Consider the following 144,179-nt stretch of genomic DNA (forward strand, 5'->3'; position numbering starts at 1 on the left):
TCCTTCCTCCCTCCTTTCCTTCCTTCTTCCTCCCTTCCATCCTCCCTTCCTTCCTCCCTCCTGTCCTTCCTTCCTCCCTCCTTTCCTTCCTTCTTCCTCCCTTCCTTCCTCCCTTCCTTCTTCCTCCCTTCCTTCCTTTCTTTGACTCGAGGACAACACAAGGGTTAAGTAGCATACTGGACCACGACTGGCTCCAAACTAGTTATGATGTCCCAAATCACGCTCCTAGATACACACCTTTCACTCAGATTTAAGGTGAGTGTGCAGAAACGTTCCTCCTTTCAGCAGATGAGTGTGAAAACAGCCTTCAAGTGTCAAACTCTGCACATACATCATTCTGCACAGTGAAGCTCAAACATCCGAGTGAGAGATAACAAGCAAAACACATTTTGGAGTGGAGGAGGACTTTGTTATAAGTGAAAGTATTTCAAGCTCAGTGTTTCTCAATTTGCCAACCAAGTGACCAGAATAAAACATTGGCATTGTACATTTCTCCATATGCTGAATGTCTACATTTAAAGTGTTGGCCATTATCAGTTGAATAATGAGGTTTTATGATCTGGTTAGGTTAAGGTCTGGTTAGGTTTAAGCACAAAAAACATGCTGTTAGGTTTTAGGGAAAGATCATGGTTTGGGTTAAAATAAAAAACAGCAGCAAATGTCCCAACATGCAAAAAACATCCGGTTTTGTTGGTTGAAACAGGAAGTGGGTCATGGTCTCCAGGTGGTCTTGAACAGAGCTCTCTGCTGCGTTGGTGCTTTTCCAAATTTCCGTTTTCCTTCTTTTTATCTAATGAAGTATCTAGTCAACTACAAGACCCCTCCCCCTAATAAAAAAGTCATCTCATATAGGGATCATCTGAACTATGTCACTTTAAATATTAATATGTATTAAATGTATTGAAATGTAGAGATAGAAGTATGTGTGGTCTGCAGAAATGTTCAATGCCGACATTATATTCTGGCAACTGAGCAGCAATGTGCATAATGCTAACAGCTTCTACAGTATACAGTAGACTAGTGAACACTTAAACCTGCATTCATTGATTTTTTTGGTCATGTGGAGGCAGTGAACACAACACAGATATCTATCTCACCTTTCTGTCCACCTGGTGATTGTAAGTCCAATATTCACTCTACTGTAGCTCTGTTTTCTCTCTCCACCAACTCCTGAGGGAGGTATCTGGCTCTTTAGCTGCTAAATGCTCTACTTTGTTCACCAGCTAGTCTGCAGCTAACTGTGTCAGGTTGCTGTTTGTTGCTGAGCAGGTAGAGTACAGCGGGCTTTTTAGAGCTTATACCTCTAAGAAACAGATACCTGCTGCAGCTACAAACATATGAGAGAGCTGCGAGTGAGCTATAACAGTTAAGATGCAGCCGAACAGCTAAAAATGAGCTGAAACTCACTATAACGCTCCATCATCACTATGTTCATCACTATGAGCCACAACCAACACATTACACAATGTTATAAAAATGAGTATAGGTGCTTTAAAACTATAATTGTGTAATACACATCCAACACTCTGCCAGGCACATTTGGCTGTTTTCAGTTTTCTCATCATTCAAAAAGTCTCCAGCACACAAAACTGACATTAAATACTGAACACCAGAGCAGCTCAATCACCATTTCTTAAAGTTTGTCCGATTTCCAAAGAGGCCGGCGTCCACCTCCAGTGAACTGCTTTTGAACACAAAGCGCCAAACCAAATCAGTCTCATCTCACTGCTTCTTATTAGAAGGGAATATGACGGACCACAATACAATCAAGTAGGAGGCTGCAGTGAGGTCTTTCACTTTCCCAGACGTTAATTTCTCCAGGCCTTCCTAGGGCCGAGACGGAGCCGCTCTATCACAAGTGTGATCTCCGCTCTGCACAGCTCATAAGCAGCAGGCAAATTTAGGATATGATAAATCAGCGCTAATATGATTACCCTCAGTGTCTGCTGGTTAACATAAAACAACCACTAAATTTTCACTTAGCAAGCGCTCCTCACTCAACCTGCAATCTCTTGTTTGTCCCATCCAGGGAGGAGAAAAAAGCAGCTCATGCAGAATAACACACACACACACACAGAGGTCAAACTAAATATAAACTGTGTCACCTTAGCTAAAAAAAAAATGCTTTCCAAATATAAGATATATAATAATAGACATGCTATTTGTTACTGTAGTCATGTCAGATGATAATCCTGCCATAGATACAGTTTCATCCTAATCAGCCCATTATAATCCCATCCAGACTTTCCACAGTCTGCTACCCGACCAGCATTCATTTTTAGCTCAGTCTGCTCATCTAGCCTCATTTTTTCCTTCACACTCAGCCCCGTCCTGGTCCCAGGGTAGTCCATCACACTTAAAGCTTACACTCTTCACAAGCACTTATAAACATTTAAAGCATTTGACTAACCGCCAGCCAAAATTGACTTTGGGATGAAAGACCGGGGGGCTTTTAAAAAAATGAAGAAGAAAAAAAAAAAAAAAAAAAGGGAAATTCTGCATCAGGACACAGAAGCTCTGATTTAATGGAAAACAAAAAAAAAGGTTAAAAAAATAAAAAAGCACTCTTATTCAGCAGAAGTAGTCTAGTCACACACACTCACACGGACACACACACACACACGCACACACACACACACAGACACACTCACACACACACACACACACACACACACACACACACACACACACACACACACATAGGGGTTTTCTCTTTTTAATGATGGAGGAGGTGCTTGTGAATAGTTTTTAAATGGGGAATGGTGAGGAGGGGTGTGTGTGTGTGTGTGTGTGTGTGTGTGTGTGTGTGTGTGTGTGTGTGTGTGTGTGTGTGTGTGAGGGGGGTTTCGGGGGACACCGCTGTGTTGCATTGTGCTGGATGGGAGAGAGGAAGTCCCGCACTCCTTCACTTCCTTCCCTCCGTCTCCTCTCACGGCCTCCTCCTCCTCCTTCACCGCTGTGTTTACCCCCCCACCCCTGGCACTGAAAGGAAGCTGGACGAGCGCTGGCCTTGCTGGTGAATGAAGCCCTGACGTCACTTGCACACACACACACACACACACACACACACACACACACACACACACACACACACACACACACACACACACACACACACACACACACACACACACACACACACACACACACACACACACACACTGTAAGCAGTGTGACTAATAGTGTACTAATGTCCTTTGTGTTGCCTCAGTTATACCTGATTCATGTCTGGCTCCCAGGGGAAGGAGCCCCCCCCCCAGTCCCCCCCCACCCCCCTCCTCCAGGTTATTGAAGTATTCAGAGACGTTAGATGTTAGTGCAGGTGAATCAATGATGCCAGTCGATAACACCCCCACCTCACCTCACCCCCTCTATGACAGGGATTTAAGGACAGGGGTGTGTTATGCCAGCACACATCCAGATTCAGGTGAAAACACTGTCATTGTACTTTGATATTGATTTTTTTTTTCTCTCTCTCTCTCTCCCTGATATTGTACGCAGCGATTTCCTCTCGAGTAGGTTTATGTAGAAACATATTTGAGTCTGCCTACCTATTGACTCGATCTGTGTTTGATAGCTGCTATCATATAATGGCTGGTATGTTATAATGGGACAAGCTGGGGGAGGCAGAGGTGGGCAGGAGGAGGTGAGTTTGGTTTCAAGTGTGGTTGGTGTGGAGTTTTCTTTGTTGTTGCAATGATGAAACAAGACCTGGAGGAGGCTAATGTGCAAGACTGTAATGTTCAACATCCTGTGATATGCTTTAAAATAACACACAAACACACAAACACACACACACACTCTCTGTCCTCTGCACAGATATGCACTCTTATGAATCCTTATTAAGTATAAAGCTGAAATGATTAATCAAACATAGCTCTAAACTTACTGCTCCCAGCTTCTCAAATTTAAACATTTGTTTGTTTTTGCTGCTTTTTTAAATAATATTAAACTAAATATATGTGTGTTAAACTGCTCGGGGGACAACATGGGAACATTAAATGTGTCATCTTTCCAGTTGGATCCACTAATTTGCTTATGGGGGAATCTTACAACTAATTAGTGTGCATTTAAGGAACTTTTAGAAAAAGGTTTTTAGAGATAGTTTAATGCATTGTGTGGAGGTGTAGTAATGATATCAGAGTCTGGTTCCTATCTCCTCACAGCTAGATGATTTTTGGAAATGAACAGTTGCATTTCACTTAACCCTTAGATACTGTTCAGAGCTATAAAAACAACCTATAGGCATATACAGACTTTTCCTAATGGGACCCACAGTATACAGAAATGGAAATAAAATGCATCTTTTGTTTTTTGTGCAGCTGTTTCACAACTTTATATATGCAAATATACAAGTTTGACCAGTGTTTATTAAAGAAAACTACAAAAATGTGCATTAAAACATGTTGCTTTTATTCTTCATATTCTATAAAATGTTCTCCTGGACCATAAAATAGTGATTGTGAAAGTCTTTTTTTCCCCACATAAGATTAATCAAACATTTATCAATGACTGATGGGGAATTTATGAATGTAAATTTGGTGTAGAGAGTAATTATGAGTCAAACTACGAACAGTATGTGAGGGTTAAAAAGATCGCACAAACTCTCCGAAATCAATACCACAGAAATCCTAAAGATTCTGTAATCCTATATGACTCATATGGAAACCTGCGTCAGATTAGATATGAAAATGTTATTGACTAACACACCATTAGTCATCTATGAATGAGTCAGGATTGTCTCTTTTGTTAAATTATGTATTTACGTATATATATATATATATATTTTTTTATTTTTTTTATTTAAGTCGACTACTACCTGCTTCTTTTGACTAGAGTCATTGTTCCATCTGTAAGTGGGAGGGTTGGACAGGGAGGGGATGTGGAGCCATGTTTAATTGTCTATCTTGTTATTCCGATATAATAATAAAAGTTATATTTCTACATCAAAACCTATAAATTCCAGATTTCTACCTCAATACTTTTTCAGTTCTATTTATTTTATTTTAAATTGTGTCGAAAGAGTCAAGGGACAAAGAATAAGTGATTGACAATTAGTATTGGAGATGAATCACTAGGTGGTTTTTTGATTCATATCTGAATGCAGATGAAAAATTAATATTTCTACAGCAACATATTTTAGATAATTATATAATATTATCGGTTTCTTGTGCTTCTGTGTGTTTTTTGGGGGGTTTTTTTTGCTCTGCTATATCGTAAATGAGCTCTCCACCTCAATACATCTCCGAGTCCAAACAAAGGTTGCAATGAAAAAAATAAATCATCTATATATATAATTTAATCTACATATTTTAAACGTATGTACAATTCATATTCCATGATGTATGTTCTTTATATACTTTAATGTGCATATATTAAATGATTAAAATGACGAATCTGGAGCAGCCTTGGCAGAGGCATGCGCTGTCTAGTTAGTGGCTACTGGATTTATACTGTCGCATTTTCAACGTCCACTTTTAATCATTAACATTCAATTGAGGAAATGAGGAAAAGGAAATGTGTCAAATTGCAGAAACAAGATGCTCTCAAAGTCCCATTTACTTGGAAATGTGTCTAAATACCTGCATTAAATTGCATTAGGACGGATTACACCAAGATTATACGCTCATCAATATTTCCTTAAAATAAAATCATCATAAAACGAACGGCAGACGACTTCACTGATTTCTCCTTTAACACACAACAAATTAAGTCTTTAACAATGATAATTACTTTAATTTTTTAAAAGAACTTTTCGCAATATAATTTTTAAAAAAGTGCTTTGTATGAGAAAATCAAGATAAAAATATTCCTCACAATATATCTACACAGTAAAATGAATGAAATACTAAAAAAGAAAAAACAAATGAACTTAACTGAACATATTAGGTTATATAAAAAAAAGTTAAACATGTAGGTGACAATAAAAAAAGACAGAAAGAAAGAAGTGATTTAACCCTTGTGTCGTCCTCCAGGTCTGTTTTGACTGTTCCTTCTTTCCTTCTTTCCTTCCTCCCTCTTTCTCTCTGTCTTTCCTTCCTCCCTCCTTCCTTCCTTTCCTTCCTTCCCTTCCTCCCTCCTTTCCTTCCTTCTGCCTCCCTTCCATCTTTCCTTCCTTCCTTCCTTCCATCTGTTTTCTCTTCCTTCCTTCATCCCTTCCTTCCTTCCTTCCATCTTTCCTTCCTTCCATCGTTCCATCTTTCTTTCCTGCCTTCCTTCCTTCCTTCCATCCTTCCATCTTTCTTTCCTTCCTTCTTCCTCCCTCCTTTACTTCTTTCTTCCTCCCTTCCATCCTTCCTTCCTCCTTTCCTCCTTTCCTTCCTTCTTCCTCCCTTCCTTCCATCCTTCCATCTGTCCTTCCTTCCTTCCATCCTTCCATCTTTCCTTCTTTCCTTGACTCGAGAACAACAGGATGGTTAAAAGATTTTACTGATTCTACAAAACTCACATGTTCATGCAGAGAGTCTCAAAAGCTGAGCAGAGTTGTATTTTCTTACATTAGTTTCATGATATCATGTTCCACTTGTAATAAATATAACATATTACTAATATGGTAAAAAGCACTTTTGATATCTTGGTATCTTGGTACCTCTCGATGTAATCTATCTTTTTTTACTCCTCAGCTGGATGTACGGAAGGTCAATTGAGCTAATGTTAGTAAGTGTATGATAAACTATTAATTAGTCAGAACCTCCTCCCCATTTCCTCCCTGTTTACTTATTAAGCTCCTTAATGTGATCTCACGGCAGGACACGCAGCCTCAGATACTGTTCAACCCACGTTTCCTGTCTGTTTTTTGCTCCGAAAACCTGTTTAGTTTGGTTTTTTTGGGAGCGATATTACAATACGTGCTTATTTTTGGAAAACTGCATAACGAGCTGATGAGGTTTCTTAAACCCCAGAATTCAACGTTCCACATTTTAATCACCACTCATCCTTGTCAAATAGGATATGCTGCAGCCCCCTCTGCACTGTATCTCTGTCTTCTACCTCGCCCTCCCACTCAAAAATGTCCAAAGACGTGCCGTTGCTCTCATTAGGATGCAGGATGCAGAGGGAAGAAAAAAAAAAAAGAAGCCCTGATCTATTCAGAATTGCTTCTACAGGAGCAGGGACATCCTCCCCTTCAGTGGGGGCCAAGAGCTGCAGATTAAAAGTCACTGTGTTCATCACCCTGCTAAAGCACTCCCATTAACAGACATTACATTACCTACCCCACATGTTCAAATCCCCTAACTGGGGGCTTCATACCGCTTGTCATTACATGCTGGGATAAAAGTCTTTCTAGTGTTAACATCTTCACATTCACGACGCAAGCTCTCAACTTCAAATGAAATCCAGTTATTACTGTCCGTTCTGTGGCGCCGCCTGGTCGGAACGCTGATTTCTGGAACAATTAATCCGTATTTAAGGTCGTTAAGTGTGTTGATACACTCGGTTCCCGCGTGCTGAGGGGGAAGCAAAAAAGCCAGCAGCTAATCAAAATGTCTCTCAGCCATTTGCAGAGCAATGTAAACTGAGCTGCACAGTTTTTTTTGTTTTTTTTGGGGCTGCTCTAAAACCTTTTTTTCGCAGTGTTCCTCAACAGAGCATTTGTTGCTGCAAGCTGTTTTGGAGAGGAGAGCTTGCCGCTGCGTTTCAGTGTTTCAAGCTGCCCTCACTTTCATTTCTTTTCCTTTTTTTTTTCTCAGGACAAAGCATAGAAGTGTGTGTGTGTGTGTGTGTGTGTGTGTGTGTGCATGTGTGATACCTTTTGGGGGGGGGGGTCAAACTATGGCGTGTCTACTCTGACTCCGTGTGATTGTTTGCGTGTATGTTTGGTGACATTTCTGTGATGGGGTCAGTCTACTCTGCCTTCAGTGTGTGTACTTTGTGATAAAAAAGTTTTAAGAGTACACAATTCTTTCTTTTTTTAAGGTGTGTGTACGAACATGAACAGGACTCTTTAACACTTATCACCTAAATGAAAAGAAGAAAAACTTTCACCTCCTTAGATTACATTCAATTTCAAAGTTAAACGTAAGAAAAAGACACATTTAAGCCTGATTTTCCTGACAAATACAAATCTGTCATCATTTAAAATGAAATGTTGACACAATTCGAGCCATTTTTCTATTTTTATCCGCATGATTTTGCTCTTCTAATAACACAACAGGAAGCGTTTATTCGGACTGGAGATGAGTGTTTGTTTTCTTTCACTGACACTTCTTGGATTATTGATGCATTAGAGTGATTGTTCTGCGATCATGCATGATATGATAATACTGAAACATCACAGCAGCATCGCAACGGCTGGCTGTCACATTGACATTATGCTTTTAACAAAATAAACATTTGCTTTCTTCTGCTTCGTCTAAGCCAGATTTTCTTACAAAATATGTTGCATGTGAATGTAACAGTAACAGATTTTACATTTTTGAACGTGTCAGCAGCATCTGTCGGTGGTATAATCACATTCAAATCATCTTTAGTCATTTATTCTTTGCTTTTTGACAAACTTGCATCTAATATAGTGTATTTAAATATTTTGACTTGTTTTCATGATGTACGATGCAACAAAGACACACAATAAAGTTATTTTGATTTTTATTATTAAAACATTATACGGTGACTTTCATATGTATTTAAAAAAAAAAGATATATACACTGTAATGGTTAACCTTTGGTACATTTTTGCGAGTCTGCATAAGCAGATTTTTATATTAAAATGAAATGTCTGGAAGCTAATATAGACAATGTATCACAGTGGCACAAAGGATATTGAGTTTGGCAATTACAAATAATATTCAGCAACATTTTCAAATACAGTTAAAGTTGTTGAGACTCTCTGGAGAAGCATATAAAAGACTCTGCTCCTCGATAGACATCAATGTAACACACTTTAACATTTGCGCTGCTGATTTATATGCACTATTTAGATTGTGCAAAGCCCCAGAGTGTGTATTCTTACTATTAAATATAAATCTAAGAGTTGGCGGAAGCTGGTGTGCTGCACATCTACATACAGTACCAGTGGAGCGGGTGCACTGTGCAACACTTTGGAATAAAGAGGTGCACTTTTTTAAGTTGACATGAAGCATCTCTCACTTCTTATCAAGCTCCACCTGAGCACCTTTAAACACACTTGTTTGTCATCTCATTACAAATACTCCTTTACTACTCAAGGTCCAGGTCACCAATGAATGCAACACTCTTCAGAGAAGGAAATAAAAATAAGTAATCAAATATCAAATAAGTGTGCTACTTTGTAAATATAAGTAAGGAGGAACACGCTGATCAAGTTGTCAAGGTGTATATAAACTTATATATAGTGGGCAAGTCTAACACACTATACAACTTTATATGTTTAGTGTATAAAAGAGGGATAATGCAACAAATACACTTTAAGAATATCATTTAAAAAATGCCATAATAGTCCGATGACATCACAATGAATCAGCGACATAATGTTGCGTAACAGCGACAGTGTCACATCGTATTGTGTATTGTGGCATATTGCACTTAACAGACAAGATAACATTAAAGATATGTAGAAGAAAACAGCAGCAACAGATTTCACAGTGTAACAGAGCTCGGTGTTTAATTACGATTTCAGAGTTTTTAAAAAAAGAAGAGAAATAAACAGACAGTGTGGCGCAACATGTGGAGCAGAGGTGGATACGCTTTAATAACGTGTCCATCTGCCTGTGCATCTCCACTTCCATGACTGTACACCAGACCTCACCTTTTAGTGTAAAAATGTCCGTCTTAGTACAAACAAGCAAACAAACAAGTGTGTGCATGCATGCATGATAAGCAACGCTCTCTTGCCCCCCCCATCCATTCAGGCCCTGCCCCAGCATTCCCTATGAGTGACACGCTGACTAATACACAGACAGATAAACACTCACACTGACAAACACGATAAGGCTTTGCCCAAGAAACACTGACACGGACTGACTGATGGACGTCTCCATGGAGACCAGTCACCAAGACTGACACAATGTCTCTCGCAGCCGAGCACTGTGCCAACTAAATCAGAGAGGTGAGGGAGAGAAAAGAAAAGAAAAAAGGGGGTAGAGAGGAGAGATAAAGAGTGGAATCACACTGTGCGCCGGCAGAATGATTACAAAGCAGCTCTGAAATATTCCAACGTGTGCGTGGATGCAGTGCAGATCTGGTCTAACAGGCCACGTGATCGCCTTCCCTGCCCTCCGATCTGCTCCGCTCACACCTCAGTCTCACCCCATCAATCACACCTCTCCATCACTTTTGCTCCTTTACATTCCTCTCCTCTTATAACCTCTCCATCCCTCCTTTATCCTCCGCGTCTGCTCCCTGTGCCCCCTTTTTTCTTTTTGCTACACCTAAGGCATGTTTATTTCCACACCTCACCTCCTCTGCTGATTTCTCCACCCTTCTCTTCTCTGCGGGTTCTTCTCTCCACCCCTCTTTCTCTCTCTCCCTCTCTCCCACGCTGTGCGATATGGAAGCTCTCACAGAGACCTGAGGTTGCCATAGTAACCTGCCATAGTAACCACTCACCATCTTGCGTGTCTCCGACACGTCGGCGGGGGCTCGGGGCGTCCGCGGCCCTGCTCTGCAGCTCCCAAAGCGGGGCGTCACTTCAGTACACCCTGCAGTGCGATGGTGGGGAGCAATGACTGATAACTGACAATATAATTGTCATCATCAGGTCACTTTGATTTATTATTAGACATACCAGACGGTGACAAATGAAAGGAAAAACCAACATGAAGTGTCTTAATAAGCTGTTGGGCCAACACGTGCCACCAGAACAGCTTCATTGCAGCTTGTTATTGATTCTACAGTCTGTGAACTCTACTGGAGGGATTAACACAGTATTTCCAGAAGATATTCCCTCATTTGGTGGTTAGATGATGGTGATAGAGAGCACTGGCTAACACACTGGTCTAAAATCTCCCATCGGTGATTACTCTGTTTGGATTTTTGCATGACCTTTCCCTCTGAGGGGACAAGTGGACCCAAACCATGCCGGCTAAATGCCCCCCACAATGTCACGGAGCCACCGGATCCCCTCACTGCAGAGGTCAAGGATTCAGGCCTGTACCGTTCTCTTGGTTGAACGCCACACATACCCTCGCCCACTTGTCGAGAATACGGTGAAGGATGACTCATCTGACCATATCACTTTTTTTCACATGTCTGTAGACCGGTGCCTATGGTTTTTTGCGCCACTGAACTGTACTAGTTGTACATTCATCTTTGTAATGAGGGGTTTATGCACTGAAACCCTATTATAGTATTCCTCTCTATGTAATTGTCGACAGACTGTTCTTGCTGACACAGTCTGATCACGTCCTGCATAATCTCTATAAACAGATATCTGCATATGAATGCACAATCTGTGAGCAACAGGACAAGATCTTGGTACAGGAGGCATTTGTAGTGCATTTGTAGTCTGAGTAAACCAATCAAGTTTGAGCCGACATTAGTTGCATGCAGGTAAACAGTCTGCATGGAGAGCAAAAGAGGTGAAACCCATCAGCTAATGTCTGACAATGATTTAGCTTTTTATTCGCTTAAAAAAAAAAGGATTTATCTGCATTCATATACATATATCTGTTTATAGAGATTGTCCGATGTGTCATCTGGACCATCTCAAGTTGTAAATCTGACTGTAAACAATGACCGGCGCTCAGAAGACGAAGTTTTGGGCCAGATAGCCGTCATCCGGATATCTGCTGGCTAAACCAGAACTGCTCGAATATTGGCCGTTGCCCCCAGAGGCTTAATGGTCGTCAGACAGATAGCCGATGATGGGCTCCAACACTTTGTCCTGCATTGACATTTTCAGTCTACTAAGGAAGAGTTCCTTTTCCTAACACATCGCACTAATGCACAAAGATCACAGTCATCAAATGTGTGCTGTCTGTCAAACTCAATTTCTGACCTTATTTAATAGTCTTTTTTCCATAGATCTAAACGCAGATATCACTTTCATCACTGTTGCTATTGAAACTTTCACTAGTTGATCAGATTGTGGGACTGAAGCTCCTGTGCCTCAACAATGAAAACTATTTCAAAGTCACTTAAATCTTTTCCTCTTTGCCATCTTTATACAAAAAATCAGAATCAACTAGCCCTGCTCAGCATTTTTCTACATGCCACAGAGCATGATTGGATGTTAATTTCTTAATTGTACCATGCAGTGCAGCTGTGTGGAAGCATCTGCATTCGTTATGTTTCTCCACTCATTTATTCAGGTATTTCTTTTAATTTGTCGCCCGTCTGTATGTCACCAGAGGCTCACAGCTGAGTGGAAAATTGACTCTGAGTGCGCCTGATAGGCTTTTATAGTTTTAAGTTTTTGACATGATCTTGAACTGTAAGATTAAATTAGACTCACTCTGACTTCAGGTATGACAAATATTACACCTCGACATACCAATTAATGCCTATTGTTTTACCAATGGTCCACACAGGGAAATTTGAGCCTCGAGGCCTCACCGCTGCGCCACCCAATCCTACCACAAGAGAGAAGTGCAAGAGGGGCAAAATATATAAATAAACCAGTACAACTGAGTCAACACTCTACATATATTGCGGAGAGTCCGGGGAGTTGGAAAACAAACAGTGAAAGCATGTACGGGGTCACGTGATGGCACTAAGAGTAATCATCCTAACCATACGGCCGGATCAGTGATTTATCACAGCAATGGTGCGTAGCTTCACTAACTATCTCCTCTGTGACTCTTAGCGGCCTCCGGGGAACACTGCTGGCATGTCTCACCGTACTCCTCTGAAACCACCTCGTTGTGACATCACCCTCCCCCCACCCCCCAACCCCCACCACCACCTCCTCTCTTTGCTGCCCCTGAAAAAATGACAACCTCCACCAACCAGATCCAAAAAGGACGTTTGATTACGTGTCATCTTGTGCGACAGCGAGCACCCACGCTTCTCTCCAGGCGTCTCATCGTGTACTCTCAGAGCGCCGTGGAAACCAAACCTGTCTGTGTCAGGGTTGAATCACGAGGAGTGAAAAAAAAACCCGACAACAACAACAAGGAGGAGGAAGAAAAACTGTTAAACATCACACTTCGGTCATCAGGATTATAATTTCATGTTTACTTTGCTCATGCACTATCTGTTTCTTGCCATCTACATCATCAATATTTATACTGTCATCATCATCAGCATCAGTATGCCACTACTGTTGTGCCTCCAGCCAGCGCAGCCAGTCAGTGAGGCAGACAGAGGAAAGGCCCCAGCCTGACTCTGCAATGCTGTATTGAGCTCTTATGCCGTCACTGACCCGAAACAAACTCCCTCAAGACTCTATGCCTAGATGCAGCCAAGCCGGCAGTAGCTGCAAAGCGCGGGGGTCACTGAGGCCTGACCGCCTTCATTACCCAATCCCATTTACTAATACTTAATCTAACCAGAAGAAGATAATATCTCTTCTTTTTGCCAAACTCAATATCAGCCACACAGAGCTGACCGCTCTCTCCGGTCACCTCATTTCAAACGGTGTGAACTCAACTGCATCCCGACTGTTTCTCCAGTGACCGCCACGACACCCGAGCGAGCAGCCACTTTTTGACCATTACTGACACATGATAAGATATTTGGCTGAGCCCTGCCAGACAGCTCTCGGGCGACACGTTCACAAACTCATGAGGAAGGAAAGGGAAAAGAAATCGCCTCAGTCCATTCTTCAGGCATCCCTCTCCACTTTAGGTCATGATGAGAATATATTCCTCAGGGGAAATCTCACCATTTCTAATTATGTCAATTCAATGGATTATAGCATTCATTTTGTGTCATTAACCATTGCCATTCTTCCATCTATTATTCAATAATTAATGCCTGGACAGTTATCATGATCCCCGAAGGGCCAACACCCAGGCCTGGACGGGAGACTCAATCAAACCAATCACGGCTAATTATATCCACCCCGCCATCATAGGCAACTTAGCATTTCTGCTGTGGATGGGTCAGTGCTCATGTTCTCCCCCAGCCCTCTGGATACCGAGATTCAAATTGTGCCATATCATGCGCAAAAAAACCCCAGAATCTCAGATCTCTGTCCCTGGGTCTAGGCATTGGCGTGAGCACGTGGAGACCGGCAGCTACATGTGTGATACGACCCCAGCGTCTCAGATAGGGTGGGAGAGTGGGAAGGTGGGGGTGGGCTCATTGTGCTGCATTATTAAGGGACAGCCAGAAGGTTGTTCCCACAATTTTCAGCCTCTCACGGCTGATCAGCGACTCTCTTTTCACCCTTCAACCTGTGTACATCAGCAAATCGCGCAGCCATCAATCAATGACACCCTCGCCCTATGAAGAGATCAGCGACCAGCTTGGCCTGATTAGAGCGGTTTGGGTGTCATCTATAACCTCCGTCTTTCTCTTTTCGCTCTCTGCCATATGCACAGAAATGAGTGTATGTGCATTGACACACATGTATGCACATAGACGCACACACTCTCACAGACACCAAATTTAGGGCAACAGTTACTCTCTTTGCATCCTAATGTAGGGAGCGGAGACGTCCCTCGGAATTAATGCAGTCCTTTGTCCTTTTAGGTACAGTAAAGGAACGGGGGGGGGGCAAACTACACTTTAACCAGATTGAAGCATCCTGGATTCATTTGCGAGAAGCACAAATCTTTGACATTGCGTAATATTTTAGGGGGTAATCTTTTATAGCCGGACTCCTCTCTCTCACACACCCTTTCCCTTCATCTCGTGTGTGTGTGTGTTTGTTATGGAGGGATTTGCTGTGACTTTCCTGCGTCTCCTCTGGAAAATAATCTGCAATGGCTCCTAAATTCCCACATTGCTGGAGTGACAGAGGGGGGTGGTGGTGGTGGGGGGGGGGGGGGGGCTGACCATTATCTCAAAGTCGCACCTTCCCTCTAGGCCAGTCGTGCAGGTGTAATATACAGTGTCCCTGTTAACCTGCCTGCTTGTTTTTATCAAGCTCATCGGCCATGCATAAGTGGTGCGCCTCGGAAATTAAAGAGCAGCCTGGCCTGATTCCTCAAATGACTGAAATCGCTCAGCTGGTGCTTAATTTGTAACACAGGAAGGATCCAGCACTCGGTTTTGTGGGATAGTGAGCGCTTAATTTAACTGTTAACCTTAAATTAACGGTTAACAGTTAGAATTAGTGAAATGACCGCGTGTTATGTCTTTCTTTTTTTCCCCTAATATCATCAGGCAGGTGAGAAAAGTTTAAGATATCCTTGCTTTATTCCTTTTTCTTCAGTAGCTCAACAGATGAAGAATAAAAGGTGGATCTACTGTATAAAAAGCTTTCATAGTATGAAAACAGTCAAAATGCATTTCCTTTAATCAGCCATAAAGAAAAGAGCTTGAAGCCAGACAGTCTACACGTGGAGCCTGTTACAGGTGCAGAATCCTTACATCCAGCTGAATAAAACATGCCACCAGTATCCCATTAAGTAATCCCTCTTAACCTTTCCTTGTGAATCATGACATTGTTTAATTTTAATGTCATGCATATTAGGTGAAGAGGTGTCATGATGTTGCACAGTCAGGACTTTCAAAAGGAGATTCAGCCTTAAATTGTGACACAGATCCGCTCTACTTCCAGGCCTTTACTAATTCAGTACGATGTGTCCCTGAATTTCTTTTGTCACAAAATTCCCAAGAATGAGGCTTTTAAGAATTCATTAAACCACATCACACATGCTGGATACAGTAGACCACTTTGTTGTTTTTTGTCCTTAGACAGGCTGCATCGTAAATGGCTGCCTTTTAGTAACCTGGCCCACTTTGAATTCATTTCAGCTTAGATAACGCTTTGGTCAGGAGGGGGTGGCAGCGACAAAGTTCAGGACAAACAGATTCCTGTGACATTTTGGCCTTGCTTTTGGACCAAATGAGACGTCTTGATATTTTGAAACGCTGCCCTGAGCTGGAGGACCTTGCCTTTTAAATGTGATATCATGTGACAAGCCTCTCATGAAGCCGGGGCCCTCGCAGTAACTGGTGCTGTTGCTTCTGATCGTCTGTGAAGGAAGCCTCTCTTCCTTGCTGAAAGCCCACACAAGTATGAGTGGATAAAATACATACTTTTACAGGCGGCATAAAAACTTACCATCCTCTTAAAGTTTTACGTCTGTAGGCCTATCTTGGACCTAATGGACATAATATGCTGCGAAGCGTGGGCTCATAAATGGTATGTGTCATGGTCATTCACTTGACGCTTGAGCTGCAATGGTGTAGAAGTTTACAGGTACTCTAACAAGCATTAAATCTAATACAGGTGCATGAATAAAAATCGCAGGATGTAAAACGCAAGAGACAAAACACAAGTGCATAATTAGCCTGTGAAGATTAAAAAAAAGTCTATATGACACCAGCCATCTTCTAATAACTTGTACAGAATGTCCTTTAAATTCCTCACATGCAAATCTGCTAAAACTTGCAGTGTTGGGAGTGTTGGAGGAGACTTTCAATGCATTAACACCCCCCCTCCCCTCCAATCCTTCCTAGTTAGAGAGCCCCCCCCCCCAACCCCCTTCTCTTGTCTAATCCTGCCCCAGTGCCCCACTTCACCTCCCAACACCCCATTAATAACTTATTCTCTCTATCATAAAACTCAGGAGATCATCCAGCTGGTCCACAGCACACACACTGCCAACAATCTCCTCCCGCCAGTCCCAGCCCGTTTGGATTTCTCTGAAACACTGCACATTAGCATTTAAATCCTCTCATAACCGTATCATTGTGTTGCAGATAGAGGCAGTAGATCTTCATTCATCAGTCCCTAATCTATCTGCTCCTTGTTCTCAGCCGGAGGGGCCCCAGGCTCTGACTCAGAGCTTAACCCACCGCGCATAAGCCACAAGGTGCCTGCGCATTTTTTTCTCCCATCCCTCCCTCCCTCCCTCCTCCAAAATCTGGGGTCATCAGCAGGGGCCAGCGGGGGTGACTGAACCCCCAACAACACAAATTAACACTGTAAACTGTTCCTATTAGAAAGGTTTAATTGAGTATATTTGAGTGAAAGCTGCGCGTCAGCCGGATCAAACATTATAAACCCTGTCAACAGCTTGTGCTACAGTGTGATGCTCCTCTTATCGCCAAGGTTAGATTAACTTGTGTTGACAAATACGTTCAAATTAAATAAATAAATAAACAAACAAACAAAAAGAAAGGATGCGGGAGAAAAAAAGGAAAAGTTGGGAATGAATGCAAAGTTTGAATCGTGCATAATACTAATAATCCTAATCAATTTTATGTCCAGATGTGTGTCGCTCCCTTCCTCCTCCTCCTCCTCTTCCTCCTCACATATGTCTGTCTGGTCATACATGTAATTCCTGGATATCAGCCGAGCAGGCCCGCAACCGGATTACACACGAGGACACTTCACACATCATATCAGGTCATGAATGCGGATTTCCATTGCAGCGCATTAATAGTTTGTTGCGCGTGGAGGAGCGACATGCACACACATGCACACACACACACACACGCACATATGCATGGACGCACGCACATGCACGCACCCACACACACACACACACATACACAAACAGACAAATAACAGAACCAAAAGAGCTCATGAATCCGCATCTAGACATCTATATACATGGATGTCATCGACAGAGCAGACAGAAGCAGTGATGGAGGAGACTCACCTTTGGATGCTGTGCGATCAAAGTCCTGAAACGCATCTCGCTCCACATGCACTTGGCCGATACTCCGAGAGCTCTCACCTTCCCTCAAATAACAACGTATTCCACTGCAGAGCCGCCGCCGAGGCTGTCTTCTCCCCCCTCTCTCTCCTCCTCTCTCTCTCTCTCTGCCTTTCTCTCTCACTCACTCCCTCCCTCTCTCTTTCTCTCTCTCTCTCTCTCTCTCTGCCTCTCTCTCACTCACTCCCTCCCTCTCTCTTTCTCTCTCTCTCTCTCTCTCAGATTGATTCACCCTTTCCAAGTGCTGCGCTGCCACGGCTGGTAATGAGAATTGTCACTGAAATCTTCAGGTGGATGGAGCCGAGCTGTCCGTCGGTATAAAAGGATGTTACACTGCTGCTGCTCCTTCTTCTCCTTCTTCCTTTTTCTTCTTCTTCTTCTGTTGCAGCTGCTGGGACGTTTAACATATACAACTTTGTCTTATTTATTTATATTATTTTTTTATTTTAAAATGCAATATCACAATAACACCGTTGCAAATCTGCAGACTTATCACCATGCGTGTGGCGCGCGGGAGGACACAGACAGCCCCGTGGCGAGCGCGTAAATTTTTAATAACCCGAAATTAGATGATACAATAAACAAACGCTTTCCGTAATCATAATTAATACTATTAGTTTCATGAACTCCTCAGCCCAAATCAGTGTTGGATTCGATTGTTATAAATGGCTCATTTCACTCCGGAGACATCCACACACGTGTCCATACGGTCATATATCTCTATAATGTGATGATGGTGGTGTTTACAGCTTGTTACAGGGAACATTTGCTGCTTGGCCGGTTCCCTAGGCAACGCTCCAGCACATACACACATGCACATGTACACGCGCGCACACACACACACACACACACACACACACACACACACACACACACACACACACACACACACACACACACACAATATGCTGAGCCCCACCTGTATAGCACTGCCTCATCGGACTTGCCTGCCATTGCGGCTCCCATCATACATGTATATAAATATATACAGCATGTATACAGGTATATTGATTGACATGCTGAGAGAAATGGTGTGTGTGTGTGTGTGTGTGTGTGTGTGTGTGTGTGTGTGTGTGTGTGTTAGTGTGTGATTGTGTGTTTCTGCCTTAGAGAATGTGAGATTGATCTCATGTGTGAGAGCAGTTTAGCAGACACACTCTCCTGGGATAAAGGTTTGGGGCGGTTTACATCATTAAAAGGGTGGGGGGGGGGGAGTCAGGTGAAGTTTAAGGTCAGGTTAAGGTTACAGGTCTGGTGGGTGGGGGGGGGTTTGAGTTGTCAATCACCTCAGTGGGATATTAACATATTAACATGAGGACGTATGTGAGAGAGTGGGTGGGCGGTTGAGTGTGTCCATCAGATAGCAGAAGGGAAGGAGGAGGGAGGTAGAGAGCCATGTGTGTGTGTGTGTGTGTGTGTGTTGGGAGGAGGAGGAGGAGGACGGGGGTAGGGGGGTGTTCAGACGGGTGATTAGTGCTGGATTGATAACGCTCTATATCGTGACTCAGAGGATCGCTCTTTCTCACATCCCATCCTCGCACCTCAACACCAGCTCTCCATCAGAGGCACGTGTTCTCACACACACTCTGCACACACGTGTCTTTTGCTCTCAGCTCTGCTCTGTCACACACAAACACACACACACACAACCACACACACACACACACACACATATACACAGAGGCGTGATTTAGATGGGGAACAAGGCATTGACTGACCCCTACATATTCAGTCTGGAGGCAGCAACACGGTGGCCACCTGTTTCTCTCTTATTTATCATTTCACGCTGCACACTCCGCATGGCCTTGGCCGCCCTTTTCCACTGTATGCACAATATGTAATCGCTCACTTGACCCCCCCACCCCCCCCACCCCCTTTCACATCCCCATACTCTGCAGTGAGGGTCACGCATTGTCCACAGCCTTGTCCAAGTCCTCTGTAATACCAACAACAACATCGGCTTTCGCTCAGTGCTTTTTGCATTGCATCGCTCCTTCCTCTCTCTCTCTCTCCTCTCCCCTGCTGCCTTCCTGCCTCCCTCCCCTCTCTCTCTCTATTAAATTTCCAGTCACACAACAGTGCAGTGGATATCCCTCCCTCTCTCTAACTCTCACACACTCTCCACCACCTCATCCCTCCCCTCCCCTCCCTCCTTCTCCCACCCTCCCTCTCTCACACATACATACCTCAGTAGTCTGTGGAGGTGTTGTCTCGTCCTGGATCTCTCCCTATCGCTCGCTCTTGATATTGACTGTTCTCTCCCTCCTTTACTTTGAACCTCTCAATCTCACTCACTCTTGATACAAGGCTGCTTTCTTTTCACCTCCAGTTGTCTCACCCCCCCTCCCTTTCTCCTCCCCTCTTTGCCTCATTATTTAAAAGAGCCCCCTCACATTTCCTCCTCTTCCTCCCCAACCCACTCTGTTTGTATCTCTGTGCTGCAGTGTCTGCTCAGGCTATATGGTTTGGAGTATAAACTACCCCTCCCCTCCCTCTCTCCCTCTCTTTCTCTCTCCCTCCACTGTGGTGGGTGTGCAGGGCTCGCTCCATCAGGCCAGCCTTTAACTGACTGATTGAGTGGACACCACAGGCCGATAAATGAATAAAGATGGGAGCCACTGTGAGGATTAATGTGCCACATATGAAGACAGAAAGCTTGCCATCTAGTATTTCTGCCTCTGTCTTATGGACGAGGCTGCTCTCTCCTCCTGAGTTCTGCCTTGTGTTGCTGTGTTATGCTGTGCAGGCATAGCGGCCGAGAGACACACAGACGCTCCTTTTTTTGCCCTGAGTTATGTTCAGGGCCCGCGGCCTCGGCGGCAGTCGCTGCGCCAGGGTGAAACCTTTGCCACGGCCGTGCTGTGCTGTGCAGTATCAGGGTGGCGAGAGGAAGTGGGGCAGGTATGCTGGTGGTGTTGAGCACACACCACCTGCCCTTTTCTTCCTGCCGTTTCTGCATCTCCCCCCCTCCTCCTCCCCCCTCCTCCTCCTTCAGCACACGCTATCTCAAGACTGAACTCTCCACAGCCTCTGAGGCCCTAACTGAGCCCTGATCCGTATCTGATGGTGAAACAGCACGCACCGGCTGCAAAGATTCTAACCTGTGTGATACCAAATTGAACATTTGGGATGTCGTGACTGGCAAGCAAGGGTTGAACGCTCTGACGCTCATCCTTGTGTACACCCAGAAAAGAAACACACTGTTTCCACCCAGAGAGAGAGAGAAGAATCTCTTTTAAACACAGAGGTAACCAAGCTTGTGTCTTCACCACTAAAGCCAATACTCCTGCCTTATCAGAAACAGCCCTATCTGGCAACCGTATCCATTAGGGCCGATAGTGACATTGATCTTCCCACACCCAGGCCAAGTGGACCTCAACCACGAGGCCCCTGAAGACAAATCCAATTGCAGGTGTTATACGCTCCTCCATCCTCCATCCTGCACCTTCCTCCTCATCTCTCCCATATGCAGGCTAAACTCATCCTCTACCACGACCATCACAACACATTCACTCTCTGTGCGGCGAGGCTTAATAATAAGACTGTCTCTCCTGCTCTTCCATCGCTCGCTCCTGTCAACACCTCCTCCGGCAGGGCGTAAAACAAACTCTGCCCTCAAGCCTATAAACCCCCATTATGCTGAGCAGCATTTCTGCCACCAGGCTGTATAATCTTCATCTCTCGCCCATAGCTTCCTCTAGCTGGCCCTTAAACTGGTCCACTGCCTTCTCTCATAGTGACAACAGGCGCAGACAACAGGCAAAATGCCACACAGCCCACACACGCAGGAGAAGCGATTTTTATTTTAGGCCACAGTTGCTGTGACCGAAACCGCTTTGCAGTAAAAAGCAGCCAGCTCAGACTTCCTTCATATGTCAGGATGTGTTCAGGGCTGTAATGGGTGAGGTTAACTGCGCTTTATGTGTTTGATCAAATGTCTATAAATCTATATGAGGCATATTAAAGGAGATATCTATACTCTGATGCTTTATATTGAGATGGTAAATAGATTATGGGAGTTCTTATGTGATATCAGGTTTTTTTAAATTACTTTTTTTAGGTTGGTTGGATTCCATTTCTGTGTCTGAACATTGAATTAGTTTTTTCTGAGTTAGCACAATTACACCACTGTCCATTCATTGTTTCAATCATAAGTAGGTCCATCATGTACACAGAGCCAATACTGTCCATGAACACCAAATTAAAAGATGTGGCTGGAGATCTTCAATATTTTTCTTATTATCAACACATTTCATTTGTAGAACCAAAACAACAATGAATTGATCTACTTACAATTATTGTGTGTATCCAAACTCTGATATATCTCATTCTTCAGTGCTATAGACCTTCTTTATTCTTTACTGTCCAAAACATGTTAATAAATTACACCATTGCACTGGATGACATGTTTCTTCATTTGCAAAGACTTTGGTCACGTTGGTTTGTTGAGACACGGCTCCAAAGATGAATAACAGCGAGAGGATTTGTGTGTAAAACAGACATCACTGAGTAATATGTTTCAGTTTATAGTGTCTTGACTTTGTACTTAAGTTTTTTGAATAATTGAAAGTGCAGTATGTATGTATTGTATGTAATACTGCAGCATTAAGTCAAGAGGTTGCAATATGTAGCTGTTTCTATAGTTTAAATAGTCTGGTTTGCTTGCTTATAATTATTTTACTGAACTCATTAGTATTGCACGTCCATAAAGTGAGGGGTCATTAAAAAACACTGGTCAAAATGGAAGCAGCACAAGTCAAGATATGCTGACTTTTAAACCCAATAATGTAATAACATCTTCACATTAGCCGACTTTTTTCCACACCCTTTACCTCCAGTTCCAGCGCAGGACTCCTCCGAGCCCACAGCCTCAAGCTCAAGCCCGACCCTGTTGACATCACCTGTTGAATTTTGAAACACTCCAACGAGCCTAAAAATACAATATTAAACAGTTTTCACAGGCTGAGTAGTACTCCACCAGACAAATAAACTCAACTTCATGTGTAATTTCAGTGAAGTGCCCCTTTAAGGTTCTCTTCACGGGGAAAGCAGCACTTGCAGCTCGCCTGCATTTTGACTGAACTCTCAGCATTACAAGGATGCCGTTCTCAGATTTTTTTTGGCAAATTAAGTTTGAAATAGAAGGTCTCGTATTTGTGAGGGAGACCACTTATGTAACGTTGAGACACTGGTGCTTTCTTTCTCTGAGTGTACAAGGCCCAGATGGCTCGTATCAACAGGCATGAGTCCCCATATTTCCACTGTAACCTCTATATGACACCACGAGAGACAATACTCCAGTTAGATTCATTTTCTCCAGCTGTCCCAAGGAAGAAAGGAAAAATGACTCTAGAAAATGGGAGTCGAAACCCTTTCTGCACGGGGACTTCCCAGTTCACCCTCACAATAGTCTGTCCATCAGACCAGATCCAACTCACCAGCTGTCGGCCAGTTGACAGCTCTGCTCCTCTGTCCCCACAATCTGTGGCTAAAAGGTGCTCTGGTACCAGCTACACCTCATGCCTGCATGTGATTACAGCTCAACAAAAAACATCACTTGTGTTCAAGAACAGTCTCTTCCACCTCAAGGCCTTTTCTATTGTTGCCTCTGTAAGTTTTTTGGAAGTTTCCCAAGCAGAACTATGAAGTCTGCAGGTGGCTCCAAGAACAAGTCAAGTACTTCAAACTGCTGCCCTCTGCAAAAGGCACACAAACACAGTCAGACTCTTCCTCTCAACAAACACAAAGTCACATTGGGGCAACCTTCTCCTCATCCGTGGAAAACATCCAACTCAGCGGTGTTCAGCCAGGGGCTTGAGAGTATTCCCACACTCGCCTGGCGCCAGCACCTTGTTGTCTGAGGCGATGGTTTTCTGCCAGAAAATGGTGTATTGTCCCCCTTTGGGTTGGGAGAGTTCAGGTATCTGAGAATTTTGTTTACATGTGAACATGTAATGAGTTTGAGGGTATAGTTTGAGATTGGGATTACATACTCAACTAGTAGGAGGAAGTGGAGGACCCAGATCCTGATGAGTGTAACGAACCAAACAGATAACTCTTGTCATTTTAAGAACAAGTATTTTTCTTTCTAAAGTAAACCATGGACTTCCCTTCTCATGCGAAAGTGTGTCCAATCTTTTGCCTGGTGCTGTATTTTTTGGTGCATTTTATACCTTTATTTGATAGCTACAGTTGAGATATGAGAGGAAACAAGGGGGGGGGGGGGGGGGGGGGGGGGGGAGACAGATGGGCAATGCAACAAAAGTCTACTGCCTGAATCAAACCAACGTTGCATCTACGTGATGTGTTTTAACCAGCAGGCTGCAGTGGTACACTATATTTTTTTTTGTTAAATCATCCATGAGTCCATGTTTTAGAATGCAAGCTGCTGTTTGAGGAATTGATCTCCCATCCTGTTGTGATGTCTTCATGTTGAACTACAGCACAAGAGCTCAGCGTTGATCAGAAATGGTGCATTCAAAGAAGCCCTTGTTCTTTCATTTTAAGAGGCCGACATGAAAACTGCACATTGAGGTGTTAATCTCCATTGCGGGTAATATATTTTCCTTTGACATCATGCCATTTTTTATTTGGACAGGAGTTTGGACTGCAGCACTTACATTATGTCCTGCCAAACAGTATATATACCGTACTGTGCAAAACTTTTAGGCACTAAAAGCTAAAATAAAGCTATGAATAACTTTTTTTTTATCAGTTCAAATTCATAGAAGCAGAAGAAGCTTAAATTAAATCAACGCTTTAAAACCACAGCAGCAGCTCTCCTCGGTACACCTGCACACCCTTTTTCAAGGCACTTCGGCAGGTCGGCTGTTCCTGCATCTTGAAGAAGTTACCACAGCACCACACAACCACAGTTCTTCTTCTGTGGATTTTTGCATCTAAACAACTGTCTCTCCATGTAATCCCAGACTGACTCCATGATGTTGTGATCAGGGTTCTGCAGGGGGCCATAAACATCTATTGCAGGACTCTTTGCTCTTCTTGTCAATGAGGATAGTTCCTTATATCTATGTCTGGATATTCGGGGCTGTCGTCATGCTGCAGAGTAAATTTGGTAGCGATAAGATGGATAATGGATAAGAATCTAAACGTCTAAAGTGCTAAAGCTTTTGCACAGTACAGCATATAAAACATTCCTAGCTAAGGTAATAACTGATCCAATGTACTACTTAGGGAATATTTCTTTGTCAGCATACATACCCACTGGGTTTTTATTATAATGAACTGCATTTTAAAGCATAAAGGACATCTACTAGTTTTAGGAAAATCTGATTTCACTTCTTTAATATGCAAATGTATGCAGCGAGGCCCTTAAAAATCTAATCAGATCATGGTCCTTTGGTGGAACCACAGGTTGTATTTATATCCATTTGTATCCATATTTCCTGAGCGAGCGTCATATAAATAGCATCAAATTAGTGAAGCTGGGGTGTTTAAAAGAAGAAGAAAAAGATAGAAGAATGCTTTTTAAAAGTATGATTCGTTAAGTATTGATTTTTTTAAAGTGACTATTATGGTAGAGGTCAGTTTAGTCAGTTTATTGACTACTACAGTTCATCATATGGACCTGTGAGGAATTCCACTGTTAATAAAAGAGATACTGAAAAACTTATGAGCTCAGACAGGCGCTAATAGCTCGATGTTGAGATAGCGGCAGATAGATGGAGATCGAGATACATAGATAGAGAAAAGATAGAGAAAGATTGAGAGAGAGAAAGAGAGAGAGAGAGAGTGAGAGGGGAAGATAAGTGAAGCTAAGCCGGGCTCCGAGGGCCGGCCAGTGATTAAGGGATGGGAGGGATGAACACCAGCCACTGAGGGACTAGTGTCTATCTGTGTGAGTCCATGTGAAAGCGGGGCTGAGGAAAAAAAGCTCAGAAACAAGAACCCACTGTCACGGTAACTTAGCAACCGTGACTGTCTCCCAGGTGACAGGGACTGACATCATTTCCTGTTGTTGGTGTGTGTCGGTGTTTGTTGGATGTGCAGGTTTTTTTTTTTTGTGGTTTTTTTTCAAACTTGCATGCATGGCGTGGTGTGCATGCGACGGGTGCATTTCAGAGAGCAGGCTGTGGGCATATATGTGGACTCTGTGCCATGTGCGCATGCGGTCAGCCTGATTGTGCGTTATGCCAGTGGAAACACGGCCAACTGATGCCATCTGGTAGGACTACTTGGCACGAGGGGGACTCTCTATGGTTCCACGACATATTGGAGTAGTTAAAATTAACACTGTGACACTATTTGGCAGTAAAAGACACTGAACTATCTATTACTGTTTCTATTTCAGTCTCCCTCTCACCTTAAAGGGTCCAAGCTGCATTCACACAGGCGGAGGCAAGACTGCGGAAACTCTGGCTGGCCATCACAAGCACATCATCATCATCTTCATCTTCATTATATGAATGCATCAAAGGCAAAACCTCTCGACATTGACGGACGACTGCTCCTCAAATTAATGCTCGTTAGTTTTTTATTTTATCCTCATAAAACAACTTTATCAATAATTATAAAAGAAAAGAAAATCTAACAGAACAAAGTCAAATCTCAAATAAAAGGAAAAGAATAACACTATTTCTGATTACAATGATAAAATATAAAACGTATTTAATTGTTGAGTTGCTTGATGCATAACATAATTCGACTGTTTCCACTGGTTTGGCTTCATCCAGTGTGTACCATGGAGGATTAACGCGCTGTCGGTTTGACCATTTATATGAAAAAATAATGCTCGCACTTGTTTGCCCCTGATTAACTTCAGCTGCTCAGTCCCATATTTTAAAAAAAAAAAAAGAAAAAAAAAGGAAAGAAATTCTACTCATGATTTGTTCCTTAATTATGTTGAACATTTGTAGCAGTAAAGCAACAACGCGAATGTGTGTGTCCAAAACTGGCAAATAGCTGCCGAGATTCTTGCTGAAATCCTCCTGCTCCTGAGTCCACAATGCTCCATCAGATGAGGTCCATGAGGATTTCATCCTCCATGACGCTGGAGACTTGAGGCATCCCGGGCTGCGGTACGGCTCCTCTCTGACCTGACATCAGCATCTGACCTGCACGCAGGATTGGGAGGGGAACAGAGATTTAGAATATATTTTAAAGAGTAATGTTCATTTTAAAAGTACTTTAAAGCAGAATAGGGACAGCTAACATTTTTTATGATATATTTTAAATTTTGAATATTTTTTTTACTTAAACATAAGCACAATGAATTCTGGAGGTTTTAAGTCATATTTTACCCTTTTGTCTGGATACATTATTTATTAGAAACTTTACTTTTTCACATGTTTCTTTAACTTCAATGCAGCCATCCACATCCATTCATTTATTTAGTTAGAGATAATATGATTAATAATGGTAGATATCAGGTAACCTTGCTGATATGTTTATGACAGCTATGAAACAATCTGTATTACTGTGTTATTCTGTCAAAAGATCAAACCTGAACAACAAAGAGACAGGATAATGTGGACGCAGATAAAATATAATCTAGTATAGAGTATGGATGGGTGGAAGAATGGATAGATGTAGGTCCACCTCACACCAGTTGAATGATACCACTGGTAGTAATTGAGCCCTTTCTTATATAGATATGCAGAGAGGGAGGGGAACATTATGGCTAAATATGGCTGAATCAGATGAACTGTGGTTGCCAAAGATAATACATCTTATACATTTTGTATCAGTGATGGAAATCTTACAATTTGGAGCTTAAATCAATGTATACATGCACCAGAAGATGCATAAAATAAAGTAAGTTTGACAAATTTGAGTAGTATGAAGGAAAAAAAGACTTTTTATTAAATTATGGTATGCTTTAGAAAATAGTCTATTGTAATGTAAAGCTTGTTTGTGTCGTATATGGGATAAAATAACCAGACTAAGTCAAAATCTAGTTAGTATATGGCTGGACTGTGCTTGGTGCGCTAGAGGGCTTTTCATTTAAAATGGATACAGGAAGTGGCAGCATTCAGCTGACCAGTGGTGTAACCTCATCAGTTAGTCAGTCACAGACTTGTGTGTTTGATGGGCTCGGACTTGCTGGTATATATATAATATATACTTGATCCAACAGCTGAGTTGAGACAAAAAGAAACCATCTGAAATAACTTCAGATTCTATCAACATTTTCTGTTTTTATTTACTTAGACGTCACTCTTATTACTCATTCAATTGGTACATTTCCACACTCATACTAAAACTTTACATCTACTCTTTCCTCCTCCTGTCAGGGGTGTTTACTGACCTGACAAGGGCTGCCTCCACTGGCCCTGCATTTGAGCCCCCCCTCCTGGTGTCGGGTGGACCAACTGCTGGCCTAGACCCTGATGAGACATCATGCCTTGCATGTGAGACACTCCACCCTGCTGCGAGGACACAGAAACAGAAGAGACATGTTAACCTCTTTGAAGAGAACAGCAGTTAAGGTCACCTGATGAACAAATTCACTCCGACAGACATTTGTTGCGTTCTTACCGGCTGTTGTTGGCTGAGGAGGAGACTGCGAAGCTGTGGATTGGCTCCCGGGTTTGAGAGGCGGAGTATGGGACCCTGGGGTTGGGGTTGTCCACCCTGTGCGATCTGGTTGGGTGGAGCTCCACTGACTGGTGGCTGCTGGTTGGTCGGTCCGGCCGCTCTCATTGTCATCTGAGGAGACGCCACAGTTTAAGAGGTTATAAGAAAAAGCTATGAATTTTTTAAAGGAAAATCAAAACAGACAGAGATACAAAATGGAGCTTTTTTTTCCCCTTTTTTTTTTTTACACTTGCAGTATCTTACATAAACCATCATGTTTTGAGCAGGTCTATCCTAGCTGGTGTTAATGCCCAATGCAAACAGTTCCTATTCAAGATATACAAACGTATGCATGCATGTTATCAATGATATATGTTTCTTTTGTGTGTGTGTGTGTCTGTATCGATTGCATGCTACAAGAGAAGCATTCAAGAAAACCTGAGAAAGTTAACACATGCTGATAAGAAAATTAGCTTCCCACTGGTGTGATGCTGAGCAGTGGGAGTGACAGTAGTGTCAACAACAATATGACGATACTCGGATGTCCACAAGTTTCACAAAGACTGGACTTTAATTGATCTCATCTCATTTAAAATAAAGAAAGAAAGCAGCGCAGTACTTATTTATTACACTGCATACAACATAAAGAGCAAAAATGGTGTTGAAACTAAATAATAAAGGACACTGCGTTATAAAAATAACATTATACTGATAAATATGTGTGTGCTGTACTGTGTAGATCAATGCAAAGTGGAAAACTTAAAGATGATTTATTACCTCAGAGGCTTTACATTTCAATCAAGTACCTGTGGACACCCTGAACATATGTTGCTGGAATATTAAGCGGCTACTGCAGGTCTCACCATGTTGTTCTGCCTCTGCTGCTCCTCCATCATAGTGACCTGACTAACAGGGGGCATGCCCACCACCACAGACTGGACACAGGACAGATCAGAGAGAAGGAGGAGGAGAAGAAGGAGGAGGAGGAGGAGGGAGAGTGGTGGAGGTGTGAAACAAAAAAACCAAAAAGAAAGGGACAGTGGAGGAAAAGGTTACCAGTAAGGCATGCAGAAACCAGCGGGCAACCGGAGAAGTAAAGGTGTCATCAACAGGCAGTGAGAGATAGGAATTGATGTGGAAACACAGGCAAACATGCCAGCCCAGAGGGGAGTTAATATACCTGCTGCTGGACGTTTCCATGGGAGACAGGAATGGGGCCAGGCGGCCTGTTGAGAAAGTTCTGGTTTTGCGGGACTTGACCGGGCTGCATGGGACCCCCTCCGCCACCCAACTGCTGCACAGAAAACAGACACAGCAGTGAGTGTATTTTTAAAAGTGTCACACGGAACGACAGAAAATATTATCACCTTTATTTAGCGACTCAGTGTGCATACTCTTCCCCCGGCACTGCTCTGCTTCACCTCCATACTCATTAACACCTTACGGTTGCCCAGAACAAACTATTTCTTCTTCTTCTTCTTTCTTTTTTTTTTATAAATGATTCCCCACTGTTCAGGTTAAAAGACTAAAACAGAGCCTAGCATCTCAACTGTTCTTTAATAGCAGGGCGAGCATTAAGATCAAGGTGAACATAACAAAACAAAAACACAGAGAACAATATTTACCAAAAAATAAAAAGATGGTTTAGCCAAAAACCTGGAACCCTGACACCAACTCTCTGATCCCAAAAACAAGATAAACCACACTAGTTTGGTATTTGGTTGAATGTTATATGGATTGGAAAATGACACAGGAATATTATCTACATGTCTGTATGTTCTGTTGAAAGGCTTTTGGTCAAATACATTTTCTTAAAGAGGACATAATGTGTCTTTTTTATGGTTTTCTGGTGTTTACATATAGTTAGAATGCTGGATGTATATGTCAGATTGTTCACACATGCTCACAAATAGCCGTTTATCTCGTAGTCTTTGTCGCCAACACTTTTCCACATTGCCCACTCGCATATTTCTGATCTGATTCCTTTGCTCCTACATGTACTTGGATGTATATGAGTAGTTGACATTTGTGAATAAAGAGTGAAATCAAAAATGAAACTACTACTAAGGTTTGTTTACGTAGCTTTTTGGGGTGGGCTAATCGGGGGGGGGGGGGGGGGGGCTTAAAGACACAGAAGGTAAAACAGCCTGTTTCAGACAGAGGGCGAACTGAGGTGCTGCATTTAGAGCCAGTATAAGATCAATAAGGAGTTTTTTAAAACTGAAAATCAATGGAAGGTATTCCAGTAGAGAGTAAAAACATAAGATGTATAAATATTTTATCCTTTTTAACTTTAAAGGTCTGTATCTGTTTTTAAAAAGCTGAACTAACAACCCCTTAAAAAGCCAACTTGCCTAAAATAAGTGAATAAATTCAGTGACACATGATGATATTCGGCTATTTTTGCATCCTGATAATGAATCCATAATCTATATTTAATCAATATATTTGTGGCATCTAATTGATGTTTGCTGTATTAAAAATCGCTGAGAGTGCAGGGCTTGTTTTGTTCGTGAGCGTGCTGAGTGGAGATTTAACTTCTAAGCACCACCTGCTGAGGTGTTAGCTATTTTGGATTTCACAGTTTAAAACAAACTGATGCTCGGTGACTAAAGCTGTTAGCAAAGTCTGGAAAAACAAAAGTCTTATTCAATATCCATCTGGAGTTAAGACACCATGCAAAAAAAAAAAGAAAGGAGGTAACCTGTTGCTTGCATGCTAAAAGATGATATAAACCTGTATAAACTGTATATACTATACTAGGATACACACACTATTTCACTATTTATTTGCACTGAAAAAAAAAGACAATATGAGACATCTGATAAATGCTTAAAAAGGCAGAATTTGAAACTCAGCGGTGCTACAGAGTTAGCTGAGCTCTGCAGGAGCTGTGGCGGCTTCTACGCTGAGGGGAGAGACAAGGAGCAATGAAGGGTGTTTCATCCCTACTCTAAGCACAAATTATTAACTACAGACTCGGGGTGTGATGGAAAAACACCTTCACCCATCCATCTTGCTGAATGTGAACAAATCACCCCGGGATTGTGCTAATGCATGGTGTGTTTTCTGACCAACGGTAATAGCGCAACACACACCTCTAGGTCCTTTTTTTTTTTTTTTGAGGGAACAAAAAAACAACTACCTCTTCCTCTCGTCTAGTGTCTATGATTTATCTCCTGTCTTTAACCCAGTAACCTGTAAAATCCAGGATAAAGATTTAGAGCCTGCATCACTTTTCAGGGAACAATAAAATATATAAGAACATTTTTTTGTGTCCCTATGAACAGAACAAACTGCAATATCATTCCTGAAGAATGCCACTCCAGGGCTTTACACAGAGAAACCTTAACTGCTGGTCCAAATTGAAATTTTAATTACGTTAAGATTGCTGTAGCGCTTCCCTATTAGCAATGCAGCACTGAATATGTGATGATACACAAGAGGCAGCTTGAAAAAAAAAAAAAAAAAAAATCTTCATTATAATTTCATGTCTTCTGCTTTCTCTAAATGTCCTGATGCTCATACTCACACAGCTTTAAGTTCCATATAGAATCTCACGCGCTTTTGTGAAAGACATAATATTAGCAGGGTGAATAAACAAGTGTTATCGGTGCTGATGAGAGCAGACTGTGAGGAAAAATGTAATCCAACTCATGTTAACCTGACATCAGGGCTTCATTTTTATTTTTTATTTTTTAAACAGACGTGCTGCTGCTGCTCTGTGTCTGCATGCTGCATTGTTTCAGAGTCATGCTGCACCTCTCCTCCTCGCTGGATGCAATAAGATGGAGTGGAAACCCGGACAGATGGGGGAGAAAAAGAAAAAAAAAGGTGGATAATCCAGAGGACACGTTTTTAAATCATCCTATCTCCTGGGATGAAGATGAGCAGTGAGAGAAAGCGAAATTTCCGAGGGGGCGACGTTTGTAACCTGTGATGACCTCGACGACAAGAAGTGGTCTACATTTAGCGGGGGAGGAGGCTGGAAGGAGAGGCCTTGATTTCCATTATTCTGTCCCTAAAGATTGGCACACACACACACTGCTGCCACTCCATCTCCATCTACTACAGAGTGTCTCATGTAATGTTAACATCTGAGCCGCCTGCACTGCATAATTAATACCCATCTGAGCTGCGCTTTGTTTAAGGCTGACTCTCATAACTTTCATGTTCTCACTATAGCGGAGACAACGGAGAAACTAGTGTACATATTTAGTTTTTATTATGTTCTTTGTAGAGGTGGCAACGAGTAGCCGACATAAGATTATTTCAGCTGTTTTGATAATCAATAAATCATTTTTAATTTTTTTTTCTTCTTAAATGTAAATATTTTCTGGTTAATTTCGTCTTTTATGACACTAAACTGAATATTTTTGAGTTGTGAACTGTTGGTCAGGACAAAACAAGATATTTTAAGTTGCATCTCAGATTTTGGGGAAGTTTGATTGGCATTTGTAACTATTTTCTTACATTTTAAAGAACAAAAAACAAATCAGTTAATTGAGAAAATAATCAACAGATTACTTGATAATTAAGTTTTTAGTTGCAGCTTTAGTTCTTTTATATTGTTGTTGGTCTACTGTAAAATCATCAACTGACATCAATGTGTTTTTTGACTGCAGTAATGAAATTAGACATGAAAATTGTCAGATTAATCAATTACCAATATTATAAATCAGTATTCTGTTGTTCTGTAGACTAAATGATTCATGAACCAATTGTTTCAGCTCTAAATACCCACCAGTGTTTCTGAGTGGCAGAGTATGCACTGTGTCTCTTAACATAGTAGAGTTTCATCACATACCACGACACACACACGGTGGTGTTATACTACATAAAACAATTATAATGAAAGCTGAAAGATTTGCTTTAGGTGCTTTAATTCAAACACCTTCAATTCAATTCGCATTTGAACTGTTTTGTCATTAATGTATAAAAGAAATACTTCAAAGCAGCCAGTCTCTAAATACATGTCAACAAAGCACATTTTCTATACGCCGTCTACCTGACAGCGCACGCCGCAGCGTCGAGGAGACAATTTTGTGAAGGATGCAATTAATGTGACATATAGAGCACATGCGCTGCACCTATATTTCCATCACTTCAGCTGAGATAATGAGGTGGGAGCGCAACAGTGAGCTAATGTTGCAGCAGGAATGGAATTTAGCAAATGCTATCGCTATTAGCCTCTGGTAGAGTGAGAGACGTTGGAGGCTGCTGTGAAGATACCGGCCTCGCTAAATGAAATGTCAATAACAATGCAGCTTAATGCCTTAAACAATGCACCTCAATTCCCCGGTGCTCCTCTATAATGCCTCCTCATTATCACCTCTTTATTTTGGTCTGCCCACTCCACATATTCTCTCTCTATCTCTACACCAGTTCCCCTTTATCCTCTGCTCCACTTCCTCGTTACCACTCACCGCTCGGTGCTGCTGGACCTGCTTGTGGTTAGTGATGACTTGCCGGATCCCGTTGACGAAGCCGCTCTGGTCGTTGGGGATCAGGCCCATGAATATTCTCTTCTTGGAGGAGTAGAGGAGCATCAGCACTCTCACCTCACAGGGCGAAGTCGTGTGGGGGAAGTGGACGCAGCCGGCCTGCAGGAGGAGGGTCACAGGGCAGATTAAGACCCTGACATGGGAGCCTGACATAATTACAGGATGATCTCGGGATTGGGCTTAAGGGACGTAACCTACTCCTGAGCTCCTCTGCCCAATCAAACATATCGGTTTTATAAATTGAATGCAAATGGTATTAACTTAATTCATACTGTCCTTTCCCTGGACCGTAAATCAAATTCAGCCAAAGAGGCCGAGCTCAGCTGGTCTGAATACTATTAATGGCTCTGCTATTTCTTAATGGTATTACCTGATTAACAATGCACCACACTGACAGAAACCCCTATCATTATGCTAGCTTTCTGGAACTGAATCAGAATTAAACAATTAAAGTTTTTTTTTCTCCACTGAACTGATGGCAAAGCATGTTTAAAATCCTATTATCTGGCTTGAAAGTGGTTAAATGTATGGCCTGGAACCCCCTCTAGAGTCGCTACCGCAACACTGCAGCACAGCTTCATGTTCAGTCCATCTACTGGACGGAGGAGGGACCTGCACTCATGAAAAAATGTATTTGGGGTGCACTGAATGATGTATAACGTCGGGGACGTGATGGCAGGGGCACACATTTAAAGGTGCGGGGAGAGTTAGAGAGCACTCGGAAACTCACAAAGCCGTTGGCCATTATGCGGTACAGGCCTTTCAGCGACTCCACGTCCTTATTGGTGAAGAGAAATTGAACCATTCGAGAGTTTCTGAAGAGGTGACCTAAGGTTGTCTGCAGAAAAAAACAGGAGAGAGAGAGGGGGGGGGGGTAGTTATGCATCATTCATCACCACAAAACTTTTAAACACACTAAAAACTAAAATATTCTCACCAATAGCTGCTGTGGAATCAACTGCATGATCAGTTTCTGTGGCCACTGATCTGTGTTTCTGTTTAGAGACACAAACAGAGTAGAAATGTCAAAATGACATGTGTGTTAAAGCCAAACCTTGCACTAGAGCATTGAATTGACCACTCACAGATTTTCTCCCTGGTTGACGTGCACTTGACATGGCAGAGAACGCGTAAGTTTGGTGGTTGAGTCCATCGATGAGGCTTTCGGCTTCTGTGGTAATTAATGCAGCAGAAGAGGGCACAGAGCGGGGGAAACACAAAAAGAAAGAATTTTAGGACCATAATCTTTAGAAAAGCTACACAGGAAATACTTCTAATATACTGAAGTTCACAAAAAGGCTTGATTTAAAAAGAGACATGCTGGTCTGGTAACAGCTGGAGATTAACGCAGAGGAAGAGGACAGGTGGGCTGGCCTTCTTACCCCTTTGTCACTGTGACACATAGAAGGACAAGCAATTAAAACCTGGACAGAAAGATGGAATTTTAAAGACCTGCAATTAACCTGTTGCATTACTTTGGGGTGTCCAGCACATCTCAGAAAGCTAGATTTAAAAAGGTGCCCTAAGGAATTTTTTGACCATTAGTTGCATTACAGAGTTATTTTTTATGCATTTATTTTTGTTTCTGCACAAGGGCAAACATGATTAGATTCCACTAATCTAACAGCAGTAAAGAAGAAGATAAGTTGGCAAATAAAAATGGATCTAAATGATTTTAGGTATCAAACTTTTAAGAAAAATCGGCTTTGGAAATGTTTTATATTACATAAGATAACGCATTCAGCACTTTTGTTAGACTTTAAGACTACACACAATGGGTCTCTTAGATTCTAAGTTTAGTTTATTTGCATTTAGAAATCAAACAACGCTAAAGAATGTGATTTTTTTTTTTAAAGTTGAGGTGCAGGAGAGGTGAGAAAAAACCCATGAGACTTACAAACAGCCCCACCCCCCCTTCAAGAAACACCATAGTTTCAAACCAAAGCTACCTGCAGCTATCAGGCTTTACAGCAATAACATCACTGGATAGTCACAGGGCACTGCAACACTTTTCCTCCTCTTAACTGTCTCACATCGTAATTTTTTTTTTTTCGGTTGCTTTTTCTCTATCTATCAACATACCAATACATGCATATCCATTCCCATACACTTATACACATGCAGACCAGTAACGCTGGATATTAACAGAACAGAGCCTATGAGCAGACAAAATTAAGAGCCACTATTACCAGACTTCTGAACCTTTTCATGGTCGATTTAGAACATTTTAGAATTAGTCGAGACTGTATTTAGCCGTAATGACTCGACTATATTATCAGTCTGACAACACCAGTATTCCTCATTATTCCGCAAATAATGTTACTATGTTTTAATTCCAGTTGTTCTTATTGCTTGTTTACTTCTTATTTATTGTTCTTTATTCTTTTTATTGAGGTTCTTTCTATTTTTTGCTATCCACTTTGCTGCTGTAGCGCTGAAAATGTGCCCATCGTGGGACTAATAAAGGAATATCTTATCTTAATGTTGTTCTACTGAGCCTGCATTCATTTTGAGTTGGACATGAGGTTCAAAGACACCAGTTACTGCATTGTAAGAACAAACTGTGCTGCTTTTAACACCATATTTTTAACTTTAAAGTGGACTACATAGCATGTTCCAACTGCCTTGGACTGAAAATGCAGCCTACGCCAAAAGTGCTGGAAATGAGACTCCAAACAACTGTCAAATGTGAGATTCAAGAGGTGCAGCAGTCAAGATTTTTACTCCACCACAAATCATTAAAAAGCTACATGGGAATTGGCTATTTTCGTCTCCTGTAACTGCAGAGCTGCTGCCAGATTATGGCTGCATGAGATGCTGTTGTGATCCATTTGTTTCCATTACACATTCGTGCCAGAGTTGTGTTCACGTCTTTGGTATGAACTGAAGTATTTTCAGCGTGAGTACTGGACTCCAGCTAGGGTGTGATCTGACACCTCCCTTGTTTGTAATATCCACCGGCGGGATATTTACATGCCGCTGAAGTCTGGTGCCACCGGAGCTACACTCCTGCTATTCGTAGATGATATTTTTTTTTTTAGACTTTTTTGGCTTCACCCGACCGTGACAACCACTGTTCACTGGAGCAGTGTGGATGAGGAACAGCACCTGTGAGACTGACATCGTGGTTCTCTACGGGAATAAGCCTGATTTCTTACTCTTAGGCGAGGCGGGAGCAGTTATATCACAAGTGAAGAAGGACAGGTAGGCAGATTCAGTAGTGGCTAGTCTAAGGCTAAGTGACAAATAAGCTCAGTTGAAAGTGGTGCAGCTACAGATGCATCCTGACTGCCTGTGTTCTTCTTAAAGGTGCTCTGGGAATTAACAAATAAAAGGAGATACCAAAGGTAGACCTAAGACACTGTCTTCTTGGCCTGGGAACAGTTGGAGAAAATTGCTGAGGGAAACGATATGTCGGCTGCCCTGCTTCCCCCTTTGCCACTGTGACCTCAATCGGAGACAAGCAATTAAGAATGGATGGATGGATGGACTTTTAAAGACAAGACTCTAAGGAAAAACGTCAAAGACGGTAAAAAAAAAAAAGGAAGAACACCTCTTTTTAAAATACATCAATGCGCCAAATCCCGCTGGGAAAACCGCCAACGCTCTTCATCCTCAGGGCATCAATACAAGATCAATAATGAATCAATCACATATTAGTCAAGCCTACTGTAGTCACTGCACTGTCCATTACAAATGCACTGCGCTGGGCTTTCTCTGCAGATAAATGGGTTATTTATTTCCAGGGCTTGCTAAAGCAGAAAAGGAAAGGAAGCCTGAGATGTGGACAGAAAGTTACCACCACATTTTTTGATGACAAAAGCTTTCAGGAAATAAAAGATTGAAATTCAGCCAAAAACGAAACATTCCATATTGATGACAATGTTACTCAGACGCCAGCTTCAGCCAAGTCTGTTGGCATTCATTGCAAGACACTTTTTGTATTTTTTATCACCGACTATTTCTTCAAATGATTTCCCCCCCGTGTCTGCGGTGTAATTCTTCCCAGCGTTACAGATGACTCCGGAGAAGGAATCACTTACAGAGCCGAAAACCTAATGAGTGAACCGGAGGAGGAAATTGCAGATTAAGAGCAATCTTTCATGCTCCTAATCTGTCCAACCGCTGGGTGTTTTGCGACTCTACGTTTTCATAGAAAAGATCTAGAGCTTCCCGAGCTTTCCCGCTCTCATTCCTGTCCCGTTTAACTGACTTAGATAATTCTGACAAACACTAGAGGGAGGATGAGACTATAGTCGATAGAGGGAATTGATCCCAGTTCGTCCACCTAACACAAACACTTGAAGGCCCCATGAGTGTCGCATAAAGCCATTAACATCCATTTTCCTGGCTCAGCACTGCAACTGTAAACTAAAATCGATCTGACCTTGAGCTAAACCAATAGTAGTACAACGGTAAAATGATGAGCCATTAATCAAACTGTACATCAGTGACAGGTGGTTATTAAGACTTACCACAGTAGACAGAGGTGGTGATCGCAGCATGTTGACAGGGAAGGGCATCCTAACTCTAAACTCAGCTGTTTGATAGAGGCTCATTTACTTAGTTAACTAACTTCTAACCTTTGAGTTTAAATGACTGAAGCTAGGTTGCAACAGCACCAAGTTTTACTCTTAAATGCTGCTTTATCTAGTTTGAGGTGATATGTGTGGCCCTGTAGAGGCGGTGTTGTCCTGCTTGTTGCTGTTCTGTCTCTCCATCTCTCTCCTGCTCAGTCTCTGGCACCCTCCCTCCACCTTTCCCTGTGTTCACTTTGGGTTTTTTTTTTTTTAGGAAGGGGCACCTAAGAGCAGTTTTAATCACCTGAGAGAGCATTTGAGGAGGAGTGGGAGGAAGCCTCATTCTCTCTCTCTCTCAAGCCCAAGGATTGCCCAAAACGCTGTTCTGGGGAACTTTTTTCTTGTTTTTTCCCCCCAGCATGTTTTTAAGTGCTGGGGTTTTATTTTGTTAGTTATTTTAATTTGGGAAGGAGATCACTAGTAGTTTAGTTATCAGGTTGTGTTTGGTTGAATTAGATTACATCCCTGTTTTATAGTTTAGGGGGGATAGCATCTGTGTGGTTGGCTCAGTGACTTCCTCATCTTTTGTTTATTTCCGCTAGAATTTCGATCCCCCTTTTCATTTGTTACTTTTTATTGAGTAATTCTTTGTTGATTTCAAACATAAACATTATTTCTTATGGTTAATTTAGAAGTCTTGGCTTCCTTTCCTTTTGTTTCAGTCTCTAGTTGTGCCTGTGTTTAGATGGACCGTAACGAGGAGGAAAAACACACTATTTAACATTCAGCTGTCAGCACTGTAGTTGATTCTAATGTGATTATAATTAAAGTGAAGTCAGAGAGCTAAACAACACTTAAACACGTATTCCTAACCTTGTTTTACATTACAGTTTCAATTTTCAGGGTGAAAGCCGAGTCTGTCAGAGTTAGGAAGTGATTCTTTTCCAAAAAAGTATATTAATTCAAAAGCAGACTTCTCTCTCTCTTCTTTTTCTTTTCTTTTTTTACCTCTTGCCACTCCAGAACACCGGTCCATGCTACAATCTTATTCGCCACACCTTGCGGCTGTCCGATTGGATTTGCGTTGCCTTGAGCTCCGGATACACCAGGCTGTCAGGGAAATAGAAGAGGAGGGATTACATGTGGCGGTGCTGCTATGATTTAAGAACAGAAAAAGATCCTTTACCAGTCAAGAAATAAAAGTGCTTCTAAATTCAAATGTGGGAGAGAAAAAAAAACAGACTAATGAATTATTTCCATAAAATAATAATATAATCACTTGCAAATTGGATTAAATTGGGACATCATTAAAATTATATTTGACTTATATTAGCAAATGTTCATTTCTGTTTGTCCAAAGACAAAATGAGATTCACGAGTTCGTTCCGCTACCAGAGAGAAGAATTAAAGGATAAATGGAAAACACAGAAAAAAAAACCCACACTGACTGTACTCACAATGAGGGGAAAAAAAGGGGAAAACTCATCTGGTTTTGATCTGATAGCAGCACCAACATTTAAAATTAAGTTTGATATTAAGACTTCAGACACTGTGTTAGTCTGCGAACTCAGCTCTAGGCTGCTTGGTGGTGGTGGTGATGGTGGTACGACACCGCAGATTAAAGTCTCGGTTCTCTGAGTTCTAACTGGAGCACTCACATTTGCAAATATCAATATGATTTAAACATTGATAATGTTTAGAAAAGGAGATTCATCTCGGGTGCCGTGGGACAGTTCAAGCGCACAGAATGTAGACTGTGATGAATTTACGACAAACATCCTCTCTAGACAGTTCATCTAAAAACTAAATGGAGCAGTTACATACAAGGATACGTGTAATATTATCTGTGCAATTCACCTATGTGCAATATAATTGAGTCCATGTACTCTGCTTTTATACTATGATTTATTTAAACAGACTGTAATGTGTCTACTTGTCTGTAGTTTTATGTGACTGTATGTAGTTATGTTTAATGTATGCACCACTGGAGACACTTAGTTGAACATTGCGCAATGACAATAAAAGGCATTTAATTAAATAGAGATCATTCATGAGTAAATGAAAATCAAAAAACACAATTCAATATTGTGTCAAATGACGATACTAGCATAGCACGCGTCGTTATCTTCACACTAGAGGTTAACACGGCAAACTTTACTGCAATGTTGCAGGAGCTCAGAGTAATTTTATAGATCAAACAACTACTAGGAACTTAACAACCCGTAACCAGGAGCTTCCCAAAAGTTCCTGTAATGGAAAAGGCCTTTTAGTTTTGCTTTAATCTCTTCAAATGAAAAAAAAAACAACAACAGTATAAGTATTAGTGGTTTTATCTTAATCACCATGTTGGGCTGTGCTGTAGGCGCTGTGGCCTGATTGGCAGTGGGCTGCTGCTGAGGTGGCTGTTGCGGTTGCTGATTGGGCGCAGGCTGTCCTGGAGGTGGGACCGGCTGCTGCTGATTGGGAACGACCTGTTGCTGTGGCATCATTGGCTGTGTGGCTGTGGTGACTGTCGCTATGCTGGGCTGATTGAGCTTCAACCCGGGGACCGATGGGAGGGCTGGCTGACTGGTGAAGGGAGGGCCTTGACTGACCATTCCTGGGACTGGAGGAGAGAGACGAATAGGAGGAACTGTGACAAATAGGGTTAGGGTTACAAATTGTATTGTTAATTAATTCACTTTAGGCAGTTCCATTCAAGACCACCGAACAGAAGACCACACATTACTGACGTCAACACAACATGGATGTACCATAAGAGCTGGATATGGCGCCACTACTCAGCCATCAGCTGATTTTTCCACTCACAGTATCGTAGCAGAAAATCCCTTTGAGAATTTTCCCCGATGGACCAAGGATGTCCAAACTAAGAGCCATAATGTGGCTGCGGGTTTTCATTCCAACCAAGCAGGAGCACACCAGGCTCGACTCATTTATCAACTAATATCAGTCTTCAGACAGTTGATTGGTCAGATTGTGTGAGCTCTTAATTGGTTGGAACAAAAAACCTGAAGCCACACAGCGCTTTATGGAATAGTTCAGACATGCCTGCCAAAGACCACCACAACTGTTGACAGGATTTGTAAAACCTTACTTTAGCCGAGAAAAGCGATTTAAAAGTCTGTGACATCACCAGAATATAAAGTCTATGGCCCAAGTGGGATCTCTCAGCCAACGATACTATATAATTACTATTTTATATCCAGGTTAAAAACATTTCTCTTTTCATGTGCTTATGATTGAGCTCTTTTAAGGTACTTTCAATTTTAATCAATCTTTTGAACTGTATGTCCTTTTAATCATTTTAAAGCAAATCATTATTTCATGCTGCACTCTTATATTTTCTATACTTTTTAAAATGTTTATTATAATAGTTTTTTACTAATCTAAAGATGCCAGTATTGTAAGGCACTCCAGGAGAGAGCATCTAGTAAATACCTAAAGTGACAAGAACAATATTGTCTTTGTAAAAGTTTCTTTCTAGACAAAGTGAGTATAAGCTTTACTGTAAGACGTACAGACACAGTCACACATACAGTATGCAGACCCAGAGACACAGCAGCTAAAAGCTTGGCTGACATAAAATGTTCACAAAGGCCCACAGAGTCCACTGGTAACTCACAGCGACTCTTCTGGTTGTTGGCTGCCTCCACGGCCATCTGTGCAGCCACCTGAGCAGCAGTCATGGGGTTCGGATTCTGTCAGCAAGCAGATTAAAGGAAGACAATGCTGGGTAAAAAAAACGTTTTAGGGGAAGGAAACATAAACACCACTGTCTGAAACGGAACCAAAAAGCAGGCGATAGGAATTAGTCTCCAGGCAGCCTTACGCTGTGATGGCTGCGTGCCCATTACCTGATAAGGGTGGGTTGTGTTAATGGGTGGCGGGGGCTGCGAAGCTCCAACAAGAGGCTGACTGACAGGCAGTGGCTGAGGAGGAAGGACAGGTTTGAGCGGCCCTGGTCCTCCACCTAAAGAAACTGGAGACAGACAGTAAGAGGAGTTTAAGTTTCTGAAATTAGTAAACTTTAAGAATGCATTTCAATTATTCGTTAAAAGTGATGATAAACACTTTTTTTTTTTTTTAAATGGAGGAACTCACTCCTACTTGCAGAAAAGTGTGGGTGTAACCTTTAAAAGCAGCTCAAAAAGTGCTTATTTGTGACAGCTGCGGCTAGCACGAAATATAGAATGAATCACCATCGCATGGGTGCTCAGAGAGAAACAGCTAATTGCTGACGAGGATTTATTGTAAGCCTGATCCACTGATAAAACTGTACAAATATATTCCCATAATCGTTTTCCGTGATGATATTCAGAAAAAGCTTTTATGATATAAATCATAGGGAAATTGTGTGAAAACTAGTAGCTTACAATCATATTACAAAAAATGGAATTACAGGAAACTGGCCAGAATGAAATAAAAACTAAATCAGAGCCGGAGCTCAGAGGAAAGTCTGCATCTTTCTGATGAAACAGAACAAAAAAAAATCATAAAAATAATACAAAGTAGCAATTTAGTAACACACTGAAAGGCACAGACAAAATAGAAGATGCATGGGAAGAGATTATAAACAACATTAATGCCAGCTTTACTCTTGTCAATCGCAGCCCTGAGGAATGCGGGAGAAGGGGGAAAAAAAGCGGTATAACATCCTATCAAAAGTGTGTCTGGAGATAAGAAGCTTACAAAAAAGGCAGCTGCTACAAACTGTGTAACCACAAAACTAGCCTATTCTGCATTTTACTGCAGATAACATTTTGTGCACTGTGAAAAATACTACACTGCTCATTCCAAGACACTCTTCATGTGTGATAGTGTGTGTTTGCCTTGGTCTCCACACCAGGGCATGAGAGAAAGAGAGAAAGAGAGAAAGGAACAAAGAAAGAAAGAGAGAGAGAGAGAGAGAGAGAGAGAGAGAGAGAGAGAGAGAGAGAGAGAGAGAGAGAGAGAGAGAGAGAGAGAGAGAGAGAGAGAGAGAGAGAGAGAGAGAGAGAGAGATTGGATCGACAGTAACAGTGTATGTACAGTTTGGGCTATCTGCAGTGAATAAATGCTACAAGCCAAGTTCCTGTGCCCTGCTTGCCACCTGCTGATTAAAGTGAAAGGGGTTAGCTCTGAAGTTAGCAACAATTGGTTAGCCTAACCAGGTTCACTTAAGGTGGACTGAACTTTAAGGCAGACCAGCTATTCTCATTTAATGACAATCTCAGCTGCTTCTAAACAGAAAACCGACAAATATCTGACTGCTGAGACTCTCCTGAGTTTCGCTTGCCTCATTCATTCCTCTAATTATTCAATCTAGCACACATTTATCAATAGATCTCATCATGTGACCAGACAGCTCATTCCCTTTCAAAACCTAGCAGTCAGTAAGTACCGTAGATGCACATTTTTGATCAAGAGCATCTTTGAGTGCCTATAAAAGTGCTGTATAAATAAAATGCATGATTATTATCACAATTTTTTAATCAGATTTGACATATTATTTCCTGATTAAGTTAAGAATAATCCGCTGGCATTCAGTTGGAATCATGATTCTGGTCAACCAACAAATGTCGATCTAATTGTTACTCCTCGTTTAGCACTGGTTTGGTCACTATCAACTCTTCATCTGCTAGATTTTCCACTTCCTTAACCAGCTCGTTACTAACTCAGTCTACTGTTTAGTGCTTGGAAGGTAGCATACAGTAAGACTACTTTCACCAAGATCAAGCTCTGGGTCGCTGATGAGCTATCGACTGTCACGCATAGTTTAATGACAGTGTTTATACTTATGAAAAGAAGTCATTGTTGTACCTCTAAACCACAAAAACACACTCAATTTAAGATTTGTGAACTGCTTATTCACACATACTGATTAAAACAAACATTGCATCAATCATACTCATCCTTATGGTCAAGTATAATCTCATTTCTTTAAACTGATTTGGGTAGACTGGTCAGAGCGGCATGATCGCTACATAAACTATGTGCTAAACAAACATTTCTCACCAGGAAGGGAAATGCCCCTGACTAGGACCATGTGGAAGGGGTCCTGACTGTAGTCTGGATGTGGTTCCACCGCCCCTCCTACAGGGGAGGCCCGTTCAAACAAAGCCCTCAGAGCAGGCAGCTTCCGGGGAGCCACCACAGAGAAGTGAATTCCTCTCTAAGAAATGAGAAGATGAAATATATTAAAAGAAATACATTAATTAGGCTTATTCCTGCTTAAATGCAGTATATCAAATGCAAAGAGAAATAATACTAACCAATTCATGAATTACAATAAAAACAAAAAATAACTAAACCACAATTAAATTTAGTCTTTCAAGCTTCTGATGGAGAAAATATCAGTGATAACTTACATCTCTAATGATTTTGACTAGGTTGTCTGCAGTGCAGCCGGTGTAGCTCACACTCTCCACAGCAGGAAGCAGATAAGGAGGAGAGTTACACAGCAGCACACACACCTTGTGGGTTTGACCTCTGGAAACGGCAGAAAGAGAAAGAGGAAGTTAAATGCTGAGACTTTTATCACTATTAGTGGTTAGTGAGAGTATATTAACTACTGAGTCTCTAACTTGTGGTTCTAGACAAGTAAACTGTGTGTACTAGAGACTTCCTGTGAATTGGTGTGCAGTTCCTTACATTTGCTCCCTCATCTTCTTAAAGTCATCAAAGAGCTGCAAGGCCACCGAGAGCCCCTCTGCAATTAGGCTACAGCTTTCTGCTCCACCTCCCATGAATCTGTGTGGAAGAACAGGGGGATACTTGATATGTACACATTCATACTGTCTGCTTTAAAGGTGTCTTAAAGATGTAAAGAACATCAGCTTTTATTATAATCAAATAGATAATTTTAAACAAGTTACTGGATGCTGTCGATCCACGAAACAAACTCGAAGGCAGAGCTGGTCGGTGCGTGGCACTGTACGTATGATTCAGGCGCGCAGTCCACTGTGTTAAACACCACAAGGCCGTACTGTGTTCCTCCATACTACAAGGACAAAAGGGCAGGAATCATTTATATCAGCAATAATAGTAGTATAAAAACTCATTGAATACATGGGCATAGAATGAAAAAGATAATATATGTGGGAAACACTCACATCTCCACCAAAATCTGTTTCTGCTGGGGGTCCTCCATTGAAATATCTACGGTGAAAAAAGTAACATTTAGTAACATTTAGTATTTAGTTGTGATACATGAGAGGATTAACTTAACAAAAAGGAGGAGTTTCTTCATTTACTTACTCTATAGCTGGAAGGATGTAATTTTTTCTCAGAGACTCAAAGTACGGTCCCAGGTTTGCCGTCCCCTCGATGACGAACACCACGTCAGCCACCTGGTTGGTCCCAGGCTTAGTGGACGGTTCCATAAGTACTGAACCTGCCACCATGGATCTGGACATGAAGAAGGGTCAGATTTAGACTTTAATGCAGGTAGGAAATGAGTAGCATCTCCCAGGTGTAGAAAATGAGGCTTCAGCCATCCAAATTAGTCAAATAAAGTAGATATCTTTCAACAATGCAATCTTTTTGGTGCCAAAGTCCCTGTTTTTGTCCAAGATATTGACTTGATTTGACTAATTTGGACAGCTGAAGCTTCATATTAGCTTCAGATCAACTTTTAAAGTATATGTTTGCTCAGAAGGAGGTCTGTCATCATCGGTGATCATTATGGGTTAACCTGAAGCTTATATGAGGCTTCAGCAGGCAAAGTTAGTCAGATTATATAGATATCTGACACATTTACAGTCTTTTTAGCATCAAATTCCCTCTTTTTGCCTTCCTGTTGAGCTGTGGTGGAAGTATAGTATCAAAAAGAGGGATTTTGGCACTAAAAAGACTGTAAAGTTGAAATATATCTACTTGATTTGATTCATTTGGAGCTTCATATTAGCTTCAGATACACTTTTAAATACATTTCTGTGGATTTTGGCCTCCATCACTTTCTTGTAAATGCATTATAAAGGGATATTTTAATGGCCAATATGAGCAGAAAGAATAATTCAGACAATTAAAACCCTATTTAAATTTTTTTGACTGTTGTTTTAAGACAGGCCTGAAAAATTATGCAACTATATTTTAAATGTGCATCTTTCTATTATGAAGAAAAGTAAGAAGTTAGCTTTGGTTGCTATAGTTACTGCGCATTAAGGTGTTATCCTGGCTGTAAAGCTAATATCATAACCCCCTCTTACACTGATAAAAAAGTATTTTTATCCCTGAATAATAAATACCATAAACCCTCTCCTGTGCCATATGGATGTAAGAAAGAAAAGAAACGAAAGCAAAAGCAAACCAGCACGGTGCAAACTGAGCACTGACGTTAGCTCGGTAGGTTAAGCATCAGTGAGAGATTTAAGCTAATATATAGTTAAAATATCCGTAACTAGGCAACTGCTATATGTTCAGAGAGTGATGCAGACTGACCTGGTGTTTTTCAATTACCAGTCGAGTAATTGTGTAATCAGTTAAATCCACTTGAATTGTGTCCAGCAGCTCAGCATAGTTAGCACCAGCGTTTGTTGTATTATTATGACTTCTTCTTCTTTGTCTATGCACGGCGGTGGCAGACTGTAACAGTGCACACACGCCACCTTCTGGTCGGTTATGAGTACTGCAGTCTGATATTCCATTAACCCTTACCTAGTGTTTGGATCAAAGGGACTAGTTTTAACATTTGACAGCTGTAAAAAACACCCCAAATGTCTTTTACCCTGAAATGTGATGACTTTTCCTAAAGTGGCCCAAAATGCACAAATAATTTAATTATTTTAAACTTTTTTGTTGTTGCAGCTTTTATTTATGAGTTTTACATTTTCACAACATGGAGAACAAAAAAGACAAAGCGACACAACAAAACAGAATAAACTAAATTAATGAAAAAACAAAAAATAACAAAAAATAAACACAGAAAACACACTGAATTGAGCGTCAGGGATTGAGTCCATGTAACTAAGGCAGAGATGTCAAGGAAGGCCAGGAAAACTGTTATACTTTTGTATAGGTGCTACAACTTTTTGTCCATTGAAGCTGTTCCAGGTCAAATTGTGCAACCACAAAAGACTTATAAATATTAAATGTTTTATCCACCTACAGTGTATTTAAGTGTACTTATACAAATTGTAACATCAAATGAAAAGAAACATTTGAATTTTTTAAAAAATGTGTTAGGAAAGATAGTGTTGTGTTGCTAAAAGCCAATTATATTTATTCTATATTTGAGTTCAAAATTATTTCCTGTATAAAATCTGATTCTTATGAAAAAAACTGGTTACACCAATTGTCTAATAATATAGAACCAACAAAAATATAAAATGTACATTTTAACAAACCTGATGCTGCTTTAAGACAAATATTGAAGATATTTTTGAAATTGCTCATCTTGCAACCCTTATTTGTCACTGACCCGAATATGAAAAACGTATATTGTTAGATAATGCCAAACTAGTTGATAATGAAGTTTTATTGAGAATTTTATTGAGAATAAGCAAGTTTAATTATATAGTACAAAGTTTTAATGGTTACACCACTTAGACATTTTTGCCATAATCCTCTAATATATTCTCTCAAAATGAATGAAATGCATACATTTTATTTTTTGTACAACTTTCACATCTTCCACTTTCATGTTTCCCCATAATGTGTAATATTATGTTTAATCCAGTATGTCCTATTCTCATCCTGGTGACAACTGTCTCCTCCCTCCTGTTCCTACCCATGTGTCTTATTTCTCCAACCATGGAGTAACAGAAAACAGCTGTTTCCCTTTATTTCAACTACTTCATTTGTTTTGCCACACTTTCTTGAGTTCCTTTTTTATTATTGCTTCGGCTTCCGTCGTGCACAGATTCATTTTAACTAAGATTATCTCTGAACTTAGAGTTTGTTTTGCTTCATTTCCATCCACACCCACATACTGTAGGCATGCACCCAAACAAGTCTAACATATATTCCTAATGTCGGAATTAAATAAATCATCAATCATATTTGACAGATAATAATCTTTTTAAAACCGAAAGATAATCTGTACACACTGTTACTTTTACTGATAAACTGACACTTCTTTGTCTCCGTGCCACATTTAGTCACAGCTTATTGAGCAAGTATGATAAAAATAAAAACAAACATTTCTCACAAGCTCATGATTGACAAGTCGCTGAATTACTGTCATGTCTCGAGCAAGGTAAGGCATATCTGTTTGTATAGCAACCTTATATCGTGTTTTTACTTTACCCACATTGGTAAGCTCATTCATTGAAGGTTACTGGGGTGTAAGTGTTTCCATTAAGCATACTACTGACATGATTTATAAGGGAGATCATTTCATATAAAGCAAGATTTATCTCTCATACTCGTATTCATTAGTTCACGTAGATATTTGGAATATAAAATAAAGGTATTTTATGAATAAAGTCAAAAGTCTGGCATGGGCTTAATTGATACTGTGACACCATTTAAGTCCATGTGTTCTCCAAATAAGCCCACGTCATGATTTATTTATAAAATATGAAAAAAATTGAAAGAATTAAAAAATGAGGAAAAAAACCCTCCAGCTGAGCAAAATCTTTAAGGTCTGACTTCAGACGTAACCCCCTTTGTAATCACCAACATGTAACATAACTGTAATTTAATTACACATTTTTTTCTCAGTAACTGTGATGGATTATAGTTACATTTATTTTGTGATTAAATTACATAACATGTGGGAGTAACTGTTACCTAATTTGTTCCTTAACTGGTTTATATCGTTTTACTTTCTCACATGGCTGGGATGGTCATTCATTGAAGGTTACATTGTGCAATATATTTTGGAATGTTTTTTTAAAATTACATATTCATGCTTTGAATTTCTACTTTACTTTCCCCACTTGTGTCAGTCAGTATGCACGGGGCCACACAAGGTATCAGCGTACACATCTGTCCTTAACTGTTGTCCCTGGCACAGACATCTACACCTTTTATTTTTTGTTTTGTATAAGGTAGACTTTTAAAACTGAACTGTCCCTCAGAGATAAATAAAGTAATATGAATCTGAATCTGATTGTCATGTCGCATATCTTGAGCAAGATAAGACACATTTGTTTGTGTAGCAGCTTTCAACAGCGAGGCAACTCTAATAACTCTGCTTTACATAAGATATAATACATATAAAAGAAACATAAGGTAATATTAAACAGATATATAAATGGGAGAGATTAAAATAAAATAGTGTAAAAATTGAGTTCAGTAAAACTAAATGAACTGAGGCCAAAAAAATGTTGCAGTGCAGTGCAAGGTATGTTTAAAAGAGCTTTAAATAACTGAGAGCTGGAGCATACCACAAGTTTATATGGACGTTTACTCCACATATGATGCACCCATGGATGTATTTCAAGAGCTCTTATAATATGTCTATGGATGCACCAACATTAAATGCATGTTTACGTTTGACTCTGGGGAAAATAAGCACATCTGTCCCAGAGGAGCAGGAGAGGTGTGGATGGTTTATATCACAGAAGCAGATCTCAAACATACTTTGTCCCTAAACTGTTATATAAACCAACAGTAGGATGCTTGACACACATGAAACTAGTGCAAAATCCTCAGAATTGGAGCAACATGTTCAAATTTCTTGGTCTGACATTCACAGTTATATCAACCTAGTCCTTGTCTGATTGACATCTTATTTTATTCATTTGATGAGACTGTAAGGATAAAAGCATAGACAGAAGGAATTGTTTAGTTCTTCAGCACTTGGAGACAGCAGCAAGGAAAAACTCCCCTTTAACAGGAAGAAACCTCGAGCTGAACTGGGCTCAAGGTGGGCGACCATCTGCCTTGACCAGTTGGGCTGAGAGAGACAAGACGAGTAAAAGAGGCAGAGATGGCAGAGAGAGACACAGAGAAGAACAGCAACAAGAGTAATAGTAATAACGCCCATGATAATAATAGGAACATGACTAAAAATAAAAGCAGCAGTGGTGGGCGTCAAGCTGGACAGCCGTCTGTCCATAGTCGAAGGAGGAAGCACCAAACTATGGGACGGATGCCAAGTTAGTAACATGTATTTATGGTACATGAATGCATACAGATGGAGAGGGGGAGGAGGAAAAAGGAGTTCAGTGCATCATGGGAAGCCCCCCGGCAGTCTAGGCCTATAGCAGCCTAACTAGGCACTGTTCAGCCTATATAAGCTTTATCAAAAAGGAAAGTTTTAAGCCTACTCTATATGGTGTATGCTCCCCAAACCCAAACTGGAAGATGGTTCCCCCTGAGAGAAGCCTGATAGCTGAAGGCTCCGCTTCTACTTTTGGAGACTCTAGAAACCACAAGTAAGCCTGCATTGTGGGAGTGCAGTGTTCTAGTGGGGTAATAGGGTCTTATGAGCTCTTTAAGATATGATGGAGCCTGACTGTTAAGAGCTTTGTAGGAGAGGAGAAGGATTTTAAATTCTATTGTGGACTTTACAGGGAGCGAGCTCAGTGAAGCTAACGGAGTATTCTAGTATTTGTCAGTACACATGCATATCTTTAAACTGTTAAAAAAACAAATTAAAGAAAAATAAATCCTGCATATGCATATCATATTGTACCGGCTGCATAATATTCCACAGCATAAACTAGAAGCGTTCAGTTTATTCTTGTGTATACAGTAACTGCATGCATTCACTTTATCCCAGTTCTCTGGTTGCTTTTCTACGAAGCTACCTGCTTATTGTAAATGCCTGAAGGCCTAAGGTCATCACTAAAAATGATCTTGATTTAAACCTCTAAACCTCACTCTTTGCAAGTGCTCTGCTTGTGGCAGTGTTCATGAAAAAGGTCATCTGCTATCATATCTGATTAAAATCCATCTGATAGGCATCCTAAGGTGGATAGAGCGAAGGAGGAGGAGGGGGGGGGGGGGGGGGGCAGGGGGGTGACTCCTTCAAGAGTGAATTTGAGAATCACTATACAAGACTTTTATCCTGACTGACTGTGAAAAACCTTTGCATCACACAGTTAATCACATACTTTTACATATTACTTTGACAGACACATATAGGGTACTAACAATATTTTCATTATCAATTAATTTGCAGATTATTTTCTTGATGAATCAATTCATTGTTCAGTCTGTGAAATGTTAAAGACAGAAAAAACTGGAACCAGAAAAGGTTTGGCATTATAATTTGAAAAAATGACTGAAACAGTTATTAAAATAGTTACAGATTGATTTTCTGGTTGTTGCAGCTGTACATATTTCAGTTTTTGCTCTGTTGACCAGCTGCTGATCATGTTCAGATTCATCCACAAAGTCATAAAAGTAATAAAAGTCAAATTTGTTTAATGTAACGATCATGCTCATTCAAGCCAGTCAAGTGGAGAGATTTGAATCATAAATCTGAACATGTTCTCCAGACGGCAGATGTTACCACAACACCTGCTTGAGCATATACTGTTTACTCTTTGCCTCAACAAATATCTTGCAGAGAGCACATTTCCATTGGGGTGACGTCTGAAACATCTGCCATTCAACAGTTGGCCCATTATAGGTAAATCCTTTAGAGCATGTTAAAGGTTTGTAGGGACAATGATACAATCCTGCAAGATGTGTCCATTTGATGAAAGCAAAAATACAGTTTAGACTTTTAGAGTGAGATTAGGGTTAGGGTTAGGGTTAGGGTAAGTGTTAGGGTTAGGGTTAGGGTTAGGGTTAGGGTTAGGGTGCATCCATTGATTTAGACTAAACTTCTCACGAGTCTGAGTCAGTTTGACACACAGCTCTCTGCAAGAACGCTGGAGATTTCTAAGTGCTGTTGAGCCATATCTCCAGGAGATGTCAGCAAATATCTACAGTATGTAAAGTAGATGCCTTTCATTCATCATAGACAAGGTTACAGATTATAATTCAAAGGGCCTGTTCCTCACTGAGAGTCAGAAAACCTTGAGATGGTGTATCCATTGTATGCATAAATTAAACTGAAGTTACATAAGAAAAAAAGCTCTGAGGAAAAAGTAATTCCTTCCTATGGGTGCTGTTTCCTCCAACCTTTGTGTTAATTATACTAACCTAACATGTTTTTCATTTGATACTAAAAATACTGAACCTGGTTTTTCAGGCTGGCGTGCAGGTTTATCCTGTCCGAGTTCTTCCTCCTTCCAGAACCTTAGTGCTGAAAACAGGTGCATATCATTAGGCCTACTACAGCAGCTCCAGCATGCTAAACTGCTGTCAGATCAGTACAATACACCAGTGGCTAACCTGTAGTTGTAACACATCAGCACACTGTGTTTTGTGTGTCCAACAATAGCATCTACTCCCCTGTGGCAGTGCCAGGCAGTCGGCTCAGCACAACATTCAGCAAAAGGGCTTCAGAGCTCATCAAACTCAAAACCTCCCTCAGAAACAATGATCCATATCAATTTAACCCAAATGCTAAGGCGGGCACCAAGCAGATTTTTTCTCGTGGGTTTTCCGATGACGTAAGAAACTTAAATCCGGAGGAGACTTTATGCCCAAGGCTATCCCCTGGATGCAAACATTAAACACCCAACAGAGCTTTTTATTCTGACTGAGCAACGTGTTCAAATTAAACTGACAGAACGGATAGTGGATTTCTTTGGTGTGTGTGTGTGTGTTTGTGTGTGTGTGTGTGTGTGTGTGTTTGTGTGTGTGTTTGTGCATGCGTAGGCACCCCTTTACTTTGCAACTCTGATGCTTTGTGCTTCTCAGAGGGATATACTGTGTGTCTCGCAGCTTTGAACTTCAACACACACAGTGCAAGCAGTTGCCAAGCAATTACAGAAAGCCTGCTCTTGGGGTGTGCCATTGGAAAACCAGAAAATGTTTTCTTTTCTTTTTTTTTTAACCTTTTTTTTTTTGTTTGGTCAGAGGATGATATAATAAAATATGAATGAGAAATATGTTTGGTGCCTTGGTGCTCCTGTGTCTGCGAGGTCCAGGTGGTGTGGTAAAGACAATCGGTCTCCTGACCATGGTACCCAGCTGGGATGCTGAGGACCAGATGGTCTGCTCACAACAGGTAATCACAGCCAGCATGCTGATAAACTGACATCTACACAAATAGGTTACCAGAACTACCCAAAGCATTTGGGATGCCAGTCTCTGGGGCTTTTTGTATTCAGTCTGGCACCGGTGCTGTTCAGTAGTAGTAGTGAGTAATGAAAAGGAGCTTAAATGTGGATTTTTCCTCCTTTAAATGTTAAGATTCTTTTATTCATTTCATCCAATTATAGATGTGACTGTGCATGCTTCATTGAATTCTTTATTGTAAGAAACCCACATTCATAAATTCCTCCCTAACATTCCTAGTGAGAGTAGAGATGTAATGCCAAAGGATGTCTCAAAGAAGTTTCCGTTTGTAAGGTGAATATTATTAAGTTCTGCCATGAAAGCAAATTATAGAGAAGGTCAGCTGCAGGGGCCCGTTCCCGTATTAATACACTGTTCCCCCACAGAGGAGAGCTACTTTAATACTCCTATGGTTGAGGTTTCCATTCGCATGCATTCTTCGATTTCATTATTTTGAAAGGTTTTGGGTATTATTTATAGTGTATATGTTAAGAACTGCATACGTGGCATAATAAGGGGCCCTTTAAAAAGGCGAGTCCCTTTAGTGCAACGCTTTTAAGATGAGGAAACAAGAGTTTGTAGCCCTGGAGTCATGAAAGGTCTTGAAAGTGCAGGTGATGCAGGTAATGTTGTGACATTAAGTGAATTTGAACATGTTATATAAAGATGTAGATTTGGCTACATGCAGATGTTGCCGTCAAGAAAACTGTTAAACTACAGTATCACCCAAAGCTATTGCATTCATCTTTAATGATGCGAGGGAATTCATTATCATTATGTATAATAATCAGATATATTAGCAATAAGGGCTAATGCCTCGCTGTCAGCTTACTTTAGATTAATCCCTCCAGTGTGATACAAACAGCTCTATATTGCACACCTCCCCCAGTCTCTAACTTGCTCCCCCTACCTCCCTCTCTGCCTCTTTCAGCTCACTGAACTGAGTGAAATGTCTTTCCGACTAAATGATTTTTTTTTTTTGCACGGTGGGAACGTTGCCATGGAGACAGAAGTCCCCCCCCCCTTTCCTCCTCCACCACCACCACCAACGCCACACCATCCCAGCTCCTCCTCCCCTCCCACATTTCTCTCTCAACAGTCTACAGCATTAAAGCTTTGCTAACTGCTGCGTTGTCATGTGTGTATGTGTGTGTGAGTGTGTGTGAGTGTGTGTCCGCGCGTGATCATGAGGTGTGTGTTTCGCTCTTCTTGAACTGTTAGCACTGTCAGTTTGCTGCAGGTGCCCCGTGATGAGTGTGTCTATATACAGAGCTATCCTCCTCCACCTCCAGTCTCTGCTTCTACACACAGTCACACACATCATGCATGCAGCTATCTCCTCTCGTCTCCAGGTTTTTCCCATTTGTGTCCTCCTCCTCCTCCACCTCCTCACTGGCATTCTCCCTCTCTTCATCCTCCTTCATTTGTTTAATCCTCTCCTACTCCTCCTTCTTTGTCATTCCCCTGCACATCCGAGCTCGGTCTTCCTCCTCTCTCTGCTCTCTCTCTCTCTCTCTCTCTGCTTACAGGCCCAGGAGTTGCAGCTTGCTACTGGTGGGCATATATGCTTTAACAGGAGATAATAACCACATGACAAATAATATGAGTGTTTTAAATATAAAGGGAGACAAAATAGAAGTAGGGAGGCCAGATGGAGGAAAGCATACAGGGCAGGCAGTCGTGCTCCATTTTGCATTTAGGCAAAATGCGGCCACAATAAAGAATTCATGACAAAGTGACTGAATAATTACACACGACTTAATGTACTTTCTGCACAGCAGAAAGTCAGAGAGGTTGGTGATAAAAAAAAAAAGAAGAAAGTTGGGTTCAGGCTACTTCTGTCCAGGTAGAGCGTCTTACCTCCCATGCGTGAGTCAAATATAGACTGTGTACATCTGAAAGGCCCAGGGCTTTCCATTTTATATATAGCGCACTGCCTGGCACTTGTGACAGTAGCTTCATCCCCTTTTTCTGCCTCCCAACCCAGTGGATTAAAGAAAAAAAAAGCCAGAATCACAAGATTGGATGATACATATCCTTTATTTCCATTATCATTGCTTCAGTCACACTGTTACTTACACATTCACCGACATCCTGCGACCTGGTACAGCTGTCCCGACTGAAACAATCGCCCTGACTGAACCCCTCACTCAAATTCTCAGTTATTAACCAATAAAAAAGTAAACCTCTTGAATAAATTATATATAAAAAAAAACCAAACGATTGAAAATAAAGAGAAAAGAATACCAATTCGAGAAAGATAAATACAGCATAAACAATGTTATTTCATCATTGTTGTTTTTGACCACAGAGATAAACAATTGCTAGGTCTCCATTTAGTCATCATTAGTAGTATTAGTATCAAGTTCATTGTCAGATTTTGCTTAAAGCATCACTTATATAATTTTTCATTGCATCAAGTTGACATCATTCATGTTAATATAAGCATGCAAACATGTTTCCCCATGACCATTCAGAACTGCACTAACACGAGAAGACAGCGAGAGAGAGGGAGAGAGAAAGAGAGAGAGAGAATAGAGAGGAAGGGGTGTCAAAAAAGAAAGAAAGTATAAGAAAGAAAAGGGGGTAAAATGGAAAGACGTGAGATAGCTGTGGGAGGTGGGGAAGGGTCGAGGAGAGAAAAAAAATAGAGCGATAAATGCATAGGTGAGGGTGAGGTGGAGGTGGGGCGGAGGAGAGTGGGGGGGGGTGTAAGGATAGCTGGAGGAGAGAACGAGAGAATGAGTAATCAGACAGTAATCAGGCAGACAGAAAATGAGAGAGTGAGAGAGTGAGAGAGGGGTGGGAGGAGAGGAGGGAGGGAGGGAGGGAGGGAGGGAGGGAGGGAGGGAGGGAGGGAGGGAGGGAGGGAGGGAGGGAGGGGGAGAAAGAGGGAATGACGTGCCGGTTCCACTATGAGTTTTGTAATCTATCACCAGTCAGTAACGCAAGGGCTAAATAGGGTTAGACACAAGCAGAGAGAGAGAGAGAGAGAAAGAGAGAGAGAGGAAGAAAGAGAGAGAATTATGGGGCTTGGAGACCAATGGTTCAATACCATATCTACTTATACAAGCTGATCAATAATCCCCACGTTGGAAAAACCTCACAGAATACTTGCAGGTATGATGCAGGAAGTGTTACCGTCCCGTATATAATATACCACATCAAGTACACCGGTAAGTCTCACCACATTTCCACGATCCAAAGGTAAAGAGAAAGAAACTAGATTCCCTCAACAGACAACACGCACACGCACACACACTCTTCTATGATAAAGGTGCGTGTGTTTGTGTGTGAAAGGATGGAGAGGGGGGGAGAGAATGGTAACGTTATAGCAATACAAGTAGCTGTAGTGAGGTGTTGTACTGTTGTTGTTTTTTTGCTGAGGTTACGTAGTAGTCGTAGTAGCGGTGACAGACATGGCTTCTATAAGTCTGTATCGGTTTACACAGGAAGTGCAGAAATCCCAGGCGCTTGTTTTCTCGTAACACCTCCTCCTTGTTTTCTTGCTTTTTTTTTCTTTTCTTTTTTTTTTTTTTAAGGGGATCTAAATTTGTCATGATCGTTAGGCCGTAACAAATGAGCCTTAGAAGTTGTTGTTTTTTTTTCTTCTTTTTTTTTTGTGTTACTTGTGTTACCCTTAAATTTAATCAAAGCACACCCAACAATTTAATTTCAATCATCATATACCATCTGTTTTTATCCCTCGGACATACAGTACACAAATTACTGAAAGAAGTACACGATCAACACAGTTACTTACATCAGGCAAAGGGTTAGAGAGGATGGCTGAATGATTGGCAGCTGATTTCAGAGACGACATAGACAATACAAACTAATGTCTATGAAAGACAGTGTTTCCCCACCTAGTGCAATGAGGCACATATAGTTCACACACACATAACACACATTCTCACACATACACACACACACACACACACACATACAAACACACACGCAATGGCTCCTTGGGACATGGGACAGAAGACATGTTTGGCTCCGAGACGAGCGTTTTTTTGTCTGTGGATGCCGGGGAATTTGGGGAAGGGGGGGCGAGGAGGTGAAGACAGAAACAGGACGAGGGAGGCGGTGAGCACAGAAACGTGTCACACACAAGGTCACAGTGACACACAGGCATACACACACACGCGGACGCGCACGAATACAAAACAAACACGCCCACAAACACGGAAACACACACTAATAAAAGCAACACGGACGTGTGTGTCCTTCTAAAGTCTTGTCAGGGACATGATGTGGACGGTTTTTTTCCTCAGTTGAAGCTGGACAATGACTTCTTGAGAAAAGAAAAGGAGAAAAAACAAAAAGTCCTGGAATGGTAGAAAAATAAAAATGGTGATATCCTTCCCTGTGGGATAACATCCTCCAGCGAGTGCGCTCCAAACAGATGCTGGTCCGATCCTAAACGCAGGGTTCAACCTGTGTTGTCCCACGTTAGGAAAAGTCTGCCAGTTTGGCCAGAAAGCTGGAGATGATCCGTTAGTCCGTGTCTCTCAGAGGCTCACACCATCTCATCCTCAGTGGACTAAAAAAATGGCATGAGTAAACTATTTTCCTGATAGTTATGTGTATGTTGTATCACACGAACGACAGAGCAAAATAATTTGAAGAAAATAAAAAGTTGATACCGATGAGCACCATGAGAGTCGTGACAAAAAGCATGAGGAAGAGGGACACATTTCAAGGTTGCGTAACATGCTTAAGACTAGTGAGTCTGTCCTCATTTTTCGCTCCTCTGACATCAATAAAGACCACTGGACCCTTGGTCGTCTTTCCTCTGGAGAAAATAAAGCCTGATAAGTCTAAAAACCAGAGGGAACGGAGCCTGGAGAAGGTGTCCAGAATGGTCAGGAGAATCCACCGTGGATGTTTTGTCCTGCTAAGTACTACATGAGATGTTTTTTTTTTCTATACAGTACGTTGGATACTGTACACGAGAGTTGCAAAGAAAAATATCGACATAGTGATTTTCTTCTTTTATAGTCTGTACAAGGGCATGAACCTTTGGTCCTGGTTGAAATGACCATTCTCAGATGGCTTTCTCTTTTTTGTTTTTTTTCTCTTTTTTGTTTTTGATTTCAAGAGATAAAAGTTTATCACATCACACTCCTCCTAGATGACATACTACACTACTCTGAAGCACACATGGACTACGCACATACTACAAACTGTGTGTGTTAGTGCGTTTGTGTGTGTGTATGTGTGTGTGGGTGGGTGTGTGTGTGTGTGTGATTTATGTGTATGTGTCTCTTGCCAGAACCCAAATTTACACCCGGTATCGGTCCTACTGTTTCATTAAGTGTCGGCATGTGTTTGTAAATGTGTAGTCTTATGCTCAAAGTGTAGCTTGTGATGGATGTTGTTTTTTTTTTTCTTCTTCTTTATTTTTTTCACCCTGGCTTGGTAACGGCAGCACAGGACTTGGAGGACTCATTAGCAGGAGCAAAACAGCACTAGCAGTTGGACACTAGCGGTGTCTCCGCGTCTCTCTTTCTTTGATGGAGAGAATTATTCACAGATGAGAGAAAAGAAAGGAAAGTCTGGAGCTGGAGAGATGATAATGACCTAAGGAAAGAGAGAGTAAAGGAGAAGAGGCAGATTAAGCAAGAGAGACGGCAGGGGGGCGAGAGAATACATAAACAGTATGCAGTACTGTACGTCTGAAGGGAGGAGGGGTAGATGCATTACATAACCCATAACATCTAGATTATACAGATGCTTCTGCCTTAGAGCTCCTACATCTGACAGCTCCACAGCCTCCTCTTTATCACACACTCACAGTCAGGTCATGCTTTTAAAGAATCGACCAGTTTTTCTGTGTAAATCTGACTTGAGAGCACATGCTGCAGAGAATGTGGATGTGTACTATACTTTATTTATAGTGAGCTCTGTTTACTTGCAGAAATAAAACAATTTAAAAAAAAAGGTACTGGCTTGTTTGTAGAATAATGATGGACCCAATTCTAATACATTGCTATCTAGAAAACCTTCCCACAGTATATATGAAAGCATGCTGGTAGAAAAATAAGATATAAAACCAGAAGAGGCTCACAGTTTTAATCAGAGTGAGGACTGTCCACCACGATGTTCGGCTTAGGGGAGGGTGTTGTTGCACTCTTTGACACAAACGTACCGATTGCTTTTTCCTGCAATGAAAAAAAAAGGAGAATTTGCTCATGTTAAATCTTCACGACGAAAAGAACCACTTTATATAGTCACTGAAGTATAATAAAATTAATTTCTTAACATTACTGTGTTCATTATCTACTCTACTAGCCTACTGTTAAAGCCAGGTTATGCTCCACAAGAAGCCTTTTTGTTAGAAGCTGAATGAGTTTATAGTTATACTGAACAGTATTGTTATAATACGGGGATAATGGTGCACAATTTCAGACTGTCTCTCCTGCAAGGCGTTCATAGCGTTGCACTTGGCTGTTCACATGAAAAGTGACAGAAATAGTTGCGTAAAGAAAGAAGAAGAAGAAAAAAAAGGGGCTTGAGAGAGAATTTTCAGGGTATAATGATAAAAGATGATGTATTCTGTGCAGATTTTTTAAAACCCATCATATTTTGTGAGCTGGTTTTGAGAAAGTTACAGAAATGGTTGGACATAACTGGCCAAATCTAACGTCAGAAAGACTTAGGGGGGATTGGTTTCTGAAGCTATTCTACCATCTGACATGTCTTTCGGATGGCGTATAGACCAACCTTCACACTACAGTACCACTACCACTGCCATTATTATTATAACCATACTCAGTGGTGGAGGAAAAAAGTAAGTTTTCAGCTCACATAAGAAAATGTGCTGAAAGTTGAACGAGCATTGCCGTAGAAGTAGGTAGTGGGTATCAGACTGTGCTGTCATAAATCTACTGAGTCCTCTGACAGGTGACTCCACTCTCTCCCCGAAGCAAAGAACAGACCTGGCCTTACATCTACACTGTATCTGCCCAGGCTACCTTATACTTACACTGGCTCCATATGCAGTTTAATCTGAACGCCACTGCCACAACTAGCTCAACTAGTCTTATTAATAACTCCTATCTATGTCAGAAGCTTTATATCATTCTCCTTCACACTGTGCTTCAATCCCACCCTTTCCAAACCAAGGACCACATGCTCAGCTACCTCTATACTTCAAATAATTGTTTTTAGTCATCAAGCCTAGCACCAACAGAGGAACTAAATATAACACACATTTTCTATGACATTGTACTCATGCCACATAGATGCACCTCACGCACACACACACACACATGCACAAACATAGTCACGCTCGTACACACATGACCACACATGATTATATGCACATTACCTCCACAAGCTGATGCCAGTGCTCTATTGGTTTGCGTGGATTGGCCAGCATGGCTGCCCAGTGCTCCCTCCCAGGACCTTCAGCTTCGCTGCCCACACGACACATCCCTATAACCTCGTTATGACCAATACTGACACGCAGCGAGGGATGGAGGGATGGGAGCAAGGACAAGAGAGACAGAGAGAGAGAGAGAGTGAGTAGAGCAGAGAGCAGACAGGGGAGGTGTGTGGGGGGGGGGGGGAGCAGGGATATAATATAGGAGGGAGAGAGAGAGAGGGAGACAGGGCTTGTAAGATACAGACAGAGAGAGTCTCATTTATCAACCTTGAGTACTGGGAAAAGAGTACAGCGGCGGAGGAAGGATATTGAATAGCAGCTCACAAATACACACACGGGCCTTTATAAAAGCTTGTTGTCAGCGGGGGAGCAGGCACGAGCACAAACATACAAAAGCACACTGGAGATGCCAAATGGAGGGCAGACTACATAATAGGGTGGTTGTGCGTCTATACACAAACACATCAGCCAGCCAAGTGTTGCTGCGAGCGGCAGACAGCAAAAAAAAAAAAAAAAAAAAAAACACTGGCAGGTTTACACTTCTTCCTTCACCATTAGCATAAATCATGCTTATTCATGAGGTGCCCGCCTATGTAAAACAGGGGACGTCCACCAGGAGGCTGACTCATGAGGGGCCTTCGTCGTGTTCGACACAGGCGCAACACCGTCAAAGATGTGATAGCCCAAAAAGCAACAGCAAACATCGCGCTGCATGTGCGAACACGCGTTCAATAAACAGTGCACTTCACAGTAATGATCGGCTCCTTCTTAAAGCCCCCCCAGGGTTACAATATAATAACAGCTCAGCTTCCTCACCAGTCATAGTCCATCACTGCGATGATGATGGATACACTTTCTATGTTTTCATTGGGAATGTCAAACACCAGCGCCTCGTTGTACGTGGGATTCAGTGTGTTCTTCTTAATGGAGGTCTTCCTCTTTTTTAGCCTGCGCCCGTCACTTATCAGAGAGGCCTTCACGTACGGGTCTGAAGGAGACACGTAGAGAGAGAAAGAGACAGAGAGAGAATGACAGGGAAGGAAGGAGAGGGAGAGGGAAAATGAGGCAGGGAAGGATGTAGAAGGAAATAGGAGGAAGTGATAGAGGTGGGATGAGAGGCAGCGAAAGCAGCGAAGAAGAAAGAGGAGCGGGAGAACGAGAGAACGAGGGGGAGGAAGCAGAGAGAGAAAGATAAGAGGGGACTCCTGCAAACGCTGTTCGGTATTATGCTCACAGGTATCCGTGTCTGTAACACATAAAAGGCATGAAAATCAAGTCACCTTGGCAAAGCTGGATTAAGAACACAAAAGGAGAAAAAGCAGCACAGGTTGAATCACTTCGGTTATCCATTCAACATGTGCAAGCTCGGTGACAGCATCCAGGGGAGACACACACACACACACACACACACACACACACACACACACACACACACACACAGACGCACACACTCACGACTCCTAGTTTTTTGCTGCATTTTTAAGCATCTTTCAGGCGCTGCAATCATCCTGGGGTCACTCCGGCAATAATAACTGCGTGTGGCCATTATCATTTGAGATCTCATTTAATGGGAGAGGGCATTGCCGGTGCAATCATCACGTCTTTAAGTGAGGGATAACCGATGAATAAAATGCCTTTTGTTAATTCAATATGAGCGTTAGCAATCACATCTCTTGATATTGTTCTCATGAGTAAAGCAATCTTTCTATTTCCTCCTTTCTGCTTCTCGCTTTGACAGGACTGATGTTACGGCTGAAGGTGATTCTGCTTGAAACAAAACACATTGTGACATTTTTCTTTACTGGTTGTTGTTGTTTGTTAAATTTTAAAATACTTTACAGCTTCAGGTGAAATATTTATTATGTATAAACTCTACTTCTACTTCTATAAGTTAAAAAAAATCTACCCTGAAAATCCCTTCCGCAGTAAGAAATTATTCATCTGGTGATGTTTGGTGCATTTCAGTAATAATTTACAACAATATTAAAGGTAATTTACTTTTTCGTACTTTCACTTTAAAAAGCTTTTCTCAATTCTCCTTCATCTCATAATGTTACAAAAGGAGCAAACGGTAATGATAATGAGAGTAGAAGCAACAGATTCGATAATAGGTAATACAAATACAAATTGAGCATTTAACAAGAGAGATCACGACCCTCAAACAAACTGCAGCATCTCTTGTCTACTGAGGCTGATTCTGAATGAGAAACCTCTGTCTGTTTATTTGGTGCTAAATGATAACTCTGCTGACTCTTTTCTTCTGAAGAACTGGCCCCATGTTTCAGTGTTAATGTTTTTTCTTTATGAAAAATGTCTCTCAATGGCCCAAACATTATATGTCTTCAGTCAGAATGTATCAGCCTAAAAGCACCCAAGAAAGCAAAATACATCACTAGTAGCAGTTTCTTTTTCAGATGGTGTTAAAGGGGACATATCAGGTTTTTTTGTTGGTTTTGTTTGGATGTCAGATGTCAATGTTAAATATGGTTAATACAATATGGTTAGACACAACACCAAGAAAGTGCTATTTAAAAAAAAACATGACAACATTTGGTTGGAGGTTTTACAGCCCTCTACAGACCTCTACAGACCTCTACAGACCTCTACAGACCTCATTTGTTCCAAAAAATGTAAAAACATGCTAGGGACTCATTCTGTTTGTGTACAAGGTGAAAAAATGAAACTCGACTTCACAAATGTCTCCAGCAGGATCTCTTATGTCAGCAGTGATTTGTGTTATTCTTCGTTTTTCTACACTAGCACAACCTGTATCTAGCCTCTACCTCATACAAGTGGTAAAGATTGCTCAAAAAGTTTGGGTTAAATAGATTTAGTTTTTCCTCTACCTCTACCTCTACCACAGCAGACCTACAAAGGGTTAAAGGTCCAAAACTTGGGGTGAATGTGTGCAAAGTGCTCCCTGAAAATCAAAAGCGAGGGCCATGTTTGTGCAATATTTACCTCTACTTCCTCCTCATGATGAGACCAGATTATGCAAATGACGTCATAAATGGCTGTCAGTTCTGCAGCCTTTGTTACTAAAGTTGTACCACTGGTTGTTCATGTTGTCCACTCTCATATTTCATATCAGACTTCAGCTCGAAGCATTGAACCAATTCCAGTACTGAACAGGAAAAAGAAGTGAAATCCGACTATCGTAGAAGGAGAGTGGGTCTTAAAAAAACAGCCTGTTTCAGACAGAGGCGGAACTGAAGGACTGTATAAAGAGCCAGCATAAAATGAATAAGGAGCTTTTTGAACTGTAAATCATGCAAAGATATTCCAGTAGAGCCCCAGAATATAAATATAGACATGGAAATCTGCATGATACACCCCCCTTTAAAGCTGTTTTCGGTCATATTTTTTCCTTAAATGAGTTTTCAGACAGACTGCTATGTGTGTTAATCCCTTACCTGAGAAGCCAGTCAGGTCCATGGCTTTGAGGTTGGTGGCCTTGATGACTGTAGCAGTGAGCCTGCCTGCAGTGGGCAGGTAACACAGCGAGAAATTAAGCTCCCCGAGATCAGCTTTCTCCTGTAAGCCACCACACATACACACACACACACACACACACACACACACAAACACAAACAAGGATCAGTAATGGAGCGGGGCCGCTGTGCTTACACACAAACACAGAGTGAGACAGGAAGAACACTAACAGACAGATAGACTTTAGTTTGTTATGATTGACTGTGGCCAAAAAAAAAGAGCTACATCTGTGGCAGATGCCCGTTGATGGCAGGTGTCCTAATGTGGACGGGCAGAGTGTTTAGGCGGAGGGGGAGCGCCGTCACTGTAAATGAATCATATGCCAATCTGTCGATGTCCCCGAGTGGAGGAAAGTGTTAAGTAGAGGTGACGATTCTTCAGGCTTTTTATATCTCTCCCTCCTCTCTCATCTACTGATCTTCTTGCCGCCTGTGGTCCATGCCAAAGATTTTTTAAGACTTTGCTCGGTCTAATTTGCTAATAGCCTTCTATGAATATTTCATATAAATCTACTTGAACACCGCTTGATAAAAAAATTTGGATGTGACCAGCGGTACCTTTCCAGTAATCTATTTAAACTATCCTGAGCCATTTGTCTCACATTACCGGACTCTGAATGAATCTATGCTTTTTCCAATCTGCACCATTTCTGTGCATTGTCTCTGTGTCATATGATACAATGGTACACAACACACAATAATGCACAGAGTCACCTTTCCTACAACGTGACACATCAAAACCTGCATGTGGATTACATTTTTAACCTTCGTGTCGTACTCCAGGGTCAAATTGACCCCATCTGTTTTGACTGTTCCTTCTTTCCTCCCTTCCTTCCTTTCCTTCCTCATTTCCTTCCTCCCTCCTTCATTCTCTCTTTTCTCCATACCTCTTTCTTCCTTCTTTCTTTCCTTCCTCCCTTCTTCTTTTCCTTTCTCCCTCTCTCCCTCCCTCCTTCCTTCCTTCCGTCCTTCTTTCCTCCATCCTTCATTCGTTCCTTTCCTTCCTCCCTCACTTCTTTCCTTTCCTCCCTTCCTTCCTCCCTCCCTCCTTTCCTTCCTTCTTCCTCCTTTCCTTCCTTCTTCCACCCTTCCATCCTTCCTCCTTTCCTTCCTTCTTCCTCCTTCCTCCCTTCCTTCCTTCTTCCTCCCTTCCTTCCTCCTTTCTTTCCTTCCTTCCTCCCTCCTTCCCTCCTTTCCTTCCTTCTTCCTCCCTTCCATCCCTCCTTCCTCCCTTCCTTCTTCCTCCCTTCCTTCCTTGACTCGAGGACAACACAAGGGTTAAATGAAACAAACTATAATATGAGCAGTTTTGCATGCAAGTATCTTGTTGCATTTATCATTTGGATTCACACTCCCTTATGATGTTTGTATTTTGTGTTTACACTTGTCTCATTTATTTTTCTTCTTGCCTATATTCCCAATTCATTTTCACACCAATAATGCATGGATTTCTACTTCTCTACTAGAATTGAAAGTGTCACCTGTGTCATGTTTGATATGCTCAATTCCTGATTCAATCCTATTTCCCCCGCTTCGGCCTATAATTTGCAGCTGCAACGGCCGCACATCATCACAAGGCTCATTGAAATTTCATCTATTCTAATCTAATCGAACGTGCACATCTTCTCCATTTGAATGCGATTATTTCGGGGGTTGATGTCTGCAGCGACTGAGCGTTGTCCTTACCGCGGTGCCCTCCACGATGTCCCTCCAGACAGGTTTGTCCCCGCTGCCCTCGCTGAAGTCCAGCAGGTTGTCCACCACTACCTGGCCAATCAGGTCGTGTCTGGAGAAGCGGTCGAAGTCGTAGACAGAGAAATGAAGCTTCCTGGAATGTAGCTCATTCAGCGGCACGCCAAATTGAAACGTCTCGTTGAACACTGGGTTCAGGGTCTTTCTGTGGACCTGAGAGAGAAAAGAGACAAGAAGCTTGAATGTATTTCTTTTTTTTTTTTTTTTTAAAGCCGAGCCTTCATGTAAACACAGTTTTTACAATTGAGTCTTTTACAGTGGTGATTCCAGTTACAGATATAGAGACAAGCTTTTTCTCAAAGATCAATTCAAACAAGATTTAAAAAAAAATAAAAAAATAAAAAACCCAGACATTTTTCTTGACAACTATTTCATGCTGTTTTGAAGACACGTTCAGAATACTCAAAGAATGTTGTATTTTTTCTTGGTATGAGAAATATGCCATCTGCTGCACATAACAGGACATTTCTAATCTGATTCACAAGGTACAACTCTATTTCCTCACTCCAGCAGAGTAGATACCAAGGATTCTGGACGTGTCTTCAACATAACAGTAAGTGGAGCCGGATTTTTCCATTTGTCTCGTAGCTTTTATCTGAGATCTCAGACGTAAACCATCAATGCAAAAGTTACATGTGTGAAAACAGCGCTGTAGTGCTGACAGGCAAAAAGATTCGGTTGATTTGCTTTCAAGGCTTTGACCTACAGGATCCTTTTTTCCCTACAGGATCGTACGGAGTCTTGTTTTAGTAAAAGCATCTTAAACACTGAGCTCCTGCTGCTGTGTTGTTTGTGTGCTTGCCAAGGATCACTTGACTTTCGCCAGCATGTACAGTACTGAATCTTTTCCCTCTGATTTAAGTTTGAGTTTCAGTAAGTGGTATTTTCTCCCCTCTTTTTTTTCTCTCCTGTTTTCTGCTCCTTCAAAACCACCAAGCTCTTCTTTTTTATCCCAAACAAATTGGAAACATAAAAGAAATCATTTCCTGTGAACCAAATGTTTTTTTTCCCCTCAAAGAAGAGCTACCAGAGACTTGATGTTTGTAGCAGTGAATATAAAAGCTTTGATTAACTGCCTGTAGGATGAATCACATTATACTGAAAGCAGGGAAAAGCCATGTCATGACTCAGTATTTTAAATTGATCTGCATTCCTTCAAAAATGAGCAACGCACCCTCATAATTAAATGACAGTATACGTCTAAAATTACATTTACGCTATTTATTTACTGTAGAAATGCACTCCAGCACGACCCACTGATCATAATGTGCTGCTCTCCAAAACAAATTACTGTTAAAATAATGATGCTTTATGGGGTGACAACGCTGTGGTTAAGCTCCGGTTGGATTTAGGCACAAAAAAACATTAAGTTAAGGGTTAAGATAGTAATAATAATTTGTTTATTGGGACCATGCACAGTGTCAAATATAAATGCTACCATGTGATGTACTGTATCAGAGCTTATAGCATGTTTTCATCTGCAAGTCCTTTCAGTAAGTCCATTTTAAAACATATTACAGCACAATAAGAAACAGTACAAAGCCAGAAACACACAGGACACATGATAGCACATCATATACAATAGAAGAGAAGCTTTTTAAAGACCTTTTAAACTTGCTTTTAAATGTACTGATGGAGCATGATTTGGGTTAAAATGATCATTTGACATCCTTAAAGTTATAGAACCTTCATCGTCATTGGCAACGGTAAACACCACGATGTCCTGACTCGCAGTTGGAAGCATTAGGCTTAGGTTGGAGGTGAGAAGCTAACAGCAAAGTCTGCTTTTTGCCCTCAAGCCATCCAGCCAACCTGCCTCCGACTAATGAGGCAAAACCACCTCATCTCAAGTCACCTTATATTGACGTCACCTGAGCTGTGTCACCTCCCTGGGTTGTAATCACTATGACGTAAATGTAACTATAGGTCATTTTTGCCAGCCTGAATTTTAGACCAATCCTGTTGTTTTTCTGGTGAGGATGAGCCTGAAAAGGACGGAGACATATCTCGCCAAGATGTCTTTGAGCAAGATAATTAACCTCACTGGCTGACCTTGCTCCTCAGCCGGAGGGACGAAAGTGAATTTCACCTTTTCTTTTGGGATGAGAACTCAAATTGAAGCTGCAGAAATGAAATAGACCTAAAACTAAATATAACACTCAATATTTTGTTCCCGAACACATACAAAAGGTGCAAGAGGAGTTATTTTCTTGCAATGCTCACAACAGATTTCTCATGTGACTGTGTGTGTGTGTGTGTGTGTGTGTGTGTGTGTGTGTGTGTGTGTGTGTGTTGTGTTGTGTTCTCTACCTCTTCCATCCGTCACATTAATAACAAGTCAAACAAAAACAGATTATTTCAAATCGGAGACTGCAGCCTGATGGAAAGAGATCAATTGTAATTTCCTGCTCATCATATGTTAACACATTGCAGACGGCTTTTGGAAATTTGTCTTCAATCTCATTTCAACTCCAATAAAAAAAAAAAAATTTTTATACTATTTGTTGATTCACTGTTGGGATTTATTTGCTATGAAAGCATTTGATATAAACGCCGCCACGCAATAAAGCCGGTGATAATTAAAATGTGACACACACTCGATTTTCCAAATCCAACTTTTGTCGCTGCATGAGTGGGTCTGTCACTCTGGCTTATTGGCACTTGATGATTACTTGTTAGCTTTGGATTAAGCATGCAGCTGATGGAGATGCTGCGCAGTTGGAAAACCAGAAATTCAAAGCTGTACCGCTGACTCGTAGGTGACTCGTCTGGTTTTTTTCCATCTGAAATTAGCTTGGGGGGGATAAAAGCGTGGCAGAATATGAGTGGTGTAAAAAATTCAATGTTAATGAGGATGTGATTGAAATTAAACAATCGCACACTCTAAACAAAAGAGGAGCAGTATTATGCAAATGACTGAAGCATTCACGCTTTTCAACAGCTGAAGGGGCTTTTGTGATATACAGGAGACAGTCACACAAAAGGGGGGGAAACCAAAAGGGACAAATTTCAAACTGACACAGCTTCATTGTCACTGAAATCATACTTTTCATACTTTCCTGTCTCTACAGTCCATTCGGACCCTTTTCAACTTCACAATTTCTCACCCAACACTGTAAAAAAACTCAAACCCCTGATGATATTTTTGGATGTGAAAACAGAGAGCTACAACTCACTTTTTGTGAGACGGCTGAGCTCATAGGTCTTGAGCTTCTCCACTGAGAATAAATTAGAGGGGAGGAAGGTTTTTTTTTAGGGCTAAGGGTGCACTTCCTGGTACAGAGCGTCCTGAAATGTACTCACATATTGACTCAACTGTCCTCAAACGACAGAATAACACACAGAAGCTGAGTAGGAGTACTCTGTAATAGTCTGGAGCACATTATGTTGAATAAATTATGTCCCAGATTAGATTAGATTACATTAGCGAATCTGTGATGATTCCCCATGAGGACGCAGGGTCATCAGAGCAGCAGAAATAGGCACGAGGAAAATCACCAAATCAGAGCTGATCATCTTTTAAATGTGTTTGTTTCCACTGAATTTAAGGATAATAAAAACAATAGTCTTGTGCATGTATGAACACTGAAAGAGGCTTTTCTTGCTGTGTTCAGTCCTCTTGATTTGAGTAAAAAAGACGTATTTAAAAGTATATTCGATGATAATATGAAGCTTCAGCACTCTGAATTAGACATTAAGTGGACATCTTCCACAGTTACAGTCTCTTTCTTATATAATTCCCTCTTTGTGAAGCATCGTGACACACTAAAAAGATTGTAACTTTGACTCATTTCGATGGCTGAAGCTTCACATTAGCCTCAACCTTTAAATACATTTCAAACCGAAGGAGGATTGTGGACCGTGTCCCCCATCACTTACATTCAAAGTGCAAATTACACAAATTTACTACCCACATTTTATGGAAACACTTTGGACAGATACTTTCTCAGCAATATATAATGGATTCTACATAAACCATCACCATATTTACCTTTAATGCACAAATCCAACACATTCTTCCTCAACCTCCACACATCCAGAGCTCCCACTCCTCACTCATACATGTACTGTTTTTTATTCTTAACCTTTCTGTTCAATTTATGTATTTTATCTTTATCTTTTCTGATATCTTATGTGAGTATTCACCATTTGAACTCTATATTTAATTCACTTATTTCACTTTAACTGCCCTAATACTGCCTTTTTGTTGCCTTGCATGTGCACAAGTGTTTGATTTTCAGGATAAAAAGTGCATGATGAAGGAAGGAAGGAAGGAGGGAAGGAAGGAAGGAAGGAAGGAAGGAAGGAAGGAAGGAAGGAAGGAAGGAAGGAAGGAAGGAAGGAAGGAAGGAAGGAAGGAAGAAGACTGATTACAGCAAGAAAAACATGTGTAAGTGCTCATTAGGGCATCTAACTATTGTTTTAAGGCAGACTTGAGAAATTGTGAACCTATCCTTTAAGATTAAAGTTTGCCACCGAGGATTTAAAGTCTGGTGTAGAAGAAGCGGGATGCACCTTGGTCTGGAATTTCTTCTTCCTGTCTGGCAGTAGGTAGATCTTCACATACGGGTCTGAGAAGCCGTTGGCGTCCTTTGCTGGCAGATCCAGAGCTTTCAGGATCTTCACCACCAACTGCTCCGTGCTAAGACACAGAACACACACACACACACACACACACACACACACACACACACACACACACACACACACACACACACACATTCATATTATACAGAGCAAATATAGCATCAGACTTTCACATAAAGAAAGGCAGGGGTCGCACACATTTACATAAATCATCCATGTGAGCTCAAGACAGGATCAGCTCAGACCTGTGCAGGTTTTGTTCACACTGTGGGGTAAGACACAGCCTGAATACAGTGTGTGTGTGTGTCTCTCTCTCTGTGTGTGTGTGTGTGTCATCCCTGCAGCTGTATCATGGTTGCACTATCAGCGATGTCAAATGTAAGCACAGTGAGCACAGATGTACAACCAGTGACAGAGTGTCTAGCCAAGCCGAGCTCATTAATAATCTTTAACGCAGTGCTGTTTAGTCTACAGTCAGTTTGGGGACACACATATAAACAGCTGCTGATGAATAGCAGATACCAACAAAATCCAAACACACACACACACACAAATAAAGAATTAATCCACGCGAGCTGATACCAGCCTTCGAATGTCAGCGTTATCAACATCGGAACATGTTTGTTTGCGTGTTTAATCTACATTTTCATATTAACTGCTGATTAAAAACCTCTGAGTTCATAAACAGACACCAGGTTAGGCAAGGAAAGGTAAGCAACACATGGCAAAAGTGACATTTAAATACGGTTAAAAGTGTTAAATTGGAAATAAAATTAAGCTTAAATAGAGTCAGACAGGAGAATAAAAAGTCACAGTGCAGCGTAAGATATCAACCCTACAATTTGGATTTAATAAAAGTCTTTAGTGGTGATATGAGACGGGAAACCACCAACTGTCAGATATAAATGTGGGATGATTCAGCTTGTGAATATGACTGAATAGCAAGCAGCTCTCGAGAAAAGATTTTTTTTTAAATTGTGACATTTTGCATGGACACGCTGCCCTGATATCTTGTATGATTTTTTTTTTTTTTACTTTCCAAAACAGATTACGGTGTAAAATTCACGATGCCTTGCACAAACTGTTCCTGATGTACAAAGTCTGTTGAAGTCTGTGATGAAAAATAGCGACTGTGCGAAGCTCCAAAAAAGATCTGTGTGTGCTCGGTGACATTCAGTTACAGTCCTGTTAGTTATAGAAAAAGGAAGGTTTACTGCCATCCCCGAAGAGAAAAGACTGTTTGCTTTGTGAGTTTTATTGCTCATTATATGATGATTTAATGGCTACGCTATTTAGTGAAATGTCCTTAATATCTGATTATTTTTTTCCGGATGATTTATCTTTCTTTTTTTTTCAAACGTGAGCTGTGTTTCATAGGGAACATTTTTGGATGATTTTATTTGAAGAGCCTGGCACAAGAAGACAAAGTTATTTGTTTGCAATGTAATGTATGAAGTGATGTTTTTGTTAGGGACGGGCGATATGGACCCTAATACCTCTTTATTGATATTGTAGGATGTAGATTTTTGATTGATAATCATCAGTAATATGGATTTAATGACTAAGTCGGTAAAGACAAATAATAGAACAGCTAGAACAGTTTGGTCACTTTACTGTAACGCAGACAGTCTTTAAAACCAAGAAAGATATATCATGATGTTATGATATCCAGAATATAAGATGATATTAAGTGTCATATCACAATATTAATATAATATATATATATTGTCCAGCCCATCTATATATATGTTTGACCAGATGTTTCACCACTGCAGCTGTATTTTGGTGTCTACTAACTAACTAACTAACTAACTAACTAACTAACTAACTAACTAACTAACTAACTAACTAACTAACTAACTAACTTATTGATTAACTAACTAAGTAACTAAGTAATTAAGTAACTAACTAACTAACTAACTTATTGATTAACTAACTAAGTAATTAAGTAACTAACTAACTAATTAACTAAGTAACTAACTAAGTAACTAAGTAACTAACAAAGTAACTAACAAAGTAACTAACTAAGTAACTAACTAACTAATTGATTAACTAAGTAACTAACTAAGTAACTAAGTAACTAAGTAACTAAGTAACTAAGTAACTAACTAACTAACTTATTGATTAACTAACTAAGTAACTAAGTAATTAAGTAACTAACTAACTAACTAATTAACTAAGTAACTAACTAAGTAACTAAGTAAATAACTAACTAATTGATTAACTAAGTAGCCAAGTAACTAACTAACTAAGTAACTAAGTAACTAAGTAAGTAACTAACTAACTAACTAACTAACTAATTGATTAACTAAGTAACTAACTAAGTAGCTAAGTAAGTAACTAACTTACTAGCTAACTAACTGACTGACTGACCAACTAACTAACTGACTAATTGATTAACTAACTAACAACGGAACTGATTGCGTCTCATTTTGATTTTAACTGTCTCTAATGGAGCGTTTTGATTCAACTCAATAGATGAAAGATGAAACATGAAACAAAAGCCTCATTCTTCTTCCTGTCTTTACTTATTTTAATATCCATCATTTTATTGAAGTGCATGCTCAAAAATGACACTGTGTGAAATCTACAGGCACTCCGTGATCTGGGCGTTAATATAACAAAGAGAAAAAGGGGAAAGAGACAGAATCCAACAACCTGAATACCAATACATTCTATAAATAGCAAATAACGCCTCGGGACCACAAACTGTCAGTCAAAATCATACAATACATGTTTTTTTAAAGTATTTCCTATGTTTTGTGTAAAATGCTGCTAATTAGAGACAAATCTGGCAGCTTGTAACTCTTCCAACCATTAAAGTATTGATCATGTTTGAGAGCTATGTCTTAACGGACGTTGTTTCTTTACTTTTCTACATTGATTACAGAGATTTCTTTCCACAGCAATTATATAAAAATGAACAAATATCTGTTGGGATTTTGAGAGATTTTTGAAGTCTCTCCGATACATTGAAAATAACTGCTTGACAGTTTGGTTTTATCAATGCATGCACAGTCTCAGATATAATATTAGTCGAATTAATAGTAAATATAAACAATTAATAAATAATAACAATTGCAAGTGTTATAGTGCTATAAATCATCTTTTCCCAATGACTGATTGCTACTATTTCAAGTATTTTAGCTATATAGATTCATATATTTAAAGGCACAATCTGTAATATGTCAGTTCTCCCAAGTCACCCCTAAATAATTTAAATGTCTTTTAACACAGGGACTCAAATTAAGACTACAGCTGGAGTTCATTTTGTTCCCTGGTGCTGCTAAAGGTTTGTTTACATCAACATTATGTGTAAGCATCGCTGTGTGAAACAGGCACATATTTTCAACATCAGCAAACACAAGTCAGGCTAATCAATTATGTATGTGAATATTTAATGTTTGTATGTGGTCAAAAAATGAGATTGGGGCTTTAGAGGTTTAGTGTCCCACGCTCAAGGTGCTATTTCAGCGACAAAAATGAAATGCCAAATTTATAAGGTTATATAATTGCTCCCTTTTATTGCATTTTTCTGGATGTTAGAAATTTAAAGATATAGAAAATGTAGCATTTATAGGTACGATAACAGCAACGTTGCTCCTAAAATAGCATTATTGACCCGTATATCAATAAACCAAGCAGATTCACTGTACACACTTACAAATGCACATGTAAGTGCTGTAGCAGGACACACAAATATTCAAGCATGACGACCAGCGAGCACACGGATGCACACGTCTTTACATTCGAGTGCTCCATCCATAGTCATGGCTACGTCTCATGCGCCGTTTATTATGTATTTAATTACCAGATGAAGTCGGCTCGGAGGCCTTTAATCAGACCTCGTTAGACAGTGTCTCCCCTTGTTAACCAGTGTGTCAGCACTTCATTAGCTGCTTTAGGAGAACAGCGTGAACTTTGGGGGTGAGGAAGGACAGCAGGGCGAACGCCAACAGTGACCCCGGAGGTTGTAACGTCTTCTGTCCACGTGTACCGATCGCAAATAAAACATGCTTGTAGACAATACAATACAACTGTGGCCAATGAGAACACGTGTTTACCTCTGAATCACATCCAATTAAGGCAATCGGATAAACATGCCCACCCTGCAATCACATCAAATCAGGGAGATGATATACAAGGCAAATTGCTGTAGGAAATTACATTTCCAGCGCAGCCACATAAACATTTTAACAAGAAAACCCTGACCAATTCAAATATGTATCTAATGATGTTTAATCCAGTATGATGTTGTGCAGTGTTGATGGTAGAGACTCTGCAGTCACTGTGATTAACCAATCTAGTTCACCACAAAGCTCAGATGTACTACAGTAATTGGGAAATGACAGAAAGCTTGAGCACAAAAACAAAAAAAAAAGCATCTCTGTAATCATCATGAATTTTTCCTGCATTTGTTGTTTGTCACGAGGAAAAAGGTTTCAGGTTTTTTTTTCAGATGCTCACGTGTCTTATTACAGAACAATACATGAGCCTCATCCAGAACCAAGGTTTTTACACAATCCCTGAGGCATGCTGCAGAGAATATACCTATTACTGCTCCAGCAGAGAGCAGAATTCACGGCCTTATCCCTGGCAGACAATGCCTGAGAGCTAGCTGTTATTCCCACAGTGGAAATGTGTCAGCTTTTAATGGGATTGTCAATAGAAATGCCTTTCCCAGAGGATCTGAGGAAGATTGACATTGTTGTTCTGACTGTTACACTCCACACAGCGGGGTCTCACACATTAACATACCAATCTTATCACAGCTTCGGTGCTAACACACCTCGCCGCATGTATCTACACACACACACACACATATGGCTCACACTCTCATGTGCAGCTACATCTCAAACCTATCTTCTTTATTCTTCAGTCACATCCTCTCCCCTACCGGTCTCACTAAAACAATTTCCCTTCAGTGTACTGACAGACGACTACAGCGCGACATAAATTATCTTGTGACTTCATAAATGGGGGGAAAGGGACACGTGAATAGTTTTCATCATTAACCTCCCTCTCTGTCCAGCTCCCTTGCTAATTCTCTGTATCTGTAACTCAGGCTATAACACAGTCTGGTGTTATTATGTGTTGACAGGGGCTGCTGTTTAAAGTGGCTCACCATATATAATTCATGACTGAATCGGCCTCTCGCTCCTTTTCTTTTCTGACCATCAGCACTTTCGCTCCGTTGTAATGTTTCTACATGTCGGGGCCAGGCAGAAACGGGGGGGTGGGGGTGGGGGGGGCTGCCAGCCGAGCCACAGATGACGAGCTGCACAATCCCTGTCAGACTTACAGTGCACACACACACACACACAAATTCATACACGCACGCTCCTGTCACCCCAATCCTCACAGCATGGCCCCTACCAATTACAAACTTCATACATACTACATCAAAGACATGTATATTAGGGTCAATACCCCTGTCAGTCCTCCTGACCAAGGCACTGGCAAAAAGAACTGATTCCCTGGCAGTGCACTGCGGCTGCTCACTGCTCCCATGTGTGTGTGTGTATAGGACGTGTCAAATGGCAGATGATCAACTTAATTTCAATGCATGTGAGTACTGAGAAATTACAATAAAGAAATCTAAATCTAAATCTTAATCTTAATTTGAGGTCAAATTCTCCAGCAGAGAATATTCAACAGAGGCTTGTCCACGAGAGCAAAATGAAAGTAGCTACAGCAATCTGTGCCACCCAGTACATAAAAAGACACAGATGCTGATTTGTCATCTAATAGGGCGAATTTCTTCATTTTAATAATTAATATTCAATGTTATTATATGATTACTGCAAACCAACAAGACCACAGTCAAAGACAGCTGGAAACCTCTCACATCTCATGCTGGTGGTATGTTAGCTGTTTGTTTGTTTTCTCACATGGAAAATCCAACGCTCGCTGTCACAAATTCAGTTTTCCACTTGAGTTTTTTGAGGGTTTTTTTTGTTTTTTTTGAAGAGGATAAACATGCTGAAAGATATTTTCCCAAGAAGCGCACAATCTCTCTCTCTCTCTCTCTCTCTCTCTCTCTCTCTCTCTCTCTGTTCTGTGCCATGAAGAAATTCAGCAAACCAGTATCTGTTTGCAGCCCTGCAACGTTGTGTTTGAAGAACAGCACATCAAAAAAAGGTGCAAAAAAAACAGACTTAGAGGAGACATACAAAAAAAGTATACTGTGGTAGTCCGACGCAGCGTTGCAGTCATCAAACAATGTTCAGGTTGTGCAAACTGTGCACTGCCATCACAAGATTTCACAACATGCAGAAGCTTTCTTTCTTTTTGGAGTTAAAGGATAGGCTCATATTATTTCAAGCCTATCTTAAACCAATAGTCAAATGCCCATATGTACATTGGAAGTGGAAGCGTTATTAGTGGCTGTAATCATTCCCCCTGTCCAAACTGTCTCTGAAGAAATTCCTTCCTAAAACAATTTTGATGTAAGTGATAGAGGGCAAAATCCATAGTCCTGTTTCTGTCTGTAATATATTCTTAAATTCAGTTGAAGCTGAACAAATCAAGTGGGTATCCCCCAAACTTACTCTAGTATAAAATTCCCTCTTTGTGTTTCCCCATACAGTGTTTCCTCGCTAAGCTGCAGAGGGGGGAACAGTAGCACAAAGAGGGAATTTCATGTTAAAAAGACTGGAGGATCCCCACTTGATGCGTCTAATGCAAGACTGCTGAAGCTTCATATTAACATCCGCTGAACTTTAGATAGAATGAGAACTGTGGACACACAAATCCCTTTAGGAACAGAGTTCCTGACAGTCAATATGATAAGGAGGAATGATTGCAGAAACCGTAAAAAACGTGTCCTGTATAGTAAAATTCCGCCACATCTCTTTCAGCTTTAACTGTGAAGACACCGAGCGATGACTGATATGTAATGTCCTGAATAACGTGGTGTTGTTTGGTGAATCCAGCTCCAAAGAAATAAATGAAGTAAATAAGTTTTGTATTTTGATGAAAGCAGAGAGCGAGCAGTTTTTACAGACAGCAAGTCAATATGGAGCTCGACACAGACACTGATGCAGCATCTTGTCTGAGCTGCTGGTGATGTAGTGCTCTCATTGTATACAGTTAAACTTTACATCTTTAAAATGACTGTGTCAGTAATTGTGTGTATTTTTTTTATCAAAGAGGACACTGACAGAGCTGTTTTTGGTGTAAACTTACTTGAAGGCATAGCGCAGGAGGAAGCTGATCTTGCCGCAGTTGTCGCCCTGTTTGCCCTCACCCGTGTCGCCCTTGGGTCTGTAGAGCTCCGGTTTGATCTGCCCAATGCAGGTTACCTGCTCCTTCTCTTCGCCATGGAAATCAGGACTGGAGAGCTGGTGAGTCATGGGCTTGGGCCTAAACAGACACATACAGTATCTCAGCTCAGAGCGTGAATATTAAGTGAAGTGCACAAACACGCATATGCACACGGACACATGCGCTAGAAAAACAAGTTACTATGCAGCAGTGTGATTCTGTAAGCTTAATCAGAGATGCAGTGGTGGGTAAAACATCTAAATTCAGTTTACTCGCTTTTTTATTTTATTTATTTGCATAAGAGTTTACACACCTTTTTACACTTGCATGCATCATAGTAAGTGTTATAAAACAAGGGCTAGATGTGTGATGATGGTGTTTCTGGAGAGGAAACCACCAAGAATATCTGTTAAAAATGTTATAATACTGTGTCGTGAGGGTGTTTTCTGTATTTGTAGAATTTAAATGTGTACCTGCATTTTGGATAAATCCGTTATTAATCAGCCTCAGTTAAAAAATACTTTTCAAGATGAAGCTTCATGAAGACGTTCACAACAAAGTCAAAAACGTTTTTTTGCTTTTAAAGACCTCAAACGGCTTCATTAGAGGAAAGGAAGATTAAAGCTCACATCATGTAACTAATATAGTCTTTATCAGTGTGCTCAGAAAAACATTTTACCAGGTGGAGCCTTTGTCTTTTTCCCCCTAATTTTAAATCATGTTTTTTCCAGTTGATTTTCCTTTAATGTTTGCTAACTGCAGATTAAAGTTCATTCTTGTTTTCATTCACCATTACACGGAGAGAAAAAAAAGCACACAACTGGCATTTAGTAGTCTTAAATGATAAATGCACACACACCACTGGGTACTGACCGTGCAGTGACCTGCTGCTGGGAATGAGCGTTGGGCAGGTCTTTTTGTGGATGGGCTCCACCCTCTGAGTTGGGAACATCTGGAGACGTCTGACTCAGCTTCAGAGTTCCTAACATGACGGAAAAGACGACACAACAAGCCTCAATGACTCACGTGTCTCATTTGGTTGTGCTGCTGCGTCGTCAGTCATTACACTGGAGCTAAGAGCAATGTTTTTTTTTCTGTTACTCAGGGGTCGGCATCATTGATTGCATTGATTGTATCACATTGATTTAACAGGCAGTGATTTATTGGCTGAGAGAGGAGGGAAGAAATGAGCAGACTCCCCTTAGCAGAACATGAGCCAGCATGAATAGCATGCAACACAGAGTAGTGAAAGAGGAAGAGGTAGCCAGCAAACATTTGACTGTAAATAATGATAAATTACCTGCACTGGTAATGACAGCCAGAGTATTCACAGCACAGAAAGTACACACAAAGTCACCCACAGCTGCTTCCAGAGCTGTTTCTACTTCCACTTATCATTACATTTCCTCCTTATTTTTAGTTGAAACGACTTCACCTTTACCAGTTTTCCACAGAGGATCTTGAGGCTGCATTAATTAATATTTTTTATATAATACTCTGCAGCTCCAGGAAGCTTCTCAGCTCATTGTTTTGGATCCATTGCACATTAACTGTTTGGTTTAGTCTCACTGCTCTAATAAACCCAATTTCCAACAGTAGCAGGCTGCAGTTTTCTGCAAATAAGCTCTGATAAAAACTAACTAGTGGAAAAGGTTGAGGATTTTGCAGCTACTATAAATACTTTTAATGGTTTAAGGAGTTTGACGAGACCAAAACTAAAAGAAAAAAAATGAATGTTTGACTTCTATTTCTTAGCTGGTCAAAATATGACTCCTGTTGGATAATTGCTATCTGCTGTCATCTTAGCAACTGTTTGCTAAGATGTTGGCCATAAACAGCTTTGCCAGATGGGAAATGTTAAGGTATCACACCACCTACAAATCTAGCCACATACTCCTAACATATTGATATGAAGTGTGGAAGAGGGCAGTCTTTCGGGACCGTCCCAACACTGAGAACAAAAGCAAAGCTGTTCAATGAATAAATAACTAATTTTCTTTACTTTTTTCACATGAGTGCAGCAGGAAAAGTTATCTTTCGTGCAAACTCTTGCAACGGACATGCTCATGAGTCAAATTCATCATCACAACAAACATGATTGGCTAGAAAAATAACAAGCTAGAAGAGATGCATAAGAAGACGTAGTATCCATATTTTACTGTTTTAATAAACTAAACTAACATAGCCTGTAGACTGATTACAATTACTAAAACTTAGTGTCACAAGATGATCAAATGATTTTATATTATGAGGCTTTTGGCATTATTGATCATCCATCGTACAGCCGGTGAATTTATCGTGCAAATCTGGCAACGCAGGCCATAACAACAGTCTTTCCAAAAGTTTCCCTGCATAGTTTTGCCAAAATAAGTTAATGCGGCTTTAAGAAATGAACAAATTAATCCTTTAATAAAAAATGTAGCAGATATTTGTTGTAATTAAAATTTCCATCTCGCAGTCAAGTGTACCTTTTTGTAAATTTTACTACTCTATAACTAACAAACTTCAAAGCCAATAAAATGAAAAGGTAATAATCTTTCAATACAGCATTACTGAGAGAAAACCCACTCGTGTCCAATAATGGTCAGCCTTCATCGCACAGGTGCAGCACAGATGAAGGGAAATGTATTAAATTCAGAGCTCTGTGAGTATATTTAAATGAGACGTTATTATCCGAGGCATTACATTACTTTTCCAGTCAGACTGGGATTAAGAGTGTCTAAAGATAAAACTTTAACCATTTATTGTGCCTTCTCTCACCAGCATTGTTAGGGTAGGAGTCCATATCCAGGTAGGAGGGCTCCTGGGGCTCGTGCGGCCCTCCGACCACAGCTCCGACCTCCCCCCTCTCCAGCCCCACCAGGTCGGAGAAATGGGGGTGATGCTGACCCTGCTGGCCCAGAGTTGGGTAGAGCGAGGAGGAGGAGTGGCCCTCTTTCCTCTGCAGCAGCGGGGGTAAGAGCGACGATCCCCCGGCGCCTCCGAGGTTTCCGACGCCGGCGCTTCCTGGCAGCAACCCCGACGTCAGGCTCAGGCCTCCGCCCTCCTTGTCCCGCCATGGCAGCCAGCAGAGCTTCCAGGAGACGAAGAGGGATACGGAGAGGAGGACGATGCCGCAGAATGTCACGATGACTGACAGCAGACTGACAGAGATCTCTACAGAGGAGAAGAAAAACAGAGAGGTAAAGGGAGGAAAAACAGAGCAAACAGAAAGCAGCCACAACTCCATCATTGTATAGTCTGTCAATAAATAGAAAGAAGCATGTCTCTTTTTAAAGGACTCTGCCATGTTTCTACAGTAACTCTGGCTTGACTACTGGCTCTAAAGTGGGCCTTTTGTATTCTAAGTCTCACGGCCACTATAAGTTCTCCTACACACTTGGAAGGGGGGGGGGGGGGGTTGATTGTAATATACGACCTCACCGCTACATGGTTTATAATAATGTTAATTTCCAGGTTTACATTAACACACAGTAGGAATTGGTACAAGTAGTAGTTGCTTCATTTTCATATTCTTTATATGGATTATGAACTTTTTAAATAGATCGGTTCATGTTTGAGCCTGAATCGGATGCAAAGTATGAATGTGTCTAAGATGAAAAACATCAGCAATAAGGGCTAGAAATGGACAGCTGTTTGTGGACATGCGTTAATAACCTGATGCCTGATCAATGGGGAAGATGATGTCACATTCAGAGGAGGCTTTTAACCATCAGGGAGCATTTTTACATACATTCATTTCAAGTTTGGGATCTTTCACTATAGACATCTGACACTATTACAGTGTATAAATTACAGAAAATCACAAAAAGTATGTAAGACAGTATAAAGAAAATGGTACTTTCAACAAGTCCTATATTTTCACCTTAACACATTATACACATGCCTTACAAATCAGAACAGTTCCCACTTTGCAATCAACACAACCCATACTACCTCATCCATACACACACACACAAACACACACACGCACATACACACACACCATCGTCAGCATCACCACAACATCGACAAATCACACATCATGAAAAGCAGGAGAGCGAACCTGCTGAAGGCATAAATTGATATGCAACCAGACCCCGAAGCTCATATCCTACATTTGAATCCTGAGCTTAAAATGGGGGCAAACGCTGGCTGAGAGAGGATATACTCAGGGGAGAAAAAAGAGGAGAAGGGGAGAGAAGGGGATGGGAGGGGAGGGCAAATAAATTTTTTTTAAAAAGAAGAAGAAAAAAAAAAGGAAACACCAACACCCACTGTGATGTCTCTATGCAATGTCATCACGCATTTCCTCATGGTTATGAGCTTTTTAATCTGTGACGGCTCAAGGATTGTTTCTGAGGGGTTGGTGTGTGTGTGTGTGTGTGTGTGTGTGTGTGTGTGTGTGTGTGTCTGTGTGTGTGTGTGTGTGTGTGTGTATGTGTTTATGTGTCTGTGTGTGTGTGTGTAGGGTGGAGTATGACTCATCCGAATGAAAAACTGTACAGAATACAAGAAAAGGCCGTTTCAGCACCAGACTGCCGGACAGTTCCACCAACAGCCTCCGTCACAGAGAGTAGGGAATAAAAAGAGAGTCGACACAAGCTTTCTGGGAACTTTTGAAGATCTGTTTAGCGCACAACCGCACGTGTCAGAGCCTATGATACGTAAATTTGTGATGAATTCATAAATTTGTAAATACCCTATAAATATACCATGAATATTTATAAATAAATAGACTAAATATACAATGAATATTTATAATTATCCTGAACCATTTGAAGTCTTTTTATAAATAGCATGTTTTGGTCTGATGACTATCTTGACAAAAGGACCAATCAGAGCCCACAATTAAATACAGGCCCTGAGCCCTTACCATGAATATTCATGATTTGTAAGTAGACCGAGAAGACTCATTACGATATAGTGTGCAGAGTATATTCCCCCCACGTTGCAGCGTCTAACTGGAGGTTTTGCCACTTGTCATCTCGGTCTCCATCCAGACCGGAGGGCCACCAATTAACAATCCTTCCTGTCTCCCCCGTCAGAGAGAAATGTTTCCCAAAGCCCCCAACCTCACATTCATTCAAGACCCACACAAAAGGCATTCCCCATCTTTAACCCCCTTTTCCCTTCAATTTATGCCACTTCAGAGTGTCTTTATGAACATGACAAAGACATAAACACTGTTAAATCACACAAAAGTATCTGTAACAGGCTGACAACAAGACTGAGAGCAAATGAGTAAAAAAACAAGACAACAGTAGCCAATCCTTCGGCCCTAGGGTGCATCTTCTGGAATTCGGCTTGCCTTATGTCTCCACCCGCCCAGCTGCCTCTTTTTGTCTTTCACTCTCTCCTCTATATAATCCCCTCAAACACCCCTCATTCCTCGCTGTTATTTCTTTTCCCCCCATGCTGTCTGCCTCTGCATGCTTTCACGTTATTCCTCTCCTCAGCGAACGTCTCTTTGTTCCTCACCCCTATACCTTCCCCTACCGTCTCTCCTCTCCTGTCCTCTCCTCTCTTCTCTTCTCTCGCCTGTCTTGCCTCTCCTCTCCTCTCCTCTCCTCTCCTCTCCTCTCCTCTCCCGCCTGTCTTGCCTCTCCTCTCCTCTCCTCTCCCGCCTGTCTTGCCTCTCTCTCCACTCCTCGCACGCTCTCTTCGGTGAATTATTCATCAGTCTGTGTATGTCATTAATCAGCACTTGTTCAAAAGATATGATTGGGGGGCCGCTGAGGTGGGGATGGGGGGGTAGGCGAGGGGGCCATCGATCTGTCGCAGTGGAGAACAAGGAGGGATGGTATGTGAGGAACAAGGGATGAAAAGGGAGAAGGGGGGGTGAAGAAGAAGGAGATGCACAGAGAGAGAGAGCAAGAGAGAGCATGACGATGGTGAACAGGAGACAGGGAGGGAAAAGTGATGGAGGGGAAGAGAGGAAAGGAGGGCAAAGGAAGGTAGGACAGTAAAGGAAGATGGGACGAGGTAGAAAACATCAAGAAAAAAGGACAGTAGTCATTAAGGTGGATGAAAAGGGGGAGAAAAGAAACAATCGAAACCACAAAATGGCCTGCAGGACTGGGATAGATAGAGGGAGAGCATTGAAAAAAGATTGGTGCACATGTTGAAACAGACATATGAGCTGACTGGGTGTATACCCCCTCTTTTCGTTTTCAGGAGGAGGAGGAGGAAGAAAGGGAGGACGCAGGATTGATAAAGTCAATGCAACTAGTATGCCATGTTTGCTAAAGAGTAGAAACCAAAAGAGGCAATGATAGAGAGAGAGAGAGAGAGAGAGAGAGAGAGAGAGAGAGAGAGAGAGAGAGAGAGAGAGAGAGAGAGAAGGTGCTGGGGAAACAGAGAGATGGTGGAAAACGAGCTGACAATGATTTAGAGCGAAACCTAAAGAGGGGAGGGGTTTTTAAGGATGAGAAAGGTTAATGTATTGATCTGGAGGGGAAAAAACAAAGCGAGGAGGCAAAGGAGTAGGTGGTGTGTGGTTGGCAGATCAGGATGCGCTGATAAGACACGGCTGTGATCAAACGTGTACGGCGACGGTCAGGGGCCAAACCACTCTCCTCCATTTGTCTCTCTTTAGGGCAGTTGCTGTACCTTCCTGAGCACTGATCCTGCCAAAGATCCACCACTAATCCACAAAGCATAAAAAGCGAGTAAGCGAGAGCGGGTAGGTGGGTGGGTAGGAGGCCTCTGAAGTGCACCGTGAAGAGGGACTGAGACTCCCTGTCAATCAGGCAGCTGATGCAAGCCCACTGGGAGCCGTACATTGCTCCAGATCAAACACATCTCTGCTGCTTACACAAGCCATTCGCTGACAGCTTTTGGCGGTCATGGTCCTCGGAGGGGCTTCGGAGACTTCCATCAGCAAACACCGAAAAATCACAGCTGGTAAGCGAGGGGGCCAATGCCTCAAACCATGGCATGACATTTCTTCGCAGAGCCATCTTAATCTCCAGAGGCAACACGTAGCTAATCCAGGCTAATCTACACTGAGCCACAAATATCCAAGCTAATCTGCATAACATTGCACTTCCGAATGCTTCAATGAGAACCCACATTATCCACAGCGCTGCATGGTGCACCTATTTGGTTTGGTAAAAAAAAAAAAAAAAAGTAAACCAGTTCTAAGATAACAATAGTGGGATTTTACTGGGACTCTTTTGGGGCTCGTAAAAAGAAATGGGATGGACTTGTACTGTAGCCATTTCAATCTAGCTGATGAATATTTCATGGTTTGTTGTTCTGAGTGCACAGTACCTCTAACCATCTTTAAACATGAGCACTCTTTTTAACATTCACATTTCTCAAAGTTTAACATATGTCATGATGCTCTGTGTGTCTGCAGCTGAGATGAAATGTTCTGTTTAAGCTCTTGAAACACAATATTTTGTGTCAATATTCAGGATGTTAAAAACTTCACTGCAAACACACACCAAACATTTTAAGCATCAGATGTCTGCCAAGTGTTTTGTTCCTGACATTGTGTAAGCCTCATTTAGACCATCATGGAATACAAGAGCCTCTTTTTGAGTGGGTGATCAGTTCCTTTCAGCAATACCCAAAATCTTTTCAGTATCAAAGGCTTACCCCCTGCAGGCATGAAGGATGTCTGTTAAGTTCGTACTTCCCTCCTTCACAGAATTGCAGCAGCTGCGGTCTGCTTGAATACATTAAATCCAAAAAAAACGACGCCAAATGTAGTAGTTTTTGAACATTTAGCAGTTGGATGCACAGCAGAGGAGCTGTTTATTCCACAGGAGATGTTTGAGATGCTTTTTTCCACCAAGAGAGCTTGTTATCTTTGGAGCAGATTTAAACTAGCATGGATTCGAGCTGACGACAGCATCTGTTTTCGTGTGAAGGAGGAAACTTCCAAATTTTACACGCCGCCTTTCAAGTCTAAAAGGGTGATTCTTCGACACCACAAGGGTAGATTTTGGTAGATTTTGAGACAAGATAAGATAATCTTTTATTAGTCCCACAATGGGGAATTTTCCAGCGTGGATAGCCGAACTAGAAAGAGCAAGCAGTAAAGCAAGTAATATGAACAATTTCAAAAATAGTAACCGTATGTTGAGAGGAATATTGGTGTTATGATATTATACCTGAGTTTGATATTGATGCTGCACAGATTTTAAAATGAAAAAATGTATTGCACAGTTAAACTGAAAGAAATATTACACCTGAACTACTGATATTGCTGTAAGGCAGGGTGAGGTTGTGGGTTTTTATTATTGAATGTTTTGAGAACAAATGTGACAAAAGCTTTCTTCATCCTGTCAATCAGTCTTGATGTATGAATGCAAAACCACTTGTGAGAAGCCCCAGGTGTGTCGGTTACCTGTGTCCGGCTGTCTGTTGCGCCCTCTCAACAGGTAGCTGAATTCCTCGCAGCGTTCATTCTGGCTGTAACCTCTTGGGGAGCGAAAGCACAGCTCCTCCACCAACACCAGCGCCTTCTTACACAGGTCTTCATCCCAGTCCCCCGACATCCTCCAATCCGCATCGCACTCTCACCAGCAGTCAGCCAATGACAGTGCAGCCCTCGCCGCCCTCACCTATCGGACGGCGCTAGGGGTAAGCGGAGTGTTGGCCCGTCCACCTTTTACAAGGTTAGAACTGAGAGAGAGGAGGCAGAGGAAGCGGAGAGAGGGGGGCGATGGGTGGGGGCTGGAGGAAACTCGAGGGGCTCTGCTGGGTGTCTTGGTCTGGATCACAGAGACCAGACGGACGTGCCCATGTATGACTGAGCGACACCCACCCCTCTCACTTTACCTGAAAGAGATAAAGGGAGAGAAACAGTCAATGTAGGAGTAAAGGACATGAAAGTGTACAAATCAATGTATTGGCAGAGTGGTCACCTTAGCTATTAAGGTACACCCTGATGCCAAAACCATCAGGGTGTTTCTAATAGATCATTGTCTCTGGTGCTACAAGATATTTCTTTAGCATACACTGTGAAAGGTGATATTCTGCAACCAGCATCGTGAAAAATGAAGAAAAGTTACAGAGACGGCCGAATGCAAAGAATCCTCGTGAAGTGAAACTACTACATTGATAAAAACTGTTAACTGATGCTGATTTACAAGTGTCATTTCTTGCAGGGTACATAGCTGTTGAATTTCTTAAACATTAAATCGTCAGTAGACCACAGAGTTTATTTCATTCCCTCTACAATGTGAGTAGCAGCAGAAGTTGGTGGAGCAAGTAAAACTACCATAAAGTCTACATGTACCCAGAAGAACAATACCAAAGCTGATGAGCCTTGAATGTCTCCTGAGGAATGAAGAAAGCATTTTGAATTTAATTTAACTGAGCTAAAAAGCTGCGTGGAGCTGCAGAGTTGTTCAGAGCATCAACAACTCTATTAACAACATTTTCATATTTTTAAAATATCAGTATAATAAGTTCGAAGATGCTATAAAATTAGCACAGAAATACATTTACCTGCTACTTCTGGAAATTAAAGAGGTATGTTTGGGTAACTTTTAACAGCTAAACTTATGTACGACAAAAAATGTGACTGTACTGACTTAATATTTCATTTTAAAAATGTATTAATAGACGCACTGTATAGTAAAATCCTTTTATGTTTAGTTTTGTTTCTTAAAAGTTAATCTTCTTATTCTGAATGATGCCAAATGCTCCTGCACTCACTCAACGCAGTGCATACTTAATTGCAAGAAGCCCCAGAGTCAGTGATCTCCTGGGAATACATTGATGATTTTGGTGTCTAAAAACTGACCAGTGGGTCACGCATTTCAAAACTTAATTAAATATTTCAAAGCAAAACACTGTTTACTGTAATTAGTAATAAGAGTGAGATAATTATGAACTTGTTTGTGTCAAGTGTTGAAAACAAATATATTCAAGGAACACTTTGAGAGTTAAGGAGACTCGGTACGGGCATTTTGCTTGTTTGTTATGGTATATTTTTTTTAAAGTGTAACAAAATCGACAAATATAAGAAAAATATCCTGCTAAGGTCAAATTCCTGAAAAGTCTCTTGGCTGAAAGAACCTTTGGATTTACAGTAGCTTCACATTTTGTTATATAGATATATTGTACTGAAGAAACAAATCCAATTTAAAGCATTTAATCAGATTAAATAATGTCATAAAGTCATGGTGTTTTACCTTTATTGAATTTGACTCTCGAGGTTCTGGGCCATGTTGAATTAGCAAGCTGGAGCGGAGTCACTCTACATGTAGAATTCTCCTTGCAAACAGAGTTGGCCGAGAAAGGCGGAGTTATGCCTGCAGTGCATGCATAACCTTTAGCTTGTTATTTTCCTAATGTTTCCAAGACTAGAAACAGGAGCCTGCAGACAACTGGCTTTTTTTTCTCTTTCTTCACCGCAAATTGGTAATAGAGTTAAGCTCGTAGTCATCTGGATCCAACAGGAATCGCTGGAACGTCTCCGCGGTCTCTGCAGCACACCGGCATGGATTTGTGGAGACTCTTTCAAAGCTCTCCAACATCACCTGAAAAACAATAATAATCAATAAATCAATAAGGTGCATGAAGGCAATTGCATCAGTGACTAACAACAACAAGGATACCAAGGGACTTACACCCACACAGATGTTTGTTGGACTAAAAAATCACATAAAACAACATCAGAGTGGAGGTATATTTAGTCTGACTGCCTTTTGTGTGTGCTCCTTGTCCTTTCATCCAGGAGAAACTAGACTTCTTTATCATACTGTCTTTATTTTTGAACTCATTCTGTCTAAATAAAAGCAGGTCAATGCCCAAACTCCAGTTTCTCACAGTCTGTGGGTCTCCAGGGACTCTGACTGAGGAGAATGTATGCAAAGTTGTGTCTAATAATAAAGACGTGTTGCAGAATGCTAGTATTGAACATGTCTTGCCAAAAAGCTCGTACGGGCCGTGGTTTGATTGCAGAATAAATCACTGCCAAAACAATGTTCATGGTGAGAGGTCAGCTCACTTTTCCTCCGAGCTGTTTTGTCCTTGTAAAGCAGTGGACCTATTTCTCAAGCAAGGTGCCTGGTTGGACAGAGGACGGACTATTGATCATTAGATGTATGTTGTTCAGTGAAATGTCAACGTCAGTCTTTGTGCATTGAGTGGCACCTCCCTAGCAAAGTGCTCCTTATGTGTCCATCTGTCTCTCAGTCATCAATCAATCACCACATTAGGCAAAGACATATTTCACTCCGAACAAGATCCAAAACAAGAAACGCTTCCAGTCCCTTTTAGTTTGTTCCCCCTCTAAGACAGAAACATACTTTCCTTCTCTTGTTTTCACTCCGTCTCCGTCTCTTTTGAAAAGCTGATTGTCACATTAAGACGGTCTGTCAGTCTAGAGGAGACTCAGCAAAAGCAGAGTCTATTTATCTGTCCATCTCAGCTTAGCCAATTGCAGAAATGAATCCGAAATTAGCGAATCAAAACGACATCCAGGCCCAACATCCCACACCAGCCCTCATCTTGGCCCCCTCCACTCTCTCCCATTAAGATAGTAAATCTGTCTGAGTGACTTTAAAACCAAGGATATCTCATTCTGAGGAATGGCTATCTGGCACAAGACTGGCCGCCTCAAATGCCAATGAGAGCATCAGGAAAGAGGGAGAGGCAAAGAAGAAATGGAGGAGACAGACAGACAGAAAGAAAGAGAGAATGATTGTGTACGTGTGGCAAGAGACAGAGGAAGAACGAGAGAAAGAGAGAGAGAGAGAGAGAGAGAGAGAGAGAGAGGGATGAGAGGGATGCTGACATTAAATTGGAGGTGAGACAGATAAAGACGGAGGGGGAAAAAAAAATTGGAGCAGAGAAGGGCAGAAAAAATAAACATAGGAAGCTGGCGACGAGGGTGACACAGCAACAATGGTAATCAACGGTTTGGGGAAGCAATTTACTACGAGCAAAATATTTATAGAAGCTTGTTATTCACAGATAAATATGCCTTTAGAAATATGTTGACGAATCATTTCACTCGGATAGCGCCACGCCGACAAACGCACATTCGTAGAGTATAGAGCAACACTAAACCTCCCACAGACGCTCCATTGACTGCTGTTCTGCCTGGGATCAATACTCTCAGGGAACAAATACGCCACAACACAGACCAGTCGACCAGTAAGGTCACTGTCTGATTGGACAGAGGAGACAGGATGGCATGCAAGGTCACAGTCTAATCACACTATGGAGAAAGGAGAATCAGTGTACGAGGGGGGGGTCCTGTTCAATCACAGAGCACAAACCAAAAAAAAAGGAAACTGGAGGAGATCGGTGTCCAATTATGGAAGATACGGGCCAATCAGATTATGAGCTAAATCTCTGGGGGGTGAAAGGGCCAGTTGCACCAAAAGGCAAGAACCAGACAATCAGTAATTCAGATTCAATGGTAGATTAGATTAGCTGAGGTGGCAAAGTGGCAAACAGGCTGCAAGTTCAACCCTGCACAGGTGTCAACAAGTCCTGCAAATAAAAGACCCAATATGTCGTTTTAACCAAGTGCGCTCCAGAGTGACACAAAAGGAGCATTTTCTAATCTTGTTAGTGTTTTCCAGAGCTGTTACAAAGCACGGTTAAAAAATAATTATGATTCATGATGTGACAATGCTGTGGTTAGGCTCTGGTTAGACACAAAAACCACTTGGTTAAGTTAAGGGGAAAGATTGTGGTTTGGGTTAAAATGATCACTATGTTGAGGTAAGAGAAGCATGTGGTGTGGGTTACAGTTACTGTGTCCTTAAAGAGGACTTATCATGCACATTTCCAGGTCTATTTTTAGTCTGGGGCTCTGCTTGAATATCTTTAGCATGGTCTACAGTTAAACAAATTCCTGATTTATCTTATACTAGCTCTTTATGCTCCCTCAGTTCAGCCTCTTTCTGAAACCGGTCGTTTTAGCTCCTGTTTCTTTAAGGAGGAGCCACTTTCTTCTGATTGGCCAGCTCTCGGGAACTACCCCTCAGGAGACTTCTGCCGACTCACTCGTTACTTTTTCTTGTTCTTTACTCAAAAACATCCGTACATTTTCGGGCTGAGATCTCATCTAAAATATATGAGTATAAAACGCAAACAGCTCATGAGAAAAACCTTAGTAACAGCAACCAAAGCTACAGAATGGACGGATGTTTATGGGCATGTACATCGAGCTGATGTCAGCCCTGGATTAGAGTTGCAGGGAACATTTCTACATACGTTCACATCAGGTTTTTGAACTTCAAACATGTTAAACATAGATATCTGACATCATTACAGTACATGAATAACAGGAAACCAAAAAAAGGCCTAATATGTCTCCTTTAAAATGAAGCGACCTTCGTCGTCATGGCTACAATAACCGGATTATGGTTAGGAGGCAATCATAGTTACGGTTTTTAAATAATCTGTCCAAGCTCATGGGTGGAAATATGACACTTGAACTTAAAGCTTCTCCTTCAGTTCATTAAACCCCTGCAGTATCTGAAGGCAGCAGCAGGGCTGATATGTTGATAAATCCGAAGCCTTTGTGAAGTGCGACGCCAGAGCGCAGCGCCATCACGCACGACTGTTCACTGTGTTTACCTCCATTATGTCACCCGTTGACGCCAGGCCGCTACAGTATAACCACACTCACATCTACACACATCAGACTTGTCGGTTATAACTTGATATTCTGACAGTTTTAGACGTGGCCTCTTTTCCAACTTTCTTTTTGGCAAAAGTCGCTTCTCATGTTTTACTCTTGAGACACATCGCTAAACTATGTGATCATTTATGGGGTGAGATACACTATATTACAGTTATGACTGAAACAGGGTCGGTCTGATCATGACAGTTACGTCATCCAAAGCTAGACTTCACCCTTAACTTCAAAAGTCATTCTGGCGCCGCTGGACATTACAACCTATTGCGATGTTTTTCTTGAGAGGGCAGTCTCCAGGTGTCCTTGAGCAACACTCTGATCCCCTGTTAATCACTGGGATAAGAGCACCAACTAAACGCCTCATTTTTAATGGCTCAGTCCAGCCGTTATATCCTCAATCTAGCTCATAGGCGATAAAGCAGATGAGGCGTTCGTGTTTGTATCCCCTTATAATGAAGGGATCATTCTCGTATTTGCACAAGAGGAAGAACAGATTTGGATCCACCCTCAGGTGCACAGAGCTGGGAGAAAAACTCCAACACAAATTAGACTAAGTAAGTATACGAAAAGTGAAGGAATAAAAACAACTCGACACAGATAGCTCTCCTATTTCTCACTGCTGGGGCATACACCAATAAATATTTATCCAATATTGACTGCATTCCTTCACTGTTTTTTTGAGTAGTTGTATTGGATTTCTTATTTTTTTGGCTGAGCCCTCCTCATGCAAGACTTCCAGTGGTTTTCTCCCCCGCTCAGAAATAATACAAACAAACATAAAAATCCCCCAGGAAGGGGCGAATGTGAATTTGATAAAGACCCAGGGGGCAGCTTTTTCAGTAACAAGGATCATGTTAGAAAGTGCGACAGAAATGTGAAATCTGTATGTGGAATCTGTCTCTGAGGGATGAATCACACACCTCAGCTGGGTTTGGGAATTACACTGATAAGGCATTTGAAACGCTGCTGTCTGCTGAATAAGAAGTAGAAGAAGCAGCTCAGATGCTTACCACAAACCTGTGATCTATTGCAACCTCGTATCATCATTGAGCATTTCATTTTCTATTCAAAATTACATATCTCTCTCTTGAGCATTGGAATAATCCGAGAATATGTTAACCCCACTACTAATTTTACTTTTTTTCATTCAGTCCAAAGACAACTGAATCAATATAAGTTGATAGCGATGGAACCAGAAGTTGCCATTTTCCTTGAGGTTTTTCAGAATTCAATTTTAATGTTCAGCTTACAATAAGACAGGTTTAAGAAGATACTCTTATTTAGTTTTCATAAAAACCTCTTTCAGTCTCCTTCTATTCAACTCCTCTCTATATGTATTAAGCTCGGGCTAATAGGAATTAATTTGTTGCAAATAAAAAAAAAAAATCTATTTTTATGGGGAGAAAATGAGCACCTCATAATTGCACAATTTAACTGAGAAAAGTCAGACCCATTTTTGTGTGGAACATAATGCTGCTGTAGACAAAGGAGACTAATCCATTGGATATACCTAATAGGATGTTTCAGTCGGATCTCATGAAACCTGCTTTCATGTCCTCCTATCTGCTGCCATGCTCTTTCTTTTATTTTCATCTGTACCTGGAAGTCATCTTTAATTGAACCCTCATCCTTGTCCTGAATGCTTTTGTTGTTGTTTTTGTTAAGTCTGTACATTGCTCGTGTTTAAGCGAATTTCCTCCTTCCACGTCTGTTCCTTTTTGGCAATTTGAATAGTGTTTCCTTTAAAAATAAAAAAAAAAGAAAGAAAAAAAAGGTGTCATCTCCAGTCAGCTGTTCTCTACAGACTGGTGACTTGCCTTGTGACCTGCGACTCTCTGTTCCAGACTTTGATGCGGTCTGCTCTCCTGTACCCTGCTGGGCCGTATCATGTTTTGTACCACCTCAAATCGATGTACTCCTGTATCCTTAGATCATCCGCCATTCGTCAGGACTCTCCCTGATTCATGGAGGTCATGACCTCTCTCTACCAGCACTGGAATATCCTCCTTTATGCTTTGCATCACTTCCTTTCGGGGCCACAACGATGTCTGCCTCAGACAATGCTATCATCGCTCCTCTCTGCTCATTCGGCTGTGACGGATTGATGCACAAGGGTAAACAGATAGGGCTACTACAACATATCTTTTTGGTTACTCCAGTGAAGCGGTACTGTGTTTCGCCGGGACAGAGACGGCGCCGTATGAGGCCAAGATTGAGCGTGGGGATATTAATGTCTATTGACTAGTGGTAATAGCTTTGCCGAGCCTCAGCCTCGAGGTTGTTCCAATTTAGCCTGTCCTATAATAGCTCCAGGACACCCTTTCAGCAGATAAATAACATGAGGTGGGAGAGAGGGGGCCTTAATATCTGCTTAAGACCATATATCTCTATAAACATGCAATCAAACACCCGTTCACATCCAAGCTGACACTGCCTCCTTTTATCTCTACCTATTTCTATCCCACGTTCACACATTTTAAAGGTTGCCGTTCAAGGCTTTCACAGCTTTCCACCACTCTGGACCTGTTTGAGCTGCAAGTGTCTAAATTATCTATAACATGGACCAGGAAATAGAAAACAAGTGACCAGCCAGGAACCCTGGGATATTGGTGCTGCTCTTCCTGTCTCTTGCACAAGCAGTGGAGCTGCAGAGCGGGACCTATTTACAGACAGGGAGTGTAATCACACACACACACTCACACACTCTCTCACACACACAGACAACGGGCCGCCCTCACTTCATTTTTCACCTACCGCTATGTCAGAGTCGGTGAGTCAGTGTGTCTCAGTGGTTTAGGGGTTTTTTCTCTTTTTTTTTTCTCTCACACAATTTGCATAAATATGGTTATCTGTGGTGGGAAGCCAGAGCAACTGTGCCTTTGATGGTAAAGGGGGGGGGGGTGGGGGTGGAGGGGGTGTGGGTGTGGGTGGAGGGGGGAATTACGCACGTCTTACGCACGTCAACCTGTCTTCTGTGTGTTTTCTGCGTGCTCGTGCGCGCACCCCACCACCCCCCCACCTCCACTGTCTGTTCGCCTTATAATAATAGCGTTTGTGTAAGGGGGAAAAAAAAAAGTTCAGCCCTCATCATCAATGAGGAAGGCTGATATTGATACAGTTGTAATACAGATAAGAGCCTGTTATCTCTTACATAGGCTCGTGCAGCCTACATAGCCTGGACAGACTGCCTCCACACAGCATGCATCCCACTATATGCTCAAAACATATACCTACCAATGGCAGAAATGCAACATAGAAGAGCTAGGGTGTTGCACAAATAATATACATTAAATATTTATGGAAAACAGACACATGCTGCTAGATTTAGGGCATATTCAGCAGAGCCCAGTGCGGGATGCAGGATCAAAGGAGATATGCTGCGAATAAGGCACACACATCGCAGATATCACAGACTCGAATGCATTCTGGCTACAGGACTAACAAAAGGAATATCTTCTTACCTTGGCATTGCAGAAACCACTGTCACCCTCTCTCTGTCCAATTTCCGATTTACGAGCTTCTCCGCTGTTTTAGTCAGATGCGACGCTTGTAAAGGGGCATTCCGCCCTCTTTCGCTCTGTCCACCCCCCTCCCTCTCTCTCTCTCGCTCTCTCTCTCTCTCGCTCTCTCTCTCTCTCTCCGCTCTCTCTCTCGCTCTCTCTCACTCTCTCTCCCTAAGACGCACCGAGCAATAAGCCCCGCAACCGGGATGGCAGACTGAGAGGGAGAAATGAACAATATGATATCTCTCCCCTCCCCTCTCTTCCTTCCCGTTTCCTGTGTTCTTCTCTTTTATTTTTCTCCCCTCCTTGTGTATTTTCCTCCTCTCTATTTCACTCTCCCCTCCCTCTAACTCTCTCTCTCTCTCTCTCTCTCTCTCTCTCTCTCTCTCTCTCTCTCTCTCTTGGTTGCTCTCCCCCTTTTTTTCCCTCCCTGTGCTCTGAATACTAATACTCTGTCTCTCCTGTCACTGCCTGTACAGCCTGGCCAGTGCTAAAGACATACTGATGTATGTGGGGGCGTGTAGAGAGAGAGAGAGAGAGAGAGAGAGAGAGAGAGAGAGAGAGAGAGAGAGAGAGAGAGAGAGAGAGAGAGAGAGAGGCAGAGGTGGAGTGAATGTGTGTGTGTGTGTGTGTGTGTGTGTGTGTGTGTGTGTGTGTGTGTGTGTGTGTGTGTGTGTGTGTGTGTGTGCTAGTGGGTACCAAGGGGTGTGGGGGTCCGTGCATGGTGTGGAGGGTAATGGCCACTCTCAGCCCAGAGGGTACACTGATGGGTTGGAAAGGCCCGGGATCTTATTTGGTCTTATTAGAGCTGTGATTAGATAATAATACTTCTACAGCTGCCCTCGGAGAGATGGTGTTGGTGTTGGTAGTAGGTGGGTGTGTTTGGGGGCACATGAAATGTTGCTCCTTTATATGGTAACATCCCTGGGAGGCGGTGGAAGTGGAGGCGGGGGGGTGTATAGGGGTGTGAAGAGGAGGAGGTGGAGGTGTTGCTTGTATGTCAGGCAGTGGGGAGCAGAGACGGAACGGAGGGCCAATGTTTCTCGGCTCTGAGCCAAAAAAAGGACACGGCTCCTCTCCTGTTGGTGTGTGTGTGTGTGTGTGTGTGTGTGTGTGTGTGTGCCATGGAAACCTTGACGAGAAGCGCAAGAGTGAGGTATACAGGAGCCCGTGATCTAGTTAGAACAAGACACAAGTCTTATTGGAGTTCTGATTAGATTATGATTCTCCTGCAGGCCTCATATACGGAGAGTAGGGGCACATTAAAATGTTTCCCTGCCTGATGGTAACATCACCAGCAGGATAATGAGAACCCTCAGTGGTTGCTACAGAAATATGTTTCGGTATTGATTAAAAGTTTTTAAAATGGTATCCCTCACGGTGCCATTTGGGTTCCTCGACTAATTCCTAGAGAGCACATTTAGATAAACTGTTACTCAATTATCATCTGATTTGTAGATCATTCGGTGAGAAAATTTGACTGGAATGTCAGCTTGATATCCAGATGTCCAGTTCTGTAGCACATAACATCAATCAACAACAATTTAATCAAATCTATTAGACAAAATAATTAGAAGGTCGTCTGTTGTCTAATGGGAATGTAATCCTCCGGGTGAATGAGTTGAAAACATGTGTGAACCCCTGCATTAGAGTTTCTAGCCTGCTGGCTGCTGACACGGTGCCAACTTTGGCGGTTATGTAAGGCAAGTCATCCCTCTGCCCCTCAAGAGGTTCATTGCATGTGTGCTTGCTGCCATGATTAATTAACACGGTGAACAGTTTGTGCTTTTGATTCTTTTCCTCCGTGTAATTCGAGATCGCCAATCACTCAATCACTGCTGTCTCCGTAGTGAACACGTTATTACATCATTTCCCTGCTTGTCACTGCAGATATTTCACTTTATACACTGTAGTCTCACTGCACAAGAAAATGTGTCAGTGGTCATGTTTATGGTTACACCGGAAGCTCGCACATTCATCATTTTTAGTCTAAAAGAAAGTCCTCCCACTGTGAGCTCTGTTGTTAGGACGGAGGCAGGCACCTTCATATTTAAAGACAGCACACTGATGAATTAATCATTTTCCCGGTCTGTACCCAAACAACACCTAATGGGCCACAAAGCACAGAGAACATCCAGGCCTTATTATAAACTTTGGTATGAAAATTCTCTCAAAAACTATTCTGAATGAATACTTAAAAAAAAAAACAGATCAAATCAAACTGTTATTTATTCATAACAATGCTAATCACGGGCATTAGATGGGCTTAGCGAGGGAACGGGGAGGACGCTTGAATTACCTTTTGTTTAAGTGAATCCAAATTTGATCTGGTGCTTTTTATTATGCTAATGGAGAGGAAAGATCAAGGAAAGAGAATTAGAAACAGGTCTGGAATCCACATCTGAAAATAAGGGTTGCATTAAGAAAAGAAAGCGTTGGAGACTAATGTTCCTGCTGAGCATTTAGTGATTTACATCAAAGATTTTATCACACTGACAAAATGATAAAATCTTGTCACTCCTTATATCTAACAATTTACCATACGGACAAAATAATATCTCAAGAGTCCTTTTATCTAATGATTTATTACGCTGACCACTTAATAATATATCTCCTGCCCCATTACTAATACAGTAACTTGTCCTGCTGACAGAATAATAATATCCTGTCAGTCATCACATATTTCCCTTCAGAAATTAAGCAGAAATAGACTCGTGACAGGAAATGATCATAAACACGATGCATGTCCTACCTAGTTTAATGAATGAACGCCCCGTGATTGCATGTTATTGTCGTCCATCGTCATTCTGGAAACAGTGATGGTAAAAGAGGGATGCGGGATGGAAGCATTGCTGTGTTTGGAAACCCTGCAGCGAGCGATGATTGACTGATAAATGAGAGTAAACAGTGACCTCTGTTAACTGTCACAGCAAAGCATAGAGAGAGGCTGAGACACACAACAGAAGAGGACAGGGATAGAGACCGAAGAGAGGAGAGGACAGGAGAGAGGAGGACAGGAGAGGAGAGGAGAGGAGAGGAGAGGAGAGGAGAGGAGAGGAGAGGAGAGGAGAGGAGGGGAGGGGAGGAGAGGAGAGGAGAGGAGAGGAGAGGAGAGGAGAGGAGAGGAGAGGAGAGGAGAGGAGGGGAGGGGAGGGGAGGAGAGGAGAGGAGAGGAGAGAGGAGAGAGAAGAGGAGAGGAGGGGAGAGGAGAGGAGAGGAGAGGAGAGGAGGGGAGAGGAGAGGAGAGGAGAGAGGAGGGGAGGGGAGAGGAGAGGAGAGGAGAGGAGAGGAGAGGAGAGGAGAGGAGAGGAGAGGAGAGGAGAGGAGAGGAGAGGAGAGGAGAGAGGAGAGGAGAGGAGAGGAGAGGAGAGGAGAGGAGAGGAGAGGAGAGGAGAGGAGGGGAGGGGAGGGGAGGAGAGGAGAGGAGAGGAGAGAGGAGAGAGGAGAGGAGGGGAGAGGAGAGGAGAGGAGAGGAGAGGAGAGGAGAGGAGAGGAGAGGAGAGGAGAGGAGAGGAGAGGAGAGGAGAGGAGAGGAGAGGAGAGGAGAGGAGAGGAGAGGAGAGGAGAGGAGAGGAGGAGAGGAGAGGAGAGGAGAGAGGAGAGGAGAGGAGAAATCTTAAACAAATGAGATTGAGAGTGGAAACTAAAAGCTCGGCCGGCGGCGGCAGCCTCCATCAGACTAGTCCTTAAAAACAGGCCACTGGCATGACAATATCTCTCCTATGTGGGGCAAATTATCCACTCCTGCAAGTGCACTAAAAACACACTGAGGCTCTTGCTTTCTTGCTTTCACACGTGAAGCACATGCATCAAAATATCTCATATCTGCAGACATATAGACTGAGATACGCTGGGAGGAAAGAAAAGCAGAGATTAAGTGTGACTAATTAAGTCAAGACAATAAGGCAAGATGTGTCCGAGTCCAAATATTTTAATGTAATGTTGTTAAGAGTAACGTGAAAATGCTTTAACATTTTATTTGCCATAAAATAAAAAACGTTAGGGGAGTATTTAGAGGCCAGTGTTTCCTCCAAGCTTTGCACCTTATAATTCATCACATTGACCACATCATAATAGTTTTTTCATAAGTCTTCAGCCCCTTTTTTTCACTTTCATTTTGTTGATAAAAACAAGTTTGACAGTTTCTCCTGATAAATGATTCCAGTCTTGTTCTTGTATCTTAATTGCCAGTGAGGTGTGCCACAATGTAGATCTCATGCTGACATTGATTAAGGACCACATGCAGGTCCTGATGTGAGATCTTGAAAGGGCAAGTCTCACTGTTGGGGTCTCTCCTGTCCTGAACAGTTAGCTTCTTTACCAAAACAGACACGATAGACCAAAATACAGAGGCTGCAACACTTATGATCCCTCGTGGTGCCATAAACACAGTAAATATGTATTTGGCACCTCAAGTAATATTTCATCTTTCTCATCATCTCATTCTGGAGACAGTTTTTACCCATTGGCAAAGTTGAATCATGTGTGTTCTGTGTTTGCATGATGCACCTTAGCTGTTTTTGTGAGATCGCATCATCAGAAGATCACTTGTCAGGCTTAACCTTTGTGTCGTCCTCCCGGGTCAAATTGACCCCGTCTATTTTGACTGTTCCTTCTTTCCTTCCTCCCTCTTTTTAATTTTTCCTGTGTTCTTCCCCTCCTTCCATACTTCTTTCCTCACTTCCTTCCTTCCTTCCTTCCTTCCTTCCTTCCTTCCTTCCTTCCTTCCTTCCTTCCTTCCTTCCTTCCTTCCTTCATCCTTTCCTTCCTACCTTCCTTCTCTCCTTACTTCCTTCCTCTTTTCCTCCCTCCCTCCTTACTCCTTTCCTTCCTTCCTTCCTTCCTTCCTTCCTTTCTTCCTCCCTTCCTTCTTTCTTCTGTCCTTCTTTCCTTCCTTCCTCCCTTCCTCCCTTCCTCTTTTCCTTTCTCCCTCCCTCCTTCCTTTCCTTCCTCCCTTCCTTCTTTCCTTTCCTCCCTTCCTTCCTCCATCCTTCCCTCCTTCCTTCCCCCCTCCTTTCCTTCCTTCTTCCTTCCTCCCTCCTTTCCTTCCTTCTTTCCTTTCCTTCCTTGACTGGAGGGTTAAAGTTATGCGCTTGAGTCCGAACCGCCGCTGGTTTGGACTAATCAGCTGCGAATCCACCTGCCTCGCAAGATAAGACGGTGATAGACAGTAACAGACAGATGGTTCACCCAATCATTCGTCCCAAGTAGTATTTTTTGACTGCTTGGACATAGACGACTTAAGCTTCTAGTATTATATTATACTATACTACTACACTTATATGATGCCCCTCTAAACCAAAGCAAAGAGAAGAGACTTTAGCTCCCAGTTCAGACTTAAATATTATGGCTGGTGATATTTTTCTTATAGTCAACAAATCTCGTGTGCAGATCCAAACCAGCCCAAATTAATTGATCTACTTACAAGTATTATGTGGAACTAAAGCATGATACATCTTAATCCTCTGTGCTGTAGACCTCCATTGTAGTCCAATAACGATTAAAAACATAGCAATGAGCCACACCACTGCACTGGGTGACAGGTTCCTTCATTATGAAGATTACCATTGTTAGTCTCCTTAGTAACTGCTCCAAAGCTAGCGTCTTGTACTAGATATAATAACCCTTTCAATTTACTACATTGTTAATTTGTCAGCTTCGGTTAAGAGGTTGTGATATGTAGCACTAGTGAGACTTGCCTTCCATTGAACTACTCTCCGGAGACTGAAAACGTGATCATTTTTATTAGTCTTTGGAGCCGTTTCTAAACAGACTACCATCACCATAAATCTTTGTGGTGAAGTAACATGTCACCCAGTGCAGCAGTGTGCCTCATTGACTTGTTCTTTATAGTTTTTGGACAACAGAGGTCCACAGCACAGAGGAATAAGATATATCAGCCTTTAGATACACACACACACACACACACAATACTTGTAAGTAGATCAAGTCATTGTTGGTTTGGCTCTGCACATGAGATTTGTTGGCAATAAGAAAGATATAGAAAACTGCCAGCGTTATCCTTTAATTATACTATTATACTTATTTCATACCCCTCCAAACAATAGCCAGAGAAGGGACTTTTGCTTCCAGTTTATCCTCAAGACAGCGTCTCTTTTTCTCATTTTATCTGAATACTTCCATCCATTGCCAGGTGGAAGCATTGCCTTAAAGGTATAAAGTCAATGTATTAAAGTCTCCAGTGCACTGTTAACACAACAACATAACATTAAAGAAGCAGCAGAAAGTCATTACTCTTAGGGGCTGTGATTACCAAGAGGGTTACTTTCATGTTTCATGTTCATGTTACAAAGGGAAAGAGTAATTCAGTCGTACTGGGAGCGTTCTGAAGGTTGCTCCGAGTAGGAGAGGAGATGAAGATCCTGAACTTCTCAAGCTGACACCTGTTGTTGATTCAAAGGAAATCAATATCAGCTGGTTTTGCAATTTTTTTTTCTTTGACCAAGAAGCCCTCATGATTAAATATATCCTTTTTTTCAAGAGTAGTCTAGCAAAGATAGACAACAATATTAAAACCTAAAACAAATGGCACAAAATATAACATATGACTCAAAATTATAATTATCTAATAATTATCAAATTATCAGAGTGCAAATACTGTAGTGTGAATCATTAATGACATTTCTCATACAGTGATATAAAATATTACAGGAACATAATTTAAGATTCCTAAAAAAAAAACAACCTGAGCTATCTATATTAAATTAAATAAGGTGAACCTGAAAAAAATCTACAAGACTCATGTATTAGGCTCTGAAATACACCTAAAGTCATCCACAGCCAGTTGAAAAGATGCAGAAGTGATTTAAATTCCCAAAGAGGAACCAAATTTTGCAGTTTTAAAGCGAGTTGCTGAAGGACCCAGGCAGAAGGTGCAGCATACATAATGTATCTTCATGGGCAAAGGTTGAAACACCAGGATGAGGTAACCATCTAAATCCAGGGTTGCTCAAGTGACCATTCACATACATAATATGTGCTGGCTGACATCAGGCGACTCAGGGACACACCGTGGTTTATAAGCAACATTACCTCAACCGAGCAAGGTCAGCGGGGGAGTTATGTGGCACTGCTGGACAAAATCTTTTGAATATTAAGCTTATTTCCAAGGACTGTGGCCATTGGATCCTAAATGTTTTGACCTTTTTTCGGTACTCTCCCTCTTCTACGCATGGGTTTGTAACTTGGTGGCCACATCTCTGCTGTTGGGCAGCTTAAGAAAAAGTAAAACATTCAAATGTAGTAGAGATTGTAGATTCTGCTCATGGATCCACATCCAGTCATTGTACTGTGTATTGTGTTAACTACATAAAAAACAAGTTATAAACGGGATCTTACTATTATTAACTTTGTAATTATAAAACAATTAACTCATCCCCTTCATAGACTTTACTCTCTTACTGGGTGCAAACAAAGACTCAGGTACATCATCTGTGGTTATCTTCTGCTAATATGTACTACCACTGATATGAACTTAAAGACAGGTTCAGGTTGACAAAGAGCGTTTTCACACCTGCCTTGTGTAGTTCAACTGAATCGAACTCAAGTGCATTTTCCGCCTTTGTGCGGTTCATTTGTGCAGGTGTGAAAGCAGCAGTCGCACTCGGGTGCAGACTGAAACAACTGGACCGAGACCTTGTTAAAGAGGTGGTCTTGGTCCGATTAGAAATGAACTCTAGTGCTATTAATGTGATCTTACCCTGATCTGACCAAACAGCAGGAAACATGCTGTACTGTGCATTATGCTCGGCTGAGAGAGAGCTTTGTATTGTAAACATGAATCGAGGGTTGACTTTGGACTGGCGATGAAATACGCTGCCTTCTCTTCATCAGCCAACTAAAAGCAGCATGTCTTTGCATAACGTGAAGCAACACACTGTTTACGTGACATTGGCTTGAAGTGTGTTCAAATGTGCCATTTTGTTTACATATTGTGGCTTGGTGTAAGGCCCAAATTATGACCACAACTACACAAATAAGCCAATTCTGCGGGTCCATTTTTGGAAAGCTATCCTGGAAGAAAAACAAACTCTACTTTCTCTGCCCGCCAGATTTCTGACCAATGAACGGAGTGACAGCTCCCACACAGCTTTGTTGATACATTTTGGTTCACTTGAAATTTCGCCTGTGTGAAACCAAACAGACCCAAAGGCAAAATGCAAAGTAGCAACTCATCCAATAAACTGAGCAAATGAGCGAATGAATGATAAGGTGTGAAAAAGCCCTTAAGAGACAAGAGAGGACCTAACCAATTTCCTCCTGGTTGGAAAGATTTCCATTCTTGACTTGCTGGGATTATTTTTCAGCTTTAATTCAACCACATTGCTCCACACTCGACAGCATGTCTCCCACCCAAAGTAGAGGGGTGCTGTCCCTCCTGGCAAGACAAGACAGAGGAGACAGACACAGACATTAGTTTTAAATTTGTGTCTTTGTCTGTCTGCTTTGTCTTGTCTTGCCAAAGGGGAAAGACATTCAAAGTTGCCTGTGGCTCACCAAGTTTTACTTTTTCAGCAATACCAACAAAACAGAGAATAAGTGGATTTCAACTTCTGCAAGTCCTGTGGCAAAATAAGGGACAAAGATTTAAAGAGAAACTATAGAGTTTATAACCATTTATTTTATTTTTTGTATCAGTTTTATTGGTTATGAAATAACTGCCATCACCAAGGTAATTCCTGAGATCTTGAAACATTACTAAAAATAGGTCAGATAATAGAGGCTGTATACAAGATGCCACATTAGATACTTGGCTGTGTTTGGTTGTGTCAGACCACTACAATCTCCTCTCATGTATTTATTCTCCTTTTGCAGGTTCATGGCGGTCTGCCTCATTAAGGTTCATCTAAAAGTAATTAGGGGGGGATTGCAATAAATAAATGTCCAAAGAGAGCAAACAGTTGGTGCCTCAATTGCAGGTGCATGGGAGATAAAACATACTAATTGATTAAATGCATCAAGAGGAAAATGACAAATTGTCAAAATATGGCCAAACTGCACTGGCATGTGTAGCTGAAAGCTTTTAAATAGACTGTATGTTGGATTGGATTGAAATGGGACAATTCAAAGTGTTATTTATCTTTTACATGTTAAAAAAGTCTGTCATGGATCCTAGTATGGTGCATTACATGACATGCAATTTCAGATAAGACCACTACAGCTGAGTGCTGCTGCAGGAGGCTTGAGCAGGATATTTTCACGATATGACATCAATGCATTTCACCCAGTTTTAACCCTCCTGATGTCCTCGAGTCAAGGAAGGAAGGGAGGGAGGAAGAATGAAGGAAGGGAGGAAGAAGGAAGGAAGGATGGAAGGGAGAAAGAAGGAAGGAAAGGAGGAAGGAAGGAAGGAAGGAAGGAAGGAAGGAAGGAAGGAAGGAAGGAAGGAAGGAAGGAAGGAAGGAAGGAAGGATGGAAGGGAGGAAGAAGGGAGGAAAGGAGGAAGGAACGGAAGGAACGGAAGGAACGGAAGGAGGAAAGGAAATAAGGAAGGAAGGGAGGAAGAAAAGGAAGGAAGGAAGGACAGAGGAAAGAAGGAAGGAATGAAGGTGGGGGGAGGGATGAAAGAAGGAATGAGGGAGGGAGAGAGAAAGAAAAAGAGGAAGGGAGGAAGGAAGGAAAGAAGGACAGAGGAAAGAAGGAAGGGAGGACGGAAAGGAAGGAAGGAGGGAGGGAAGGAAAGAAGGGAGGATGGAAGGGAGGAAAGAAGGAACAGTCAAAACAGACGGGGTCAATTTGACCCGGCAGGACGACACAAGGGTTAAAGAAATGAACATACATCGAGTTATTTTTTTGTGTCCATTTTACCTTCTTCTAAGTTCCTAGACCACCAAATATGCAAAGTTTTGACTTGTATTTCAGACCCATTTGAATGTTGCATTCCTAAACTGTAACATGCTGTTTCATGTGCAACTTGTATACACAATATACACAGTTAAAAGCTAGTTTCAATAATAATTTACTTGCAGATTCCTCTATATCTTATCAGCACATTTTTATGACATTTTATGCACATGCTCATTAAAACTACCTTATGGCCCTATCTACTGTCACATATAACAACAATATGTTTCAGCACTTGAGAACAAAATAATACGAGGTATATTTAGCTGTATATAAACTTTATGTTAGAACTTATATAGCATGTGATTACAACAGAAACAATTTTCTGAATAGTAATATATGCCCAAGTGACTCTCACACCACATGGGTCATCAAGATAGGAACCTGCAGGATTCAGTAAGAGATTCAGCTCACACTTTCAAGAATAAACAACCTGTAACTTAATGGCCGACACGGGATGTTTACTAATATAATTATGTCTTATTCTGAATGCAGTTCTATCCTTGGAAAATAAAGAGTAGCACAAACAAAGCACTTATTAAAACTCCTTTTGAATATTTAATAAAACAATATTTTCTCTCGAGGGTTGATTTGCCGTACTTAAGCCTGAGTAGTTTTTTGTTAAATCCAAAGTTTAAAACTTAACTATATAACTGCTTTACATCACACGTAGCCCACTCTGACATACTGTCCTATATCAGCATTTCCTGTCTGATGTAATCCTTCAGTATCTATTTGCATTTTCTTTCAAAAAAAGTCTTTTCTGATCATTCTCATCATGATCACTTGTTACCATGACAACTCTCTCATAGGACCAATCGCCCACCTCTCTCTCTCTCTCTCTCTCTTTCTTTCTTCCTCTCTTTCATAGCTGTCTTTCTTCTGTTGCTCTTCATTTTCTTTGTCATGACTCCCCCTCACCCAAAAGCTGCTGCCTTCACCATCTTCAGTTTTACTCTTCTCATCATCAGAGTAATCCATTTGCTCCTTTTACCTACTTTGTTAATTATTTTCTTTCTTTCTTTCCTTCTTTGATTATTTCTTACATCAGACACCTTCAGTAGCATCACTAGCTAGCGCAGTCACAGCATCTGGCAGAGAACTCCTTGAGCGAACTTGAGCCAGGTCAGTCCAGTCTCTCGGCCAGGCTCTTTGGGGGTTTTTCCAACCTCTCTGCCCTCGAGCAGTCTCGACAGGCCCCTGTATGCGGTATGTGTTAAGGTCAGGAACCTCAAAGTCCTCTGGTGAACCCTGGTGGCAGGAGCTGGTGGGCGATGTGTTAGGAGTCTTACACAAGCGACTGCTTTTGAGGTCGAAAGGGGGCTGCAGTGTGCAAGACAGTGCATGAAGCTTTGACAACCAACTGCTTCTTGCTATTGATGGGTCTGTGGCAGCATGCTCTCTCTGATAAGTGAGAGAAATGCTTGCCTGTGTGTGTGTGTTTTGTTTTTGTTTTTTTACTATGTGATTTTTTTGGGCACTTGGTGTTCTGTATGAGGAGTCGGGACAGGCTTGCATTGTTGAATTTGGTATCCAAGTTGGCCATTTACAACGAGAACATTTGGTGAGGCAGCATTGAGTTCTTGTTGGAACAGCCTCAAGGAGGCTCTGAAAGAAGCTTAAAATCTTAATATATTTAAATCTGCTAGAGTCAATATTTAAATCTGAACAATGGGTCAAATGTCTATGTGTATGTGAAAGGAATCGCTCGTAGTTATGAACTCACAGCTCTCCATTTCCCTTTCAGGAATGTCTTTCAATTCATTGTTCTAGTTTGAAGGCCTTCAACTTATTTTCGATCTTTTACATGGTATTGTTTTTTTTTCCCACCACAGCAGGCAGCTGCATCCTACCTTCGCAACACTAAATAGCAGACAGATCAAGTTTGCGGCTAGCTGGTGAACACAGTTGAGCATTTAGAAGCTAACGAGTCGGCTATTTCCCTGAGGAATTGGTGGAGACTTAAAGGAGAGTAAATATCAGGCTTAAGTTTGCCAGGTGTCGGGAAAACATGCCTCCATATGAATGCTAATGTTGCTCGGCACCTGCTGGATGTGTAAATAAGCAACTGTTTGTCAGACGGTTTGTTTAAACCAAGTGGCAATTACCACAGCTTGAGGCTGAGGCTAATACAGACGTACCTTGGCACCAATGACCGTTAGATGATGGCTCCAATTGAGTCCCTTTTGAAAATCAATCACTTTTTTTTAACAAGTCATTTTAGTCTCAGTCGCTAAAGTCGGGCCCTCTCATGAGTGTCCTGGAAGTGATTTTAGAAATGATTGCACTGTTAATAAGATTTGAAGACTTGTAGTAGCTTTGATATATGCTATGTGGACACTGAGTCACATCTGTGATTAAAGGTTGGCTCACCTGCTGCTCTCTCCGGCTCCGGGAATCGCAATGAATCGGACTATTGTTACCTACCCTGTTAGCACAGTTTAGCTTGCAAGCTTAGCAAGTAGCTGACATAACACAAGTGTGCAGCGCTCGTTGTTCCCATTACGCCAACCTTTGCTTCAGCCTGAGGTAGCGGGATGTGTTTGCCGAACGTGGAAAGTCCTGGCTCCAAACGAGAAAACAAATGAAGCTAACTGATGCAAACTAGATTCCCTGACTGGACGATTTACATATATTTTGGTCTCAGTTATTAATATTTGGGGGCAGCAAGCGTCAGTATGTAAGGTGGGAGAAAAGGGTCTGACTCACTAGAGGCTATTTTGCTTGGTGAAGTCTTGAGTGCTATTTTGACAAGTACGGTTCCTTTTTTTCTGCCTTTCTTACTAATCATACTTACTGATCTGTCATTTCTTGTGTTGCATCTTTAATGTTAGTAATATCTTGTCCCATCCTGTCTCTTGGGGCTATAGGAGCCACAGAGCCAGGAGACTAATCTAATCATTTAGGGCCTGCTCTTGAGTAGTAAATAATTTTCTTGGCTTATCGCAATGTGTGTGAGTGTGCGTGTGTGTGTGTTTGTGTGTGTGTGTGTGTACATTTTCGAGTATTGTGTATTCCAGCTCAGTCTTTCCAGTGTTTCTCACCACAGTCATCCACATCCTCTCTGACAGCAGCAGTCCTAGACCAATTCCGTTCTTCTTTTTTTTTTCCTTTTCTACAGTGACACACTATGCTCTATATTTCATGTCACTCTGACTAAACTGCTCCGCTGTTGAGATGTCCACTTTAAAGCTTGATGCACTCCTTGTGTATGGATTTGGCTGCCATGCCAGCAAAGCACTTTGCCTTCAGAGAGGAATTAAACCCCTGAGGTTTTTCTAAGATAGATTAAATAGGGAGGGGAGCTGAGAAGGCTGGGCTCGTGGGAGGGGCACTACCCAAATATAGGGAACCTGCCAAATGCCAACAGGGTGTGGGCCAGGAGGTTGGCCTCGCCGATGTTTGTGTCTGTACACGTGGGCGGGTGTTTTGTATGCATTATGAGGATTTGTAGGATGTGTGTGGTACAATAAATAAGCCTGCTCCTGTGTGTGTGTGTGTGTGTGTGTATGTGTGTGTGTGCATGTCATGCGTGTGCAGAGGAGATACAGTTGTACATTGATATTGAATGGATGATGATTCAACGATTCAGAGAACTATTTAAAAAAAGGAGCTTTTTTGTAAGTTTTCAAGGTTGTTTTAATCATAATTTTTACCATGCCATCGTAAGATATTGTGAAAGTGTTGTGTTTATTTGGTTTGGCATTGAACGTATTCATCCTTGTCTTTCAGATGTTTTCCAGTTCAGGCTGAGTGAAGCGTCAAAAACTGATAAATGAAGCGATAAACAAAGGTAAGTAATGCGCAGAAAGCCAAAGAGGCGGGGAGGAGGATGACTTGGGTTGGGAATTGCAAAAACACAGCGCAGAGGCAAGTGTGTGCCGGAGGAGGGGGGGTTTTGGGTTTGTTTTTTTTCACTGCGTCTCACATGTTTGGTTACTCAAGCTAATGAGCAGCAATTAGACAGCAGCCTATTAACTCTGGCCATCAGACTGAGACCGAGGGAAATGAAAAGAGGAGGAGTGAGGAAGTGAGAGAGGAGAGAAGAGTTGAGGAAGGGGAAGGGAGTGGTGGTGGGAGGGAAATCACAGGCGCTGTTATCTGCTGGAGATGTTCAATGTGTGAATATATATGTGTGTGTGTGTGTGTGTGTGTGTGTGTGTGTGTGTGTGTGTGTGTGTGTGTGTGTGTGTGTGTGTGTGTGTCTTCCAGCAGGGGGAGCTGTGTATACCCATGTCACTGTAAGTGCTCTACATGACCATCTGGCTCTCACTGTCAGACTGGATGCTGAATTTACAGTTAACTCCTCCACATCCACAAGGTTAAAAAAAAGAAAAGACGCCACACTTAGTATCAATGAGGACAATTACAGATAAACACATCTATGACCGGCATTGTTTCTCCCATCTGGAACAATTCAAACCTCATAATTTGTGGTATAAATGATTGATGATAAATTTATAGAGACGCTGTGGGACTCTGGATCTTCTCCGGCAGACCAGATTGTGTATCTCCTTCAGGCTGTGGGGGGAAGAAAGCAAACGGTTAATTTCTCATTCTGACTGCTGATGCATTCTTCCAGCTGAACCCCTTGGAGAGCCTCCCTCTTCACTCACTCACACACACACACATACACACCTACAAATACACACTGCGCTGTACTGCTTGCCATTCTTCTGAGTAGCCCGTTGCCCTCTCTTTAATTAGGCTAATTGAAATGCGAGAATAACCATTTTCTTGATTGCTCATTATTTTTTGGGCAGTTTGAAATAAAAAGCATGCTTATACAGTACACACAGAGGCCAAAATAGGCGGTCCTGTCCTCTCTCCTTGGATGACCGTGTTGCCTGGTGCTGATACAGCTGGCCCCTGCAGGCCGGCACCCTAAGGGTTTAACCTCTGGACTTGGCTGATCTGCAATGTGGCCTAAAGTCCGCCTGCTCACCGCTCTTGTGACTCTTTGCTCCTTTGGCATTCTCGCCGTTGCCTCGCCTCTGCTTTTCCAGGGGAAGCATCGCCCGTCAGAAGCCTTAGTGTTGTTTAAGCAAGAGAGTCAAGTGGGATTTTCTAGACATCCTTGAGACAAATTGTAAGAGATGGTTTGCGCTTAAGTGCTCTTGGCAGGTTTACAGGTGGTTGGGTGGCTTTTCCTGTATTCTTGGTCACTGTGTAACCCCCAGAGCTGGTCCACTGTTGGCCCTTAGTTGTGATAGGAGCTTCCCCAGGGCAGCAGCCTCATCTTATAGAGAGCAAGATAGAGAGAGAGAGAGAGGAAGAGGCGATACAGTACATCTGGAGAGAGACGCTGGGAAGTGTATGTGTGCATGACAGCTTGAGAAAATGTTCATATGTTTTGTGTCTCCCTGACAAGGAGATGAGTCACTCCCTCAGCACACTCAAACACACATACTAATGCACCCACCAGAGCATTCACACACACTCATACACATACACACACACACACACAGACACACACACACACACACACACACACACACACACACACACACACACACACACACACACACACACACACACACACACACACACACACACACACACACAAATTCAGGTCCTGACTAGACTGCATGGGGGAAGATCACATGCCCATCATTAGCCCTGCAGGAGTGGCTGCAGCAGTGTACAGTGATATTCACCTCATGATGTTACTTCAAACATCAATCACATGTACACATTATACACATACGGAGTCATTTGCCTTCGAGGAGCTATGTGATTTCCTCATTAACTCCTCGAAACATAATGAGTCATTGAACCAAGTTCTGTGGCTCTGTTAATTATGGCCTGTTTCAGCAGCTCTCTCCATGGCAACCTAAAGTTCTGCCTGTCACCACATGAGAGATGAGGGAATAAAGACATTTTCCCATTATGCCGCCACCCCAGCGTGCATATTTCTCCTCAAGACAAGCCTTTCTAAGTGTTGCGCTACTGATCTTTTAGCTCCCTCTGCTGGATGACATCAACCTGGCTGACACGCAGGCCCCCACTTGACAAGAAAGCGTGAAATTAGCAGTTTATTTGATGTGGGTTCACGAACAATCAGAGTCCTATGTGTTAAATATGAGTTAAAGGTTCAGCACTCCTGCACTGAGAGTCTGTATTTGACCTCACTGAGATCAGGAGCCGACACCGTGGAGCAGTTTGCATTTAAAAGCTTGGTGGTATTAATTAAATAGTGTGGGGCTGCATGCAAATGAGCTACAGATTTATGGCTGTGTGTTTATGTTGCACCTAGAGGTATGAAATGAGCTCGAGCTAATGAATGTAAATGACTATATTTCAGAGTGGAGTGACCAGTTTGCTCTTAGAAGTGCTGTGTTGGAGTTTGGAGGGGTGAAAGTTAAAATGGATGTCAACAGTGCCCGTTAGAATAAAATTAAGATGTAAATTTCCAGTATTGATGTAACTTATTTTCATTGTTCTCTTGTGAAATGACAACCTGCAACCCTTCACATCTTCCTCTAATATGACTGGAAAAGACATTAAATGCTACGCAGGTCAAATTTCGTCAGTGCCAATTAAAAGTTAGTGCGATGTGTCTTCTTGGCCCACAGGTGGAGCAGCCAGTGTCGTTTTCTTTTTTTTCTTTCATGTTTTGTTTGCATCATTTTTACATTTATCAAAAGGATGAATTAAGGTCAGTGTCTTCCTGAAAGGCTCAACTCCCGGTGGCAAAGAAATAGCCTACTTCTTTGAAGATGAGTGTGATTACTCAGGATTGCGGTGTATTTGCTGGTAATAACCTTTTTCTTTAATAGGTTCTGTGGATTAAAGCCAAGACAAAATAGAGTCCATATCAGAGCTGGCAGAACACTTCACTGCAGAAAACAAGCACTCAGGTCATAGACTCAGTTTGTCATTCCCTATAAATGTACTCTCCCGCTTGTTGAAAACAAGATGAAGGATGACTCATGACAAAGTGACTTTTTTTTTTACCCACTTGCCAGTTGGCTACTGCCTGTAGTCTTTGTGCTGCGTATTCTGCTAACCAGCCTTTTTTTTTTTTTTTTACGTGTTGTGAAGGTTTAATTCATTGGTGTTGCTGATAGGTCACGTCTCTGTGTTACATTATCTGCAGGGATCCCAACATCAATTCCTAACCCCATGTGGCGTAGTTCAATGTTGAAGCCTACTAGTTGGGTACCATCGCTGAGTATTGGACAATATAAATGTGTAAAAACCTTTCTTGTGATATTGATTTATTATTTTAAATGAACAGTGAGTCCAATATCTGTTCATTCAACATCTTGAGGTCACTTAAGTCATTTTTGTATTCGACAACAACGGTGTCTTTAGCTTGTTGGGACCAGATTTGTAAGTGATAATGATTACATATATCACCTATAATATGCACAGTGACTGTACATTCACTTTCAGCAAGGTTGTATGGCACAAATAAAAATGTAAAAGTTTAGTGTTGTATTTGCTGCTGAAGTTTTGGAAATTAGAAAGTTAGATTAATTTACTGCATACCGTTTCAGTGGAAGGACGATTATAGGCATCCCTGAAAAAATAACAACAACGATAGAGGTTCCTCAGTTACCTAATGTAAGTATGATCATCCTTCCTTGAAACGGGCAACAGGTTGCAGCATCTCGATCGAACCTCCAGAACAATGTTGTGGAAAATGTCTGCAATAATGCACGAAACACTGCTGGGTTGAAGATTGAACAATTATTATTGCACAATAAGGAGACAGCGTACACACAGAGTGGCATCAACCCATCTCAACAAACATAGAGCAAGCCTAAACTATTTCAATTTGTAAGGGAACAAAGAAATCGTCTGTGATTGGTAAAACATATCAGCCTATATCATTTTACCCAATAGAAAATGACCACAAGAAAGCAGCCCCGAAAAGTTATTTCATCAAAGTAATTCAGTGGATTAGTCCTTTCAACAAGGACTCGTCTGGCTGGTCTCTGTATTGCATGTTGGTCTTCATTTAGATAATCCAACTAGTCCATGCTCTCTCATAAATTTGTCGAGCAGAAGTCAAACCTGCCTCCTTGGAGGATTTATTTGGGTTTCAATGTAGTCCTAGATTAACTATTATCCTCCTTCTTGCAATCGGCTTTGTTTAATGCAGAACAGGTTAAACCATATACTTATTTTAAGATATGCCTGTGCAAGTCTCTTTGAGTTAAGCAAGCTTAAATGAGCCTTTTAGTCTGGCTTCAGGCGTAAACCTTGTTTGTGAAACCGGCCAATAAATTATAAAGACTATAATATAAAAAGATTCTTCATGCATCCCCAAAGTCAGGGCCTCATGTCATAAATAGTTTCTGGACACCTTACTATTGTTCCCACACCCGAAACCCAGAGTTTCTACTTTATTTGGATATGGGCCAAGGCAAAGGAAGAGCAATGCGCCTCCTAATGATAACAAGACACATTCCACACAGACATGGACAAAAGCAGTAATCTTACGGATTCAAACGATCAAACCAATCATTTGATCCCTCTTCACTTTTACATTGGTTCTTGTTTGAAAACCTGGAGTGGTTTCTCTGCAAGACTGGAAGTTGCTGAAAAGTTAGTTTATTATTTTCTCATCACTACACACACGCTATGTGCTCATTTCAAGCTGTTCAGGTTTGATTAGCTTGTACATGTGTATGTTTTGTGTTCTGAGTGGTGACACTGAACTGAAGTCTCTCAGCTCATAATTACATCTCATGAACACAAGAGATACATTTGCAATGTCAGAAGACTTAAGACTGAGGCTCATAATGGTTAGACGTTTACATATGGTCTATAGACGTTTACATATGGTCTATAGACAACGTTTACATTGTGTGGCCTGCTGGATTTAAGGTATAGAGGATGGATTAGGATGCTCTAGTGCTGTGGTTCCCAACAGTTTACCTTAAAGAAACTACTACTATTTCACCATTGTATGGTATTTGCATTATTTTACTTATGGTATATGCATTACTTTAATATAATTAATTGTTATTGTTGTTTTATCTCAGTATGTTTTGGTGTTTTATCTGTATATGCATTTGTAACTGTGACTATGTTAAGAGAGGTGCTATCAACACAAAGATTATTATTATTATCATTACTATAATTATTGGATAAGCTGAACTCAATACCTGCAGGAAGTTTATGTAAAACTAGCAATTGCCCTTGCCACTTTCCGTTCTTGTGTATGTGAGTGGTGAGAAAGTGGCATCGAGGAAGATGGTTGTATTTTTTCCATCTGATTTGCATTCTTAATGTTAAGCATGCAGTTAAAAAATGAATACAAATGGCACACCTTTCAAAAAAAATTCAAGAAAATAAAACCAAACCAGTCAGATAAACGAAGGCAAAGAGGACCACAGAGGTACACACAGAGGCACAGAAGTAACAATAGAAGATAAACGATAATAGTAATAATAAAATGGATAAAAGTAAAACCAATAAAAAAAGAATAAGATCAATTAATAGATGTAAAAACAGAACATTTCCAAAGGTTTTCACAAAGAAGGACATTTTAAGAAATCCCTGCTTACTACAGAAAATGACTTTTAAACATTTTAACAAGCATCATTTTTTAAATGACTTATACCAACCAATATGTCTGACCATGATTTAGCTTTTAATCATTTTTATACAATTTTTAATACTATTCTTGGCAAATATGCTGCCTATAAATATTTTAGAGTAAAACACCTTTCCAATCCTTGGTTCACCCAGAAACATTTCTAAAGCTCTTGTGGCGAGAGACGCAGCTTGGAAAAGGGCCAAAACTACAAATACTCATGCTGACTGGCAGATTTTCAGACACATAAGAAATAGCTGTCTCAGACCAAATCTGGCTTCTACACTTCCTCATTTGCAAATACCAATGGCAGACCGTCAGTTCACCTGCCTCGCCTCCTCCTAAAATGTGTGCTGAAAATTAAATCATAACAAACAAATCTGATATGTGTGAGGCTTTTAACCATGATTTCATTTTATTTCACTCCACTGCGACAGATTTGAGTGCCGGTTCTCAATCTGCAGGTTCTTCACAAAAAGATCCCTATTCTGGAGATACATTTTCCCTAAAATCAGTAAGACGAGGCGAGGTTCTTGGCAAACTACTTTCCTCCATCTCAGTGCTGACTTAATTGCATCACCGCTAGCCCATATTTTTAATTTGTCTTTTAAAACAGGTAAAAGTCCAAATATCTGGAAAGCTGCTCTGGACATCGCACTGCATAAAGGTAGTGATCCTACTGACATAAATAACTACCATCCAATCTCAAAATCGTCCTGCTTAGCTTACTGTGTTGCACTTTTTATAGACCTGACGAAACTCTCTTCTACAGACTAGCTTTCATGTGATGTCATTTGTTTGTTTGTTTATTGTCACTGTCATTTATTGGACTTTTTTTGCCTTTATTGTCTTAGTTGGTGGCAGAGAGGCTGACAGGAAGCAGGGAGAGAGAGAAAGAGAAAGAGAGTGGGGGGGATGACCTGCAGCATAGATCCCTTTCTGGAATCGAGCCAGGGATGCTGCCGTTAAGTGGCATGCAAAGTAACCACTTGGCTACCAAGGGAATACGTCATTTTCATTTTATGCAGATGACACCATTTTATATGCAACTGGCTCTTCCCTGAATCTGGCTATTGCAAATCTACAGTCAGCGTTTGATGAATTTGAGTTTGCTCTTATTAATCATGAATTAGTATTAAATTCTGACAAAATCAAAATGCATGTTATCCTCTAGGTCACCTAAGAGCAACCAGCCCGGTGCACACATCCGAAAGCTTCTAGGTTCATTTATTGAATGTGTTGATTGTTATAAATACTTGGGACTCTGGCTGAGTGCAAAACTAACTTTCAAGATCCATGCGGAAAAACAATCATGCAAACTAAAAGTCAAATTAGGAGGTCTGTGTAGAAACAAATTCTGTTTCTCTTTCGCTAGTCAGAAAACAATGGTGCATTGTACAATTTTGCCTTTGCTTGATTATGGTGATACTGCCTCTGCCTCTAATCTAAAGCCTCTTGATTCTGTGTATGATAGTGCACTTCTCTTTTTAACTGGTGATACATTTCTTACGCACCACTGCCTACTTAAAGAAAAGCTGGATTTGTTTGCTTTGACAGACAGAAGGGAGCAGCATAGTATGACATCATATCTTACTTTTAAAAAACGGTCTAATTATCTCGGTACACTAAGCACATTCAAACACACCTTTAATGTCAGCTCTCAGGATATTTTAACATTATCTGTACCACTTGTACGCACAGAACTTATGTTACAAATGGATTCTCTTTTTTCATTCAAACTTTTTAAAAGGTTGTACTTCTGTATCGGCAATCAGGCTCACACATGTTTCTCTTATTGTGTAAATGTACCTAAAAACCGGTGTTTAAGATTCACCTTAAACGCACCAGGTTGGATCTGTGTATGATTATAGGTACCATTAACCATTAACCATTAACCATTAACCATTAACCATTAACCATTAACCATTAACCTGACTCTCTGTTTCAGGTGTAATATGTGTGTTGTATTGCATTCCATAGTATAAACATATGTGTATATAAATTAATAACTACTGGTGCATTAAAAAAAACAGTCTTTAATAGAAAAGCATTTCAAGCCCCCAAAATAGACCAGTAGACCAATATAGCCACTTATACACCTGTGTGACTCATGCACCGGTTTTTACGGTATGTCTTAATGATGTATTGTCTACTTATCTATCTGCATGTGTGACATTTTTGTACACAGGGTCACAAGGCTTTTGAAACTACCTGTTTATATAAAGGTGTGAGATAGGGCCCTTGGATAAAAAGAGATTAGATATTATCTTCACCTGGAAGACTCAAAAAGATGGCATAAAACGTCACACCTAGATTCCTAGCCGCCTGCGACATTCAATATGTGCACAGTAATTTACTGATTGGATGTTCATTTGGTTATTGCTTAACTCCTGAACAAGTATCAGCCGGTATCATATACACCTGACATAAATATATGACTTCCTCTTATTTAAAAGAGCTCTTGTTCACTATTAATGTACAGACATACACATTAATAAAAAAGATCAGCATACTCTGGCTGTAAAACACTAAAACATGGTCACTGCTGTTTATGTTCATACATTTACATACAGGTAACAGCTCAATGTCAACATGTAACCAAATCATTACAGGATGTCGAGCTTTTTTAGTCCAGCCATGTAGATACATGAGAAGAAGGAAATACAGTATAATAAAATAAAAACATTTACATAATAGACATGAAGAGTCAATAATGCCCTTAAGAGATATAATTAATAATAATAATAATAATAATAATAATAATAATGAATTTTGAGAAACCATTCAGGACCATAGCCCCAAAAGCCACCACCTAGCTCCACCCCTGATGTGGAGCAATAGAACACTGATTACACATCATATAACCTGGCCAAAAACCATAATGAGATGGGAGATAAAGTACAGAAGATAGATGATTTGCCTCATCAAGAAAAAGGATGGGCTGATACTGGAGGAGGCATACCCTTTTCACTCGAGGAGGAAGACAAAATAGTAAACTCAAGCTGAGAGGAGTGGGGGTGTGTTAAAAGGAAACAGAAGAAAGCACAAAGGCAAAAGAGCCTCTTCACCCTTCAGAGACAGAGAGAGAGCGTGTGTGTGTGTATGTGTGTGTATGTGTGTGTGTGAGGCACAGCGAAGGGAGAACGAGTGATAGAAAGCAGATAATAAGGCAGACAGAAGTTAAAATGAGAGGTATGACGGAACAGAGTTCACATGTCCCTTGGATCCTCATCATCCTCTGTTTGGGGAGCTTGCTGACCACGGTCACCTGGTACTGGCTCGAGTAAGTCTTAACTTTTTTAACCACCTTTGTTGTTACTTTGCTTTTTTAGTGCGATGATTCATTTCACAATACTACGCACTCTTAGAAGTAAAGTTTCTGGCAGAGAAATGTGGAAAATGTAATTTAAGACTGAATAACTGACACGTTAATTTGTTTCTTTTTGATAGATAATAATAATAATGATAATTATAAATTTTATTTGTAACACACTTTACATTTGAAGCAAATCTCAACGTGCTAAAAAGTAGAAGCATCAATATAAAAGACAGATAAAAAACATAATTATCAATTATTATATTAATGTCTTTGCTAATTAACATTCATTAATTTCTTATAAAGTAAGTGTTGAAGTAATGTGAAGTGAGTCATGCATTACTTAGGTGTGAATTGTGCCCTTATTATAAAATGTTAATATGTTTCTACATGAGATAAATTTTAAGTTTTTCTTATATTTTATGATTTGTACGAGTGTGTTTTTTTTATTTTTATACCTTCTTACATTTGATTTGCCACATTGCTGTTACAGGTAAAGCAGGTTTATCAGGCAGATTATTAATGTAGGTAATGGGAGGAAGAGGATACCTATTTAAGCAACAAATACCACTGACCGGTTTACTGGAAGTTTAGACGTCATGTGAGCCATTGTTGTAGCTTAATTGCCCTCAAACTACGATAATGCCATTCAACCGTGGATGAAATGTAGATTGAAATATAAATATAAAGGCTGGTTGTCAAGCCGTTTCTCTTTAATTTAAGGGCGGTTAATGGTAAAGGTATGCTCACACAACATTTCATCATGTGTATTACAATAATGATGATAAATAAATGATGATTTAGAAAAGGTAGCTTTTAGACTGCAAAATAATGACACAGAATACGATCACTATTTACATTTTATTTTTTTCCCTTTAAAAAAAAAAATGAGTTAGTCAGTATTACGTTAATTGTGTTTCTCATCTATGAGTGCTGCTCTCCCGTATTAACCGTGCATGTTATCTGTGTTGTAATTACAGTAATTATAGGCAATAGAAGGATAGTTTAATAACATTTATGACTGCAGGTAAAAGGGTTGGTTCAAATTTGCACATTTGATCTTTGAGTTTCTTCTTGATTGACATCAACAGTCAAGTCAATTAAATGTGTGCCCAGATTTGATTTAATCTGACTTGTTTTTCTGGTTTCTGCATGTCACTCTCAATCATTTATGTTTTCACAGTGACGTGGAATTTTCTAAACTGCCTTGTCCCAAGAAAGGTCCAGGCAAGCTGAGTGATATTTGTAAAGGCTGCAGGTGAGAGCAAACACTCATGGTTTCTCCTTAAAGTTCCTTCAGTTGGATGTTTGAGCTTCACTGCACAGAATAATGTATGTGGACTCTGACACTAGGAGGCTGTTTTCACATTCAGCTGCTGAAAGAGGAAAGTTTCTCTGTGCTCATAGATATCAGATTTTAAGGGGTGTGCCACTGTTTTGACAACTGTTTTGCAAGCCAGTTCTTGTACAATATTCACCTCAAACAAGTGTGATGTGGAAACTTAAAGCTTCCAGTGCACATTTACTGATCATGGCATTAACAGTGAAGTAGGAGACATTTTTACATATTTGCATATTCATACATTCCGGAATGTGTGTGTGTGTGTGTGTGTGTGTGTGTGTGTGTGTGTGTGTGTGTGTGTGTGTGTGTGTGTGTGTGTGTGTGTGTGTGTGTGTGTGTGTGTGTGTGTGTGTGTGTGTGTGTGTGTGTGTGTGTGTGTGTCTCACAGGGAGGTCATCAACAAGATAAGGGAGCGTTACAATCACACCTGGGTGAAGCAAGAGGAAAATTCCCTAAAACTGAGGTAAAAAAAAAAGCCAACATCCTGTCAAATTATCCTGTCAAACATTTTTTTATTAAAAGAAAGAACAACAACTAGATGTAAGAATTAAAAATAAAAATGTGCATTAAAATAGAGGCACCTGACTGGCAAATGTCCTTCAAGTAACCATTCGATTGGCCATGTGATTTATGGTTACAGACAGTCTTCACCAAGGAACTGAGACTGCTTTTGGTCAGTTACATATTTTATGGAAGTAAATTTGTGCACATTTCGAAATTCATTACCTCAAAGAATTAAGTAACTGCCAATTCATATACTTCTTATTTAGCTAATTATAAAAGCTTTCTCTTCAATAAAGACAACAAAACTGACCCGTCAGTCAGTGTCAACAGTCCTAACTGTATTGAAGGACTATTTAACAAAGTCCTTGTGCTTTCCCAGATCTCGGCTGAGAAGGAAGTGCAATGGCTTCGACACGGCCATCATCACCCAGGAAAACACTCGGATTGGAACAAAGCTTGTGTACGACGGTGACGAGAAGAAGACGCTTAAAGTTACGCGGGAGATTTTCCACGTCTTTGCAAAGGTATGCTGCTCATCATTCAACACCAGCTTTTGGTTTTAATTAACCCTCCTGTCGTCCTCCCTGGTCAAATTGACCCTCTCTGTTTTAACTGTTCCTTCTTTCCTCCCTACCTCCTTCTTTCCTTCCTTCCTTCTTTTCCTTCCTCCCTTCCTTCTTTCCTCCCTCCCTCCTTCTCTCTTTCTTTCCTCTGTCCTTCCTTCATTCCCTCCTACCTTCCTCCCTTGCTTCTTTCCTCTGTCCTTCTTTCCTTCCTCCTTCCTTTCCTTCCTCCCTCCCTTCCTCCTTTATTTCTTCCGTCCTTCCTTCTTTCCTTTCCTTCCTTCCTTCCTTCCTCCCTCCTTTCCTTCCTTCCTTCAATCCTACCTTCCTCCCTCCTGTCCTTCTTCCGTCCTTCCTTCCTTTCCTTCGTTCCTTCCTTCCTTTTCTTCCTCCCTTCCTTCTTTCCTTTCCTTCCAACCTCCTTTCCTTCCTTCCTTCCCTTCCTCCTTCCTCCCTCCTTTCCTTCCTCCCTCCTTCCTTCTTTTCTCCCTCCCTCCTAACTTCCTCCTTTCCTTCCTTCCTCCCTTCCTTCATTGACTCGAGGACAACAGGAGGTTTAAGCAACATACTGAGAGCAAAAGTAGTCTCTTTAGATTTAAAGTAGTATGAATGAAAAGCAAGCAGTTCATTTTTTTTACTCTTTTTTTGTATGAAACAGAGATCATATATATATTTGCATTTTAGGAATTTGTTATGAAAAGATAAAAACAACATAAAAATATTTTGGCAAACACTTTTCAATGGGGCGACTATTGATCTGTAGTTAAATGATGTCATATGTTTCATATAATGTGACTTCAACGTACAGCTTAACACACATTTAAGAACACATGTTGTACAGAGTAGAGATTAACTGTTTGTGGAACTAGAAAGGCATTCATTCATTAATGGCTGTGGTAGCTTCTGATAATTAATTATTAGGTAATACATAAATATTTGTGCACTGAGTTGTTCCTGATCAACTCTGACAAGTAGTAAGATCTCATTAATTACTAATTAAGTTTTTTTAAGTGTGAGAAGCAATCCAAAATGACTTTTTAATCATGGCATGAGCCTGTAGCTTCACTTTTACTTTACTGCAGTTCCTCAGCAGTTCACAGTTAAAACATACACACAAAGAATGGCACTAAAACAACTGGACAAAGCGAAACCGACAACATTTAGAGTCTGTAATTACAGAGTTGAGAAGCTTTTTAGCAAACTTTTTAATAGCAATGGAAACTCTTTTTGAAGTCTGGTAGTGTGTCTCTGAATGCACTGAACGGGAAAATGAACAAGGTCACATAGTGGAGGGGCAAATGATTTGAAATGTTACACAGAAAATTTTAATATAATCCAAAATTCTCACAGCCCAGAAGATCATGTTTCTCCATTACAGTACAATGATGATTGGTTGTCTATTGAATTGAACTTTTAATTTAAATGCTTTGCACAAAATACGAATAATTATAATTATAAGCCACAGAGTGAAGAGCCACTTCACTTGATCTTCTTTCTCTGGGAAAGATTTCTTATCATTGCCGTCATCTGGAAAGTTCATTCCTGAACCTTTGTTGACGGTTTGACTCATTCATTTCAGGGTGGCATAAGTTATGGTCTATTTATAAAAAAGATAATAAGTGATACAAAAGGCAAGAGGGTAGAACGAGATCTGGTCAAGATTTAGATATGGGCGACATGTGCATGTGGCACAGGGCGCGCACATACACACACACACACATACACCCACACACACACAACGATCGTTTTTCTATCGCGTTTGCACGTCACGTTTAGTTAGTTTTGTTACGGTCCAGTGCTAATAATGACGCAGAACATGCTCTCAGATTGTTTGAATGTGGGCGTAGTCAATTTGAAAAAAAACAAGGCCATGTGTAAGCCAGTCAGAATAATGATGTTATCGTTTTATCAAACAATAACATAATTATCGGCATCATTATGTCTATATATTGACTTTTCATACGACACATGGACATGACAGTGATCTTTTTTTTAATCTTGATATTGCCATATTCACATTAGCAGCTAAGAGGCTATTCATGTCACATTGGCCTCCTCACTGTGTACGTCCTGAGTGGAGATTGAAGAAGCGAGCGGCGCCGCTTATAATGAATTAAAGGTAAATAACTCTGTCCCGGCCCATAATGGCAGTCTGTGTTTCTACAGAAGTGTAGCACCCACTCTCCAATCCCACCCCCTTGCATTATTATGCTATTATATCAGTGGTATAAAATGAACAGCAAATGACGATAATATCGTTTATCGCGATTTTTTCTGAGACAATATATCATCCAACAAAAGTAGTAATCGTGACAGGTCTAGAAGTGTATTATGAAAGCTCTTGGTATATGTCTAGGTAACAGCGCTGTCAAACATTTAACCACTGTATAAATCACTACGATGCCCAGGTCACAATGAAGTGTTACCAAAACCTTGATTCACATTTGCATGATATATGTGAAGACCACAATAGCACTGAACACCTCAGCCTTTGGAGGGGCTATGTATGTCTTGAATAACCTGCAATGAGGTCTAACATCTGAGGCGATGAGGCTTAATTTTATTTCAGGGGTCACATTTTCAGTAATGTGTTCCCTCCAGTGCTAGATATCAATTCACAGACCCTTTTTAGACAAAATATGTCATAACAGCATGACCATGCCCTTTCCCGTTTCAAAGGCATTGCCAAATATGGCTGAGAAATGCAGCCTTCTTTTGCCTGATTTTTTAGGGAACAGCTGATTTACCTCACTAACCCTAGTATCACTAAAAATAATTTCACTAGCAAGGACGTCACAATCAACAAGATGCATTTAAATGATTTATTAAGAACAAATGATTGATGAGCATGGCTCTGCTTGCTGATTGCATTGTGGGGAAGCTTACACAAAGTCCAAGGTAGCAACCCGGCAGCACTGACCACCTCAGGACCGGGTTGGGAGTCCGGTCTTCTGAAATGAATCCAACGCGGAAGGAACTTAAAACTGCATTCTATCAAAAGGCCACCAGGGGGCGACCGTTTTGGTGTCAAAAGGACTTCCGTCTCTATACAAGTCAATGGAGATTTCACCAACTTCTCACTTGATTTCTAACCTCAGTAAACGTTTTCAAAATGTGTTTATGGTCTCAATCGCTAGTTTAAAGCCTTCTTCAATGCAGTATGATGTTCATTTGGGACATTTTGGCTTCCCTGATTTTATATTTCACGATAAAGCAGGGTATGCATTAGGGCATGGCTACGTCGTGATTGACAGGTTGATTGGTTCACAGGTTCAGGAGGGCGCCTCATGCTCCTCCTGATGCCCATATAAGTAGAATCCATGTTTTTATTTTAGGACCCCTACGAAGGGTACGAGAGCAGAAGGAGAGGAAAGGGTTAGGTGAAACAGTTGTGGTGTTGTCCTGCTGCTGAATCTTTGCTAAATAAACTTCAATAAAATATATGCATTGATGTCCTTCCCTCAAGATGTCTTTTTGTCTTCAATGAACAGTATGTCCTAAATAGATTATACTATGTCTTTATTTTGTTTAATGACTAATAGAAATTCATTGCTTGTTGAATCCAGGAGCATCCTTTTGAGACTAAAAGACTGGACAAATGTGCTCTTGTTGGGAACGGCGGTATCTTGACTGACAGCAGGTGTGGAAAGAGCATCGATTCAGCTAAGTTTGTTCTAAGGTGAGACAGGAATCCAGTGTACTTAATTGAAATGCTGATGACAGTTAATCAACACAATTACGCTCATCTCTGCTGAAATTCCATACAAACATTTCTGTATATTCTTTGTTGTTTTTTTCAGATGCAATCTACCACCTTTGAAAAGTGACTATCAGGAACACGTGGGCGTCAAGACTGATCTTGTGACAGCAAACCCAAGCATTCTCCTAAAGAAGTGAGCAAAAGGACAATTCTCATTTGACTATCTCTTAGTAATATTCCTCATCTCTTGTTATTTCACATCTGCTTTATTTTTTTCTCCCAGGTATGGGTCTCTAATGAATCGTCGCCGTCCATTTGTGGAGAGTCTGCAAAGCTACGGAAACGCTTTGCTTGTCCTTCCTGCCTTTTCCTATAGCTTCAATACTGATGTGTCACTGCGGGCCGCCTACACAATTGAGGACTCTGGTAGCCCTGCTCAACCCGTCTTCTTCAACCCTGGGTACCTTCGCAATCTGTCCATCTTCTGGAGAACCGAGGGCCTGAAACCAAGACGTCTCAGCACTGGCTTTATCATGACTAGCTTAGCACTGGAAATCTGTGACAATGTGGAACTGTATGGGTTCTGGCCCTTCGGTAATCACCCATACGAACTGTATCCCCTGTCTAATCACTACTACGATGACATGAAGGTTTCGCCAATGCACGCCATGCCGGCTGAGTTTAACATCTTGTTGCGGCTGCACAGTGAGGGTGTGCTCAAGCTTCATCTGGGAAATTGCTGACCACGTGAAAAGTAGTTCCCAGACTTGGGGACAGATGATACTTCAGGGGCACGATGCCTTCTCTGTAGTCCTTTGGATGAAGCCAGTCACTCATGAAGTTTTTCACCCAAGCATGGAGGATGTTTGAACTTACAGTTAATGCTAAGCTGGCCTATCAGCAACCAAGACATTTGCACAGAAATCAAAATGAACCAATGATAAGACACAGTCCTATATTGTATCTACAACTGTATTTATTACTGCAAATGTCTCAGCTGGTGTCTGGAGGGAGTTATTTTGATTTAACTATGAAGCCTTTATGAAGCCTTGGTGGCCGGGTCTCCATCACAGTGTCTGATGTTACTTTTTTTTTTTTTTTTACTAATGACAGACATTTGATTGACCATGGGAAGTTTTAGATGAAACTGAATGTAATTTAAAGAATTCAAATACCTCCTTTACATGACAAAGATTGTCTGAATGAAACACTTTAACATCTTATGAAAGCACCAGCACAAGATATGCAGTCACGTTGGGAGTGAAAGACAGTTTCTCCTCAGCACTCCTCAAGGGACACACAAACCTTGACTGGAAACCATCATGCTTCCACTCTGTGGGCTGTGATTACCTTGAATCAGGGTAACAGCCAAATACCAAACAGAAACAGAAACAGAAATATTATTATGAAACACAATCAGGAGGTTTTGTGTAACCACAAAGGTGGAATGCAGACGTGGGAGGTGTCTTGCGCAACTGGGAATTTCACCTTTCCCTCGCATCCTTTCATGTACGTACAGATTTATATTTTTAAAAGCTGTAAGTGACCAATCTTTAAAACTCCTGGTGAGTTAATTTTAAAATAATGTGACTTTATAAAAGTGGGTTGTTTTTTGTGTATGTGAACGACACAAGGTGAAAGGAAATAGAGAGTTTAAATTAATAAATGTTTATAATTTTTGTCACGTTTTCCGCAGACGTCTCAGTTTGCATGATTTAGTTTATTATTATGATTATGCCATTGTTGTCTCACCAAGTGAACATTTTAGTTTGTAATCTAACATGAAGAAAACATATTGTTGTTATAATTACCTTCAGTTGAATTGACTTGTTGGTTTGAAGTAGATGTATGTGCCATTATAAGATTTTGACACCTGCCAACCTGTCAGTGTCTACAACAGGCATGTTATACGTCTTTTTAACGACGTCTTTTTAACGACGTAATCTTGTTGCCAATACATCCGAACTTCACCTAAGATTTGCTTTCAAAGGAAATTTAGGACAGGATGGTGAAGAAGTTGAGTTCAGCTAGTGGGACTGTGAAAATGAAAATGCCTATTTTCTAAGTGTTAACCTTGCAGTAACTGACATGTAGAAACCTAGGAGCAGCAGACACAACACTGACATATTATCAGCTTTTAAACTGACAAACATTTGCCGGACATCCGGCAGATATGGAGTAACATTCTCTTCTTTGCTATTTTTAGTATCCACTAAACCCTGAGATAAATATCTTTGGTGCTAAATGTTCCCCTGCTGTTAGTTTGTTGCTGAGCAGGTAGGAGTATAGTGGATTTTTTTTTTCCTCTGAAAGCAGTAGTTTGTTTAAGAAATCATTTAAATGTTTTAAATTCCTTATCATGAAGTATTTTAACATTGTGGTACTGCTATTTTTATTTAAGTAAAAAATAAATTTAAAAAAAACCCAACAACCTTCATCTCTGGAACTGTTTATTTCATTAATCACAATCCTTGATGAAACAGATGAAAGCGCTTGTGTTCAGTATACTTTGTGTTCTCAGTGGTTTTGTTCCTGATTTTGTCAGGAATATATATGCAGCACGGGGGAAGTGGTGTCAAAGCTCCACTGAGATTGTACAGATCGATAAACATAGAAAACTTCCATCAGGTGAGGAAATTCCTTCCATGGTGGCGTCATTATTTTGTCTACTTCTGTGAAAAGAAACATTCCTTACATCTTCCTATCTGCTTGTTTTTGAGACAAAACTATGTGTGTGTAGGTGTGGAGCATTCATCATTGCACATTGCTCAGACGTTGCTACGGCTGATGACCGTGTGTTGATGTCATCTGACTCAGATAAAGAGCAGCGTTTGACCTGGACACAGTCGCCTTGACACAGACACCAGGCTTAAAAGTCACTGTTGTGTTGTGTGTGTGTGTGCATGTGTGTGTGTGACAGCTGACAGCTCTGCACATGCAATAACATCCACAGGCAGGACTCAGGGACTTCAGTAGAGGATGACGGCAGGGTGATTCACAAGCTCAAACACACATAAATGCAATAACTCTAACTCTGTTGCTTTCAAACACACACACACACACACACACACACACTTACACACACACACACACACACACACACACACACTTACACACACACACACACACACACACACACACACACACACATTCGCTCATTCTTTCCATCCCAAATTCAATAACACTTCTAGAGTTTTGTGAAACAGTTTCAGTTTTTATTTCCAAAAGACAGGCAGTTTGCCACAAGAGGGTTTTTTTTTTTTTGTTTTGTTTTTTTTTGGAGGGAAAAGCATAAACACACAGCACATACACAGATACTGAATAAGGCTAAGGTCATTACTTTGGTAAAGATACTCTCTGTGATAGGCGTCATACATACATATAGAAATAGAAACAGATGATTTGATATTACGGACAGACAGGAAAGCTACTTGTTCCCCATGAACTTATCTTTAAAGGAACAGTCTGAAATTATATATGCGTGTTTTTGGCGTCAAACCGAGAACCTGAAGAAAAAGATTGATATCAGTTTCATCTCTGAAAATGTTGTGCGGAGATAATGTTATATCTGGGGCATGTTCAGACCTGGGCCCTGTTTGTGAAAAGCATCTTGTGGCTAAGATTATCTCAGTCACATTAAAGTCCCACTTTAACATGCTCTGTGGAAATAAGTCCCAGCTCCGCACAGAATAGAAGAAGGGGGGAAAATCCTGACATTGATATCAAAATTGAAAAAATACACCCTCCAAGATCTCCAAAGTGCCTTATTTAGACATGAAGTGATAATGCAAAATAAGGTGTCTTAGTATAAGAACATATATAGGATGATGTGGATGCCATTATTCTCCATATTGGTATGCCTCAGAGTGCATTATTGTGATTATACCATGGTTCTCTCAAGGAGGTTATGTTGCAACCTTTATCTATTTACAAAGTTTGTAATCTAACATTAAGAATACATACTGTTAATATACTTTATATACTGACTCGTAGTAGATTTGTGTGCCAGTATAAGATTTTGACACCTGCCAGCCTGTCAGTCTCTTCAACAGGTATGTTATACGTCTTTTTTTTAGCGGCTAATCTTGTTGTCAATACATTCAAAAGTCTAAAGTTTGCTTCAAAGGAGATTTAAGACAGGATGGTTAAGATGTTGCGTGCAGTCAGTGGGTCTGTGAAAATTGTTAAATCTACAATAACTGATATTTGGCAACTTTGGAACAGAAGAAATAAGCTGTAAACATAATACTGACATACTATCAGCTTTTAAACTGATATGGTTAACGTTTGTCTTTTATCCAGTCTTATAATTCTTTTCTTAGCTATTTTTTGGTTTGCACTAAATCCTGAGATAAATATATTAACTGCTAAATGCTCCAATATGTTCACCAGATAGTTGATAACTTTATCTGGTTGTTTGTTTGGTGCAGAGCAGGTATAGTGGATTTTATTTTTGAAGGTTTTCCACTGAAAACAGCTGCCAGTTGTGGCCAAAAATAAACACTATGAGAGAGATCTAAAAGAGTAAAATTGCAGGCTGGAAAACCAAATCAATGAGCTGAAAGAAGCTATAAAGCTCTGTGGAGCTAAAGTGAACTGCAAAATCAGGTGATAGTTCTCTCTGGGTTTGTTACTCTAAGCCCTCACTCACATAAAAGTAGACACATAATCCATAGTTAATAAAAGATATAGAGATTATAACCACTTTAAACCTGCATTAAGTGATTTTTTTGCCCACTTGGGGGCAGCAGGAACAATTTGAAAACACAACACTGAGATATTATCACCTTTTAAGTTGATTTGGTGAGAAAAAAGTTGCTTATTTCCACATCCAGCAGTCACAGAGCAACATTATCATTCACTGGGAGTTTTGTTTCGGTCCACCTGGTGAATTTAAGTCAAATATTCTCTCTCTTTTAGCTCTGTTTTTGCACTCTACCAACTCCTGAGGGAAATATGTGGCTCCTTAGGTGCTAAATGCTCCCCTGTGTTCACCAGCTAGTTCACCAAGCATTTTGGTGCTGAGCAGGTAGTGTACAGAGGCTTTTTAAAGTGTTTCATTACACAACAGGAGCCTTCTGGAGCCAAAAACAACACTATGAGAGCACTTAGAGTGAACCAAAACAGTAAAGTTGCTATCGGACAGCTAACCTATGAGCTCAAACTCACTATGAAGCTCAGTAAAGGTGCGAGGAGCTGCAGAATCGCTAATAATTCTCTGTAGGTTCATCACTATGAGCCAAGATCAACAAATGACACACTGACAGATCATAGTATGTTCTAATAAAAAGTTCTAAGTTAACACAAAGACAGCATTTGGAGTTCTTGGATTGTATGTTTTTCACTGTTCATAGCACTACACCAGCAGTTTCCCCCACACTGATGAATCTGATATCTTCTCATCTCACTGTGCAGCTATCTGACAGCAATCAACCACATTCCTCGTCATTTCAGCCTGTTCCTTTAAACCACAAAAACAGAAGAGAAACGCAGGTCATATTTAGATCTATCAGTCTCTCCACTTGTAAGGCTGCTCGGGATTAATAATAATCACATTATTAGCATCACTTTCTTCTTATGTGGTGAAGCTTTGTGAACATTTTTAATAGCTTGAGGTGCAAAAAAATGAAACAAAAAAGAACAAAAAGAAAAAAAAGCAGTCCTGTACTGTAATGCAATTTTAGCACCAAATGGTTAGTTATATAGTGTACCTTTAGAGTCCAGCATACTGTACTTTACATTAAAGCATTGTGTATCATATAGCTTCAATACAAGTGGTCTATGCATACTGTATATATTAAAACATTTGTCAAAATCCTTCATGAGATCACACAACGTGGATAATTTAAAAAAAAAAATCTCTGTATGTGTGATCAAACTCTCATCACAGATCTTTGGCTAACAGCTACTTGGTGTTGTTCTTTACAGCATTGTTGTTGTTGTTGTTGTTTTAATGTTTTTCATACTTTTAAAACATATTTGTGACCCCCACAGTTAAATATAGCGTGTGTGAATCAATAAGATCTTTATCATGTTCAGTCTACATGCCGTAACTACACCACCTCCACATAGTTGGCTGGGTAAAGCCCCTCCCAGCCGCCGTCCTTCATCCCCCGACACCAACCCTGGTCATCCTCATCCTCTACCTTCAAGAACTCCTCACCTGCAGGAAGAAAGAGACTTTTCTTTATTGTAATTATAATTACACTATTCTATAATTACTAATTAATACTTTGGGATTTAGTCTGTATACTTAACGTTAACATTTCATTTTATTACCATCATTTATTAAATCTAATAACGTTTAAAGAGATAATGCACTTTTGGAGAGAGCCGCTTCATGTATGATTCCTTGAAGTAATTATAGTTGAACTGTAAATAACATATGACTATGAGTTCATCTATCACTTTGAGAATCACCGTGAAAGTAAAGTGCAATACAAATTAAATGTATTATTATTTAAAATAGCAAAAACAGGGATTATTGGTAAAGCAAGATACCTTTTATGTTTAATTTCAGCACTACATAATGTTTATATTACCCCATTATTTAAACATAATTATTTTATATTATTACTCCATTTTAAAAAGAAAAACTTACCTTTACTGCAAAGCTTTTAATTCTTCTGTGTTTTATCTTGTATTTTACACATGCTTTTATTTCGTTTCCCCTTTAAAATGTATTTTAATGTTTATCTCTTCTTTTCTGTTTCAATGTTTTATTTTTGTTTAGTTTTTTTGTTTATTTATTCTATTTTATTTTTAACCCATGCTGTTTATTTTAACTTGCCGTACCTGTTTTCTCTTGTCTTTTTGCTTTTGTATGAAAGATGCTACATAAATAAACTGCAAAAGATTTATCAATAACAGAATAAATGTTGTGTAGGATACAGTGGGACTATACAGAATCCCTTTTTTTGCAAGGCTGCTATAAACTTCAAGTTGTTGAGTGTATTTATTGGTGTTTCAATAACACTTATATCAGTACATTTAGCACCATTTACAGCGATGAAAACAGGAACAGTCACCAGCTCCAGCATGCATATCCAAGAACTTCAAACAACTCCTACAACTACAAGATTACTGGGAATTAACTTATCCCCAGATGTGTTTTTTAAAGGTAACTTCTAGTACCTTCAAGTTTCACATTTAAGAGCAGACTTAAAACTTTCCTTTCTTTTATAAACTTTAAGGGCCGGCCAGGCTTTCCTTGGACCAGCCCCTTGTTATGCTTCGATAGGCCTAGACTGCCAGGAGACTTCCCATGATGCACTGAGCTCTGTAATCTGCATGCATTCATGTACCATTAATGCATGTTACTAACTTGGCATGTTCTCTGTAGTTTGGTGCTTTCTCGTCTCACAGCTGCAGACCGACTGCTGTCCAGCTTGATGCTTCGTCGCTGTGGCTATTAGTATTAGTCATTTTTCCCACTTCTAACACCATTACTATTAGTCATATTTCTATTATTATTATTATTGTTGTTGCTGTGCTCCTCTCTCCCTCTCTCTCCTTCCTCTCTCTCCTTCTTTCTCCTTCAACCCAACCGGTCAAGGCAAACGGCCGCCCACCAAGAGCCCGGTTCTGCTTGAGGTTTCTTTCCCGTTAAAGGGGAGTTTTTCCTGACTGCTGCTGCCAAGTGCTGCTCATGTTGGACCTATTTAAATTAAAAGAGTACAGTCTAGACCTTCTCTATGTGAAAAGTGCCCTGAGATAACTTCTGTTGTAATATACCCACCCAGCATGTCCATGTGGGCCCCATAAGGGTTAAATTTAGGCTGCAATATGGGTCCCATGAAGGTTTGTCTGCAGTTTCCATGGTGGCCCCACCTGTGTTTGCCCATATGGGCTTCAAGTGGGTTCTGACTGGGTTTCAGGTGGGGCCCAAGTGGGTGAGTTACACATGTGGGGCCTATGTTTATGAAACAATATGGGTCCCATACAATTTGCCCTGTTTTTATGCCCATGCCCGCTTAACCCACTTACATCCCTTATGGGGCTCATACAGTCAGCCCATGTGGGTTTCACATGTGGGGCCCATGTTACTGAAACCATGTGGGATCTGCAAAATGTTCCTAGTTCAAGCTCATGCCCACTCAGTACCCATGAAGCCAGCATTTAACCCATGTGGGACCCACATGGACATGCTGGCTGGGAGAAATGTTCACAAATGAGCATAAATGTTGATTTTACTGAGATATTTGTCTCTGTTTGCACATCTTTTATAATTGCATGTATAATTCTTTGCCTTTTAACCCTTTTATTTACTTTATCTTCTATTTCAATATTGTGCAAATAAATACACAAACAAACAGAGGAGCACACAAAGTACACACACACACACACACAATTGTGCAGTTCAGTACATTTTGTAGGTTTGCAGTTGTGTGTTTACCTGCTTTAAAGGAAAGTTCGTCCGTCTCCTGGCCAACATAATCATACAGAGCTCTTACTTTCACTCCTCCAATCATCGCACTGGTGGAAAAAGAAAGACAGAGACAGCGAGACAGATGGATGTGTGATCAGATCGACTGCATCAGATTACTTGCACATAATAACTTTCCTCTGGGACGAATCTACTCACCTTCTCTCTATCGTTGCTTTCTGTTCGACTTCTTTCTTCCCTTTTTTGGCTTTCTTTTCGGGCGTCCATTCCTAAAAAAAAAAAACCAAAAACATTTGAACAGAATAAATGTTTATATGCAGTTTATACTGTATGCACTTGAACATCACATTAATTTAATTTAGAATAGAAATAGTGGAAGAAAATAAAAATACCTGAAAGTGAGGCCAGTCGGTAGGCATGCCGGGCCCGTGGGTGTTTTTCCACCAGCGAAGGTCCTCCTGCTCGTCGATGGCCATCAGTGTGTTGTGGATCTCGTTATACACTGCTCTCACACTGAGGGACAGTAAGTAAATAAATAAATAAGACAACCCAAAATAAGATTCATACAACAAAAATTAAAAATCAGGACCATGCAAGATATTTTTGCTGTCAGTTTTAAACGTTTTCCATCGACCTCTTTGGCATTTTCCGTTAAATAATTATGAATTATTGAGTCCAGTCAGCCCAACACAGCAAAATGATGCCAATTAACTTGAAGTGGTGCTCATAAGGCTTTAATACTCATCATAATCTGAGCATGATATGATGAACTCAACATGCAGAAATGTGGGAGCTTGAACACCCTTAGGGACAGCTATATAGTTAATGGCATGGCATTAATGTGAATTTAACTTACTGATGTTTCCCAGATGATTATACAGAAATAAAAGTTTATTTAAAAGTCTAATTGGCACATAATCTGCATGCACTGCCATCCAACGCATTTTAACTAAAGTGTTACCAATAAATTAAGCAGATTAATAGAGTATATCATTTCTATCATCTACCTCACATCCCCATGTGGCCCCTGCAGATTTTATAAAGTAATTAAGTTGCTGTCTTAGCTATTATTTCCTTTATTAGAGTAGAAGTGAGTCACGGAGGAACACTCATGTGGTAACACGTAGTGGAACGGCTTTTAATTAGGGCTAAATTAAGTCAAACTATTGATTTTAACATGTTTAGTTCCGAATGCACAGCAAGAGACAAGCTGAGAAAACCACAAATTAAAAAAAACAGCTTTTCCATGTCTGACAACACACACTGATCTTTAATGAGTAAGCGAATTTAGTGTTTAAAGATTTGTTTTTCTTTGTTTAATAAGCCCTTTTACACACACACACAAACACACACACACACACACACACACACACACACACACACACAAGGCTAACCTCTCATTGTTGGTAATGTCCAGGTGCTTGTGGATGGAAAGGAAAGCCTGTTTAAGGAAGAGAATCCTTTTACGCTCCTCTTCCTGCGACTGGTCAAAGATGGACTCCATCTCCTCCATGTAGCGAGGAGCGTAGCGGTTCACCTCCTCCAGGACTTTCTCATAGCGGGCACGAACCTGAAAATATTAACATAAATGTAGTGTCACTTTTATACACTGCTCTTCAATTTACATAGTCATAAACACCATCAGAGGACCATAACCCAAGACAAACATTAACTAAAACTAGACACAACCAGATGCGAGTAAAAATCAAAAGTGAGATTATGACAGTAATTCAGTTTTAAAACCATAATGTCTTATTTCTTGTTCTGCTAAATAAAAATAAAAAAATCTGTGCATTGATTCTACATCATTTGCATTATTGTGCAGTTCTTGGTGTGGAGAAAGACACCTTACTGTCTCACCTCTTGGAAATGTAAAACTACAGTATTACCTTCAACAACACTGAATTTAAATGAAAAAACGAACCCAAATGTAATGTTGCTTATTCTCCTAAATAAAGAACGTTGACAAAAACACTTGTATTATACAAAAAAATTAATTAAAACGAATGCAAAAACAAACCAAAACAGACACAAAACTGTGAAACTACCATTTTTACTTTAATAACAAAAAAAGCATCTTCCCCATAGACCACCATTATAAAAGATGTCTGTAAAATGTCAACAGAACACCTCAAACAGCAGACAAGGGCACTTATGACTATTTTATTCCGAATTGAAGTTTTTATATTAGTTAAACTTTCCTTGAGCTGGGAAAAGCAGACTGCATAACACTGAAGTAAGCCCACTTTATTTGGCATATGGGCCAGTTGAGCAATTCTTAGAGGACTAAATGGGCGCCATCTTTGGTCTGGTGTCCAGCTTTCATAACACATCCATAGTTCGGAAAAATACAGTGTTTTGATCCTTAAGGCTGAACAAATTGATAAAATTCATTCCATCCCTCATGAAACACTTGCCAATATGATTTTTGTTGGTATTGTTTGGTGTCTTGGCACGACTGACCGAAATGGTCAAATAGTCCACAGGGTTCTCTTAATCAGTGACACATTGTGGAGTCAATAAGGACACTGAGCTCAGATTACACATCTCTTTTTCAGCAGTATCCTGGCCAAGATAGGCAGCAACGACTGCAAATAATACAAAAAGATGTCTCAAACTACATCACAAAATCAGAGTGAAACACTGCAATTGTGAATCATTAGTAAAATCTCCAATACTAAAGACAACTTAAGACTCTTTAGATCCCCCAATAGGTGAAAAAAAAGAATAGGACCAATATAAAACAATCAATAAGAATCAATTAGACTAAATACCGAGATGAAACACGTGTTGCGTACCTTCTCGGCCTCCTGCTGAGCCAGCTCTCTCTCCTCCTGGATCTTCTTCTGTTTCTCGATGGCAACGTCCGGGTTTCCCTGAGCGTGTTCCTCTCGCTCCCTGGCCGCTTGCTCCTTACGGCTCACCTTGTGGTACGCCCTCCTGGCTTTATCCAGCTGTGTACGAACCAAACAACACCTTTACTACACAGGAAGTGTTAGTCCGTTAGGTAGTACTGTAAGAAGTTTACAAAGGGGGTTTGTCTACATGGGCTTTACATGACATAAGCAACCCTACCACCCACTCAAAAGCTATTTAACATACAGCTAATTTATAAAAACAGATGCATCTGACTTTGAAGAACATCCCAGTGATTAAACAGCGATGCATCAGGTCCCTGCGGTCTAAATATGGACTTTGAATTGAGGCCATTTACTTAATCAGTTGCAGAAGTTGACATATTGATTCCCTGATGGGCCTGTGGATATTTCTGATGCCAATATGTAAAGTCTAATTTTGATGGATGTCCTCTTGTCCTTAGGTGTGCTCAAAACAGTCAGTCACACTGTTAAACTGGGTTTTGGGCTCTTGATGGGCTTCAGTGCACCTGTGCAGGAAATAGATTGCACTGCAGCTACTCGTTTGAATACTGTTTGTAGTGTTTGCATACATTGCTTTTGAACAAGTAAAACAGTGTTGTATTTAACAAGAGAGTGTCGAGAAGCGGGGTTCCTGGTTCAAATGTGTCTGATTCAGGTCACTGGAGTCCTTGACTGGCTGAGTTTGAAGGAGAAATGTTCCCAAAAACAAACTCCAGACTGCCTTGAACCAACATCGACATCAGCTGTTTACTGGCCATCAGAGGCTACACTGAGCGGATGTGTGAAACTAAAAATATGTCAAAGTGCTGTAGAAAAGAGCATGCTGTTTATTTAACTTTCCTTTGCAAATAAAGGATAGAAACCACTCATGTTAAGATCTTATACAAAAGAATGGTTATAAATATAATAGAAGTGATTAAATAATGGAGAATAGCAATATATTTATAGCCAAAGAGAGTAATAAAAATGTATAATTAAAGATAACTAATAAATAACATAAATAATGCTTGTGTGTGACGTATGAGTGGTGGTTTTTATGTATTTATTGTGGTTTAATATTTAACTGTGATTCCAAATTATGGCATCAATATTTACATTGCAGTAAAGGACTTGCTCACAATTTTGCAAATTTGTCCTATGAACATTAGTCGGATACCCAAATGAACACTGGCTGTAACCGTTCTTCCTGTTCATGCTGACCATTAGAAACTCCCTTCATAATGAGCTTACTATGTGACGAATGTGCTTACAAAGTGATGGTGAAAAAAAATCCATAGTTGTCCATCTGTGCAAAAAAAAAAAAAAGGAAGAAGAAGTTAATTTGGAGCTAATATGAAGCTTTAGCCATCCAAATTAGTCACATTAATTAAATATATTTCAACATTACAGTCTTTGTAGTGCCAAAGTCCCTTTTTTTGTTACTATACTTCCACCACAGCTCAACAGAGAAACACTATCTTAAGTAACCCAAATAGGGAATTTTATGCTAAAAAGAATGTAAATGTGATTTTGTGAGATAAACTTTTAATAAATAAATAAGTTCTGTGGATTTTGTCCCCCATCACTTATAGTAAGTGCATAATGAAGGGATCTATAATGGTCAGTGTGAACAGGAGGAATGATTACAGCAAGTGGAAAATATTTCTATGTTCATTTGGGAACCTGGGAATTGTTTTAAGACAGACTTTAAAACTATCTTTAGGTAATAAGATGTTAATCAGGCCTTTTTTTTATCTTTTAATGCAACCCTCTCATCCAGAGGGAAAGAATGAATTCATCTAATTTGTATCTGTCAGGTCCAGTTGAAACCAAAAGAAGAGAGAGAAACAGTCTGCTGGAATTCTTATTAAAATTTCAGACCTTTTTAAGTCGTTTGGCCCAAGGCTTCTGAGCACGTGCAAAGCCCGTCTCGGTGTCCTGGGACTCTTTGAAGCCTCCAAATAACTTCTTGTGGAACGTGTCCTTCTGCCAGGTCCTGACCCGGTCTCCATCCTCCGACACCAGGGAGCGACAGATGGAGGCGTGTAAGGAGGTCAGCCGATCGGCGGAGGATAGAAAGCACTGCCAAGCCTTCAGGAGAGATCCGTACAGTGGACCTGAGGGTGGAATAAGAGAAGAAGGAAGATCAGGTAAATCAAGCTTCAAGTTTCAAGTTTATTTTATGTATATAGCACTATGTATACAACCCTCCTGTTGTCCTCTGGTCAAGGAAGGAAGGAAGGAAGGAAGGAAGGAAGGAAGGAAGGAAGGAAGGAAGGAAGGAAAGAAAAGAGTAAGGATGGAGGGAGGGAGGGAGGAAGGAAGGAAGGAAGGAAAGGAGGAAGGAAGGAAGGAAGGAAGGAAAGAAGGAAGGAAAGAAAGGAGTAAGGAGGGAAGGAAGGAATGAAAGAAGGAAGGAAAGAAAGGAGTAAGGAAGAGAGGGAGGAAGAAGGAAGGAAGGAAGGAAGGATAGGAGTAAGGAGGGAGGGAGGAAGCAATGTAGGAAGGAAGGAAGGAAGGAAGGAAGGAAAGAAGGAAGGAAGGAAGGAAGGAAGGAAGGAAGGAAGGAAGGAAGGAAGGAAGGAAGGAAGGAAGGAAGGAAGGAAGGAAAGGAGTAAGGAAGGAAGGAAGGAAGGAATGAAAGAAGGAAGGAAAGAAAGGAGTAAGGAAGAGAGGGAGGAAGAAGGAAGGAAGGAAAGGAGTAAGGAGGGAGGGAGGAAGGAATGTGGGAAGGAAGGAAGGAAGGAAGGAAGGAAGGAAGGAAGGAAGGAAGGAAGGAAGGAAGGAAGGAAGGAAGGAAGGAAGGAAGGAAAGGAGGAAGGATGGAGGGAGGAAGGAAGGAAGGAAGGAAATGAGTAATGAAGGAAGGTAGGACGGAAAGGAGTAAGGAAGGAAGGAAGGAAGGAAGGAAGGAAGGAAGGAAGGAAAGAAGGAAGGAAAGAAAGGAGTAAGGAGGGAGGGAGGAAGGAAGGAAGGATAGGAGTAAGGAGGGAGGGAGGAAGGAAGGAAGGAAGGAAGGAAGGAAAGAAGGAAGGAAGGAAGGAAAGAAAGGAGTAAGGATGGAGGGAGGGAGGGAGGAAGGAAGGAAGGAAAGGAGGAAGGAAGGAAGGAAGGAAGGAAGGAAGGAAGGAAAGAAGGAAGGAAAGAAAGGAGTAAGGAGGAAGGAAGGAAGGAAAGGAGGAAGGAAGGAAGGAAGGAAGGAAAGAAGGAAGGAAAGAAAGGAGTAAGGAGGGAGGGAGGAAGGAAAGGAAGAAAGAAAGAAGGAAGGAAGGAAGGAAGGAAGGAAGGAAGGAAGGAAGGAAGGAAGGAAGGAAGGAAGGAAGGAAGGAAGGAAGGAAAGGAGTAAGGAAGGAAAGAAAGGAGTAAGGAGGGAGGGAGGAAGGAAGGAAGGAAGGAAGGAAGGAAAGAAGGAAGGAAGGAAGGAAGGAAGGAAGGAAGGAAGGAAGGAAGGAAGGAAGGAAGGAAGGAAGGAAGGAAGAAGGAAGAAGGAAGGAAAGGAGAGAGGAAGGAAAGAGGGAAGGAAAGAAGGAAGGAAAGAAAGGAGTAAGGAGGGAGGCAGGGCAGACGGAAGGAAGGAAGGGAGGGAGGGAGGCAGGAACAGTCAAAAGGTCACAAAGGTTAAAGAAATCAGATAAGAAATTAAAACAGTTAAAAGCCAGAGAATAAAAGTGAGTCTACACACATTTCAATCTGGCATTTCTTAGATTGTTATAATGACACACTGCATATATTTCAATATCGCCATATGTCCAACAATGCTCCACCGCTTTGTGCATCATCATCATTAACCTCTTAATCTAATTTTTATATATACTATCTTTTGTATCATAGAAAACAATCCTGATGACAGCCACTAATTGAGAGAAGATATTATGATGATGAGTATTCACATTATCATCATGTTAGATAAATGAGATGGTGCTGCAGCTGCTGCACTTACTGGAGTCCACTACTGGCTTCCACTTGTTGCTCCATTCGCTGAGCTGCTGGGCGTACTGCCTCTCCACGCGAGCTCTCTCTTGGAAACATGCCACGATGTCATTACAGGCCTGGAAGGAGTCCTCTGTTCGCTTCACAGTGCGCTGATAGTTCCCAGGCTGCCAGGACACAAAGAGAGAGAGGAAGATCTACTGTTTACACCAGATAAACAGTGAGAAGGACGGACGCCCAGTGGATTCTGGGGCTTAAACCCTGATATTAAACCCCATATTCTTGCATTGAGAATATAAAAAGACTCTTTTTTTTATATGCAATATTTTGAAGAGTCTTTATTGATTCATTTCAGTGCTGGAGAGTATAAAATAACCCATCTGTTCAGAGTTTGTTCCTAATTGTCTGTTGTTTGATTTTGTTTATATTGACCGTAAACTTAGAACTGAACACCCCAAATGTTAGCTTTTACTGTTTACTACCAGATAATAACATATTGCTTCATTACTCCTACTACAACCACTAATCCCACTGCTGCTACAAGCACTAAACCTGTACTATATCATTAGTAGGCCTTATACTACTCACACTACTACCGGCTACTTCTTGTGAGTAAACTTTATTTTCAACACAACACTATGCTTCATAAAGAGGAACAAAAAAAAGTCTGTATGAAAAATATAGACACATAAAAAAGAGAAAAAATACAAGATTATTGTTACGTCTTTTTTTACTTGCCAATTATTTTGAGGTACACCTTAAGTCTCAAATGCTAGTGCTACTAAAACGTACTCACTCCTATTACAATTACAAATACTCCTTCTATAGACATTTTCACTTCGACTACTACTATGCAAAGCAGTAATAGCACTGTAATTAATAACATTAATGATATAGTTCAATATATCTTCTCAATGTGAGCTGTCACTCTCATATCTGCAGGGTAAGTAAGTTGCTGCAGCCAGTTAGCTTAGCTTAGCATAGAGTAGAAACTGCTTGTCTGACTCTGTCCAAAAGTAATAAAATCAACCTACCAGCACCTCTAAATCTCTCTCATTAACACGTTATACATAATTTATTTAATCGTAAAAATTCAAATTCACTGTTTTATTACAGGGTCATGCGCCGGACTATTTCTTGGCCAAAAGCAGCAACTTCCTGGAGTCTTTACTGGTTGTGTGAAAACTGCTCCCTGTGTCCAGTAAAAAAACATTTTTAATAAAATCACCAGGCATATCGCTTAAAGGACGAGTGTGTAGGATTTAGAGGCCTCTAGTGGTGAGGCTGTAGATTGTGTGGTATCTGTTCTGCCTGATGTCTTATGACCTTTTGTTTGTATTGTCTTCATCTTATAACATCTTGTGACATGCGAACACATGTTTTTCTTAGGTTAAAGGTTAAAGGCCAGCCATAAAGGGACAGAGGCTGTTTCATACTGATTGACAAATCGTTTAGAAGGTGGAGTTTGTAGAGATAGGAAACTGCATATATAGTCTTGTTAAAACTGGAGTATAGTCAGAGAGATCCGGATTGGCGCCAGGGACTCTCTCAAGATTGGATGTTTGACACTGTTCTCTTTTGTAATAAAATCTTTTAAAATATACAAGTGAGACGTGTCAGCTGTGGTTTCCTTCTTCTTCATCAACACATCAAGAGATAACTATTGTTATATACTACAATTGCAACCAAAATAATACACCGCCCCTCTCCCTCCCCTTCCAAGCGAATAAGGAGAACCCAAAAAAAATGTGGCCGTGAAACTCATGAAAAACATGAAAGGCCCCTTTTTAGAGCAAGTGTTAGATTTGTCCATTCTAGGCTACTGTAGAAACATAGCAGTACAACATGGCAGCCTCCATAGAAGAGGACCCTCTCCGTATGTAGATATAAAGGTAACAAAAACACAATGATGCTTATTTACAGGTGATTATACACTAATTAAAACATACTTACTATCCTCAACCCTTATGAATATTATACATTTCTGCCAAGTCCGCTCTGCTAGACGCCACCAAATTCTACAGACTGCACCTTTAATATTTACTATAGATGAGAGCGTATTTCTCAAAATGTCAAACTATTTGTTTAATGATTGCTTTGTTTCATTTAGAGCATCCCAGTAAGTTAAACCAGCATGTACACAACCTTTAAACTGGAGTTACATGGCAGATGTCAAAAAATCTTCCATGTAAAATATCCATTAGTATTACTGCCACGACTCCTGCCTCCACTATAAGAAACACTACCTCTACTAGTGTATCAGTAGTCCTGACAGAGTCCAGCATGCATCCTCATCACTTTTCATAGCTGTGATACTGCTACAGTCGTCTAAGGTCAACCTCTATTTGCCACAAGTGACACTTTACTAGCATTAAGTTTCCCGTTGTAAATTCTGCCGGCGGCGGTGATGGGTGTGGTCAGTGGACCAGAGAGGACGAGGCCTGGCCATAAAAAGCCAGACGCAGAGGGAGGACAAGAGGGCCGAAGAGGAAAAGGCCCAGAGTGTATCTGAAGCAAGTGTGTTTGTGGATGTGGAATTTGGAAATCTCTGCGATTTTCCTGGCAGCCGCCGTCAGCTCCTACTCAGCACTCACTCCTACTCTCCCTTCTCACTCTGTGTGTCATACTCTATCTATCGAGTCACTGACACACTTAGACAGCTGGTTTTAAATTTCTGGGCACAACATAAGTTGGCATGTTGTGTTAGCTCATCTGAAACAAAGCACACATTGTATATGGCATGAAATTCAAATATACACACGAGTAAGAAGAAGACATAAGTGAGAGGAGCTTTCTCAAAGCCAACAGATGTAACTGTGATAATTAATTAAGCTGTACAATATGCTAATATGCTACCAGAATATATACATGTATACAAAATAGACACAAGTAGGTATGGTATAATAGTATATATATATAATTTATATGAGTAAAAAACCTATTTCTACTTTTGTGTGTATTATATATTATTATTATTTCAATTTGTTTTATTTGACTTAGCTTTGTTTCTGCTCATAATGAGATGTTTAAGTCTAAAACTCCAATTTTTTAAGTGTGAAAATACCCAAAAATATTAAGTATTACAAATTAATAATATAGTTCCAGTTCCTATATTGATATATTAATTACTCGGGGAAGCTAATTGAAGCATAGCAGCGTAGCATCATCATTAATATTATTAGTTACACATTTATTATATTAGTACTTTTACTGCTATGAAATTTGATTTTCTTATAATAAGGAACTGCATCACTCTAATTAGATTCATAATTAGGTTATAGCGCTGATCTCTGTCTGCATGTTTTTCACATACAATACATACATTGTGGACAGTCGGCAGTGCAGTTTTTATCACTTCTTTCTTGCAATGATTAATGTTACTTTCATGGGTTTTTTGCAAGGAGATTTTTAAATCTTCAGATACAACAACCTTTTTCTCGATTGTGAGCAACAGCATTTTCTATAGTTTGTACTTCATCACTAATTGATGAGCTCTTAGATCCTAATTAGAATTTTAATTGGTGCTTCATTAAAGTCAGGGGCACTGCAAAGGTCAATCAGTTAAGTCAATGTTGGCAGCGCTAGCAGCACTTGTAAGTCAATGTTATTAGGTAGCGTAGATCAATCAATTAAATACTGTATAATGTTTAAAAGAAAGATGTCTTAATTCAGTTGAACATATTCCTTCTTGAAATGTTCTAATTTTAGTAATGCATATTTTAATATATATGATTTTTTAATTTCCCATAGTATTCATCATATATTCTTATCTCCCGTTTCCATAAATGAATTTTTCTGCCCTGCTGCTTTTTTTTCCTTTCATAGGCTTAAGCTTAAGAATAGGTTCATATTTTTTTTTTCACCAGTCTATCTTCATGCTATATACGCACATGAAAGGGTTCTTGGTGTCTGTAATCGTTCCTCTTCTCCGTTTTGTGTGAAACGATCCCTTTTCTAGCACAGTTCCAACGTGAGAGACGAGGGACAAAATCTACAGTGCTTGTTCTGTGCAAAATATTATCTAAAATCAGAAGTTCGGCTGAAGCTAATATGAAGCTTCTGTGAGTCTAAATTAGTTCAATCAGATGGATATCTTCCAAAGAGGGCAGCCACTTTACAACAGAATTCCCTTTTGTGTTTTCCTGGACTCTGCTTCCCTATTGAACCAAAGGGAAGAAAGGCAAACACAAAAAGGGAATTTCATACCAAGAAGACTTTGGAGGATACCCATTTGATCTGCTGAAGCCTCATATCAGCTTTTGGGGAGGACATATGATGCACACTATAGGTCTATACTGGAATACTTTTGCATGATTTATAGTTTTAAAAAAACCCTTATTTATCTTATTCTGGCTCTTTAATGCATTCCCCTTAGTTCAGCTTCTGTCTAAAACAGGCCATCTTAGCTTTTATCTCTTTAAGGACCCCTTTCCTATGAGCCAAGTTTGTTACGATTAATCAGCTTCAGGAAGCTTCACCCCTTTTTCTCAAAATGTCAACTTCTCAACAAAGTCAAAAACCAAGATCATGGAAAAGACGATCATTTTTGGGCATGGAGGAAGTGGAGGTAACTTTGCAAACAAAACTCTCAGAGCAGATTGAAGCCCTGGTTTTAGACTTGAAGGCCACATTTTTACATATGTTCACCACAAGTTTTGGACCTCTGACCATGTTTAACATAGACGTCCGACATAATAACAGTATATATATGACAGAAAGCCACAAAAAGCATGTGATCTCCTCTTGAGGAATGCATTTTTACACAGAACAAGGACTGTGGAATTGCATTAGGAAGGAATCTTTTCAGTGTGGATGTATTGGAGGAAAAACAGCACCAGACCAAAAAAAAAGTGAATCCATCCCCCAACTTTCAACAGCCTTCAAAAAAAAGCACAGCAGCAAATGTGCTTCTAATGAAACACTAGTTTTTTAAGCCTTGATCAGAATCAAATTAGTGATCTTTACATCAGTGTTTTGCCCCCCCCCCCCTCTCTCTCTCTCTCTATCTCTCTTTTCTTTCCTTACTTTCTTTCTTCATGCCTCTGTTGTGGTTTACACCGACTCTCCTAACTCGTCTGCGAATTAAACAGAAACAGCTGAGGAATCCAGTTCGAGGCCAACGGCAACGCTGCAGAGACCCAGTTGGCCAATCTCTGAGGCAGATGCAAATCCGCTACTAGAGAATCTGTCCAAGCTACGAAACGCAGTATCAAGGAAAATGGCCACGGTCCTTTACTGGAATAAAAAAAAAATCCCATTTCATGTATATAACT

General features: G+C 40.8%; 4 protein-coding genes across 12 annotated transcripts in view; 1 reads left to right on the forward strand and 3 right to left on the reverse strand.

Annotated features, from left to right (window-relative positions):
* Positions 1–26,172: 26,172 nt before the first annotated feature.
* On the reverse strand, positions 26,173–46,794 carry med25 (mediator complex subunit 25). Of its 8 annotated transcripts, none has more exons than XM_062439021.1 (20): positions 46,675–46,794; positions 45,493–45,642; positions 45,348–45,393; positions 45,111–45,235; positions 44,887–44,985; positions 44,604–44,724; positions 44,251–44,407; positions 42,111–42,235; positions 41,879–41,954; positions 40,599–40,861; positions 39,265–39,366; positions 34,822–34,907; positions 34,674–34,731; positions 34,467–34,574; positions 33,659–33,835; positions 29,413–29,523; positions 29,096–29,167; positions 28,194–28,364; positions 27,964–28,084; positions 26,173–26,770 (listed from the first exon to the last, which is right to left on the reverse strand). In XM_062439021.1, the coding sequence occupies exons 2-20, from the start codon at positions 45,636–45,638 to the stop codon at positions 26,670–26,672; spliced, it is 2,265 nt and encodes a 754-aa protein (XP_062295005.1). In that variant the 5' UTR covers positions 45,639–45,642; positions 46,675–46,794; the 3' UTR covers positions 26,173–26,669. The 8 variants fall into 8 exon arrangements, with proteins under 8 accessions (XP_062295005.1, XP_062295003.1, XP_062295001.1 ...); XM_062439019.1 differs by having other exon boundaries at positions 29,413–29,526; XM_062439017.1 differs by having other exon boundaries at positions 29,413–29,526; positions 34,822–34,904; positions 40,599–40,888.
* Positions 46,795–59,378: 12,584 nt separating this feature from the next.
* syt3 (synaptotagmin III) lies at positions 59,379–86,279 on the reverse strand. Its single transcript, XM_062438899.1, has 10 exons — positions 86,129–86,279; positions 80,551–80,946; positions 78,664–78,772; positions 77,713–77,889; positions 70,453–70,579; positions 65,872–66,090; positions 64,108–64,228; positions 61,511–61,682; positions 60,638–60,767; positions 59,379–59,468 (listed from the first exon to the last, which is right to left on the reverse strand). Exons 1-10 carry the CDS (start codon positions 86,277–86,279, stop codon positions 59,379–59,381), a joined length of 1,692 nt encoding a protein of 563 aa, XP_062294883.1.
* Positions 86,280–117,501: 31,222 nt separating this feature from the next.
* On the forward strand, positions 117,502–124,475 carry LOC133999292 (alpha-2,8-sialyltransferase 8F-like). Its single transcript, XM_062438479.1, has 7 exons — positions 117,502–117,590; positions 118,807–118,881; positions 119,354–119,428; positions 119,849–119,993; positions 123,599–123,711; positions 123,833–123,925; positions 124,016–124,475. The coding sequence occupies exons 1-7, from the start codon at positions 117,502–117,504 to the stop codon at positions 124,473–124,475; spliced, it is 1,050 nt and encodes a 349-aa protein (XP_062294463.1).
* Positions 124,476–126,933: 2,458 nt separating this feature from the next.
* Positions 126,934–144,179, reverse strand: part of si:ch211-51c14.1 (protein kinase C and casein kinase substrate in neurons protein 3) — a 22,369-nt gene continuing 5,123 nt past the window's right edge. For both annotated transcript variants that reach the window (XM_062438891.1, XM_062438892.1), the window contains exons 3-10: positions 138,917–139,073; positions 136,858–137,093; positions 134,917–135,072; positions 133,513–133,688; positions 132,511–132,631; positions 132,317–132,387; positions 132,128–132,207; positions 126,934–129,895 (exon numbers count right to left, since the gene is read on the reverse strand). In XM_062438891.1, the coding sequence (XP_062294875.1) occupies positions 129,786–129,895; positions 132,128–132,207; positions 132,317–132,387; positions 132,511–132,631; positions 133,513–133,688; positions 134,917–135,072; positions 136,858–137,093; positions 138,917–139,073 (1,107 nt within the window). In that variant the 3' untranslated portion in view covers positions 126,934–129,785. The remainder of the gene's footprint in view (positions 129,896–132,127; positions 132,208–132,316; positions 132,388–132,510; positions 132,632–133,512; positions 133,689–134,916; positions 135,073–136,857; positions 137,094–138,916; positions 139,074–144,179) is intronic.

This window comes from Scomber scombrus, chromosome 18 (genome assembly GCF_963691925.1).
Source record: "Scomber scombrus chromosome 18, fScoSco1.1, whole genome shotgun sequence".
Taxonomy (NCBI): domain Eukaryota; kingdom Metazoa; phylum Chordata; class Actinopteri; order Scombriformes; family Scombridae; genus Scomber; species Scomber scombrus.

Coding starts and splice junctions, on each gene's coding strand:
- LOC133999292 (XM_062438479.1), top strand. CDS start 117,502: ATGACGGAACAGAGTTCACATGTCCCTTGGATCCTCATCATCCTCTGT. Junction 117,591..118,806: donor GTCACCTGGTACTGGCTCGA/GTAAGTCTTAAC, acceptor ATGTTTTCACAG/TGACGTGGAATTTTCTAAAC. Junction 119,429..119,848: donor GAAAATTCCCTAAAACTGAG/GTAAAAAAAAAA, acceptor GTGCTTTCCCAG/ATCTCGGCTGAGAAGGAAGT.
- med25 (XM_062439016.1), bottom strand. CDS start 45,638: ATGGTGGCAGGTTCAGTACTTATGGAACCGTCCACTAAGCCTGGGACC. Junction 39,367..40,598: donor CTACAGCACAGCCCAACATG/GTGATTAAGATA, acceptor TTTCCCTGACAG/CCTGGTGTATCCGGAGCTCA. Junction 29,527..33,658: donor AGGTCCAGCAGCACCGAGCG/GTGAGTGGTAAC, acceptor TTTTCTGTGCAG/CAGTTGGGTGGCGGAGGGGG.
- syt3 (XM_062438899.1), bottom strand. CDS start 86,279: ATGTCGGGGGACTGGGATGAAGACCTGTGTAAGAAGGCGCTGGTGTTG. Junction 77,890..78,663: donor CAGCAGCAGGTCACTGCACG/GTCAGTACCCAG, acceptor GTGTCTGTTTAG/GCCCAAGCCCATGACTCACC. Junction 61,683..64,107: donor GGACCTGACTGGCTTCTCAG/GTAAGGGATTAA, acceptor TGTCTCCTTCAG/ACCCGTACGTGAAGGCCTCT.